General features: G+C 39.3%; 3 protein-coding genes across 10 annotated transcripts; 2 read left to right on the top strand and 1 right to left on the bottom strand.

Annotated features, from left to right (window-relative positions):
• The first annotated feature begins 2415 nt into the window (after positions 1-2415).
• arhgap22 (Rho GTPase activating protein 22) lies at positions 2416-30734 on the top strand. Of its 2 annotated transcripts, none has more exons than XM_041788665.1 (10): positions 2416-2600; positions 15926-16122; positions 18294-18381; positions 23801-23929; positions 26101-26311; positions 26409-26541; positions 26684-26757; positions 27139-27260; positions 28869-29883; positions 29965-30734. In XM_041788665.1, exons 1-10 carry the CDS (start codon positions 2468-2470, stop codon positions 30182-30184), a joined length of 2322 nt encoding a protein of 773 aa, XP_041644599.1. In that variant the 5' UTR covers positions 2416-2467; the 3' UTR covers positions 30185-30734. The 2 variants fall into 2 exon arrangements, with proteins under 2 accessions (XP_041644599.1, XP_041644600.1); XM_041788666.1 differs by lacking the exon at positions 2416-2600 and adding an exon at positions 6448-6492.
• A 132-nt stretch (positions 30735-30866) lies between these two features.
• Positions 30867-61048, bottom strand: mapk8a (mitogen-activated protein kinase 8a). 7 transcript variants are annotated; one of them, XM_041788672.1, is made up of 13 exons: positions 54330-54516; positions 53054-53119; positions 48456-48622; positions 48106-48235; positions 47910-47968; positions 47652-47790; positions 44163-44328; positions 42362-42433; positions 39033-39215; positions 38786-38910; positions 38596-38659; positions 35932-36009; positions 30867-34781 (listed from the first exon to the last, which is right to left on the bottom strand). In XM_041788672.1, exons 3-13 carry the CDS (start codon positions 48575-48577, stop codon positions 34603-34605), a joined length of 1317 nt encoding a protein of 438 aa, XP_041644606.1. In that variant the 5' UTR covers positions 48578-48622; positions 53054-53119; positions 54330-54516; the 3' UTR covers positions 30867-34602. The 7 variants fall into 7 exon arrangements, with proteins under 7 accessions (XP_041644606.1, XP_041644607.1, XP_041644603.1 ...); XM_041788673.1 differs by lacking the exon at positions 54330-54516 and adding an exon at positions 53694-53753; XM_041788669.1 differs by lacking the exons at positions 42362-42433; positions 53054-53119; positions 54330-54516 and adding exons at positions 43822-43893; positions 60803-61048.
• Positions 61049-61226: 178 nt separating this feature from the next.
• Positions 61227-115232, top strand: ptpn20 (protein tyrosine phosphatase non-receptor type 20). The gene is made up of 47 exons (XM_041790298.1): positions 61227-61332; positions 66704-66851; positions 67057-67220; positions 68906-68971; positions 69069-69248; positions 69397-69472; positions 72044-72124; positions 72263-72338; positions 72906-73059; positions 73281-73352; positions 73565-73739; positions 73973-74108; positions 76168-76306; positions 76416-76568; positions 76798-76983; positions 77070-77232; positions 77346-77610; positions 77708-77787; positions 78027-78104; positions 78204-78311; positions 79954-80070; positions 81243-81451; positions 81658-81759; positions 83936-84029; positions 86272-86357; positions 88497-88668; positions 89133-89344; positions 90334-90432; positions 92585-93105; positions 94520-95141; positions 95361-95531; positions 95629-95803; positions 96361-96571; positions 96662-96699; positions 96975-97061; positions 99559-99620; positions 100001-100162; positions 100589-100838; positions 103579-103688; positions 103841-103923; positions 104309-104445; positions 104555-104703; positions 106579-106669; positions 109402-109736; positions 110775-110990; positions 113152-113214; positions 113317-115232. Exons 2-47 carry the CDS (start codon positions 66728-66730, stop codon positions 113425-113427), a joined length of 7161 nt encoding a protein of 2386 aa, XP_041646232.1. The 5' UTR covers positions 61227-61332; positions 66704-66727; the 3' UTR covers positions 113428-115232.
• The last annotated feature ends 6664 nt before the right edge of the window (positions 115233-121896 follow it).

Genomic DNA, 121896 nt, shown 5'->3' with positions numbered 1-121896 from the left:
TGGCAGAGGTAATAATAGCAAAAACGTGATTCATCCAATGGCTGTCTAAAGTGAATAAGCCTCAGCTGCAGTTGTTTTTTTGAAAGGAATAACTCTTTGCTATAGTCAATACATCTTATTTTTTGTTAAATCAAGCATCTAGCTAAATGCTATTAGAAGCTCAAAGTTATAAATTATATTTGCTGTAATGTTCTGTACCTGTAAAGTAAATTTACCTGACAAAGTAAATTATGCCTTCAACAACAGTGTTTTAAACTGGTTTTCCACTGCCTGAATGCATCAGGGCTGTGATTCTTTCAATATTCATTTATTAATTATTCTTAATACAGAATTTGAGATTTACCAAACTGAAGAGTTGACAACTTGAGCCATGGATTGTAATATCAATATAATTCCCACATTTTAAGAGGGATAAGTTGGAGGAATGAGAATTTCAGGAACCACAGAAACTAAACAGAGAAATATTAAAGCTATGACTTGACTCTACCTATCTATCTTAGGTGTCCCAACTTCTTTAACAAAACGTGGTTACATGCAAATACTGATACCACACACTTTTCTAAATGTTGCCAACATGTTGTGCAATGTAGTCAGTGTAAAACCCATGCCAGTTTCATACAATTTTCCAAATGTTGCCAGCCTATTATTGCAGTGTCAGCAGCTTAACCCCACACTCTTTGCCAGTTCCACCCACTTCTCTAGTGGCACCACTATACAATATCATCACGATTCAATATAATTGCAATTTTAATTTTTTTCAACAAAGTATTGAGATAACATACATTGGGATATATTGCTATCTATACCAATTTTTGAACTGTTTAGCTGATTTAGCATTAGCTTTGCCTTCATTTTTATCATATTACCGCAGTATTTTATTTTCATGCGGCACTCCTTGCAAACCCCAAATGTCATGTCCAGGTTGCTTGTTTCCTGCTTGCATTCCTAATGTCCTTTCCCATGTGCTGCCATATTGGTTGTACTAACTTTCTCCTGCTTTATGACCATCACCTCTGCCTACCTCACTGGACAAAGAGCGCAACAGCATCGTCAAGTGGACAGCAAAGCAACTGATGCTATTTATCCAGTATCATAGACTTCAGTTCATATTAGCAATTAACGAAAAAAAAATCAACACTTGGCAGAAGATAGGATACGATATATCACCACGCTAAATATCGTAATACTTTGTTTTTCCCTCACCCCTAGTCAACAGTGTTAAACCTTACTTCTCGCAACTTCTTTGGCAGTTCCACCAACTTTTCCAAAAGTTACCAACATCTTTGTGCAATGTATGTGTAAGACTGTCACTCCTCACCAGTTCCACCAACTTTTCTAAATGATGCCAAAATATTTACACAATATAGTCAGTGTAAAATATTGTCTCCCTGCCAGTTTCACACACTTTTTTCAGATGTTGCCACCTTACTTGTGGAATGTAGAAAGGGTATAACCCTTACCAGTTTCATCCACAATTCCATATGTTGCCAACATATTATTGCAATGTCAGCAGCTTAAATCCCACACTCTTTGCCAGTTCCACCAACAAATGTTGCCAAAATATTGTGCCATAAAGTCAATGTAAAATCCCTCTCCTTGCCAGTTCCACCCACTTTTCTAAATGTTGCCAACTTAGCTGGACAATGACGTCAGTGTAAAACCCATGCCAGTTTCACAAAATTTTCCAAATGTTGCCAACATATTATTGCAATGTCAACAGTGTTAAACCTTTTCCTCCCAATGCTCTTTGCCAGTTCCACTAACTATTCCAATATTGCCAACACCTTTGTACAATGTAGACAGTGTAAAACTTCTAACCAGTTCCACCCAGTTCTCCAGTATAGTAATGCAATATCTTTCCATATTTCTCCTGTATTTAACTGAGACAGAGCTTTCAAATTTAGTGACCTTCCCTCTTCATTTCCATTCGACAATTCCAACCTGTCAGAACTCACAGTTCTACTGGGTTGTAAGCTTACAAAATGTACAGTAATAACATCTGCGGGAGAAACTCATAATATCTTTTTGAACTCAGCAGTTTTCACTTCTCTATCATTATTGCTCACTTCCTTACAGAGAGACAGAGAATAAGAGGAAGGCTGGAGTAAAGCATCACACAGATGTATTTTATTTCTCTGTAAATCCAAACCTCACAGCGGCAGCTGCCTGAGATTTTGTGATGCTTCCTTGTGTGGTACACAGAGTCTGGCTCCAAACTGAGTCGTCTGGTCTGCCCTTCAGAGATGACATGGCAAGTAATCCTCGCATGACTGTCTTTATTTCCTTCCTTCTATCAGAGTCTGTTCACATCAGCATTCTTCAAGCGCGTGTCATTTTTGTCTAAATGACAGCAGCCATAGTGGTCCGTTCTCTATGGGGTATGTGGATTTGTTTTCCAAGTGATTATCAATTAAGAGGAGGGCTGAGATTTCAGTGTGGGCATTGTTTTGACCAAGTTTGCCCATGTATGAGTGTTAGTGTCTGTATTGTGGCTCTAGAAATGGCTCCAGTGGTGAAGGAGAGACTGTGTGCAGACGGATTCGCTACCATGAAACCATCCACGATGCCTCTGACCAGTGACAAAACCAAGGAACTAGCAGGTAAATCTCAGTTTTTCAGTTAGTTTGGCAAGAATGCTCGTTGTTTCAGGCTTTATCCTAGTTATGATTTAACTTGCTGGCCATCTTAGTTTATGTCTTTAATCTGAGCTCCTCTTAAGTTGACGTTATTGAGCTGTTATTAATAACTTATGTTACATCATAGTGCTTTGTAAACCTTGTTTTCCCAGCAGTGTATGTTGTGATTGACTGGTATGTGTGATCTGATTAGTTTATATTTATCTAGAGAGATAGATAAGTACCACACTGTGTTGTGGAGGGGTAAACCACATGTAAACAAACAAGTACAAACAATCAGTGAAGCAGGAGTGTCTCTGTGCTTTAGGCACAGGTGGGGGTCATTGCTCTCAGAGAGGAGCAGTGACATGTGAAAGGTGTGAAAGGCAAAACAAAATAAAAACCTACAGCACACAAATCACGTCAGTTTAACTCTGATGAAGACAAAGTGCACGTCAAAACATTAGTTCTCTGCACCTGATGGCAAAAGTGATTCTTGTGCTCCAGTTTCTTCTTTGGATTTGCCTTTGGGAAAGAATCAATTGAAACACATTTTATCAGTACTTTTGCCAACCTGTTTGCTCATGGCGCAACAACATTTATATCCAAATGTGTAATATACAATCCCTAATATTGCACAAAGCATCATGGGTAAAACTTGCATTTTAGATAGTTTTTATAAGTTTTACTTGCATTTGAGCACAAGTATCTCTTAATAACAACATTTTGATTTTAATTTGAGCCCATTTTAACAATGTTTTTAAATGATAGATCAGTTTTATGGTTTTAAATCATATTAGATTTTTCTTTGTTTTATGGAAAGCGTCCCATGACCCCCCTTCACTGTCTCGCGGCCACCCTGAGGGTCCCAACCCCCACTTTGGGAACCACTGCCCTAATTTAGGGTACGATATTAAATTTAAAAAAGGAACAGAATGCAACAATTTTTAAATCTCATAAACCCATATTTTATTCACAATAGAACATAAACAACATATTCGATATTGAAACTAGAAAAGCACTTGGAGAGTGCAGACCTCCACCATTAGCCCTACCCCCCAATAGTGAAGAATCTGTTAAAAAATTCCTGGATCCGTCCCCATGTGCCCCTCACCACAGCATTCGCTGATTACTCCCTCCCCAGTGGGGTGGACACGTGTTGAGGCAAAGCATTGGCTTCGCTATGGGTGGACTGTAATGGCGGAAGCATTGCCTGCTGGTGCCAACAGGTGCACTGACAGTCTCACCCATGGTCTCAGAGGACAACTGGAAGTCATGGCAGAAGGTGAATATTCCTCTATTCCTCCCAGCATTGTGAGTATTCTGGCTACAATTCGCTGTCTTTCTCTCTGTTACGCTCCGACTTGTCTCCTCGACCGGGCGTGCGTCTTTCAAACTCTATAAACTCCAAGACTTTGAATAGAAACACACCCAAAAATGCTGCTGGGATTGAAGTTATTCATGTCAGCCATCTCCTGGTGTAAAGTGGTAACAGTGCAGACCTCTGCCATTAGCCCTATCTCCCAATAGTACAGAATCCTTTAAAAAATTCCTGGATCCAGACGGTGATCCGTATCACTCCCAAAATCGGATCAGTTCTTCCTTATGCCATTTCTGGCATTTCTCGAAAATGTCATGAAAATCTGTCCACAACTTTTTGAGTTATGTTGCCAACAAACGAACAAAACCACCAGATCACATAACCTCCTTGGCAGAGGTAATTAGGTTAATTGGCAGCAGGTCGTTAGCATGACTGGGTATAAAATGAGCATCACAGATAGGCAGAGTCTCTCAGAAATGAAGACAGGCAGATGCTCACCAAATGTCAATATTGGATACTCAAGATCTTTGGGACCTCAGCTGGAATAGCATTTAGAATAAACATGATTCTGTACTGGAAATCACTGCATGGGCTCAGGAACATTTCATTGTATGCCCACACAGTCCACTGATCCATCCACAAATGCAAATTAAAACTGTATTGTGCAAAGAAGAAGCCATATGTGAACACAATCCAGAGGCGCTGCTGTCCTCTCTGGACCAAAGCTCATTTAAAATGGGCTGAGGCAAAATGGAAAACTGTTCTGTGACCAGATTAATCAAAATTTGAATTTCTTTGTGGAGACGATGGACACTGTGTCCTGCAGACTAAAGAGAAGAGGGATCATCCAGCTTGTTATTAGTGCACAATTCTAAACACTGCTGATGGTATGGCGTTGCATCAGTGCCTGTGGCGTGGGCACTTACATATCTGGAAAGGTACTATTAACGCTGAAAAGTAGATAGAGGTTTTAAGGCAACAATCACAACATCTCTTTTGGAGAAGGCCTTATTTCAGGAAGACAAAACTTAACCACTTAACACATCCAAACAGCATGACTGCACAGTAGAAGAGTCCAGGTGCTGAACTGGCCTGCCTGCATTTCATACCTTTTATTTATAGAAAACAATTGGAGCATCATAAAACAAAAATCCAGCATTTTGAGCAACTGGAATCATACAAAACTCCAGGTCTCCTCACTTTCCAGACTGTTGTTAAAGGAAGAGGTGATGCTACACAATAGTAAACATGGCCCAGTCCCTGCTTTTCTGAGATGTGTTGCTGCCATCAAATTCAAATTGAGCTAATATTTTTTCTATAAATGTTAAAATGTGTCAGTTTGAACAGCTGATATGTAGTTTATGTTCTATTGTGGCTGTAATATGTTTTCTATAAAAACTCAAAATCATTACATCCTGTTTTACAATATACACAGCACCCCACCCCTTTTGGAGTTGGGTGTATAGCTTTACTTAACTAAAGTATATTTCTCCCTGAGGTAGCTTTGCTGCAGTCCAGCTTCTTTTATCGTGCAAACCAACGCTCTCAAAGTAGTCTGCTCATCTAGCAGTGGCTCTGTTTTGCATTTCAGTCTCATCCAGGCTCTTGAACTGCAGCATTTATCTGCTTTATCACATCCACTACAAACCCACCAGGCAGAGTAGGAACGAGAACATCACACCCTTGAGCGCTGTGGCTTTCTCCATGCAGACAGCTGAGTGACTGAGGAGTGTGGCATTTCCCCTTCTGACTAAAAATCTTACTCTCAATAAGTCAGGAAGCTAAATTTTAGGAGTTTTGAAACACATTTCTGCTAAAATGTTTAATTTTGACAGACACGTCTGCAACTTTTTTGTAGGATCAGACAGTGCAATGACTTGGCCAATCTGCATCAGATGTTAAATAGTAAGACTGTTGGTTAAATCAAATGTATTGATCTGAGGTTATTCTTCAGGGTTGAAACAAGACCATAATCAGATCTCCCTGGGCAAACAGCTGGATGGGTTGTAAAGACTTTATGGAGAGTGGGGGGAGCCGATGTAAAGAAATAGGTGACAAGACAGAGGACACACAGCCAGACATATTTATAGACAGTGAGAAATTGATACTGAGAGTGTGCAGCAGCAGGCAGAGAGACAGAGAGAGAAAGAGAGAGAGAGAGAGAGTGGGCAGGGCTCGAGGTATGTGAGAACAACAGCACGCCGGGCCAGTGGGACAGAGAGGGGGGGAGTGAGACGAGAGGAAGGAGGGGAGGAAGAGGAGAGTATGTGGTTAAGTGCTTGCGAGTGTCTGTGTGAGTGAAATCGGACGGGAGACAATTTGTGTCCAGGAGGAAGACGGTGGGCCGGGTGGAGAGAGAGAGTGAGGGAGAGAGATGCTTGGAGAGGATGAGGAGTAACAGGGCGAGGCAGCAGCAGCAAGAGAGAGAGAGAGAAAGCAAGAGAGAGAGAGAGAGGAATAGTGTGTGAACAGAGGGATGCAGTCATGTCTCTGTGAGAGGGAGCAGCACAGCAACCGTAACCATGCTCAGCCCCAAGATAAAACAGGCACGCCGGGGTAAGCACAGTCCCTCCTCCTTTTTTCTCTCCATCCCTCTTCATCTCTTTCTGTCCTCTCTGCAGTCCACCTTTTATTCTCTCCCTCTTTTTTCTATATCTGCAGAGCTGCATCTATCCTGCTGTCTTTGTGATAATGTATCATCAATATTGCTGTCACTGCATTCATTGATAATGACATTAAAAGGTGAAAGAGTGCCATGATAGTGACCACTATTACTAAAAATGACCTGAGTTTTTTTGCATGATCTGAGGAGTTGCAGGTGTATTATGCATGTCTGGGTGATGTCATACTCTCTTTCTCTTGGTTACATCCTCCTTATTCCTGGTAGATTTGATCCTGATGGAGCCACTGATGGTTGTAGTAAATATGGCTGCTGGAGGGAGAATCCTCCCTCGAACATCCTGGCACGTTCACACCTGAACACATGACTACATCTCTATTTATTCAGGCGTTATTGGGTTAATTTTCAGCCAAGCAGGTGACACACGGATCAGAGGTTGGCGATAGGAATGCAGGGCTCTCTCTGCTCCTGTAAAATCACAACAGCTGACTGTCAAACATAGTTCCTCTAACGCGGGGTAAAACCCACTCACGCCAGCCGAAGTCGGGACACCACACATGCATGCTTCTCACATGACTGTGTGAAGATGGATAAGGAAGCTGCTACTACTCTTCTGCTGAGATTAGCATGGTGCAAAATATAAATACTTGCTGTTCTCTTCGTAGCAGGTGGTTGCTTTTGGCAACAGACTCAGTGTTTCAGGTAGCTCTGGGAGTTGTGAGAGCTGCAAACTTTTCTTAATGAGAAAAACTATTATTGGTTTTTCAAGAGGGGGATCCATGGAGGCAATTCAACCCTGAGGGGAGATAACAGTGTGTGAGGATGTCTTATCTTACTGAATTAATTTCACTCTTTAAAGCACCAGTGATAAGCTTGTGTAGATTGCAGCATCCCACATGGACAAATCAGCCCCTATTACGTTTGCTGATTTTTCCTGTACATATGGAAGAACTGATATTGAACAAACTAGAGATACTGCCTGGAGGTTTAATGCCTCCATGAGGCAATACTTTATGATAGCATGATTGGTAGAGATCTTGCTTCTCTAACAGTGTACATGCTTTTAAAAAAATAAACTTCAGATAACAGAAAAAGTTAAGTGTTTGGGGTCAAACTGATGCATAAAATAATGACCTTTGTTCTCCACAATCTGATCATCTTGTTCCAAATTAGACAAAAATCTCTCCATGCATTCTTCAAATATTGTGCTCAGAAGACTTGAGGTCACAAGGAGCTTGACCTTGTACCTCCAAAGTTCATCTTTCAGTCAGAATGGACATTTGTGCAACGTCTGAATGAAATTCCTCAAAGCAAGCTTAAGACATTGTGTGTACAAGCAAAGAATACACACTAGGACAGTTAACCTTCACCTTTGACCTTTTAACTTCAACATTCAATTAGTTCAGCTTTCAGTCAGAGTGGACATTTGTACAAAGTTTGAAGAAAATCCCTCAAAGCAGGCTTTAGATATTGCATCGACAAGTAATTTACAAAAGTTGAATGATAATGAGGTGTAATGAAGTGGACATTTGACCCTTGACCTCAAAAGTCTCTAAATTCATCCTAGAGTCAGAGTGGATACTCGAGCAAAATATGAAGAAACTTTTTGTACCTTCACCTAAGATCTTTTAACTTCAAATCTTATCGGTTCAGCTTTGAGTCAGAGTGGATATTCTTTAGATATTGCATCTACAAACATTGAATGAACATGAGGTGTAATGAGGTGGACCTTTGACCTGTGACCTCCAAAGTCTTTTTAATTCATCCTAGAGTTAGAAAATCCACTTATCTTCACCTAAGACCCCTTTAACTTGAAAATTGAATCAGTTCATCCTAGAGTCAGAGTGGATATTTTTTGCAAAGTTTGAAGTTAATATCTCAAGCATTCTTGAGATATCAGAGGAACAAGCAAAGGGAAGAGCATGAGGAATAATGAGGTGGACCTTTGACCTATGACCTCAAAAGTCTCTTTAATTCATCCTGAAGTCAGAGTGGACATTTGAGCAAAAATAGTAAGAAAATCCACAGAAGCATTCTTGAGTTTTTTATCTAAAGGCAAGGGATGAACTTGAGGCCCACTTAGTTCATCTCCATGTACGGCAGGGGTGTCCAGACTTTTTCTTCGAGGGCCACATATATTTAAGGGTGGTAAGGGAACCTTCGTATACCTCACCTTGAGGATACTGAAAACCAGTTTATGTTTAAATGGCTTGTTAATGGCTGACAAGGCAAATAGTCAATTATTTTAAGGATTTTTGCGAAGCCAATCAGATTTCAGGGGGCCTCTGGTCTGCCTTGGCTATCACTGGCTCCACACCAGGAATGGGCCTGGGATGCTGGTTCTGCTATTTGCTGCTGTAATCTGTCAGGTGATAAAAATCAAGATATTATTATTTTAGTTGCAAATATGTACATTTACGGTGTTGTCTCAATTTGGGCACCTAAAAAACATCAATAATTTCTTGTTGTCAGAATGTTTGTTTGCAGCATTAGCCTGGTAGCACTGCCTTTGGCTGAAACTACGAAGTATAATAGAATCAAGCACAAGCTTCATGTTCTAATGTGGGCCATATGTCATTTTATTTTAAGTATTTGTGGCGGACCAATCAAAAAATTACTGCAGGCTGCATTTGGCAGGACTTCAGATTTTGTTTCATTGAGCCGAAGGGAGTTTTGGAACATCCAACATTTAATGTCTGAGAGACAGGCTTTAACATGGGACAGTTCATCAGGGTAGCTACTGGTCAGGGGGACTTAAAGTTGGGTGTCATCAGCATAAAAATGATATTTAATATTATAATCCTGCATAAGGTGACCCAGAGGAAGCATGTTTATGGAAATTAACAGGGGACCAAGAACAAACCCCTGTTGTACACCACAAGTGAGAGAAGCAGGGGATGAGGAACACTTACCAAAAATAAAACATAAAAATATCTTTCAGATGAATGAAACCAAGCCAGAGCAGTGTCTTTAATGCCGAGGTAGTGCTCTAGCTAGTTCATGAGGATGCCATGATCAACTGTATCAAAGGCAGAGCTCAAGTCCAGCAAGATTAGAACAGAAAATGCATCAGAGTAGCAGCTAAAAGCAGGTTGTTGGTGACTCCTAAAAGAGCCGTTTCTGTCATGTGTGTAATTTTCTGAGATGCTACTGCCTTTTCAAAAAACTGTTGACTAAAATGGCTAGTTTTAGATTGGCCTTACAATGTTATGGTCCAGTGGGTCAAGTGTGGGCTTCTTCAGGAGGGGGCAAACTATTGCATGATGGGAATGAGTAAGTAGACAGTGAGCGGTTGACAACAGAGAGAATTTGTGGACTAACTGAGGGAGAGACTTCCTTAAGAAACCTGGTTGTAGGTATTAAGTCGACAGGTGGGTGAGTTCACATGGCAGGTTATATTTTCTAAATCAGATTGAGAAATTTGTGGGTTAGCTTGGTAGGAGGTTCAATGAGGATGGGAAGGTTTCTTGCTACAGGTGTAACATGAAGCCTGATATTTATTTTACTGAGAAACTGTTCAGTTTTTGTTGGATGCTTCCATGGGTTGGGTAGGTGGTGGGCCCATGGCTGAATTTATTATCTAAAATAGAATCTTGGGGTTGTGGCTGCTAGCAGCAATCAAATTAGGAAAATATAAGTGTCTCGCTTCTTTGACAGCCTGCTGATAAGTGAACATAAGATTTCTACGTTTCCACTTTATTTCCTTTGTCTGGTTAATAAGCCAAGGAAGTGCCTGGGCTTTAGCTTGTTTTGTTTTGGCGGGGCAGTGTCATCGAGTACTGACTGACATTTTCTGTTAAAATTGTCCAGTAAGTTGTTCAAAGATGGATCATTCTGAACAAAAGCATTTTCAGATACAGCTTTAAACTTAGAGCTAAAAATGAAGGCTGACTTGGAATTGAAGAACTGTGGGTGGATATTGGTTGTAGGAGATGTGGAAAAGCACACTTTTGTGATCAGAAATATTAAAATCCAGGAGTTTTATATTATCAATAGACAATTTGTATGGCAGAACAATATCAAGACTATGTCCCTTATTATGAGTTTCATTTTGAACAAATAGATTCAGGCTGAATGACTCATAATGGTTAATAATATCTGCAGTAAATGGAGAGAAGGACAGCAAATGTGCACATAGAAATCTCCAGAGTAAGAACTCTAATAAAGGGTAGGAGTTCAGAGAATTCTTGAATAAAATCAGTGCTAGTTCCAGGTGGCCTATAGATCAAAATACAGAGTAATGGAAGCTGCCCATTTAGAAGACAAACCAGTAACTATGTAAGTAGCTATAGCATCCTCCACTCTTCTTGGAAGGTGTTAAACAAGAATTTGGAGTGTTTCTGTGGGAATTTATGCCCAGTCATTCTGCAGAGCATTTATGAGGTCAGGTGCTGATGTTGGACAAGAAGGCCTGGCTTGCGATCTCTGTTATGGTTCATCCAAAGGTTGAGGCCAGGGCTTTGTGCAGGCCAATCAAGTTATTCCACACCAAACTCCTCAAACATGTCTTTATAGTCTTTGCTTTGTGCACTGGGGAAAAGAAAAGGATCCTCACCAAACTGTTGCCACAGAGTTGGAAGTGTAGAATTGTCCAAAATGTCTTGGTATGCTGACACAGTAAGATTACCCTTCCCTGGAACTAAGGGACTTGCCTGAAACCCTGAAAAACAGCTCCTGTTTCTGTGCTCACATTAATGCTAGTGGAAGTTCAGCCAAGGGTTGCACCAGCTGTACATAAGTTCAAATGTTGCCTAGTTTGAATGTGAGTTCTTACTTAGGAGATAGTTTAAGCTCTAATAGCATTTAGGGAGTTGCACCAGCCGAGATAGTTTCAACGTAGGCTTAAGTTTTAACTTTAGTCTTACGCCTACCTCCTACCAGGTGTAAAGTGCTCTGTAAAATATGAGCATCAACACTACGTTCTCCATAACTCCATGATCAATAACTCTGTTCTTTTCCATGAGTGGAGATAATATCTGCTGACAACCATTAAATTACCTCGTGTTATTAGCGATTTCGCTTATGGATGTAGTGTTTAATAATCACCTAGGGAAAATGCTTTGTCATATTTTTCATCCACACTGGACACTGTTTGAGGATTAACAGCAGTTATTATAAGTTATTTTTAGCCGTTAACCTGTTTAGAGACAATTAGACACGAGTTGCAGCGCTGGAACAAACACTGGTCAAAAATGCTTTACATTGATTGGTTAAAGTAAATGAAAACGTCATACCTGCAACTATATTTTGGTTAGCTTGGATGTAAAGCTCTACCAGTTAAGATCAAACTTACATCTCTGTGGTGCAACCAAACAATGACACAACTTAAGTAATAACTTCACTAGTTTCAACGTAGGGTTTAGGGTGGGTCTTTCTCTAAAACTTAGGACAGAGCTTACACACAGCTGGCTCAACAGGCTGCAGAACTCTTCAGCTTGAATCAGCAGAGAATTGGCGACTTTTATGTACTATGTGCCTTGGCACTCGTTTACCCTGCTGTTATTTTACACGGTCTTCCGCTCCGTGGATGTTCTTCCTAAACGCTTCCACTTTCGAATAATATCACTTACAGTTGACTGTGGAATATCCAGCAGGGATAAAATTTCATGAACTGTCTTATTGCAAAGGTGAAGTCACTAAGCTCTTCAGAACGACCCATTTTGTAACACAGATGTTTGCAGATGGAGGCTGCATGGCTAGGTGCTTGAGTTTGTACACCTGTGGCAACAGATCTGATTGAAAATCCTGAATTATATGATAAACAGGTGTGGCCAAATACTTTTGTCCACATAGTGTATGTAGGGTAGGAATTTAGTGTAATAATTTTTACATTTGATTGCCATTTAATTTTAAAAACAAACAAAAGAAACAGGTGTGCCTCCAGACATGGATGTATTTATGGACATGCAAAATTAATATTTAGTAGAAACTGTTCTTCTGACACTGCAGCATGTGCAAAAGCTAACAACTTAATTTAACCTTCTGATACTGACAATGACATTATATAATATGTTTTCTCTTGCTGTGAATTCAATTGAATTCATACAGCCGCTTTAAAGCATGGTAAGTTTTTAGTTATCCACTATTTGTGAGCAAATTTTAGGACTATGCCACCAGTTAGGCTGTTTAAATATGTGAGGCCAACGGTGAAGAGCCAATTCTCATTCAGAGAGAAAGCTGTGAAAATCTGCATGTGAAAATGAACATCTGTCTTTGAGAACATCATTTCTATGTGAAAGTTAGCCTTTTTCTCCACTTGCAGTCATTGTCTCACTCTAATTTGGCTGTAAAAGTAACTCCATAAAAGATGTGAAGGAGAAGCGCCTCGTCTTTCTCCTTCACGTACGCAGCTGGAGTGCAGCAGCCACTTCAGTTTGCTCGCCACGTTTTGTGCGCTTGCCATCTCTCATTTGCTGTAATGGTATTCTCCTTTGATTAGATTCCCAGCTCTGCTTCTCGTTGACCCTTTTATGCAGCATCATTCAGGGTGGATTCAAACTGCAGAGCAGAGCTGGAGTTGCTCTCGGGAGCCGCGAGATGGAAGACCACAATCCCTGAGCAGTTTAGTGTGTGGAGTCTGATGGGAAGATGTTACGGTGTTTGAGGTTTTTCTCCATTATCTTTGTGGTCTAATAAATGTCAGTATGAGGACTCTTGAATGAATAATGAAGAATTCAGTCAACAAAAATGAATCCCTTTTAGAAACTATAAATATGAAAAAACAAAGAGTCTGTGTCACTGAATAATTCTAATTTATGGAGGTTTTATTGGAGATGTTTTGTCCAATGAGAGGAACTTTGATCCTTTCCATCTATAACATACCCATTACAAAATGTTCATTTTTATGCTATGCCATGATAAAGATTGATTTATTCCTTGGCGCTTTAGTGGCTATTTTGCAAGCCCCACCAGGCTGTGGTTTTCAAAGTGTGCTGTCTGGAATTGAGTCTGAGCTGTGGCTCCTGTCCCGCAAGTCATCCCTCACTCTCTCCCCCCAATTTCTGACTATCCACTGACCTTTCTCTCTAGTAAGGCTTAAAAAGCCTTAAAATTAATCTCAAAGTGATTTATACTGAATAAATGCGGTTACAAAATTTCTTTATTCTAATGAACCATGGAATTACATGAAACTCTACGCTGGGTGAATTATTAAACCGCTAGTATGAGCAGAAGCAAATCAAGAGGTTGTCCTCTGATGGCTTTTACCCCCTACATTGAAAAAGGATTGGTCACCCCAGTTTTCAACCTTTATTCTTTTACTATGATTGTTTATCTGCCCTTTGGTGAGAGTAAACTCTTAAGCAGTTTCAACAAGCTATTAGCAGCTTTCTTTGTATTTCAATAAAACACATTTCCTTTTGTTAGTTTTCAAAATGTGACTTCAAACATGCATCTTTTCAAGTCCTTGAAGAATTAAGCTAGAACAAATTTATGTCCCCCATCCATTGTGTTCCTTTTTTTCTTTTCAAAGATTATTTTTGGGCTTTTTGCCTTTCTTAGATAGGGCAGCTGTGCAGAGACAGGAAACATGGGGAGAAATAGTGGGAAAGACATGCACCAAACATGCGACTAAATAGGGAGTCAAACCTGTGACCAGTGAATTTAAGACTGCAGTCTGTGCATATAGGCCCCTGCACAACAAACAGAGCCAAACAGGCACCTGTTTGTCTTACTTTTAGGTAAAAGAATAATTAAATAAATTATATATATATATAATTACAGTTATAGAATAAATAATTATAGAATGGGACACAAAGGTGGTTTAAGTGACTTTGTGTGGATGTGTCATGTTTGTTTGTTGTCTGGTAGGCTTATATATTGTTTTGCAAAATTCTGACCCTACATTTAAAAATGGCTGCATTAACCTAGACTCATCAGATCAGCCTGTGAGAATTGTAGTGGCACCCAGTCTGGTCTTCTGCTGCTGTAGCGACTCTGATTCAAGGTTTTCTTTGAGTGCAGAGATGGGGACCTGCATACCCAATTATAATTAAAAGATGTTTGAGATATTATTTCTATCAACTCAAATAAGTCTGGTCATTCTCCCCGGAGCTCTTGTGTTAAGAAGACCTTTTGGCTCAGAGAACTGCTACTCTAATTTTCTAATTTTTGGATTATTCTCTATAAACCCATGTTTGTTTGTGAAAATCAGCAGAAATACTGAAACACTCAGACAAGCTTTTCTGGTACTACCCATAACATGTTAAAAGTCACTTAAATCACCTTTCTTCTCCATTCTGAAGCTCGATTTGAGCTTCAGCAGATTATCTTAACCATTTATACATATCTAAGTACATCGGTTACTGTGACGTGATTGGCTGATTAGATATTTGCTTTAATGAGCAGTTTAACAGGTGTACCTAATGAACTGGTCAGTGAGTGTTGTTTAACACTCTCAGGAGCCATTTTCTGTATTTTATAATTATAGGGGTAGAAATGTACTTAATGCCTTTGTACACAAAGAGTTAGTTACTGACAGAAGATAAAAGAAGAAGCAGTCCCTCTCTCAGGTTTCCTGTCGCTCTTTCTGTGGGTTTTTTTTATAGATGTATAGGACACAACCAAGTCTGCTTTATTTACAGATCCGGTTTTTATAGTTCTATTAATATACCACCTTTTGTATTCCTCACATTTGTTTCTCTGCAGGTGAAAAACATGCAGAGAAATGAAAGATAAACAGAGGATTTTGGCCAGAGAGCTGATATATAAGAGAAAGAGAGAAGGGAAACCAGGAAGGGATTTGAGTCCAGGCTCTTGCAGATACCTTCCCTGCTGTCCTCAGCAGAAAGCAAGATGCAATTAACAGGAGAAAAAGATGCCATTGATTTCTCTCTCTCTCTCTTCTCTCCCTTTGCGTTCTGTTTATCTCTCTTCCTCTTTCTCTCCCATGGCTCCCTGGGGATGGCTCTACTATCGTTGTTTTTACTCAAAACCTTTGGCATACTTATTCAAATGCAGGAAATCATTCTGTTGCAGTTAAAGCACAACCTGATCCAAAACAAAATCCCTTCTCTGTTCTGAGGCGAAACAAGAGAATCTCTGTTATTAATATAAGAAACACATAAGGCAAAGATAGATGGCTGTCATCTAAAAGCAGGATGTCTTTGCTACAAAATGGAGGCCAAGCCGGGCTAGATTTACTTAAGAGGGAATGTGGATGCACGGTCAAGCCTGCAGGCTTATCAGTACCTGAGGGAGGCTTCTGTGAATAATGATTCAGGATTTCACTCCTGATGAATTTTTAGAACCCAAGCACAACAACAGAGACAGGAAATCCCTAAACAACATGTATCTTTCTTCTTTATCTCTCTGCTTTACTTTTATTCTGCTGGTCTTACCCCTGAAATCTGTTTATGTGTCTCTATGCAGCCCGGTCCAAGAGCATGGTTCTTGGAGAGTTGTCCCGGGTCTCCAGGCCGTGCTCTCCTCTGGACCAGGAGAAAGCTCTGAAGGCTGGCTGGCTGAAGAGACAGCGGAGCATCATGAAAAACTGGCAGCTGCGTTGGTTTGTCCTCAGGACTGAAGCTCTGTATTTCTACAAGGACCAGGATGAAACCAAGGCACAGGTGATGCTCTCAAATATCTTAGTTTTCTTATGTCATCTCTTGCCAGAGGAGGAGTCCTTGTTGTTGATTTATTATTTACTTTGGATAGAAACTTCATTAAGTTTTAATTTAATTTTTTAGCCATTTTAAGCAGTGCAGCATTACTTGGCTCAGATTTTCAGTGCTGTAAAAAGTTTCTGCCCCTTCTTCATTTCTTATTTTGCTGCATATTTGTCACATTTAAATTTTAGTATAAGACAAAGATAACCAGAGTGAATACAAAATGCAGTTTTTAAATAATGGTTTCATTTACTACTGGAAAAAGCCATCCAAACCTACCTGGCCCTATGTGAAAAAGTTATTGCCCCCTAAACCTAATAACTGGTTGTGCCACCCTTGGTAGCAACAACTTCAGGCAAGCATTTGCAATAACTGGTAATGAGTCTTTCACATCACATCACAGCATTAATGGCCTGTTTGAGGTCATGCCACAGGCTAGCATCTCAGTCAGACTTAAGTCCAGACTTTGACTTGGTGGCTCCAAAGTAACAAACCAGCTCCAGACCATTACACTACCACCACCATGTTTGACTGTTGGTATAGTGTCCTTTTTATCAAATGCTGTGTTTTTCCAAAAAGTTAATCAGTCCACTGAATATTTTTCCCAAATTTTTGGGGAACAGCAAGGTATTTTCTTTGTCAAATGTGAGATGAGCCTTTGTGTCCTGATTGGTCAACTGTGGTTTTGGCTTTGGAACTCTCCCATGGATGCCATTTTTGTCCAGCCTCTCTCTTATTGTTGAATCATAAACACTGACCTTAACTGAGCCAGGTAAGGCCTGCAGGTCAGTTAAGGTCTCACCCAGGCACTTTCTGGATGAGTCGTTGATGCAGTCTTGGAGTTATTTTTGTTGGCTGGTCGCTCCTTGGAACGTTCCCCACTGTTCCAAGTTTTCTCCATGTGTGGATAATGGCTCTCACCATAGTTCTCTGAAGCCCCAAAGCATTAGAAATGGCTTTATAACCTTTTCCAGACTGATGAATGTCCATAACTTAGATTCTCATCTGTTCTTGAATTTCTTGAGATAATGGCATGATGCATTGCTTTTCTTTTAGTCTATGTCACTTTGTCTGACTGGTTCTAGTTAAGGGATTTCTTGATTGCACAAGACTGGCAGTGATCAGGCCTGGGTGTGACCAGTGAAATTGAACTCAGCTTTCCAAAAAACACGTGGTTAATCACAGTTAATTTATGATTTAATATGGGGGGCAAATAATTTTCCACGCAAGGCAAGGTAGGATTGGATGGCTTTTTACCCTCAGTAAATACAATCATCATTTAAAAACAGCACTTTATGTTCACTCTGGTTATTTTTGCCCATTTAGAAGTTGTTGGAAACAGCCCACACCCTAAAATAGCATATAACAATGACACGCTCATCACAAAGAGATATGCTTATAACACACAAAGCGGCGTGTTATGTTATTTCAACTACAAATTATGCAACGTATTGTTCCAAAAGACCAAGAAGGCTACAGGCAAAAGTCCAATTCAAGGCTTCAAACAGGGCGTTTACAGGACGTTCATGGGGAATTTGTCTCTAAACTTAATGAAATTATATTGATTAATTTAGATAAGATAAATATTTATATGCATTTGACCTTTATTATGTTAAAGTGTAAGCAGTTGTTTTAGCATTTCTGTCAATCTAAATGATAAGGACTCAAAAGTCCTCCCTGAAGACATCCCCCACGCTCTCCATTAAAGTCACACTGTGTTGTTATTGCCCTCACTCTCTGATAATGTGGTAACGTGTGCTCTGTGGTACAGCTGTATGCACTTAGCACATGACCTTAAACCTTCTCTGTGTTGGAAAGATCAAATATGGGAGTACATCAGGAAGCGCCATGGGGATAAAAAGATGAAGAGATGTTTCCCTGAGTCATCCCTCCTTCCATCATCATAACCTCCCTCTCTCTCTCTCTCTGTTGGACGGACGCCCAGAGCGGCCTGCTGTACTCAGAGCTCTATAATGTTCAACACACACTACACGTCCGAGTCCAGAACCACTAATTGATTTCTTGTTTGACTCTTGAAGGCTGTTGATGGGGGTGTTTTCCTCATGCCTGTCTACCCGTCTGTCAGTCTGTCTATCAGCCAATCACACGCCTTCCTCTCCCTTCTCCTGCAGGGTTGTATTCCTCTTCAGGGCAGTCAGGTCAATGAGCTGCCTGCCAATCAGGATGAGCCTGGTCGCCACCCGTTTGAGATCGTTCCAGGTGAGCTGGCAAGACAACAAATGTGTAATGTGAGGAAGTGAGTGAGTCTTGTTCAAGTGATGCTGAACCTTCTTTTTAGTTCTGAATGCCAAGCAAAAAACTCCTGGCTTTTATTGAAATGAGCACATCTCCATGGCACAAGGCCCACACTAAACATTCAACAGTTACAAAATTATAAAAGTCAAGGAGGTTAACTGTCATTCCAGAGTGTGTTTGTATACGAACTGAATCGGAAAGACAGAAAGATGTAAAAAGAAGCAGTTTTTATTGTTCTTTTCCCTGCTGCACATTTTTAAATCCTATTCACCACTCTTTTTTCCCATTTGTTCCACATTTTCCATTTCTGACCCATTTTTGCCAAATTTGACCCATTTATGCAACTTTATTCCCCTTTTTGCCAACGTTTTAACCCCTTTTTTACTATTTTATCCTGCCATTTTTGCAAAATTTTTGCCACTTTCAATCCATTTTCAATATTCTTTCAGCCATTCTGCAACATTTTTGCCACTTTTTGCCTATTTTGGCAACTTTTAACCCCTATTCACTTCTTTATCCAGCCATTTTTGCAAAATTTTTGCCACTTTCGACCCATTTTTGCCCCTTTCCTAACATTTTTGCTACTTTTAACCCATTTTCATTATTTTTTCAGCCATTTTTGCAACATTTTTACCTCTTTTAACCCCTTTTCAATACTCTATCCAGCCATTTTGTAACATTTTTTCCACTTTTTGTCTATTTTTGCCACTTTTAACCCCTTTCCACCACTTTATCTGACCATTTTTGCAACATTTCTATTTGTTTATCACTTATCATTTATCATTCATTCATTCTAGAATCCTTACGTTTGTTCACGTCATGACTGAGCTACAAAGTCTGACATTACTTTCCAAGTGATTAAATGAATGTGCCCATCCACATTGCAAACATTACTAAAACAGTTAGTTCTGTTTAAAGAAAAAGGGTTTACATTGGGGAAAAATGTTATATTTTTCATCAGCCTAAATACATAAATTAATTTTTTGTTGTTTTGATATAAGGGTTTACAATTCCTCTTCGATATGAAATGTGTTTATCACAGATTAACTTAACTAATGGACCATGATTTTGCTGACCTCCATGGACCCCCTATTTGGCTTGGCAATAAAGCACTCTCCCCTTTATCCCACCTTATGGGTGGCCTCTCTTACTGTCTCTGTGTGGAGTTTTCATGAACTCTCCGTGCGTGCATTGGTTCTCTTCATGAAGACACCCAAAAGACATGCTCATTAGGCTGACTGGAGACTGAATTGCCCATAGATTTGAGTGTGTGCATGAATGTTTATCTCAGCCCCGTGACAGACTGGATTTTCTATATTGTAAACAGGTTGAGACACAAAAAAATAGCAGGACAATAACCTTCCATAGTATCCTGTGAGCATCTTCCAAGCACTCCTCAAACTATATTTTTAGGTTGTCCTTCAAGTTTTAGGGTGTGCCTAATAAATTTTAGATCCAGTTTGTTTTCTATACAACCAAAATTCCAAAAAAATGTTGGACACTATGTAAAATGTAAATAAAATTGAATGCAATGATTGGCATATCTCAAAAACATAAAAAAGATCAGATGTTGAAACTGATACATTTAATTATTTCATGAAACATATCAACTCGTTTTGAATTTGATGGCAGCAACACACATCAAAAAAGTAGGGACAGGGGCATGTTTACTATTGTGTAGCACCCCCAACTTTGGTAGTCTGATGCCCAGTCATGGAGATGGAGGTCTAACTCATACAGCATCTGAGCAGTAACCTGAAGCAGGTTTGCAGTAAACTGCTGTAAATGAAAACATAATCCAGCTCCTCATGTCCTCTGTAAAAAACAGAATCGAAGTGATGGTGCAAGACAAGTATGGAGTACAGCGCACATCAAAACTGCTTCATATGAGTCACAAGCCGTAACACATGCATGAAATATGCAGAAAAACAGAAAGGATGCGTGTCACAGCCGTGACTCCAAGGGTTAAACAAGGACTTCTTTCATTTCTGCTGGTCTTCTTAGTTTCTCTGACAGCGTGAGGAAAACATGATTGTGGTCAGAGGGGTGGATAGTGGGCACATAGATGAGAGAAGAAAGAAAGAAAGCCTTCTATTTGCACATTTCCCACCAACTTCTGTTGCTTGACTTCATATTGTAAGGATCACAATGAAATTATCATGAAGTAAGCAAGCAGAAAGACAGTAGCACCACCTGCTCTGTTTGCATCACTGGATAACTCAGAGAAACCCAAAGAATGATCCGTGTCTACTCTGCATCTGATTGGCTTACTTTATATTTTTATCCAACCAGTCCACCAACGAAGGGGTAAACATCATCACCATCATCATCATTTATTTAAACCCTAGGAAGATGCATTAAGGGACAGACATCATTTTTAATGTTGCTAAGGTGAACAACAGAGCAGGTACAGAAAAATCAAGCATGCATGTAATTTGGATAAACAAGTTTTAGCAAACTAGAGGCAAAGTAAGGCAGGCCATTCCCTAACCCAGGAAAAAATGCACCCCCTACTGTACTGAGTAACTGGTAGTAAGTGTTTTAGTTGTGATTGTCAGAAAGGTGGATGTATTGTGGCATCCCTTTTGTGTTCCTTTATTGAAGTACTTCTAAAGGCAGATGGAACTCTACTGTTAATGATTATCTTGTGTTTATGTACAGTCGTGTGCAAAAATTTTAGGCATGAAGGGTGCTAAGGATTTATCACTGTGCCACAACCTGGTCTTGAGAGGGGAGAGCGGGCAGTCAGAGGGTCGCTTGGAAGCCAAGGTCAAGCTCCATGGCATCTCTTTTGTCTGGACTTTTTCACCCCTGGTGATTGGACCAGGAACCACTGGTTGTTTTCTGGCCCTTGGTACATCCACAGCACGACCAGGGGCTTGTGGCAACCCTACCACCCATCAGGACAGTCCCCTAGGTCTTACTGTCCTGGTGCTTACTCCCCACATCCAAAGCTGACTGTGCCCTAGAGGTGTTGACTGTATTATTTTTTTCAACAGATTATTGTCCCATGCACTTGGCAATATGCAAGGACATCGAGAGCACGACCTGGGCAGTGTCAATCCACCTGATGGTGCCCCCAGGCAGGCTTACTCATCATTACAGGCATTATTTTAACCTCAACTTTTGGCCCAAACATGCCTAAGAGTTCTGCACAGTACTGTGTATTTATGAATAAACAAATGTATTTGTATAGTGGTGGCTGAGGTTCAGAGGTATAGTTGGTCAACTTCTATTAGATAGTTTGGGGTTTGATCCAACCACCTGAGATCCACATGTCAAAGTGTCCTTGTCTAAAACACCAGACACCACATTTTCCCCAGTTGGTATAGCCAGCACTGTGCGAATGCATATAATAGGGATAAGTTACCATAAAAAACAGAATGTAAGTCATCCCAGTGTACAGCATGAGTCTGATTTTTTAATCTTCCAATTGGAAGTTTTTGAGTACCATCTGTTCTTGACAAATAAAGTTTGCACATCTACTTGTAATGCTACGGTAGTTGAGCCCTCAGCCTGCAGGGAATATTGTGAGACATACTCAGGCCTGCTTCACAGGCGGGTAATTTGAATTCAGAGGTTTTTCTCGTTCGTCTTTAAAAAAAAAAAAAAAAAGGCATCCATACATGCAGCATTTTAAAGTACATCTTTGTCCACATGAAAACACAAAACTTCACAGTAACCTGCTGTGAAGAACACACAATAGTCTGTCCTTCACTGTGGGGCAAAGCAGCTCACTCACAGACGATAGCAGAGTCCACTTTTATGTCTTTGACATGTGGTTCAGACAAACGTCCTTTTATATTTGCACCCCTCCACATTGGCTGTAAATGTATATAGTAAATGTAAAAATGTCCAAGTGCAGAGTGATCTTAAGCTTAGGTTGTGGATTATGAGTTTTGTAGGGACTAAATGGTGAATTTGAAAATAATATACTAAAGAAAGTAAAGAAATAGAAGTCTCTATTCCACAGAACTGCTGTGAACAGAAACAACCATCCATTTTCACAATGCAAATCAGCAATGTGGGCTCTGCTGCATCGTCTCTGCTTTGGCGATCTGCAGGATATCACACATACATACAGCACGTATGCATCCGTACCCTACCTGTGTGCAGAACTGCATTAAAGTCAGCAGTTTTACAGTTGCTGCAGAGCACAATTGTGGTAAAAGAGAAATACTGCATCATTAGCACATGTGGTCACACCTACTGTATGGTATTTTCTGACTGCTCAGTTACTGTTTTAAATATTTATGTTTTTTTGTGCTTGTGCACTTTACTTAAAAGGCCATTTCAGTTTTATTTCATGTTTCTACTCATTTAAACAGGGGTCTAAAGTTGAATTGGCCTCTAGGGTATCATGGTTTGAATGCACTACTGAAATACTGCAGAATATTATTGATCTATTAGTTCTTTTTTATACATAAAAAATCTAATTTGTTGATATGCATCGACTGATGTTCTTTTATGTTTCCTCGTTCCATCACACAAACTCACAAACAATCACTCATGTTTTATTTTATGGTTAAATTTGGCCTCTGTTGTCATAAAAAAGCTTATTCTACTACATATCCTTGATGTTGTAATTCTCTGAAAGGCAAACTATGTGCTATTTATAATTAAAGGGATAAAACTTGCAAATATGTCTGTGTGATCATGGGAGATGGTGTTCAGAGCCATATTATTGAGAAAGTTATGACTGAAAAGACACAGGGAGAGGCCTGAAAGAGAAAAGAGTGAGAGGCATGGTGCAGTTACTGGTGTCCACAGGGAGCGTTGCTCTTTCTGGGTCAGTTCTATCGCACACAACACACCTTGCACCACTGTACAGGACTCAGAGAGAAATGCATGGACTTAAGTATAGCCTGCACAGAAAGTATTATGCAAACACCAAAAGATTCTGTAACACAAATCTTCTCCAGTAGTTTGAAGGGGTCTAATAAGATGGTTCATAAAGTACATGTTAGATCCTTAAAGGAGGAGCAGAACTGCTGCCTATACCCCCATCTGCAAAGACAGTGTGTAGATGGTCACATAAAAGGAGACGTTTCTGATAGTGTGATCAAAGCTAAACTGGAATAAACTAAAATGTCATTCTTAAATGTCAAACCAGTTGGTATCCAGCTGTGAGCAGCCACAGGAAGGGGAGGCAGAGCTGTACGGGTGAGCCTTTGTACCTGCCAGGGGTCCTGGAGCTTATAAGGTTATTTTTAAAAAGATGGTCCTCCTGGTTTGTACAACCCACTTCTTTACTGTTATACTTTTAAAAATACTTTCTCAAGTGAAATCTGTTTTGCTCATGATTCTAAGAATTGTGAATCTTGACATGTGTATGTCATTTTTTCCTCATTCAAAGAGTAATGGAGTATTGTTATGTTTTCAGGGGGGACTGGAGAAAAGGATCGGACAGGGATAAGCCATGAATCATACCTGCTGATGGCCAACTCTCAGAGCGACATGGAGGAATGGGTCAGAGCGATTCGTAGAGTCATATGGGCTCCACTCGGAGGAGGTGTGAGTCTGACACGTACATAAATGTCTACACGCAGCCAGTGCTGGACTAACCTCGCACTGTTTCATATATTTCCATTGCATGGATCAATTTCACATTCACCTCTCATACAAAGTGTTTGGAAAGGGCAGGACTATTAAAAAATTCTCAGAAGGTCATTGAAAGAACATTCAAGACAAAATGAGGCATCAGACATGCACAGCTCCAGTAGTAACCTGAGCTTGACAGACAGGAGCTGCTATATATGAGCAGTGAAGCTTGTTGGTGGATAAAACTCATGCTGAAGCCAGTCAGTCAAAGGAGCCAGTTTAGCGTGGCTCCTTTCACTTATTTTCATAGAGGCATGTAGCCCAGTTTCGAAAAAACTAATGCTTAACTTTAGCTACATCCAAACTAATCGCTCAAACGGGAGCAGCCCTTGTATATTGGCCTTCAGTCCAATTAAACCCACCCAAACTCATGCCAAAGCAGGTTGAGCGAAAATATCTTTTTCTGACATGAGAAGCTTTCAGTGCTGTTTTTTGCTCTCTAGTTAATAAAGAAATGTGGTCCAGTAAAACTGCTGCTATATTTTATCCAAATCTAATCTAATCCCACAATGCTAACTATTGCCATTGGCTTCCAGTACAACCAAACCCCTCCCTTAGCTCCCACCTTGTTCCTCTCAAAGGATGCTGATTGGTCTGTTTTCAGACCTGGCACAATAATTTAAGTTTGGAGCTTTGCAACATGGATTGAAATCTGTCCAAGTCATCTGCTCCGCAAGGTTAGTGGTGGACGGTAACAAAGTCAGTGTACTAGAGTATCTGTATTTTACTTAAATATTTTTTTGTGTGTTTGTGTGGGTGTGTGAGGGGGGACTTATGACTTTTACTCCACTAAATTTGGGGGGAAAAAATCCCACAATCTTTTCTCTCCACCACATTTCTGTTAATGTTCTTCATACTTACTACTTTTGTGCTGAAGTCAGCTGATGAATATCTTTACCAAAGACAAAAAAACTTCCTGTGTGCCTGAGCACACATGCATTCTGTCCTGCTCAGTAGGTGAGGGTATGCATGCGTTTGGTTTGCACATCTGACTAGAAGAAGAGACAAACATGGCAACCACTTATGTCTATATTTGTTCATGCTCTGTGCAGATGATGGAAGCCATCCTGCATGCCTGATTTAATTGTTTTTAACATGCTAACATTGATCCGCCTTCTACCTCTACATCTACCTTGTATTCCAGAGGATAAACTGGTACGTGCTGTGCACATCGTGCTCTGGATGTCCCCTACTCCCTGACTATTACCCTGTGCCTGGGCTTGGTGCTTTAACATCCCCTGCATATCATGCCTGAATCCACATGAATCATGCACAAGACCAGGGTGTACCCAGTGTACAGTAAACCCAGATCTGGACCCAGATGATTGAAAAATGAAGCCAACATGAAATGTCAAAAAATGCAGTTCATAAAGTGTCCACTTGAAGCTGGCTCTAAATCCAAGGAATCCCCATTGAGTCTAATATTAAAATGTCCATTCTTAGAAGAGAAATGAACATGTTTCCAGCTTGGTAAAAAAAAAAAGATTTTTGTTACTAATCTGTCTTAAAGCTATAAATTATGCACACGTTTGCATAATTGGGGGCATAGTTGAGTTGACTGACAGGTGAGCGCAATGTATCTACATGCAAGGAGGCTTAGAGTCAGGTGGTGATAATATTTCCTTTTTTTCTGTATTGCATTGCTCTGCACCACTGGTTTTGTTTTCACATTTTGCCTAATTATAAAAAAGAGAAAAAAAAAAACCCCTATTTCCAATATGGTGTCTGCCATTGTTTGGCTTTCATAGGTCTTTTCACTGGGTGACATCACTGAGACTACGTCAATGTTTTATACACTCTTTAAAGCAAATGGCACCCATGATATGAATTATTGCTAGCTACTGCTTTGGGAAGGTAAATTGAGTTTTAGGGGTTGGTGGGAGGATGAATATCAAACATGACATTTGCTGGTATACTCTCCTGTACAAAATGATGCATTTTACATAGTATCACAGGCATTTCCAGTGCTGATATACTGAAAGAATAGATTCAGTTTCTGTATTTTACAGTGGATAATTGGATGTCTTAAAGGACCGACTCAGAACTAATGGTGACGTAGTTTTCTGTGTTTTTTGTCTGCAGGGGTCTTTGGGCAACACCTAGAAGAGACAATGTTGTACGAGGCTCAGTGTGGCCCTCAGAGAGTCGTCCCTGTGCTGGTGGAGCAGTGTTGCAGTTTCATACGGGAACATGGGCTCAAAGAGGAGGGTCTTTTCAGAGCTCCTGGACAGACCAATCATGTTCGAGAGCTGCAGGATGCGTTTGATCGAGGCGAGAAGCCGGTGTTTGACAGGTGACACAGCAGAGGGGATTTTTAATCTCCAGCATCATGGAAACCTATATTTCTATAGTGGATGGCATTCTTTATGTCCACTCTGTGTCTCTTACAGTACCACAGATGTCCACACAGTGGCGTCACTGTTAAAGCTGTACATTCGGGAGCTGCCAGAGCCCATAATCCCATTCTCCAAATACACACAGTTTCTCTCCTGTGCTCAGCTTCTTACCAAGGATAAAGCAATGGTAATTACATGTCAGCCTAGCACTTTCCTGGAAATTTTCCAAACGCTTTCTCCATGCCAAAAAAAGAAACCTGCTTGAATCTTCTTCAAGTAAATGTTTGAAAACCCTCCTTGAAACAATTACAATGTCTTTTTTGTTGAAGGGTATCTCAGAGCTAGGAAAACAGGTGAAATCACTTCCTCAGGTCAACTACAACATCCTTAAATACATCTGCAGGTGAGTAAACATGATCTGTCATCTGTTTAAAAATAAATTATTAATGCACCAATTCAACTCTGATAGGTTTTTAAATCATTGTAATTTGCCAATCACTGTGTGATGATTGAGGCTTTGACACCCTGTCATACAAGGAAAATGGCATCCATCACACCCACATCTTTGTCATCAGGGGAAGTGACATCACATTGATTGATGCTGAGTGTGAATAGTTACAGTCAGCTCTGCTGCCATACAATTATTGCAGACTGTACCCACTCACCAGCCAGAATCATGACTCAGTCCTCTTTCATTAGTTTCATTTTCACCAAATGAAAAAAAGAATTATGCTAATCGTTCAGTGAATGAGTCAGCACTCATGTTTTTGTTCCATCTGCTCAGGTTTCTCGATGAGGTTCAGTCTCACTCCAATGAAAATAAGATGAGTGTTCAAAATCTGGCCACTGTGTTCGGACCCAATATCCTTCGGCCCAGAGTGGAGGATCCTGTTACAATGATGGAAGGTGGGTGACGATATCAACATAACATTGTCTAACCTGTACTTCAAATATAATTTTCTTTTTTTGTCTTTTTTAAGGAGGCATTATTAAAATTGATTTTAAACTTTACAATCAAAAGGCAAAACAAGGCTTAGACATGTGCAAATACATGTCTGTATAAACCTAGCACAAAGACTAAGGAAATTTGTGTTTGGTAGTTTATTTCTTTTTTGTAACAATGCTTCTCGGCAATAAATCTTATACAGTTGGAAAGTCTGTTTATTTCCCTTTTAAATGGTGCTGCATTTGTAAATGAGACATAGCAATCATGTTGAGCTGCAGCAAGAACTGCATTCACTTCAAGAACTTTTGGAGCTCAGTGCATTTTCACTGCAGAGACCAGGGTCTAGATACAGATCCAGGAACTCAAATGTTCCCTTTCATCAAAGGTAAGAACTTCCTTAACCCTCTGATACTGGCATTGTCGTATACAAGAAGTAACACGGGTTCTTATAAGTTAAATTCCTTTTGAATCATAAACCATAGCCTCTTACCCTTTTTCATCTTAAAGCTAGCTATTGTGTCATTCCAGTGACGCTATTCGTGCCTTTGAATTCCTTATGAAAGCTTTTCTAGCAACCCTGGAATTTGGGTGACATTTTCAGGGTTTTCAAAGATTAAATCAACACCAATAAATCTGACAATTAACATATTTTTATGAATTTGTTAATCCATTTTCAATTTTTTCTGCAGCTAGCGGCTTATGCTTAATGCCATTTTTGTATCACACAATTACATTAACTATGGCGCAACTATAACTGTGCAGCTCCTGGTGGAGATGGCCTGAATAGCTCATAATGGAGAGAAAGAAATGGAGAGGCTGTGATGTGGCCCTCTGTGTCACTGCAGACAGGAAATGCATAGAATAATGGCTTACATTGAGCCAATGCAAAGAGGTGCAAGGACTTTTTTTGTAAGTATATGAATATTTAAATTTTTTTTTGTCCCAAAGGGATGGGAAAACAAGTTTGTGCAAAAAAGTCTTAGCCATAATTGTTTACTGTGTCACACATAAAAAAATTTGAGTTTCAATTTCCGTTTATTTATTCTTTTTTTAATTCAATTACATTACTGTAGCACACACATTCTTAAAGCCCAGGTTGTCCTGAAAAAGTATGAAAAGAAATTGATTTTCCACCACAGGGTTGATGTTTACAAGCTGTATAAGATGATAATTTCGGGTGAGACAAATTGGTTAAAAATAGCTTAGGGTTAGAGGCATAAGTACAGGAGCCTTTGTAACTCAAAGGTGCTGAACATTTCTGATGAGTAATCCAAGCTTTCAGAAGACCACTAAGGATCGAGTAGTTTGCATGTCTGGATAATCATTATAGGTCTTTAGATCTTACCCTAACCCAAACTTACCCTTGGCCTACAGCCAACAGAGGACTGGGGGAACATTTCAAGCCTCCTGAAACTCATATGGGATGTTCATTGACCAAACATCCTGTTCATTCCCATTGGAGCTGAAAAGCAATGTTCAAAGAAATGGCAACCTGGGAAGTTAAAATCCAACTCCTATTTACTTTTCTTGCAGGGGTATAATGTGCACATGTTTTTCATTATTTACAGGGAGTTCCCAGGTACAGCATCTTATGACCGTCCTGATCAGTGAACACGCTCAGCTTTACCAACGAGAGGAGGAAGAAAAAGATACTAAAGCCCCCCTACAACAGAGTGCTATCCAACGGTGCAAGGTGGAATGGCTCTCACAAGAGGACACTGACGCCCCCATATCCTCCTCAGGCCAAGGCTCCAAACCTTCTAAAGAGAAACCCCCACCTTCCACCCCTTCTGCAGACACCAAGCCGACTGCACAGAGTCCTGTTACAACTCAGGAGAAGATTGAGGATTGTCAAATTGAAGGGAAGGGCAAAAACAAGGCAGAGGAGAAAGTGGATGACAAAGAGGACAGTAGAAGTGAAGGGAAAGGTGGGAGTGATGCAGCTGTTAGTCCTAGTAAGCAATCTAAAGCCCCGCCCACGTGGAGGACCTCCTTCAAAGGTGGTGCAGCATCTGCAGGGCCAAGGGGGAAGATCGGCGGGTCAGCAGGGGACGTTTCAGCAGCCGGTGGGAGCAACTGGCTGATGAATGGCCTGTCGTCTCTCCGATCTCACAGGCGAACCACCTCATCAGGTGAAAGACTTAAAGACTCGACTCTGTCTCTAAAAGACTCCACCCTCTCTCTTAAAGAGACCGCTCTTTCACTTAAGGATTCACAGAGAGACTCTGATGAAGACTCCCCTCAGACATCCCTGTCTCACAGAGCCCTACTTCAATCCCACAGACTTTCTGCCTATGATAATGTCGCCCCTTCTAGTTTAAGCCTTCCTGCTGACACCTCGTCTATCTGGACGTCCTTTGAGATCTCACTGGCTGATCCGGAAGGAAACGACAAGGCGGTAAAATCAGGGTCGGGTCAAGACAGACCCCCAGAGGTCAAGGACAGTACGAGCACTCTGGATCACAGTGCAAGTGTCACTGAGGATGACCTCCCAGTAACAAACGAAGGTCTTGCCATCAAGCTGAGCGAGCTCAAGCAGGAACTGAAGAAACAGAGGACAAGCTACGAAACCTGCATTCGCAAGTAAGAATGAGTCATTTCCTTTAAAAAAAAAAATCCTCTAATGAGTGTGAGTGATCTTAAATCCCTTGTCTTTTCTGTAAGGTTGGAAGAGTCCTGTTCAAAGTACCAGTCCCAGGTGAACCGCCTCGAGGAGGAGCTTGACCAGGAGAGGAAGAAGTTCCAAATGCTGGAGATCCGACTCAGGAACTCGGAGCGGGCGCATCAAGACGCAGAGAACCGAAACGTTCTCCTCCAGCGAGAGATGGAGGAGTTCTTCAAAACCCTCGGGGATCTGACTACAGGAACACCACGGACCAACTAGACCAGACCAACCTGCCTTCATCTGGTCCATCGGAGGTGGAGGAGGAGCTTGATAAATGGGAAGACCAGCCAGCCCCAAAGCTTTGAAGACCAAATACCTCTAGTGCAGTACAACTTACCACCGTGTCCTCTTAAGTATTGCCGTCTTGTGCCTACACTGAGCAGTGCCGGTGCCAAACGAGAGCTCCTCTGGACCAAGCACCCCTCAAAATACCATTCCCCAAATACTATAATACACCATAGATCATGTAGCTGATTATTTATTGATGAGACTACTCTGAAAGAGAGCAGAAAAGGTCTTGTATAGTGCCTTGCATATGCATTCATACTCCTTGAACTCTTCTGTATTTTTAACTACATTATAGGAGGGTTTTATGGAAAGGACTAACCCAAAACAGTCTAGGATTTTTGCACGATTTCCTGAACAAAAGCTTTGAATGCTTTGGTAGGATCAGGCACAAGTGTTGTCTTAAATTTAACTCTTAAATCCCAAAAAGTTCCTCTTCTCGACTGCAGTTTGCCAAACTCATAGTTAAATAAATAGATAATATAAAAATTTGGGTTGAATTCTTATGCAAGGCACCATTTATAAGGTATAGATTTACCAAACATGTCCTGTTCATTCCCATTAGAGCTCGTATTTGTGAAAAGAAACGTAGTCAAAGAAACGACAGTGTGAGATGTTAAAATTCAACTCTTTATTTGCTGGAGTTGAAGGTAGACAGTTTCCATTTCTGATGTATATAATTAGTCTGTTACTGTTAGTGAGGCAATTCAGATCCAAAGGCTAAAATTTACACAACTGGCCTTACCAAATCACACCACAACAGGTTAATTCTGTGCTGTCAGTGTTTGTCCGAACCCTCAGAAGACTGCAGCATCATCCCAGAAGTGCTGAATGGCTTTCCTTTTATTTCCTCTAAATGTACCTGCACTAAAAACCAGATTTGCTCAGAGAAAACTCATGCGTAGTCTATTCTATCTTCTCTATTTTGGAGGAGATGGAGGAGAGGAAAACTACAAGAAGAGAGGCCACAACATTGATTCGAGATGTGGCCCAGAAATGGTTCAGGACATGCGTCACAATCCCCAAAGTGCATTCTGGGAGCTGATGCTAAGGGGGGGAAGGGAGGTCACTGTCTGGAGTGCCCGACCATGAAAAAGGGCAAGGGGACAGGTTGGGAATTTGAGCCATTGAATACATCCAAAGGTTATCGTGGCAGGTAGCAAATGCCTTTTTCCTGACTCAGAAAATATACAAACATCTACAGTAAAATGTACAGATCAATCACTGGCTATACTAATCTATGAATTATATTGCACAGAAAACCAAAAAATAAACAAACTGCATATAAATAGTACTTCTGAATGAAATGTACATTACATACAATAGACGCCTCCAAGCTTGAAATAAATAAATAAATAAATAAATTAGAAATACAGAAAATAACTGGAGTTTTTCTTTTGTTCTCATTTCTTTTGAACGGTGTGTGCCATGATATACATACTGTATCGTCAAAAAAAAACGTTTGTGTGCATTTGTGAGGTAGAACTCAGAAAGACGCACCACAAGAGAGAGGGGCATCTGCCACAGAGAGGACTGAAAATCACTGAACTGAGTAAGGGCACTTAAATTAAATATCTTAAATATCAGACAGCTGTGAAAAATGTCTGACAGAACCTGCTGAAAGGGTAAAGTGACTCATTCAGACAAAAGCTGCATTTCTGTAACAGGAACTTTGCCTAGGGAAGTGAGACTTTACAGGAGTGCCTTCTTACTATAAGGACCCAGGAGCTTGATTTATCCCCCACATTTCCCTTTAGCTGTAGTACACCCTACTAGCACAGGAAATTTTAGGACACAAACTTTTCTAATTCCTCACCTCACAGCATTAAAGTCATTATTTCACATCTGCAGACTGTATAAAAATGGACATGTCAGCACCCCAAAAGTGAAGCCAAAATATTTGGCGCTCCCTCTGCAGACTAGCTGCAGTATGGGTCAAAAGCTCCACCTCCTGCATGTTAACAGATTGGCAAACTTTTAAATTCGAACATGTCTAACAAGTTTTCCTAAAAATGGTGCTTTCATTGTGAGCCCTCTTCACAGTGCATTTTCACAATAGTAATCTAATAAAGCTCCGATATCATTACACCTTTAAACATTCATTTTGATTAACACCGTTGCAACATTGGTGTCCCCTGTCTATAATTCACAATGTATTACAGGGTTGGGGAAGCAGGATAGAGCATGACACAGCAGGAGCTCCACATGACAACAGTGCCACATTCCTCTGCTGGCTCTGCTGATCCTGTCTCGTCTCTTCAATGTCACTTTGATGAATGTTATCAATGAGTACATGTAGATGCACTTTACTGTTTTGCTTACCTTTATATTTTGCCTTGTTTAGCCATACTTATTGTTTGCATTCTTCGCTGCTCAAAAACACATGCCCTTCCAGACCGTCGTTGTCATATACGACAAGAAGTGACACAGGTTATCTAAAGTTAAATAACTTCTGAACCACAAATTGTAGCCTCTTACTTTCTCCCCTCGTGTAGCTAGCGGTTGTGCTATTCCAATGACGTGATACGTGCCTTTGTAGCCCTTACAGAAGCATTCTTAGCGAGCCTGGAACTTGTGTGACTATACAAGGGCTTCAAAGATTAACTCCACACCAGTAAATCTGATATTGAACATCTTTTTATTTACTTGAATCCATATTTGATCACTTATTACTGCTAGCTGGAATGCTAACGGTTATACTGTTTCTTTGTGGGAGCTGTCAACCAATGGCAGGTTGTACTGTCATATCATGCTGTGTCATACTGTCAGGAAAAGATGGTATAGTAACATCTCTAATTTTAGTTATTACATGCTAAAATGACAGATATAACGTCATGATTGACACCTCTGGCATAAAAGATGGCTCAAGCACCAAGTTTACTGATAGTTTTTATGCATTTAGTTTGCTTACTAGGACTAACAGCAACAGAAGTGTGTTATAAAGAGAAAATTCTTCTTCTTACTATCATTATATGTGCACCAGATTGGCCAAGAAAAGGGGATGAGAGATGCAAACCCCCTTTCCAAGCACATTAATGGAACAGCACCTTAAAGAAATTTGTCTACACATTCATATTGATATCAAAGTAGCACTGTATAGGGGTGTACTCACAGAGTGTGACAGGTAATTTGAGACAAAGGTGTCAACACCACACCTTGAAATGGCAGTCTGACTAGAGCTCAAGACTAACCTAAGTGTCAATGAAGAATCTTTTATGCTGTGAGCTCCGCAGTCTGATCTTTGCAGTTTACAATAAATGTGAGTTTTGGTAAGCAAAAGGAGTGGGAAACCAATAAGAAGGCTCTACCAGCTCATCTCTACCTCTCAGACTCTGGCACCAAACTAAGTCACCAGTACAGTATGCCAGCGGCTGTCGTGGTGGTATTTTGGCTTCATTTTGTACAGTGGGAAGAATCTGAGACTTCATATCCATCTTTATACACTCACTGCTGCTGACTAACCTGGGTTTTTACTTCTTGATAGATATATAGACAACATTTACTCAGAAAAACCCCTCGGACTAAAAGTCCTTCATGGAAATGCAGCTTTAGTCTCTGGTGACGGCCCCCGAATACAGCACTCGTTCTAGCCAGTGGTGTGGCCTACATTAACTCATTCCAGCACTAACAGCATCATTGGCTCCTCACTTAGCCACATTTCTTGTCACTTACATTCACCCTGTTCTTCCTCATCCAACAAACAATCACTTATAAATTACATTAAAGTAAAAAAAGTTAAATACAGTCAGTTTACAGTATGCTATAGTAAAAAATAAGAAATTCAGTGTCAGGGCAATAGACCATTTGACTGCTTGTCAAGATGCACACAATCAGAAGTGACATAATACTAAGAAGTTTCTTGGATACACCAAGGGGACACTTTCTACAAGAAAGATGGCGGATATCAAAAATCATCCATTCGCATTAGGACCCAAGATGAAATGTGCTATAGTCTACTGGTAGATAAGTGTCATTCAGATGTCCCTAAAAATTAAGCAAATTCAAAAATATACTCAACATAATATTTCAGTGCTAACAGTATTGTTTTTAACTGTGTAGCAGCAGCCTAATAACAGTTCACCCAGATCCCTCTCTTTCAAAACATACATCACAGCTTCACATCAAAACATACTCTGATTCTTCGCAGCAAAAATACAGTAATAATGATACAATTTAAACCACAATCATTTACAGCAGTGTGAGGGGAGGGGAAATAAAAACAAAACTGTACATCAAAAGCTCTACAAACTAGCATGAGAAGTTCAATTGGCCTAAACCGTCCACCATCGCACACACAAATGAGGACAGGTTTGTTTTTTTTCGTGTGTTTACGTGTGTGGAGTATGTGTGCGTTATCTGCAGCAGGCTAGTGCACCCAGAGTGGTGTGGCTGTCCAGGCTGCTGTCTGTTTCAGAGGCCATGGTGGGGTCACTGCTCGGGTCAGTGGGCTCTGTGGACATGGATGAGACGTCGTTGGCTGAAGACGAGGAGGAGGACGTGGGCTGGGGGGGGCTGTCGATCACTGCTGCACCTGTGCTGCGAAAAACACACGTCAACGCATAGGTTTCATTGAAATACACTGCAGAGTATCATTATCTGAAGAGTCACAAACAGCATGCACATTAACAATTAGATCCCTCTTGGTCATTAACTTTTAATGACCAAGAGGGATCATTTTATTGTTAAAGCTTCATATTTAGGGGCTACTTTATTATAAGTGCTGCACTGTAGATCTCATTGCAGTTCAGACTTCAGGCTGTGCAATTACAGAATCGTACGAAGGGCTGCAATGATAAGCAGGTAAGCAGGACATGTGGCACTATACCCTCTCATAGATGAAAAATTTAAGGCTGTATTATCTAAATTTGTCCATGGGAAAAAATGTTATTCTTAGGCGTGGTCGACATGGTCTAATTGTCTTTTCACAGAATTTTTTTTGTTGTAACAGTATTATATCAGGGTAATTCAAAATTGAAAGACATAATGCATTTAAAATACAAATTTGGGGGTGACAAAACTCCTTCTCCCCCAAAACCAAACCTATGATGGCATAGTGAAGTCATATCTGGGCGTAAGACTACAGAAAAAGGTTTTTTAAAGTCTGTCTGTGTCCACCTCTTTGTAACTTAACCTGTGGTGTTACGTTTCATTCCTCTTTAGCTGAGGTGTGTCAAGCTGCTACTGAAAACACCGCATTTCCTTCAAAAAAAGCTCTCAAGGAAAAACAACAACAGACTTTTATTGTAAGGATTTGTTGGCAGTACCATTTTTATCCTAGACTTTGCTTAGATTAGCAACGCTGGGCTCAAGACACTTCGTCTTGCGCAAGCTTTATGTTCTAATGTGTCTATTTTTTTTTAAGAATTTGCAGCAGGCCTATCAAAAATGTACCAAACTTTTTTTTGTTAGTTTGGACACCTCTGTTCTAAGGCAAATGATAGCAGAGCTTTGTAAAGGTGATATTACAGAAATGCAATGTTGAAAGAAAATAAAAATGTAGTTGCATTGTAGTTTGATGCACAGCTATAAACAGAGTAAGAACCATTTGACCATGAAACAACACATTCATGCTTTCATTAATCCTTTTATAAATATGATTAAACTCAAACAAATAAAAATAGCTTTGATTCACAGTGATTCATCATTTCCTTATATCTTGTAAAGTTCTAATGATTACTCACCTAAAGGAGGAGGCTGCCCTCTTATCACTCCATTCTTCGTCCACTCCTCCCATTCACTCACTTCTTTGTAAATAAGCTCTACAAATTAAAGAACAGAAGAAGGTTAAGTGGGGCAGGAGACATAGAGTTTATGTACAGTCAAAGTGTTTTGCATACTGTAAAGTCCACACAGCATCATGTTTCTAATTTGGACATGCTATGCTGGTGTGACCCTTCTCAAAAATTAGTGAGGGGTCATTATCACCTGGCAGGGGTTAGAATGAGCTCATCCTGCTGCTCAACTGAAAGTGATATTTACTCACAATCTGAAGCCTTCCCATACTCGACAGACTCATGTTCCCGTTAGTGGAAAACACTCACTGAGAGCCTTTAAAGGAGGTTCGAGCCATAACATGCTTAGGAAGCCAGAGTGGAAACATGGAGCTCCTTCTGAAACAATTTCTGTGACCGAATAACTTAATGTGTAAACATCATTGAGTGTCACACTAGTTTCTTTTACACATGTTTGAAATTTCCATTTTTTTTTATTAAAAATTCATCACATCAAGGCCAGAAGAATTACTTGAATCTGGCAGTTTTTATTTCCTCATGAAGAGATCTAGTTTGCATGAAATTCATCTTTTTATTACTGTGAATTTAAATTTATCCAAGTAGTTTGAGAGCCCTTTCCCTCTGACATCACACTGAGGGGTGGAGCTTTAATTCTTTGTCCAGACTTGCCAATCAGTGACACACAGAAAATCTGGAACATTTTATTTTAGCTTTATTTTGGTTATAAAACTCATGTTTGTGATGGTTTAAAACATTAATAGCAGGCTCCAACCTCATTACTCTTGCAGATCTTTTTTTACATAGAGGAGTGATGAGAGAGTATCTTAAGCCCCCTTTAGAGCCTACAGGTAGATGCAACTTAACAAGACCAGCAGTTGGTAAGGTGTTTGTCAGGTAAAACACATAATTTTACATGACAGATGTGAAATGAACACAGCAAAAGTCATCTGTCTAAACTAGCCTACAGGCGTCGCCCTGTTGGTTTTCAGCATTTCTTGAATAAATAAGGGAGGGATATTTATGAAACATAGGGATTTTACTTTTTTCCTGTTTAAAGTTCATCTCAGCTTATGGGTGAGCAAATATGTTGTTTAATCAAAAAAAGATGGTCTGTTCTACTTCAGGTATTCACTCTCTATTGTCTTTTCCCTACCAATGGCTTGAAAAACTATGAAACAATGATCCTGAAACACATCAAAATTCAGACGGTGTTTCCACCTTACTGTGAGTTTGACATCAGCATAAAAGAGCTGTTATGGAGTTAGGAAAATGTTGTTAATTCAAGAGACGGACTGAGGGTTGACAAACAGCTAACAAAAACCTTTTGCCCCGGGGGGTCAAACTCAATCACATCAGGGGATTCTGAATTTAGGTCTATTCTGAGAGCCTATCAGGGTCAACATTTAACCATAAACTGTCAACCTTTCACCAGTAACAAAATAAGAGTAGAAATTTTTTTTTAACTGATGGTATATCATTTTGAGATTTAAAAAAAAGTCAAGATTGTAAGTTTAAAAGCTCAAAACCTGAGATAAAAAGTCTAATTTAAATTCAAAAGGTGAAAACACAAATTTAAAAGTTGAATTCATGTTTTTAAATGGCAAATATTACAAAGATAGTGAAATCATGAGTTCTAAAAGTCAAATATGAGATCAAATTCTAAGTCAAGAGTTTAAAAAAGTCAAAATATAAGCAAAAGATTTTAATTGTGAGTCTAAAAGGTAAAAATGTGGGATTAAAGGTAAGGACTTGAAAAGGTCAAAACGTGTGATAAAATTTGAAATGATGACTTAAAATGATCAAAATATGAATTTAAATGAAAAATTGTAATTCTAGAGTCAAAAACACAAAGTAAAGTCAGAATTGGGAAATATAAAATGAAAATGTGAAACAAAAACACAAATTTATGTCTTTTCCCACATTCCTTCCTTACTTTTTACAATTCTTATGACTTAACAAGGAAATCTGCAGATCTTGTACCGGTGGGTCAGTTATAATATTTTTGGGGGCCGGGTATAATTATACCAGAAGGCGGATTTGGCCCCCGGGCCTCGAGTTTGACACCTTGCTTTAGCCAATCCCTAACTCATTTCTCTTGTTAGACAGTAATAAGGTGTACACTGGGGGTGCAAAATATTAGATTTTTGTCAATATCTAATATTTGTACAAAATGACTTGTTTGTATGGTAAATATTTACAGTTAATAAAGGCAGATCTTTGTAGCCAAAATATTGGTTTAAATATCAGCAGAAATTTTCATAACTGTGGATACCGATAATTGGTGAATGGTAAACAGCAGCAGTGTTGAACACTAAAAGTACCAGTTAAACTTCAGCAATACACAACATCTTAACCAAACCTGGTTTTATTTTGAAAGTCTAATGAATAAGGCCCCTCAACAGAATGTTTATAAATGTCCAAGTTCATTTCATCATAATGTCACTCTTATTTTTTTGATTATTGTTCATGGAGACCTGTATGGCTATATGTCATAGCATTTTGGTGAACTTGTGTGCTGCCTCAGGAGGCCAGAGAGTAAATAACAGGCATAAGTGAACGCTCATTAAGAGGAGTGGTGAGTGCAACATTAAGAATATGAATATGCTTTCTAACCTTTCCACTCTTCCACGGTATGCTCCCTCTCATCCAGCTGTTTGTCGAGGATCTTCGGAGGAGGCTGAGAGAGACAAAAAGGTGTAAATGGCTCATAGGCGCTACAAGAACTGTGCCAACTTTCCACTTTAACTTCAAATCTCATGTGTCCCATTTAAAGACTGTGCGTTCCGATCTGCGATCTACTTACTGCTTCGACTTCAGCTGGGTCGTACCAAACATTAATGTAGGGGTGCTGCAGGGCCTCATCCACAGAGATTCGCTTGGAGGCATCGATCACCAACATCTTTGACAGGAGATCTCTGGCTTGGCTTGCTGATAGGAGACACAAGAAATAGATAAGATCCTGCTGCTATTAATCAAGTCTGCAATTTTGGTTTGATGACAAAGCTCCATGTGATTTATGGACATGATGTGTTGAAGATATGAAACAGTACCTTTCAGTTTGCTGTGGTCAGAGTCAGCAGGAAAGAGAACGTCGGGGAAGAGTTTCTCGAAGCTGTATCCGGCGTAGCGTGGCCTGTTTTCTACGTATGTTCTTACTGACTGGTTCAGCTTCATTAGAAAGTCCTGAGATGGAGTGCCTAGCTGCTCGATTACCTTGTTCCACTGGTCAATGTCTGAAGTGTTAATGTTAAGAAAAACCAGCCTCTCATGCACACAATTCACTCCTAAACATAATGAATTGCAGCAGCAAGTTGGTGTGACAAAGTTATTTTCAAGGTACGCACATATGGCAAGCAGTTTTAACCCTTTATGCACACTGATTGAAAAACTTGGAAATTCAAAATTTATGCCCTAGAAGATTATTAGTGGGCATCCAGAGAGGTTTTATCTAAAAAAAAAAAAAAAAAAAAAGAAAGAAAAACATTACATATTCAGATGTCAACTATGGGAAATAAACACAAATAGACTCTAATGAGCATTTACTTGCACATATAAAGTTATTTAAATACAAAATATTAGTTTTACAATCATGGTGATGTTATCTTTAGATTCTGACCTCTTTTAGGGGAAAGACATGGCAGTGTAAGTTATGGTGGTACCACCAGTTTTATCTTGAAAAACCTAACATAAACACAAATATTGAATAACTAAGTGAATTATAGCACTGATGAGGCTTACAATAAAAAAAAAACCACATTTATGCCATTTAAGTTGGATAAAGCTATTATACTATTGTAAAAACAACTAAAATTTAATTTATTTAACTACTTATGCCATTTATTTTTCTTTACCACCAGAAAACATAAAAACATCACAAATATTTAATGTCTAAATCAGTTTAGAATAATAATAATAATAATAGTAAAAAATAATAATAATTACTTTGAGAATAAAGCTCAGAGTAAAAATAAAAATGGACATATACCACATAAGTCTAATAAAACTTTTATGAGGTTATAAATCTGACCAAAAACCACACCCATTTTATTATTTTTACTTTTAAATTTTCTATAAATTTGTAAAATTTGCCACTGGATCACTTTTTTTTACAACAGTGGCAACATCTAACTACACTATAGAGCACTATTATACTGTTTAATAATGAGTTATTTGACAAGAAAATACCCTTAGTATGGCTTGATAGATAAGTCCGCCACATGTCTTGACATAGACAACATTTTACACCCCTCAACAGGCATATGTCCAATTATGGTTCCTCCGTTTCTCACGCTTAAATTTCAGTAATTACTACTCAAACAAAATCTATCATGACATTTAGCACTACTATACAGCTGTATAATGTGTGAGTTTCATCATTTTATCATGGTTAGTTATGATTTTAGGGCCATATGTTTGGGACCAAAAGGGAAGCAAAACTGCATTTTTCGAGTTCTGGAGGAAACAGGAAGTTTGGGACATCTGGGCCATTGCTGATTGGTCAGATGTTGTGATGTCACTTTCTGTGATGGATAAGAGCATTGCAACATCACTTCCCACTTCCTAATGTGACTGTGCCCCCATCTGAGGGAAAACAAGCCCTTAGATTGAATGGTGGTAGTTACAAAACAGCAGTGACAATGCGATTAAAAGCCATTGTGTTGTGTTTCTTGCCTTAAACAATAAAAAGCCATAATGTAAGGCATGTTTTATTATTTTTAAATGATGAAAGAATGTCAAAGAATAGCTCTGTGTTTTGGCTGAAACTAGAGAGGAGTAAAGCGGGCTAATGTTGGACCTGTGCCGTGTTCTTAATGACTTCAAGCTAGTGATCGCTCTATGACAGCAGGAGTCTGTCTGCCTGTTAACAGCTTTTTCACACATTCACTAAATTCTTTCAAGATCCGACACATATTAGGTATGTGATGTCAGTTTATGACATAAATAGCCTACATTATATGTGTCACTCACTGGCCATTGGATTCTCCCAATAACCATGTAACAGTCTAACGGTTTTCATATTTTCAGCTTTTAAATCCCTCATGACCCAATCTTTCCCATTTAGTGCCGTTTATTTTTATGGAATGTTTTCCTCCAGAAAGTGGAGAGGCTGGCATCGTTTGAGCAAAGTACCCAGGTGGATTGCTCATATCCGTGTTGACTGACGTTCAGTGATTGGCTAAGAAAAATCATCTGGTTCTACTATATCACAGAGAGTTGGGGGAAGCTACAAAGAAGTCAATAAAAGTGGGCATATACAGCCCATCCTGAAAACTTCAGTATTTTTTCAAGAGTTTTGTGCTTGTGAAAGCAGCTTATGAAACATGTTGGAGTCTCTAAGTGTCACATCCGTGAGAACACAGAGCTTAGAACAACAAACCCAGAGGGAGTGGGACAACTTCATTACTCATTCTTCCGAGGACAAATGACTTCACTTTTGTCATCTGTGTGTTTGCAGCTTCAGTTTAGAAAATCCACAGCGTCATTCCTTCCACACAAAAGGAACATTTTGGATATCTTGAATTGCTTCTGGAAAAGCTCCCATCTCAAATATCTCAACTCAGTTGTTACTAGTCATAACTTTCATTTCAGGTTTCCAAAAGTAAAATCAGATATCCATGATGACATTTAAATACCTAGAAACCCTTGACTATTGATGCCATTTGTCATTATACCATGTGCTTACATAATATCATCTCACCCAGTTCTTCCAAGTGATAACACTGCTTAGAGTTGGAGAAATGTTACTATAGATATCTAAATTTTAAGTAGTTGCTTTAAACATTAAAACTGCTTGCCACATTAACATCTCTAAATACACACACATACAGGCCAATAGAGCTATAATATTACAACCACTTAATACTTACCTATGCAGCTAACTTGGTGCCTTGCATGCTTTATTAATCCCCTTTACATTTTTCCATGTTTTCAATGCTGCAACCTGGAAATCAGATAGACTTTAGCCTTCATTCTTTGATTACCAGGGCTTTTCAAAAGAAGCCTAAAGGCACTTAGTTTGATCAAATTTTGTAGCTCATTTTAATAACTCTCAAACCCCTATTTTTGAAACTTCCTCACTTTTTAAAAAACTTGGTCTATCTCATTCAAACGCAGTAAGCTCCATCTTATTGCAGTTGTTACAAGACAAAAAAACAGGAAAGTGCAAAAGGGGTTAATACGTTTCCAAGGCACCGTACAAAACCACTGAAGTTCTAACAATAGGAGGGTGTAGCAGAGCAATGATTGAGGTCATGTTTGTCATGTGGAAAATTGGAAAATGGATGGCAAAGTGACGCAGGGAAACTCTGGATGGTGTTGGATCTCTTCACACAGAATGAAGTGATGACACAGGGATCAATCAATGACGAGGGAAGGATACGATCAGTGCCGGGGAACAACACACTTCCCCTGATCATCTCTGCCACAATACAGCCCACTGACCATACATCCACTGGAGGTGGACGTTTAGATGACGGGGAGGTGGACATGCAAATAAACAAAATGGTGAGAAAATAAGAACAAAAATAAGTGAGGGAATGCAGACAGAATGGCAGCTCTGATGAGTTGGGATGAAAATGGAGAACAGGCAGCATCAGCCGGATGAGAAATGCAGCACTGAGAAGATTCAAATGCAAGCTGACATGTTGATGAACATTTACAGCCAATGACTGCCAGAAAGCATCAATGTTACACTGCACATTATTAACATTCCCCAGTGACTATATTCACAAGGTGGCTATTTTCTGTGATGTTCAGGTGGGAAGATAAGAAACTACTCAAATGTCATACTTCTGTATTCAGGGGATAATAGGCAATAAATTTAGGGTGTCTGCCATTAAATTTAAATTGACTGCTTCCAGATTGGACAGACAATTAACAGTTTAAATCTAGAGGGAAATCTGCAATTTTGAAATTCTAATGTCAGAACCAGCTACTAGTCAATAATAAGCTCAGAACACTTGTATACAGTCTCAAAAAATGCCTCAGTGAAACTCATTAAAAGCACAATTTCAACTCCCAGCAGTTGAAAACATGTATTTTAGGATACAAGGCTTTTATTCTGGAAACTTTGCTTCAAACTTGTAGTTTTATTTGCTGGTTGTCACCAAATATTTGCCATTTTCTAATATTTGGCATTAGGGGAAACTGGGGGAACTGTTGTAAGAATGCATTACAATCTTAAAAAAAAAAAAAAAAACCCAGCCAAATTCCAAGTTTTAAATCATTATTCAAAGCTGCTAATCCCCTTCAAGGAAATCCACTTTGTATGTAATATTTGAAAATATTTATTTTTTGTGTTTCTACATTAAAAACATGAGTTTTTGCACCAAAGCAGGCATTTAAAGAATACAATTTCCCCAAAATATTCATATTTGATATTTATGATCTGGTCTGATCTTGATTAAAAAAATTAATGCAAAAAACTAAGTGGACAAGTCCAAATTAATTTGAACCTTGTGAAATCAAACAGCTACCTTATTTCCTTGAAAATCCATAACAAGTTCATTTTTCTGTGGCTTTGTTTGTGTTTAAATCTCTGATCTACCTATAACAGCAGATCAGCATCCAAACAGGAAGTCAATCACCCTTAGTGCAAGTCAGAAAAATCCAAAATTACAGTGACAGTGATATTTTAAAATGCTATAAAAAATGTAGATTAGCTACAGATATTCTGAAAGTAATTGTGTGTTTCTCATCATTAGCTTGACATCAGGGAAATAAACCATAGTGTGAATATAGTTACCCTGGTACAGATGCCCTGAACAGTGCAAAGCCCTTTACAGCAAGAGTTAAAATTTAAAAAAAGTGTTTACAAGTTTTGAAAAGACCCAAGGATACAATCCCTTCCCGGGAAGAGGATTTTATGACGAACCATTTCCGCCAGTATGCATCCCACAGACCATATGTCCACTAGTAAAGTGGAACACGGTAAACAAAGCCAGTAAGAGGTGAGAGGAAGGCATAATGACAAGTTAGTTATGCTCAGGAGGATAGTTAGTGGGTATTAATGCAATAAAAGCTCCACATAATGTATTAACATCAGCGTCATGCAGCTTTCAGAGTGTTAAAATAGAGTATTCAGGTCAAAGCATGAGTTAAAAAGGATCCAACTCCAACATTTAATAGGTAGAAACATTTCACAGACATATAACTGCAATCATTTAAAGATAAAGACTAACCATTGGCCTGGTAGCCCATGCCCAGGATCACCTCTGGTGCTCTGTAGTAGCGTGTAACCACATATGGCGTCATGAGGAGGCCTGTGGCAGCTGTTCGAGCCAAACCAAAGTCCAGAATCTTCAGTGTGCAGTCTGACTTGACTACTATGTTACTGGGCTTGAGGTCCTAGCAAGGAACAAACATATAAATGTAATTATTTCATGTTAATTAATTCTAATAGAAGCAGAAAAGTACATGCAAATTAACAGCTTTAAATGCAGTGACAGACAATACGCCAATTCAAGTAAGAGACGTGGCATAAATTAGAAAAACGCCTTCAAATGCAATTTTGAGACCCCCACAATACAATAAACTTCATGACTCATAGCTTTTTAAATTTTTCTATGAGAGAACTGTTTTTATTATTCACATGACAAAATAAATCATCCATCATGACTAAAACCCTGCAGGTTCCACCCCCTGCTGCACTTTTTCTGAGGATTACACAATTTTGTCTACATAACATTTCCCTGCAGCACAAACTGCTTACTGAGCTGATTTGTTTGCTAGTGTAATTCAAGTCTGCAGCTTTAGATGAATCAAGTTCATGCATTTTAAGATACTGTTCATAATACTGAACAGCTTGGTTGTTTCTAAATAGTAAGGATAAAGTTTTAATGAAGATGTAACACTTCTGTGACAGTTGAGTGTCTAACATATTTAAAGTGAGAAATTCTTGTCTTCATCTCCCTGATTGTTACTTTGTTTTTCATTACTTTCTTCATGATAATATGCAATTAAAATCAAAGTGCCTGCATATGATTTAAGCCCACTTATTATTGATCCTTATGAGGAAATGATGCATTAACATTCCCTTCCTAATCAATAGAAGTCAGAAGTCCGCCCTGGCTCACACTGGAGGCAGCGAGGGGACTAGAGTTATGCTTGAAGGATTTGTTAGGCTTACTGCCTTTATTTTCATAGGACAGATGAAGAAAGACAGGAAACATGGGGAGAGAGAGTAGGAAGACAAGCACCAAACAGCCAAAGCATTGAGGACTCTGTAAGTGGGCACCTGCACCAACTGAGCTAAACTGGCAGCCTGCTTTAAGGATCTTCATTAAAACACCAATGTTAACTTCAAAATTTTTAAGTAAAAATAAAAAAATGTTAAATACAGTCCTGTGCACAAGTGGAGGGTGCTAAGGAGGCATCACGGGCCTTGTGCCACAACCTAGCGCTGGCCGAACACGTCACTTGGCAGCCAATGTCAAACTCGGCGGCATGGACATTTTCAAACCTGGTATTACACTCAGAGACCCCCAGTGGTTTTTGGGACCCTGGGACATCCACAAGGGGCTTGTGGAAACCCTACTATCCCCCAAGAAGCCTTGAATACTTGCCACATGCACTCCATACTCTGCCCTTAAGCTGTGGACTCTGTTGTTTTTTCAATATATCATTTTCCCATGCCCCTGGTAATATAAAAGGACATCCAGAGCATGACTGGGGTTGTGTCAATCCTCCTCCATCCTACATCTATGCCTGACTTCAGCCTCAATTTTTAGATCAAAGATGCCTTGAAGTTCAACTGTTTTGAATATAAATCCAAAAGCAACACAAATCATTTCCTGGAGTTTTCGTTAATCATTCTTTCAATTTCAGTTTCATGGTCGTGCAAACCAAATTAATGTCTTATACTGATCCAAAATGTAATGAACTATGTGTGTATTATTACTATCACTGTTTATAGCAGGACTAATTTAAGCCCTTTATAAGGCATACAGGATTACATAAAGGGCATGGAGGCTGTAAAACTTTCTTTGCTTGTGTGACAGACAGCCATAACTGAGATAGAAACTCTCTCTAGAGTCTAACTTTGTAAAGAAACCATTTTCAGTGAGAGACAGCTTTATTTAGCGTTATTGTGTTTTCTTAAATACTGACTAATCAAGTCTATTATCTCGAATCGTTTCACCCAAGTGTGCAATTAGTTTCACTGAATAGTGTTCTTTGTGGCTTCTTTTGTGCACTTTTTGTATCTTGGCTTCACTGTAAGTGACAGAAAATTCTGAAGTTTTCAGGCTTACAAAAAGGTTAAGGATGATAAAAAACATTCGGCTGGTTCTGATAAACATTGAACACTCAACTTATATCACACCACTGATTTCAGGTAATTTTTTATTAAATTCTCGCGATACATATCCTCTTTCCTACAGATACCTAGACTTGAGTAACGGCCCACGTACAAGTTAACATATAGATTTTTGTGTCAGGGTTGGTATTTACCGATTTTTGTTTCTAAATTTTGCAGGGGGTTTTATTTGAAGAATGGTTTCTAGTTGCCTACATTAAACAGGATATGAAGAGACCAGAAGGTGGTGAAGGAGTGCACTGATTGAAGGGAAACTCAAGGCCATCTTAGCAACCAGCTGGAAGGTGCACAATGTATACTTTGTGATCTTTCAAATTTATGGTATTTTGTGATTGTTTTCCTTTTCCCTGCTGGCATTCCTGCTCGCTTAGCCTAGCCTTTGTCTTGTATGTTTTCACTGTTTTCAACAGAAAATTGTGTAAAATGTATTTTGTAGATTCATTTATCTTGTAAATATCTGCTGTTTTGCATGGGTTATGTCTAATTATCAGTTTTCTAATGTCTGTTTTTCTGTTTTTCCAATGCTCTTATGTGTTTTTGACCATTTGCACTGCTTAAAAGGATAATGAAAAAGTGTCTTAAACTATCAGTTTTAAAGTCCATACATTGCTTCAGCTGGAGATGGTTATTGATTCCTTAGCCTAACTATTGTCAGTATTTGTTTTAGGTCTTGTTTTGTATTTTAGCCTACACGTAATGTTGCTGCCTGTGTCGCTGCATCTTTGTCATGCTTTAACACACAAGCTGCTCCTGGAGGGATTAATAAATTGGGCTGAAGCGAACAGAATTGAGGACCCTCTAATAGAATATACAAGTACATATCATTGGTGGAGAATCAATGATTGAAAACATTTTGCTTTCTTTGACCAAATAACATTTTTCAGCAGCACTGTGCTTTTGTTTGGTGTAATGCAGGCACAGATTAAAAAAGCCTCAGTCTAAAGCCTGGACCACCACTCGTGTATGGTCCATGTCCACAAAAAGGGATCTGGTTTGGTTCAGTATAGCTTTGTCATGGTATATGCCAGGTGAATCTGTTAAACTATGGAAAAAATATGTTTTTTTGTAAAGTGTAGGAATCAAACTTGATGTATGTTGGAATTTCCTGATAATAACTGCAGTGTACAGGTCCATTTAGAGCTGTAAAGTACTAACTTTCCTCCATTTCCATTCATTCTTTACAGCTGTCCCCCACTTCATGCCCCTCATTAGGATCACATGACTGCAAATGACTTATTAATATCTTAATTTACCATCTATTACTCGACTGTTTGACCCCCTGCCCACACACCTCTGTGTCAAGTAACCCAGCAGGTTTAACACTTTCTCATAATGACACCTGTCTAATGCTCACCCTGTGAATGATGCCGGCAGCGTGGAGGTGTTTGATACCACACAACATCTGATAGAGCAGATAGGAGAGCCTCTCATGGTCCAGCTCCATCTGAATGACCTGGCACAGGTTGGCATCCATCAGCTCCATCACCAAGTATCTGAAGGAGCAAAAACAGTCCACACAAGAAGGTTAGAGACAGTTAAACTAGCACAGAAGAATTTATGGCTTTAATACACGCCGAACAAACATGTCAACAGTTCACATGAAGGTACTTACACATCTTGGAATTCTTCTAATGATTTCTGTGGCGTGAATACATTTAATAGGCCGATTATCTGCAGACATAAGGTAACTACAGTTAAAGCAATGCTGCATTCATTTCACAACTACGTCAGCTACATAACTGAAGGTAAAAAAAATAGCTTTCACAGCTGAAGCATATTATTTCCAATTGCTTCGTCTGCATACTTACATTTTTGTGATTGACACATTTCATTAGGACTAGCTCTCTGAACGCCCTCTTGGCATGGGTTTGGTTTTGAAACGGCCGACTCAGCTTCTTGATGGCAACATTTCGTTCAAGGATTTGGTCGTAAGCAGAGCTAAAAACAACAAAAAAGAGAAATAAATTAAAGATAGAGTAGTAAAATTAATGTTGACATTAAAAATGATTAAATAAGAAGCATGGCAGCGAACATTTAAAGGCTTATAGTGTTATTTCTTGGGTCAAATTTAGCTGAAATGTGCTGCAATGTACTGGAAACAGCAGTTTATATTTTATTTTATCTTCTTGCAGAGTATAAACAAGGTTTAAGCACTCACCAGACGATGCCCTGTGCCCCTGAGCCGATGGGTCTTAGATTCTGGTATCGCTTTAGGACTGTGAACGTCGAATCCCCAACATCCAGGCTGTAGAACTCCCGTTCTCTCTTGTTTTTGTTCATGGTCAAATCTTCAATTACTGCTCTCTGTGCATCCAAAAATGTCCTCTGTGAAGACAAAAGCAGGCACAGGTTTGACTATTTTGTAGCTCTCCCACTCCGCCACAATAGCCGCAGAGCAGAGAAGAGCGGCAATGAAAATAAAATTAGGAAGTCAAATGAAAATCCCCGCTCCGGAGACAGCAGATTAGGAGAGAGGAAGAGAAAAGGCACAGTGCTGAATTTCACACTTGAGGCGAGCACTGCGGCTCCTTATCTCAGCAACTCAGCAAACGCACCAGGATGGAAGATTTGATATGATCAGCAGTGGTGGCAGAAACAGCAGGCAATGGGGAAGGTCTCCTCCATCATATGAAACACGACTCTCACAGCGACTCTGTCACACTGGAAAACCAAGCTCGGTGCTAATTCCTGAGCGTCTGGATCCCAGCCCAGTTCTACGGGCAGGTCTTCCACAGGCACATGTTAACTGGGTCAAGTTGCACCGGCAGGCAGGAAGCCCAGATAAAATGCCAGTTTGTTGGGCATGGTGTTCCCAAACATGTTTCATTTTTCATTCAAACAAAAACAAGCTAGACTCTAAAAAGGAGAACGCTCTCACATCCTTTTTCCTTTTCTTCAGGGCTTATGTAAGCTGAGTTATCGCCCTCCCCGTTCTCACAGTCTACCCGACACACGGTCCATATGAGGGATGTAATTGCCAGAATAAAATGAGTCAGCTCTCCTTCTGTTCCTCCAACGTCACATAGACGTTTCAACATCCGCCTCCCTCACAACATGAAAATAGACATGTTACTTCTTTTTATATTTTAGACAGGAAGACAATTACACTCATCTGAGTTAAGCACCCTTGAATGATTTGCAGTAGGAGTACAGTGATATGCACTGATATGTTGGTTTTACTGCTCCGCTGTAGGGTTATTATTCTGTAATGATGGCTATCCAGGAAGACAATCAGGTCAGGTCAGTGCACACAGAGAAGCACAGCCTGATTAGCTGCATGATATCTTGTAGTCTCACCGCTAAGACTATGTTACAGTCCCTGCTGTGTAATAACCTGTATTGATGCTGCATCAACAAATTCCTCTGAAATCAATTATTCACCATTAGAATGCAGTTATGTGTCAGGTGCGGTATTTACAAGCAATGCAGCAGCCCCATTGCTGCTTTAAAGCTGCACCCGAGGGGTTCGGACCTTCAGGACCGATTTGAACGCAGGGGGCTGTTACAAACATTTCAGGGCACCGTGCGTCCTGATGGAGCAGGAACACAGCAGGAAGGGTCATTCCCATAGTGCTCTGCTTCTAATGACTTCACCTCTGGTTTCTCTACAGGCCATCACTTAAAGGACAATTACCAACCCTGCAATGCTCGTTAATGTATACACTGTTCTAAAAATAACTAATTCTAACATAATTTCCTCATTTATATAGATTACAATTGCTTACGTAACTAGGAACAATGCAAATTAACATTAAAATGTCAAAAACAGAGTATAAAGATGACGTGTAGCTCCAGGACTTGAGAATTTACAATATCATGAATTTAACTAGGGATTCACAATGGTATCAGTATTGGCAGATATGAAAACTTCTGCTGTTATTTAGGCTATAAAAGTCTGCCTATATCAGCTGGAAACATTGGCCATATGAACAAATAAGTTATTGGAGACCAACAGATCTATGTCAGCTGAGTCTTTTTCTTTATTCATCATCATTCCTCACACTTTAACATGTGTTTTAAGGGCTGAACTTTGTTAATTTATAACAAATTTAAATTGCGGTTTTAAAGATGGAAGTTCTAGGTCTATACTACATTTGAGTATCAATATCAATGTTGGAATTGGCTAAAATTAAATTGTAAATATTGGCAAAAATCCAATATTATGCATCCCGAAAATCAACAGTTACATTCATCTTTAAACTACAGATAAATAAGTACAGTAAAATAAAACACTATCATATAAGGGCTGCAGGATGCTGGAATTTTGAAAATTTCCAATCATGCTGATATTTACAAATTAATTTTTGCCATCACCGATAATGATACCAATATATGAATTCAGCTCAGACTAAGGTTGGGTAATTTATTTAATTTTAGATTAACTCACCAACTGCAATTTTCCAAGGAGAAATATTTCTTCGGTCTGAAATGTGTGTCAAAATACCAGTTTTATACTTTTAATTGCAGCTGAGATGTTATGCTCTACACGTCATGCTAACATTCAAATGTATTTTTTTCTACAATAGTTTGCAAAAACTCATGCTTTCCTTATTTTTGCATTTTCTTCTTATTGAAAATGAGAATGACAAAAAAATTGCCATTCACTTCAATAAAACAATTCATATCACATTTGCAATATGAGTTAAAAAAAAATCTGATATTTTTTCCAAATAGTTCAGCCCTAGTAGTTATGATGACTGCTTACAAGGGTAAAAGTTAAATAAATCAGTCATTTACTACTGTGATTGAACTAGATCAATAAAAACAGGTAACTCATATTGATTTGTGCATCATCTCATTTCATCCTGATATGTTTGCCTAGCCTACAGAAATAAACAGTTCATGAGTAATCTACCTGGTACTGTGTCAAATCATCACAAAGGCCTGTAGTTCTCACCAGAAATTCCACAAGCTTATACTTTCATAAAGCTGCATTGATGAAACATTGGTTGTACATATCCAATAATCAACTTTTAAAGCATGGTATTTACGCCATATTGATACTGTTGTGCATCCCTATAAAATATGGCCATATACAAATCCCATCCAGAAAAAATTACATACTGAAAGGACATTTCAACAGCTAAGGTTTGCTTCTAACACAGGACCATACGATACGCTGCTACCGTTTAGTCCAGTGGATTTCAAACTTTTTCTGCCTGAGGCACACCTAAGATCATCCCCAAAATCTCAGTCTTACAACATATATTCATATCCATGCAAAGTTAAACATGATACAGTATCCTCAGTAGGGCTGAAAAATTTGTGGAAAATAGCCCGATTGAGCCCCCCCACCCCCCCCCCCCAATTGTAGTGATTGCGATTTTATATGCGATTGTTTTTTCAGTTCCTCATCTTATGTATTTCTCAACAAACAAGCAGAAAATCATTCTATGATATATAAAAAACACAATATTTAGTGGATTAAACTAAGACTGAACAATTTTGAAGAGCTATCCAATTGTAATTATTTTGACATTTTGCAAATTCAATATGAATTGTTGTATTGTAGGTAACGATGATTTTAGGCCTCTCATTTTTTATAGAAAAACACAAAAACAAGAAAAGTAGTAATTTTGGCAAACTGTCCTAGAAAAAATTCAAACTTAAATGACTGCATGATGTGAGAGCATATCATTTGAAAATTGCAGTAGGACACGTTGCAGTTTCATCTAAATTTTGCTTAATTGCCCAGCCCTAATCTTTAGTTGTTGTAGAGCTGTAGTCATAAGGTGTGAATGCTAATTGCCATGGCACACCTAGACTTGCCTAAAGGCACATCAGTGTGCCTCGCCACACCATGAAACCACTGCTCTAGTCCATCACATATCATAATATAGACCTACATGGAAATAAGTAACACACGCACACAAAGGAGGAAAATTACTATTAGGTTAATACTATCTCATAGTCACATGCAACATGAGCATTTAGATTAGGAAAAATAAAAATGTAAACCATTAAGGGAAAAAATCCTTTATAGATGAGATATCTTCTGTCACTTAAGCTTAAAATGCAGCTATGTTCTACTGCTGCACAATTAATCTAACAGCAGCACAATCACAACATCAAGCTGTGCAATCACATTATCGCATGAAAGGCTGCAATTATTTCTGTATTAAGTGTTACTTGAAAGGTTACCAAAAATATCTGCAGAAAGGTCTTTAAGATTACTTTGTAAAAGTACCTTTATCTCCAGGAAAAAAAGTTTTTTTTTAAAAATATCAAGTTATTTAAAAGCAGTACTATAAAAACTTCAGGTTTGTTTTTTGTGCTACTGATTATTTGCATATTTTTTAAGTTGAGAAATAAAAACATCAAAAGTTTCATTACTCTATTTGTTTCTTTGATAACCAAGCAAGCAGACTTTTGATACCATTTATGAATGTTATCACAATTGCAATCACAATATTGTCCCTTATAACTGCAATTGCATATCATTACTAAATCGTGCAGCACTATTATGTACCCAATTCAAATCCAAGAAAGCCGTTTGTTCTCCAAATCATGGAAACACCAGCAGTTTGAGTGAACTAAAAATGAAAAACTCTACAACACTAAAAGCACTATGAGATGTTGAATAAGGCAACACCCTTCTCTTTAACATACCATAGCAAAACAACCCCATGTTGATATGCAACTTGAATGAAGATTAATATTATCCCCATGGACAAAACAACATGCCCTGTTCTACTGATGATCATGCAAAACGACAAAAATACGACTATCACTGTTATTTTGATATAATTTACCTACTGTCACATATGATCCTCATGCATGCTGTGCACCAAATCTTAAACCCAGACAGATTTTTCCACCAATCTGTAGAGGAAAACTGGAAGATTACCCATTTGAGAACATGAATGACAAAAAAATTCAGCATTGTTACCCAAAGTCATGAAATTCCCTGGTTTTATTTCATATAACATAACATAAATCCACACTAATACTACATGCATCAGGCTTTACAGGAAATCCAATGTATGGATTATCATCAGTTTTATCCTAATTTATAATATCATCCACCAGCAAATACGAAAACTATAAATTTAGCCATAAATAACTCTATTATGGTCTATCTCATATTGATGTTACCCTCTTTTGGATTATATCCTTATGTATGCTGCTCATGGATGACTTGTTCCACCTAGCCTCTTAAGGTGGAGGTGAAATGATAACACAAATGACACAAACTCCTGTAAAAATCCACTTTTAATCCAAAATAACACGATATGGTAAGGCATTTTTGTCTTTATCTTTACACAAACCAATATTAAGACTAGTAAAATAGATCTACTTTTATTCCCATGAATAGACTACCGTCTAATTTTCTCCCAAACATCACCTACTTTCAGATAATGAATCCACAGTCATATATCATTTAATTATTATCTACCTTACTGCTGTGATTGCCTTTTTTCCATGTTATCCTGCTGTGCACCCAGCCCAAATCTAACAGCCTTTTCTCCTGTGGTACAAACTGTCAGCAGGGCGTAAAAAGACACAGACACAGAAATCGTCGTTACACCTCTCAGCCTCAGATTGAGGACCACTATCGATCTGCACGTTATTTATTTTCATTGGATGTCAGCGTGTTAACCTTGGACACACGACCCCTCCTCCCCTCCCTTCGTCTTGCTCGGTTGACTGGAGAGGAGGTTAGCTGGCAGGTGAATGGCTGTACCGACACAAAAGAGCCGTGTATGCTAAAACGCAGGAGCTTGAAAAAAGCCGGGGACAGAGCTGTGGAGGACATTATTGTAGCGATAATGACAGAGAGCCATACCGTGATATGGGCCTGTTTGTGAGACACAGTACGTAATGCATGTTGCTGCCTGTACACGAACGCTGCGTTTAAGTGTACGGTAGCGATATAAAAGGGAGCATTTAGGGTAAGCAGATGAAGCTGCAGTGTTACACCATGAAACAACAACCATGTCGGTACAGCAGCATGCACATAGCGGCTTCAACCCTCCCCCACGGCCAAACAATAAGCACGTCTGAGGAGCAGAGGTGCGAATCCTCATCTTACCTCTGTCGTTAAATCAAAATTATCGATCCCCCCGCGGTCCAAACGCCGGCGAAACGTCCTGCAGCAGCGGACTATTTGTTTGTGCCGGCGGTTATGGGTGATCTATTCCGTTGTGCGGCTTAAAAATACATGACCTCACCAAATTCACTTGCCTACGTTTCCATCTGCCTGCTACTGACAGGCCAGGACGCGCAGTGCGCACGGGGCATGCGTCCCAGCAGAACGTCACTCATCCACAGAGACACACCCACCGCCTCCTCCATCCATCCTTCCTCGCTTCCGTCCGCCAATCCGTTTGTCTATCCGTCTATGAAGAACACAAGCATTTTGACTCGGATTTTACAATGTATTTTCCCCTAATTTTGTCTCAACAGATGCGGGTTGAATTGATTTAATTAAACTGCATACGCTAAATGAGAACACAAAAAGGCTGCAGACTATACACATATTTCTGTCCAACACTAAATAAGCTATGATTACTAACAAAGGCCTATAAATGCCAACAAATTTGACCCTTTGCTTAACTAATCATAGCTCTCTTTATCCTTTTTAGGATGGCTACGTTTTTGTAATACTGACTTTATACTGTATAAGCCTTTGTTATGCTTCTTCCTTTTACATTTTACTTCCATTTGATGCTCCTTTTAATACTTTCCCTGGATATTCATACATTTCTACCTTATTTTCTCTTTTAAAAATGTATTTTCCTACTTCATATCTTATGAAATCTTTTTCTTCTCTTTTTATAAAGAAAACAAGTTTAATGCTTTATGCTTCAAGGAACTCTGGGCACATAGGTCAAACACAAAGACATTTTATGTTACTATAAGATAAAATGCATGCCAGTTCTTGTGCCATTTTACCTAAACCAACTGGAATCCTACACAGTGAAGGACACACATGAAGAACACTCCTGCAACAAGCATACTGGTTTAGTAGCACAGCACAGGAAACAAGAATAATGGCATATAGTACTTTAATAAAACATGCGCTTTTGCAATCATGTAGTTGTATTTTATATCACTGGTTCTGAACCTTGGACCTGGACCCCCTAGGGGTGTGCTAAAGATCTCAAGGGTGCAAAGCTCTGAGGTCCTCAAAATACTTTTTAAAGAGTTTAAACAAACTATTTTGGTATGGCAAACATGTTTAAAGCTTTTTCTTAGGTTTTTATCAATAAAATTGACAAGGTTTTTTGATAGAAATATGTCCTTTTTTCCCAGGTGGATTACTGGGGGGGGGGGGGGGGGGTCAGCTATTCTTCTGGGATGCTGGAACCACTGTTTATATCATTACCTCCAAAACCCAGGACCTATGTACCTAGTTTTGTTCCTTTTAATGCACCTCTATGCTCTGGAATGGCAATAAACCTCAATGAATCCTTTAATAAGGGAATATTGCCATTTTAGTGCATATAGGTTTATTTATTTATTCATTTTTATTCTTTCTTTTAATTTTCAGTTTGGTTGAATTAAATGTGGATGGGAATTTTGATGGCAAGTTGGTTCTAATGTAAAAATAAATACCTTGGTTTGTTCTCTTAATTTAAATTACATATATATTAGTAAAACAACACTACCTTTATGATGGTCTGGCCTTGTTTGTTTGCACACTACTGCATCTAAGAGGACTCTTTTTCTGATGAGGTATCAATGATACTGGTCTCATTTCTGTTTTGCACACAGAATTTTTTTTTTTTTTAGGCAGAACTCTCGAATTATACTTTATATTAATTGTATAGTCAAAATAGCAAACCTGTGTGTATAGTTCTCTTTCCAAAGTTGTAACTTTCAGGTAGTTCTGGAGGCATAGGCACTTTTACCATTAGGTAAAGGCGGGCAATTATCAAGGGCCTCTTGCACCAAGGGGCTTCAATGCACGGACAAACGAGTGACCTAGTGCTGCATAACTAATCTGATGGCAGTCACAATCACAGTGTCAGGCTGTGCAATTACATACACAAATAAAAGGCTGCAATCATCTCTGTATTAACAATATTTAAAATGTTTATAAAAATTCTACAGTTGCACTTTGTAAAAGTATCTTTATTTCCAATAAAGGAAAAAAACTCCTAAGTTATATTATATTATCAGGTTATTTTCAAAGCACTTCATTTATGGTAATTTTATTATACTTAATATTTGTATGTTTTGAAAGTATAAATAGGCTATGAATTTTGAAACTATCCTTATTCTATGCTTTTTCCTTGATAACCAAGCAGGTAGACTCCTTATACCATTAATGTTTTATATTGTTATTGCAATTGCAAATCACAATATTGTCCACTATGATTGCAATCTCACATCATGACCAAATCATGCAGCACTAGTGTGAACCAACTTTACTGTATACAAAAAAAAAAACATTTCTGTTCTAATACCCAGTATTTGGGCTTATTAAGGTGCTATCCTCTCACATTTCCTTGTGCATAAAATAGCATCAAAAAATAATGTGATCATCTAAAAATCCCCTGGGTAGGATCTCTGGACCCCCTACTGAGTTCAAACACAACAAAGAGCCCCACTGTCCTTATATCAAGTGAATTATAGCAAGATGGATCAATACAGAAATATCAAATCCAAACAAAATAATAACAAAATCAAAATAATAGGCCACTGTTTGCTAAAATGCCAACAATAAAAAACATTATTTTATGCAGAGGATGGATATTACATTTTTAGTTCTTTAAGTTATACTTTGCCTAGATAAATGTTAAACTACTCAGATATAGAGGCATTGAGTTTTATTGTCAATCATTACTCTGAGATGTGCAAATACTGCTTTCACACATTTGTTCTATGCAGGCCTGGTTCTGGACTACTTTGATTGATGGGAACGTGAAGAAATGTTGAGCAGGATAGCAGTTATTTACTACAAGACTTCAAGCCTGATTGCAGGGGTACACTAAGGGCCTGATTTACAAAGATCCCAAAGAGTATACATTGCATTATTGTATGTTTTTTTGGTGATTCACTAAGAATAGCTGTGTGTATGACAAAAGGCACAAAGACTGTGGAGGTGGAAGTATTGAAAGTAGGGTTTTATGAGTTTTACTGCTTTACATCATGGGGTGTTTGGATGGAAAACAGAATGACAGCAGGAATTAAATGAAAACTACCCCCCTGAAACTGGAGGTATTAGTGGAAAAGGCAAATAAGAACTCTGAATATTACAAAAAGAGCTGTGAAATAACAGGAAGCCGATGAATTAGAAGGTAAGTCCTGGTACAAATAACAGAAAATATAAAGAGAAGATGGCAAGGCATAAGGCGAGGAATAAAAGAAAATTAGGCTTATAAAAATCTTGGCAAATAAAACAGGCACTCCTTAAAATGACCCAGTTTTTGAGGACACTGATAAGTATCTGACCGTCACAAACATGCCAGCTGTGTCCTCTGGTGCACAGGCAGACACAGTTTGCCACCTCAAAGCACCTGGAAAATTCTAATCCAGGTGCCCAGCCAACCAATCAAACTTTGAGTATCTGAATGTGGCATGCTTATAATCATCCAATCCTTTTTTAGTTATTTTTAGCTTCTGAAATGAAGTGGGATGATTAAGTGGGGCAGTCAGAGTCCATGGTGCCAGTACCTAAAGTTGGGGATGGCTTTGTTAACTGAAAGAAATGCTTCAAAATATTTTCCTTTACTTGCTGTTATTGCTGTAAGCAAAATGGAGAAGGGCCTTTTTTGCTTGGGGCCTACGGTTACCATTTCCTACACTCCAAGTAAGCAAAACTATTTGGGAAATATACATTTCCCAAAATCCTTACTACAGCCCATTTAATACAGTACTGACCAAACTTAACTGCTGCTGTGTACTCAACATTTGATTGAACACAAAAATGGCATTCGAAAATGGAGTAAAAGGCATGGATACAAGACTGTGTACAGATTTCTTTAGGAGGAAGGAACTACATTTCTCATAATCCATCGCAATTTATTTTATTTGTTGTTGAATCAATAGCTTTTCAAGCTTTTAAATAATTTACGAACCTCTTTTCCACACTTATCTTTATGTAGTGATTATATTTAAGAAGATAATGTTATATGTTGACATTTCCATGGTAACTGGAGATCCCACCCATCAGAGACATGACCGTGACACTCAAGGATTGTGAGTATTGCAGGATTTCTGGCTGTGATTAGAAACAAATGATGCTTTTCTCAAAACAAGGTTAATATCTTGCAAACTTTTGTCTTCTACAGGAGCATGTGTATCGTTTCACTCTCAGGTAGCTTGTGGTAAGTCTAACTTGGACACCTCTGAAGGTATAGCTAATAATCAAATTCACTATGGACAAAATGCATGTGAATTTTACTTCCAGAACCACGCTGTTTAGTCCTGTTGGTTAAACAGGAACAGTCTGGACAGAGACAGTTTGACAAATACACAAACACAGAGAAAATGTTGCAGACATGCTGGATTGTTCTGGTATTTCGGTGGATAAAATTCAAACGGGGTTCTTCAAAGACAGGATGTATTTGTGTTTTATAGATTTTTGACGGGACACAGGACACAACCTGAGAACAGGCCGGTCTGGTTAAATCTGGATATATGCCCTACTGGGACCTGCAAATGACTTACACCAGCCCTGTATGCAGATTCAGTGCATATCACTATCTACAGCAGTGGTTCTCAACTGATGAGTCGGGGTCCAAAAAAGGACTGCAGAGCAGTTTCCAGTGGGTCGCAACTAGGTGTGAACTAAAATGTTGGCAAAAGTCCTGAATTCCTTATTGGATATGCATCTATACCTTTTATTTTACCCTGTTTGATCAATATTTCAATTTATCTCCCCTTCTTTCAATAAATAGCTATTTTTCAGAAGTTCTCTGGAAAAAAGGCAAAAATTAATATTCAACGTGTTCAATTAACCAAACATGCATTGTTGAAAATTGTTTGGAAAGTTTGGTCATGTTCTGTCATAAGACAGACTTTTGAGTCCTGAGGCCAGACCAGTTGAGAACCCCTGGTCTACAGATAATAGCAATGTTGCAGTGACTAACTGTAATTTTAAAATAATTTAGGCCAGTGGTTTGCATAGTAACCATTGTTTTAATGCTGTGTACTAAACCGCTGGATAATTCGGGACTGGACCATGCTCAGGCTCTGCAGGAGTCCATATTATGTGGGTAATACAACAGTGCCGGAGACTGGGGACCCCCCCACTGTCCATGGAGGTGGTTAAAGCACACCAATTCACACAAAACAAAATGTACAAATTAACATTTTCAGAAATATTTGCACACATTACTTACATGTAAGCACAAATCTCACTCAAAACTATGGTTTTACTTTAAATTGAACTAATTTTAAGAATATCTTTTTACAATAAAGGATAAATATGCTGCTTCTAATAATTTGTAATTTCTCTGTTTGTTTTTTTTTTTCGTAAGCTTTCACGACCCCTCCTGAGAGTCTTGGGACCCCCCTAGGGGGACCACTGATCTTGAGTTGATCCTTCACTTTCTTTACGAAGGGGTCATTCAAACAAGGGACACGTTAATGTTTTGGGGAATTTTTTTTAGGGAAACAGGACATGGAGCGTGAAAACAGGACTGTCTAGTGAAATCAGGAGGTATGGTCACCCTATTGGGTCCACCAAATTTTTAAAACCACCCCTGTGTAGAGGGGGTGGCTTCAATGAATAATAATGTCTACAGGATAAAAGTGATGTTGCAGTGATTGCTTTTACATTCATTTAGGGCTACTGTTTGAAAAATAAACATTTTCTTTACACTACATGTATTCTTCTGTTTCTGTTTATTAAACTGTGGGATAATTCATGGACTGGACCATGCTCAGGTTCTGCATAGCATAGTAAAGGTTTTTCAAAAACAGGAGACATAGGCATTTTATAGGTTTTTGAAAGGACAGAACCTGAACAGGACAGTCCAGTTACATATGGATGTATGGTCACCCTGTTGGGGCTTCCAAATTGTTAAAACCGCCCCTGTATGAAGGGGGTGAATTTAATGCATCAATGCCTATAGGATGATAGAGATGTTGCAGTGATTGCCCACACTTTTACATTAATTTAGCAATCGTTTGCATAATAAACATTATTTCCGTGCTACATTTATTCTACCGCTTTGTCTATTAAACCGTAAGATGATTCTGGGACTACACCATGCTCAGGCTCTGCAGAAGTCCATAGTATAGTAGTTAGGGTACCATCTAGAGTTCATCCATCAGTTCCTATATGCTACGCTACAACAACGGAAGCCCGCACGCAGCCTCCGTGTGTGAAGACATGTGACTGGAGAAGGACATTCGGTAAAATTACGTTAACTTATCGCTGAGTAGTTTCAATTCTCCCTGCACCCACCTGACAGGCCTGCATGCTTGTTATTTCTCCTTGTCCCTGCGCAGATACCCCGCGGCCTGCAGAGACAAGCTGCGCGCAAAACGGCATGGATAACCGTCCCACACCGACTCCCGCAGCGAGACGAGCCTACTACGGTGCCTTACCCCTTGTTCGAAGAGAGCCCGCAGTGTTATGATCATCGTGAGGGAGCAGCCCGGCAGCAGCAGGCTACGGTCCACTCCTTTGGCCGAGGTCGTTCGTCCTTCCCAGGCTTCTGTGTAGCGCACCTACAGTACCGCCGGGGATCCACCGCACCTTGGGGCGTCAGACGGATTAGTTAAATCGGTGTTGCTGATCTCACGCCACCCGCTATTGGTGGTTCTGACCTGTCGCTGTCAAACCGCGAGGCTAATCCAATTAAGCGTTTAGAAGCGAGAAGCTAAGAATAGCGCCAATTACAGCAAAAAGTTTCAAATCGTCAGCGTGGTGCTGGTCGTAATAGAGCGAATGAATGGGGCACCATGTACAGTTAATGTCATTGATGAATTACCTGACGGAGAGGAGCTGCCTTTACTGAGGAGAGGACGTCAAATCAGCAATGCGATGATCACAAGGATTATTTTGGATCCGTGGTGGGAGCACTGAGGATCATACAAAGGATCAGACTGCTGACACGGGTTACATATGATACCAGGTAATATTCTGTGCCATCTTCCTGCTTCCTTTGACAGTTTAAGGTGGATGTCTCCATGTTTGGGCTCTTTCTATCACTTCACATGAGGTGCCAAAGCCTCCAAACCTAGTTAGAAATCCACAGGGCTGAATTTACCTTTAAAACGCACTGTACTGCCTTCATATTCAGGCCTGTGGTGACAAAATCAGGCTGCTTAAATGTGCATTTTATCAGCTGATTGTGCTGCAACTACATAAATTAGACCAGCTCTGAAACCCACACTATGAAGCTTTGATTTCATGTTGAGTCAACATGAAATTTTAGTGGGAAATAAGGATGTAAGAGTCCTAGATCTTGAGCAAACATGTCCTAAATTCCTGGGAATAAACTGCACCTTCCCTGTCTGTGTGTACATCATGTGGTGTCTGCTAATGGTGTTTGTCTCTAACAGGATAATAAGGCTGCTTGCAGACAGGCGCTGCATTGTAGTCCAAACATGATGAGTACATAGATGCTTTTACAGAGGGAGAGAACATGTAAAATGTGGCAACTGGTGTGTAAAATGGACATGACATGAGAAAATTAGAGGTAAATGCATGAGAGGTGTTGATGCTCTGTAATTCAGCCGTAATCATCACTTTTCAAAGGTTGTGATTTAGTGATTGCAGGGCTGTGAAAGAGCGTCATGTTGCTTGTGAGAAACAGCAGGGCCAGCTAGACTTCTTGTAGCTGATCTAAATGTGGAGGCAGAGTTGCTTTTTGCACAGAAATCAGCTTCATGTGACGGTGTAAGCTCTGGAAAACTAGTATCCAGGTTTCTGTGGGCGTCCCAGCGGCAGTGTTTTGCTTCACATCACTGCTCTAATGGCTATACACCTGTAGACAGACCACTTTGAGGGAGAACAGCTGCTAAAGTTTTGCTCCAAAGCAGAGAGATGGAAACACCTGGCAGGGCACCGACTTCCTTGTCTGATCCCTTCTTTATCATAAGGGCAACCCAGCGTGCAGGGATTTAGAGGGGTGATTTTACATCAATAAAATTATGCAATCAGTGATTTAAAGGTCTTGTGCTGCTTTAGTAACCCTCATAACTGCACTGTGTCATTGATGTTTTTGATTTTTGCAGCACACTTATCCTCGTAGGTCATTCCTGGTGTTCAGGAGACAGTCTGGTGTCACATGTCTGGGTGATAAATGCAGTTTGAGTGAAGGATTTAACACAGGCTGAAGTAAAGTAATTGGGTTGGTATGTAGCAGTGGAAACATCGTTTAAGTAAAGCACATGGAGGGCTTCAAGGAGAGAAGAGGCACAGTAGGTAGACTTTCACAGGCTTATCTTTGGTTGTCTGAAGAAATTAGGTTGACCTGGAGGACAACAGCATGCGGAGATCTGTTTGAAATGTTTAAACTTTAATGTGATGCATTGATCTCTAGGGCTGCACAATTGATTGAATTTCAATGTTTGTTATGATTTTGGCCTTTAAACAATCAAAGAGGCATAATCAACAGCAATAAAGTACATTTTAAAAGCTCTAGCTTTTAGAAAAACACTCTTTGATAGGGATGAACACTGACATTTTTTGACATTTGCTTATTCTTATGAATATGAGTTTTTGCTTTATGGGTATGAATTTAGGGTTGGGTATTGTTTTTTTCTGATACTTGTGCTAAACCTTTGTTTCAAATGGTGTTAGGGCCTGAATGGACAATTTTTGGAGAAAAAAAAGCATGCCAAAAGGCAGAGGATGAATGAAAGCTGTCTTGTAAATGATTCAAAGAAATATTTTAAAAAGATGTCAATAGAACATACAAGTAAAGGTGCAAAATAATGCATTTAATGCCTTTCGTTTGGAGTCTAGAGAGTTGTGTTAGGGTGGCAGAATACCTAAATGAACCACTATCAGATACATTAGTACCAATTTCATGTTGGTTCTGGTTTTCAGTACTCATGTCTAGGCATGTTTGGCCTTTTTTAGGAGTAGATGTTGGCTTCAAAAGCCCAGTCAGTTTTGCCACAGTCCAGCCCTGGCAACAGAGGAATAGCAGGGTGAATATATTTTAAAATAAACCTTAATCAATACAAAATGTCCTTGAATTTAGTGAAAAAGTTGTGATCTCAATGCTGATCGAAATGATTGTGATAATCATTTAGCCTAAATCCTGCAGCCCTTCTTATTCCAGCCCTTTAAAGCAACTCCTAACCAAAATACTAAGCTGTAATCGTCCAGACTTAAAGGATTTAAAGTCAATTCTCATGTGTTGTTCATCAATACAAGGTTTATCTGCAGAAAACAAGGTTTTAATCTATCCACTAAAGTATTGATTTGATTCAAACATGTTACAGTAGATTGTAGACATGCACTAACTGTGATAATTAGGGCCAATGCCAATACCAATGTTTTTCATTGCTTTTTTCAGTGTAAGACTCCTAGCAAGAAAGCATTTTCTCTCATAATCTGAGACAGTTTAGAGTCTTTCTAACTGGTCACCTGTGCTCTGTAAAAAACTCTTCTTTGATTTGGCAGCCAGATAATCCAGATGTAGGGATGCACAATATTGGGATTTTGACAATATCTGATATGTCAGTTTTTACAAATGAATTTAACCCAAAACCGATATTTAAATCTAGCTCAGACCTAAACTTTAGTCCTAGCACAATTTAAAGTTTGGGGATGATCAAACCAACAAATTCCAGTCCTTAAAATACATTTGAAGTTTTAGTCCTTAAATTCTTAACCAGGAAAATATCATTGAGATTAAGAATCTCGTTTACAAAGGTGTCCTGGCCAAGACAGGCAGCAGCACATTTAACAGAGTTACGGACATGAAATATTGAACATAAAAACACCACAAAGATCAACCAACTCCTGAGTCACAGATCAGAAAATCTACTTTTCGAACAATTTAAGGAGTCCAGCTCCTCCAGACGTATCTGTTCCTGCAGAAAATTCCAGGCTGCAGCAGCAACTCCTTTTACCCATCTCCAGAAGGACTTGAAGGACTGTGATGAAGTAGAGTGATGAAGAGTAAAGACTTGAGCTGATGTATGCCAGTTGGTCCGGCGTAAAACTCCACTAACTTATTTGTTGGTACGGCCTGTATTTGTTACTGATATAGACACATTTTTATGGCCAAAATACTGGTTGAAATTTACCTTTATGCCAAAACCGATATCATGCCAGTAATATCATTCATCACCTAACCCTGTGGTTCCCAGACTTTCTCTGCTGGGCCCGCCTCTGGCAGATGTAATTATTTTCATGACCCCCTTCACTGTACTTATCAACATGTAAACAAATGTTAATATATTGTACGCTGTAGACTCATTGTTACCCTTAGGTTTTCATGAAAATCCTCTGACAACATTGCATTGCTTTGCTCTTGGGATGCGTGCAAAAAGCTGCCTAAACAGTTTAATCTGGATACCTTTGCCATCTGCACCAAAAATATAAGTCAGCTAAACAAATTATTAGCATTTTGTATCAGTTCAGGTCCACAGTTCCAGCCGAATGCTCTGTATAAACTGTAACACAGCCGCACGGCACTAGCTGCCTCTGTAATTGTTCTTAATGACTGCTGCCTAGCTGCCACAGTGCTTTGTGATATAATGTAAACAGCTAACTGGTTTTGCACCAGTAGCATTTTGTAGTAATAGCACTATTTTGTTCTAGAAAAGAGGATAAAGTTGTTGTAGGTTGTATCATTTTACACTCATATGAGTGAAGCACTGAGTGACGATATGCTGCCCAGGAATGTGAATGTTAACTTACAGAAAGTATTGAAGGCCTTCAGTGCTAGCTCTGCTGACATGAGCATGATTATGCAAACCAACTTTGCATTGTTATGATGTGACATTGTGTAACTGTTGCACTGTGAGTTGGTTTACAGAATGTATTTTTTTGACTTTAGAATAGTCGGCTAAATGTATTTCTATTTTGCATTTAATCAGATGGAAAATTAGACGCCTGGTAAAATCACAACTTTGCTCGCAGTGTTCTATGATGTGCATTTTTTAATTTAGCCTTGTCGCACCAGCCCCCATCATGACACTGCACCCCCCTCAGGGGACACACAGCCCACTTAGGGAACCACTGACCTAACCAGATGCAAATATAAATTTATAAGACACAACAGATACACATTGGTAACTGATGTCTGTTTATTTCAACATCATTTAATGGTTGGTTTGTAAACTGGGCTGATTGGCCTAAACAGATATTAAACCAATGCATTGGTGCATCCCTAGTGGATTTTACTGCTTTTTGTGTGTGTGCTTCTAGCTAAAGCTGCTGTTTTGAATAAAAAAAATAAAGTTTTACATTAAAACTGATTCATAGAGGAAAGATGATCAAATATATTTCCTAGAAAAGAGATAACAAAATGAAAACAGCACTCAAAGTGAGAAAACTTGCTTGAAAATGTTTCAGATTACTTTTTGTTTTGCCATTCAAGCTTTGCCATTGTATGATTAATTATTAGAGTATAAATGATCATAAATTTGTCAAAATTCTCATCACAGTTTCTTCAAGCCAAAGATAGTGATTATTTAGACCCTTTTACTAAACCAAGATTTTAAATTCAACATTTTCTTCATTTTTAAATTGACAAAAATCAACAAATCTTTAAATTTAGGAAGCTTTAAACTTCTTTTTCTTGCTTGAAAAGTTTCTGAAGCAATTCATCTGCTTTAGGAAAAATCTAGATTTTTTTAAAATCAGTGATTATATATGATTATAGTCGAAGAATTCTTATCTTTACGTCTCCACCAGCATTCTTCCTCCCTGGGATTTCTTGGACTCCTTCACACTGCTCTCTGCTCTAGCTGTTGCTGCCTAATACCTTTACAACATGTCAAAACAAACTGAAGAGGGATGATGACACGATGTCTTCGCTGTATGAGCAACACGGCGATGGAGCACAGACTCAGGGATGCCCTCTGGTCAAATGAAAGCCTATTACCAACCAGGAGAGGCACTGAGAGCAAGGGGCAGTGAGACTAATGGACTATGATAATCTTATCACAGTCCACAGCAAAGAAATGACTTTTTGTCTGCAAAGTTTCAGGATTATCTCTCATATCTCTGTCTTTAAAGTAAATAATGTTGATTAATTCTGATGATAATGTTCTTATCCTCTCAGAGGAATGTGAAGATGAAGTGGAACTGTTACATGAAGGTGATGAGAAGATAGCCAGCCTGACACTCAGTGAAGAAAAATGGCTCAAAATGGAGATCAAATTGCTTTCTATGAGTGCTGAAAGAAATTATTTTCACTCCCACGGATGCTGGAGAAATTAAACCTCTGCAGAATACTCCCTGTTAAATAAAGGCTTCTAATAAGAGTCTTTTCAAGGGTTTTCTCATGTGTGCTTTATATGTTTGTGTGTCCTCAGGTGCATGCTGGGAATGTGTGCAGGATGAGCAGCACATTTGTAACATTAGCTGAAGTGCTGGAGGCTCGAGGGGGCCCTCTGCTGGAGGAGGAGGTGTGGTCTCTGCTGCTGGCCACTGCAGAGTCTTTAGTGGATGTCTCTTATAAGGGTAAAGCTTCCTCTCATTGTATGTTCACATATATCACACCGTAATGTCACTACTATTCCATCATGCTACCATGTAATGTGTAATGTAAATATAACACAATCACTTGAATGCATCCTTCAGTATTTTGGTTTAAATCTGTAATATAAACAGTGAGCTGTACTAGCAGAGTCTTTTATATATTTGATGGGTTTTCTACTTCTTTCAGGTCAGAACAATATGTGTAACATCATAAGCCCCACCTCCCTGCTGCTGTCAGCCACTGGTAGCTTAGCATTTAAAAACTGTGGCCTATCAGACGAGGTTTCCACCTTCACTGCTCCGGAGATGCTGCAGGGCCGCGCCTGCTCAACCAAACCTGCCATAGAGAGGGTCAGTACTTACATATTAACACCCACACACATACATCATCATCATCACCATACCTGTCCTGACAGTTTACATTGAAGTTTATGACAGACTAATTAGTGGAGAATCAGTTAATTTGGTTGTTGCTATTTTATTTAATGAATTTGTGCTAAAACCTGCAGTGTTTTTACTGAATAAGAAGCCACACCTTTCATAGCCTGATGTCTTTTTTTCTTGGGAGTGTAAAATCTCAGGATGTCAGAAGTTGAAGGACAACTGAAGTGTGAGCATGCCATCTAGTGGCTCATTAAGGGAACAGCAGCTCTGATTTCTGCACTGTAGGAAACTGAGCAGAGGAACCTCATCACTAGTTAATGCAAATGCACCAAATAATAATGCAAGTGGCTGTAAACAAATGAAATTTTTGTGTACTTGGAGGTACACTGCTGTGATAATTGCTGCACATTTTTGATAAGAAGACAATAATTTATATCAGAGAAACATGCCTCTAAGACCTGGTGAATTTCAATCTGTTTAATATGTAAAAAACCTTATCTGAGACTTGATTGACGCAGCATGGTTGACTATTTCTTAACCCTTTTGGAAGCATTTTCAAAATTTAATTATCAGCATTATCAAATTAAAAAATGTAAGAAAAGCTGTAAGACTACAGCAATTTACTTGGTTTTATCCCACTTGTAAACACATCAGATCATGTTACACAACATTTACTATTTCATTTTAGATAAGTCATTTTTTTTTTTTGCTTTAGTTCAGTGGTTCTCAAAAGTTGTGCCTTGTGCCAAATCCAGATACCATGGCATGTGTTTAAAAGGCTACTTTGCATGAATACATGAACAAACTCTTTTCAAGATTTAATCTGAGTTTTCTTCAACAGTGGCTTTCTTGTTTCCACTCTTCCATAAAGTATTGACAACAGTTGTTGTATGCAGAGTCTCCCTTAGTCATAGGTGTCTTGCTGGCCTCTCTCACTAGGCTCCTTTTTGCACGGTCACTCAGTTTGTGAGGACAGTCTGATCTAGGCAGACTTACACATGTGCCACATTCCTTCCATTTCTTCATGATGGATTTAACTGAACTCCAGGTTATGTTATGTGCCTTGGAATTTTTTTGTACCATTTACTTTTCAAAAACATTTTCTCTGAGTTGCTTGGAGTGTTCTTTTGTCTTCATGGTGTAATGGTAGCCAGGAATTCTGATTATCCAGTGACTGGACCTTCCAAACTCAGTTGTCTTTATATTACAATCACTTGAGACACATTCACTGCACTCAGGTGATCCCTATTTCATTAACTGTGAGACTACTAGCACCGGTTGGCTGGACCTCTGTTGAATAAGGTCAGTCACTTTAAAAGGGGGTGAATATTTATGCAGCTGCTTATTTTACATCACATATCTTTATTTAATTGACATAACTCTGGAGAAATCTGCCTTCACTTTGATATTAAAGAGCTATTCTGTATGTTTTTTAGTTAAAAAAAATATATATATATTGACCATAATTGATTTAGGGAATCACTTAAAGGTAAAACATCCAAGTGTAAATACTTTTTATACGCTGTGTATGGGTGCATGTCCACTCAGGGCATCCATAGAATAGTTAACATTGATCGCCTTAGAGAAAATCTATTTCTGTAAGCTGGTTATACTATAATTATCTTCACTAACTTATTCACTGTGTTTCACAGATGCTGGTGTATTCACTGGGTATGACTCTCTACTGGTCAGTTGATTTTCACCTACCTCAAAATCAGGTGGGAACCATTATAAAACTGTTGTTTTTATTTATTTTCTATCACAATCACAGGTCAGTAAAACTATAACATAACAGTTCACTGTGTTCTCTCTCAGCCAGTCCAGTTGAGCGACCATCTGAACAGCCTCCTCCTCAGCATGTGTGAAGATCTATCCCACCGCAGACTCAATCTTAACTCCATCCTGGAAGCCTGCGAGTCTCAGCACAAAGCCTCCGTCCTGCCTCCGCCTGCCAAAGTCATCAGACAGCTGGTGGAGGAGGTTTTTCATGAATCAGTGAGTCTAGATATCCGCCTACAGTTTGTTCCTGTCTGTGAGCGTGTCAGCTCCCCTGTGGGTCATTGAGTATGTGTTAGAATTTAAAGCAGTGCTGCAAAATAATCTGCAAAGAGATTATGAATAGTAGTGGTTTCTCTCCTTCCAGATGGACCAGGGTTCTCTTCCTGACAGTAACGTCCCTTTGAGCGGCCGGAGTCAGATGATTAGAGAGAGACTTCATGGTGAGCATGCTCTTTAAAGTGCTAAGAAACCTGGGTTTTATCAGAGTTGTATGTCAAATTCAAGTACCAGTAAACATTTAGGACAATTTCTTCGATCTGTAATGCTGTCCAGTTCCATCCGTCCCTGAAACGGGAGCAAATTCAACAAAGCAGCAAAAGAAGGCAAAGCAAGGCAGTACAAATTGAGTACCAGTCACATGATGATCAACTCAAACTGCTCTACACAGTTAAAATGGAGCATGAAGTACACTGGCCAAAAAAAAAGGCCCTGAAATACAGCTCCAACTCCAAAAAAGTTGGGTCGGTGTGTAAAATCTAAATGAAAACAGAAAGCAATGATTTGCAAATCTCATAGACCCACATTTTATTCACAATTGAACATTATTAGTGTATCAGATATTAAAATTTTACCATTTCATGAAAAATATTTGCTAATCTTGAATTTGATGGTGGCAACACATCTAAAAAAAGTAGGGACGGGGTAACACAAGGCTGGAAAAGTAAGTGATGCTAACTAAAAACACCTGGGGGAGCATTTTGCAACAAATTTGGTTAATTGTCATCAAGCCAGTAACATGACTGGGTATACAAAGAGCATTTTAGAGAAGTAGAGTCCCTCAGAAGTAAAGATGGGCAGAGGTTCACCAATCTGGGAAGAAATGCATTTAAAATTGCGGAACAATTTCAGAACATTTTTCTTGGCATACATTTTGAAGACTTTGAATATAATAATAATAATAAAAATAATAATAACGATAACCTTTATTTATGAAGCACTTTTCAAAACATGTTACAAAGTGCTTTACAGAAGACATGCACAACAGAAAAATTAAAATCAGCAAATTCCATAGGGACAGTTTTGTTTATGCACCAGGTAAGTGCATAAACCTAATTAGAATCAAAGTGTAAGACAAACTGATACTCTGAAAACATGTTATATTCAACCCCTACATAAAGTCAGGAAAAGCTCTCCGGTAAAAATAAGTTTTTAAAAGTGACTTAAAGGAAAGCACAGAGTTAACCGACCTGATTTCCTCAGGTAGATCGTTGCAGAGCTTTGGTGCCCGGACTGAAAAAGCTCTGTCCCCCTTAGTTTTCACCCGAGCTTCTGGCACAAATAAAAGACCTTTGCCCGAGGATCTCAGAGTGCGTGCAGGGGAGTAGGGAGTTAGTGATGTAACTGGGACAGAGACCGTTGAGAGCTTAAAAAGTGATTAATAAAATCTTAAAATCAATCCTAAAATGTACTGGCAGCCAGTGTAAAGATGCTAAAACAGGTGTAATGTGCTCATTCTTCTTAGCTCTGGTTAATGTGTGCTGGTCACAGTAGAAGAATCTGGCCTGACTGCGGTCCAGACCTTTCACCAATAGAAAACGTTTGGGGCATCATAAAAGGAAAAATCACATCACAGACCCAGGACTGTTGAGCTGCTTCATCAGACAAGAATATGGCATCTGAAATCTCCATCAACTGGTCTCCTCACTTCCCAGATGTTTACAGACTGTTGCTAAAGAGGAAATATTATTTTATTTAAACTTTGTTTAACTGGATGAAGACCCATTGAGATTGAGATCTCTTTTACAAGGGCAACCTGACCAAGAAGTCAGCACTCCATAATGATAAATGCTACACAGTGGTAAGCATGGTTCTGTCCTTACTTTGAGATGTGTTGCTGCCATCAAATTCAATATTAACTATTGTTATGAAATGGTAAAATGTCTCAGTTTCAACATTTGACATGGTGTTTATGTGCTATTGTGAATAAAATATGTGTTTATGAGATTTGCAAATCATTGCTTTCTGTTTTATTTGCATTTTAACAGCACCCTTAGCTTTTTGGAGTTGGGGTTGTTTAAGGGTGTAAGCCAGAGAACCAACAGCAACATAGCCCCTCAGTGTTGGACCTGCAGGCTACGGTTTCACAAGGCTCTCACCAACACGTAAAAGCCTGTCCAGTACATTTAAGCCTGGCTCTTTGCTCAGTCACTCTCTTTTCTCTTCTAAGCTTTATCCGTCACCATTCACTTCTGTCTCTTAGCATCAGAAATTTTATCAAACTGTACTGTGACAGACTAACTGGCTGGTGGGTACTCTAGTACCGTAAAGCCATACGCATTTCTCATGAGTGGACTATAGCCTGCTGCCAAAATTAAATAGTGCTGAAGGGATGCTAAGTGGATATGAGATACACACCATTCTCCCTGGTGAAAGTTATAGTACAATTAGATCAAATCTGAAACTACTTTAAGGTGGGAAAGATACATATTGTAGCTTTTAGACATTGGAATTCTATTTAACTTTCAAATAGTATAGTAGTGGTCTTCATATTTACAGAAGGTAGCTGCAGTCACTGCTCTCATGACTGAAGACAGGTCAACAGGATTAAAATCTTAACCTTAAGCAAGCAGAGGATTAGGCTCCTGGTCGAGCCAATCATCAGAGTGTGGCTGCTCTGGACTAAACCCTCCATTAGACTCAGTTCTGTCTAAACCTCCCAGTGTCTCCAATGAGCAGAGAGACGGCACGAGTCAGACTCTTCAGTCATCTTTCCTCTCTTGCATGTGTCACAGGAAAGAGGGGGCATTTTTCAGACTTCAGCGAGGGGAGCACCGAGGGGAGGAGATACTCAACGGACTCTGACTCAAAGTCAGGTATGCACTGAAGTAAAGTAGTCCCAGTGTTGTCTCTGCTTGAGTGCACAGATTTACATCCATTGATTTTTTTTTTGTATTTTCAGAGTTTAAAAGGCTTGTTTTAGTGCATGTGTTCATTTTATGTCTGTGTTTAAGGGAGTTTACCTCAGAGACCTTGGAGACGAAGACCAAGGAGCTCTCCCACACCGCTGTACCATTCTTCTATAGACAGGTCTGTACTCAACACTTCCACACAGTAGGGCTGGATGATATGGACTAAAAGTCATATCTCAATTTATTTTAGCTGAATGGTGATACAAGACAGTAAACATCTAGTTATTTTTACTGCAAAGAAACATGATTCTTACTATACCAGAATTAAGATTTGAAACCTGAAAGAACCTGATGAAGACTGCCTTTATTGATTAAATCCATTATTCAGCCAGACACAGTTCTCACTATTCTTGCAGTGGACAGCCGTTTTTTAAATCAACCTAAACATTATCAATAAAAAAGAAACTGTCTTCCCCTTTGTCTCGTTTGAAAATGTATTTATATATCTTAAAACCTTGATGTATTACACAGCCCTACCATACAAACAATCTAATATTGCATTTAGAGGAAGATTCTCCAACTATTAGAACCTTTTGTGCGTGCATATCAACAGAAATAAACCTGCCTCGTTGCCCGTCCTGACTTTTAGGGGACGCGACATTGTCCCAGAGTTTCACTTTTCTGAGCAACTATTACACAATCCGCCCTTCCCCAACCCCCTTTCTCCCTCCCTCTGTCCCCTCAGACTCCCTCGTGGGGTTCGTCACAGGGACAGTAACTGCAGTTGGCTTGGCGGGAGCCCCCACCACAACATCTCTCCCAAGACGTCGGGTAGATCTCAGAGTCCCTCCATCACCTTCAGCGAGTCCTCGCTTAGCCTAAGCCAGAGGAAAGCAAAGGTAAGAGCGATGGTTTTAATGTTAATGTCTTAAAATCAATGCAAAGAAAGTATTTTTTTAGAATGTGACTTAAAAATGTATTTATAGTGCATCCGAACCATGCATTTGTAAAACCGGGAGGATCAAATTGCAATCTATGAGCAGACAGCAGAGCTTTAATAAACAAAAGCTTTTTGAATATGTTGCAGGTTTAAAATTTTATATTACTGATGTTTTATCAGGCTTTGGGTCCTGAGTTCGTCAGGATGCCAGATGAACAACAAATTGTCCTCGAGCTTCCAGGATCTATCGTGGTAAATTCTTCATCTATTTCCTCTCTGCCTTTGGTCCATTTTGATCTAAATTCTTGTTTTTCATACTATTTGAATCTGTCTTTCTTGCATGCTTAACTATGTCTGTCTGTAAAATCCCATGTACAGTATTTATGTACATGTATGTGAGCATGTTAGTTGTTTTTTTATGTTTGTGTGTGTTTTTTGTTTGTGCTTGTGTGTGTCCACAACAGTCCAAAAAGGGCCGTTCATGCTCGTCTCAGAGAGAAGTGACTGTGGTGCTGCCTAACGGACAGTATGTGGTGGTTCGCTGTGACATTAAGTCCAAAGCACGAGATGTGTTTGACATGGTGGTGGCTCACGCTAACTTGGTGGAGCATTTCTACTTCGGTCTTGCCTTCTTAGATGGTACGAGGACATATTATATGTGACTAAACCTTTATTGTATGCATGCCCTCTGTTTAAAATAGAAATTTATTTCAGCATTAACTCCCTCACTTTCATTATTGTTCTGTAGCTGTGGACAAAGAGGTTAATATTTGAATTTTGGCAGATTGTACCTGAAAGAAAGGGATGACTTTTACTCTGTCAGTTGTTGAAGATGTTAGAGATTAAAGAAGCTTTTCTTTGTCTCTCTGCAGATGATGAATATTTCTTTGTAGACCATGAAACAAAAATCTCCAAAGTTGCTCCTGACAGCTGGAAAAAAGGACAGATAACCTCCTTTTTGGTGTTTCTTCGAGTTAAATTTTTCGTTGATGACATCTCCTTCATTTTGTAAGTACATTTGTTTTGTTCTTACACGAAAAATACAATGAAACTTTTGTATTATTATTTTATTCATAAAAATCAAATGCAGTTACATAACTACAAGACTTTACTCTCAGCTTTGTGTACATTTAAACACAACTGAATAAACATTGAAGGAAATAAGAATGGCAAGAAATCTGAGATTTTTTTTCAGTTTAGCTTTTCCAGTAATTTTATCATTTTTTAAATTTTTAAGTAACCAAACTGAATTATTTAGAAAGGAATATGGGAAACTTTTACATTAGGAAGGTACAGACCATTCAGAAAGTATTCAGATCCCCTTCACTTTTTCAATTTTGAAGCTTGATTCTAAAGTTGAAAAAAAAAATCATTTTTAACCTTGTTAATCTACACTCAATACTCCAAAATCTAATAAAAGCAAACTAATTAGACATAAAAATAAAAACTGACATATCACATTGACATAAGTAATTAGACCCTTTGCCAAAAAACTTGAAATTTAGCTCAGGTACCTCCCATTTCTTTTGATATTTGCGGAAATGTTTTTACACCTTGATTGGAGTCCATCTGTGGTAAATTGATTTGAGAGGACATGATTTGGATAGACACACCTCTCTATTGAATTGCCTCACAGCTGACAATGCATATCAGGGAAAAAACCAAGCCATGAGGACGACTGCCTGCATAGCGCAGGGGCAAGATTGTTGCAAGGCACAGATCTGTGAAAGGCTACAAAAAGTTTCTGCTGCACTGAAAGTTCCCAAGAGCATGGTGGCCTCCATAATTCTAAAGTGGAAGAAGTTTGGCACAACCCATACTTTTTCAAGAGTCAGTCACCTGGCCAAACTGAGCAATTGGAGGAGAAGGGTTTTAGTAAGAGAGGTGACCAAGAACTTGATGGTCTCTCTGATTGAGCTCCAGAGATCCTGTGTGGAAATGGGACAAAGTTCCAGGAGGACAGCCATCACTGCAGCTCTCCTCTGGTCTGGGCTTCATGGCAGAGTGGCTAGATGGAAGGCTCTCCTTTGTGCAAAACACACTTTCATTTAGAGTTTTTTGCAAACTCCAAGTGGGCTTTTATGTGTTCTGCAATGAGGAAAGGCTTCCGTCCATAAAGCCCTTATGGGATCCATATTGAGTCCTGGTCATACCAAACTTTTTCCACTTGAGAATTATGGAGGCCACTGTGCTCTTGAAATCTTTCAGTGCAACATAAAAACAGATATGTGTAGATCTGTGCCTTGCTGCAATCCTGACAGGTTCCTCTGACCTCACGGCTTGGTTTTTGCTCTGATATGCACTGTCAGCTGTGAGGCCTTCAATAGAGAGGAGTGTGCCTTTCCAAATTATGTCCAGTCAGTTTAATTTACCGCAGGTGGACTCCAGTCAAGGTGTCGAAACATCTCAGCAAAGATCAAGAGAAATGTAAGGTACCTGAACTGAATTTCAAGTGTTTATGAAAATGGTCTGAATACTTGTTTGAGTGATATTTCTGTTTTTTTAATTTCTAATTAGTTTGCTTTATTAATTCTGTTTTTACTTTGTCATGATGGGGTACTGAGTCTAGATTTATGAGAATAAACATGATTTTTAGTGACTGTAGCATCAGGCTGCAAAATAACAGCACTGACAAAGTGAAGGGGGCCTGAAAACTTCCTGAATGCACTGTATGAGTAAGAATGAGCTACTCAGTCCTCAGGCCATGTGGTCCAAATTCTGTGAAATATCTCCTTTTGGACTTTGAGTAAGAATGACAGCCTTTACATCCCATATATTTTATGTAAAATTTAACAGCTTCATACCAAAATACTATGACAAAAAACAGTGCAAAGTAGTACTTTTTAAAAGTTACACAGGCGATTTCTGCCAATCACAAGCCATGTAGTAAAAAAATCATCTAAATTAACAAAATTTAACTTTTGTTGAGGGTTAGATATGCAATCATAAAGTATATGTTTCTTGCATTTGTTTGGTGTTTGTTTGGTGAAGAGAATTAGTTATAGAAACAATCATGTTAGAACAAGTTTTGCTGCTTGTTATTTATCATTATCATCCTGTTTTTTAGACACAGACTGACTCGTCACCAGTACTACTTACAGCTGCGTAAGGATATCTTAGAGGACAGACTCTACTGTAATGAGGAGACTGGCTTGTTTTTAGTCGCTCTTGCTTTGCAGGCTGAGTTTGGGGACTACATGCCAGAGGTACTGAGCACAAATAAACAATTTTTTCTCCTTATGCTTTTTTAATGTTAATATCATCTTTTGGCATGTGTCACAGCAGAACATTTGGTTGTTTGTGTGTCTTTTTTAGCTGTATGGAAAGAATTATTACCAGCCAGAGCATTATGTGTCCAAGAGGATGTTGGAGAAGCTGGCCCTGCCTAATATCAAGGAAGAGTTGCCAAGATTACATGCAAGTCACGCCCAGATGCTCCCTGAAGAGGCTGAGACTGAGTATCTAAAGGTATTCAGATTACTGATGCATCTGCACATGCTCACAAAAGAACAAAACCCAGTTTGTTATGTGATTATTTATTTTTAGATATGCTTAAACTCAAAAATCTATATGCACTTGTTCTTGATAATACTTCTACTGCTGCACCTTTTTTTTATCCAAATATGATTGTCAAAGTAGATGCCCAAGCCCTCTTATGCATAGAAAAATACCTTTTTTTTTAACTCACCCTCCCCAGATTGCCCAGCAGTTACCAGAGTATGGGGTAATGTTCCACCGTGTTGGGAGAGAGAAAAGGCCGGTAATGGGAGAGTTGGTTTTGGGGGTCTGTGCCAAAGGAATTGTTGTGTATGAGATGAAGAACCACATCCGGACTGTCACTAGGCGCTTCCTCTGGAGGGAAACAGACTCCATATCAACTGGGGTAATAATAAATGCCTTTACAGTCAAATTAAGCTCTATGCCCTTTTAATTGTACAGCTTGTGTGATAAATCTCACTCTTCTTTCAGAGACGTAAACTGATTATTGAGTGTGGTGGACCCAGTGGCAGAAAGCACAGTTTTGTAACAGAAAGCTCAAGAATAGCACAGTATCTCTTGAACCTCTGCTCAGCACAGCACAAGTTTCACAGTGAGATGACATCACGACAACTTAACCACACCTTGATACCAGGTATTTATTTATTGTGTAGAACAATATGCCTTTGTCTTTGTTGTTAAATCAAGAGGGAAATGTATCAGTAACGTTGTGTGTAAATAACACCTAATTCTCCCCTGTTCCTCAAGATGAAAACATGGACAAATACCTGTCAGCCTACCACAGTCGTAACCTGAACTTAAAGCGGATGTCGTGCTCAGAGGGCATGCTCAACCATGTTGGTTTAGCACCTGATCAGCCAGACTCCATGTCTAAGTCCTGTGATGACCTGACTGCTAAGCTTGAGGCTCGGCTACGCCAGCAGAGAGAGATGAGAAGGGAGATGAGTAGAGAGCTAAACAAGGAGCTCCCTGACTCAGGAGAGCACAGGGACACAAGGGAGCGGCAGTGGAGGTAGCCCTGCAAGACAGAAACATTTCTGCGCTTTTTAGAAAAACATACATCTGGTTAAATAAAGAAAATAAATGTTTAATGCACATATGTGTTGTAGCACTCCAGAGCCGATTCCCAGAGTGATGTCCAGTGTGTCGCTTCAGAAGCAGGACTCTGATGCATCTTCCTCCATAAGAGGTGACTGTGTCTTTATGTAACATACAACAAAAGGGGCATAGTATGGAAAACAAGCCTCTGAATGAATTAATACCCTAAGCCTCTTAAACAGCTTTGTCTCTCTTATATTGAGACTATTTGAACTTAAGTGTAGACAGTGATACCATTTTATTTATTTATTTTTTACTAAATATGAAGATTTTGTAAAAAATAAATATATAAATATCCATTTATCTTTTGTGATAACATGTATTTTGCAGTTGAAACACCAACCAGGACCCCTCCAGAAAGAGAGATAGTCTGTGTGAACCTAAAGAAAGATCCCAAACTTGGTTTTGGTAAGTGTTTTTATTTTTTTTTTTAAGAAGGCTTAGTTGGAAACTGGATGTAAAGTTAACAAGTGTCATGTCTTCACTTTCTCTCTGATCCTATCTCAGGCTTTGTGATCGTTGGCGAGGACAATACAGGTAAACTCGACCTTGGGATCTTCATTGCTTCCATTGTGCCCGATGGACCTGCAGATAAAGATGGACGGATCAAACCAGGCAAGAGAAATCATTGACTGACAGTGTTCACAAAGCTTTCATTTTTACCATAATACTACTTTGTTGGAAAGCTCAAATTCTGATGTAAAATATGTAAACTTAGATATTCTGACAAGTGGTTTCAATGTTTCAAAAAAAGACAAAGGCCTTTTAAATTACTGATGGATTTCAGGCCATATTTAAAGTCAAACATGTTTGATAACCTGTTTTTAAACATCAGAGAAGCACCCTGTTACTTTTTTAGCTAATACTGATTTTAGCTTAAAATTGACTGAGTCCTAATAAGTTGCAAAATGATAGTAAAGGCTGAAAAAGGACAAAGACTCAACACTAGCATTCAGTGTCCCTCTGTCTAACATTTTCTGACATTATACTTAAGGGGAAAGCTCAATTACTGTTAAACATCATAACGCCGCGTTTTTCAGGCTATAAACTGTATGGACAATGTAATGGGTATTCTGACTAGTAATTTTAATTTTTCTTAAAAAGAAAATGGCTTTTAAACGTACTGAAGGATTTCAGGTCATATTAGTCAATCGTTTAGCATAATCAAAGTTGTATACTTCTGTCGATATACTGTGTTACAGTACATTTAAATACAGTTTAGAGAATTTAATCACAGCAGGTTAGTATTGTCCCAAATTGCACTCTGACATTTTGCATATAAAGGAAGTAACAAAACAGTTCAGCTGCCTCATTTTTCTCCTAACACCTCTGCCTTGTTCCATATGGAAATATGCTGCCATTGCTAATAACATGATCGCTAGCGGTTGCTAACGTTAGCTAGCATGCTAACAGTAACGTATCATGTATCGCACCCATGTATTTGATAACCTGTTTCCACTCATCAGAAAAAAAACAGTTACTGCCTTGCTAATATCACAGCTAGCTAATAAATGGTTCTAAAATGACAGGAAAGGTTTAAAAGACATAGACTCAACACTAGCACTCAAAGGCCCCCAAGCTAACATTTCCATCAGAGAATATTTTTTCCTATTAGCTTTTGCCTCACAGTTAGCTAGTCAGTGGTTCAATGCTACCTGTAAAATTTTAAACTATAAGATAGCTCTTCATGGCTTTCAACCTCTCTCTCGCAAATACTGCTGTAGGGTTATGCCTTTTCGTCCATGCCTTGTAGTTGGCTGGAACAGTGTAAACTGCTCATTCTGAACTTAAAAATTGGCATAAAATTATTGGAAAGTTGTACACATCCTTAAACAACCACTTTCTTAACCCTCACTAGCAAAAGTTACTGTTAGCGAGGTAAGCCTGCATTAATATATCAAGAGACACAAAAGATAAAATTAGCCTTAAGAGACTTTCCTGCTAACTGTAAAAAAGTGGCTGAATTGAACATAAGCTTTAGGACACTTTCTCACTTATGACATTAGAAAGTTGTTAAAGGCTATCATTAGCATTTAGCCACTACTGGCTGTGTTGAACTTCTTAAGTTTGTAAGTTGTGCATAAGGGACGTTATTATAACTTCAGATCAAATTTGAGTATAATGTCAGAGAAAAATAGCTGTTATCTGATGTCAAAAGGACACTTGAAACAGTGTCAGTTCCTTACATTGTGAAATGCAAAGTAGCATTACTAGAGAAAATACAGTACCTTGGCTACATATGATTTTGTTGTTCTAGGTGGACGTCTTATTTCCCTCAACAAGACCAGTTTGGAGGGAGTGACATTCAGTGATGCTGCAGCGATCTTACAGAGTAGCCCTGATGAGGTGGAGCTTATTGTGTCCCAGCCTAAACGTAAGACTGTTTAATGTCTTCCACAAGCCCATACAGTCATACTTATATTAGAGGAGCAAATTCTAAGTATTACTGGTGGCATATGAAATACACCATATGGACAAAAGTATTTGGCCACACCTGTTGATTATTGAATTCAGGGGTTTCAATCCAACTCGATGCCACAGGTGTATGAATTCACGAAGCTAGCCATGCAGTCTTCATTTGCAAACATTTGTGATACAAAATGGGTCGTTCTGAAAAGCTCAGTGACTCCAAGTGTGGTACTGTGATGGATGCCACCTTTGCAATAAGACGCTTCATGAAATTTAATCCTTGCTGGACATGCCACAGTCAACTGTAGGTAATACTGTTAGAAAGTGGAAGGGTTTGGGAACAACAGCAACTCAGCCACAAATTGGAAGACCACATAAAATAACCGAGCAGGGTCATGCTAAGGTGTATGGTGTGTAAAAGTCACCAGTGCCCTGCCTATTCCATTTCTGAAGAGTTCTGAACTTCCACTGACATTAATGTAAAAATCAAAATCTGTGCATGAATAGGTTTCCATGGCCGAGCAGTTGTATGCAAGCCTCACATCACAAAGTCTAATGCCAAGCATCTGGTTGAGTGCTATAAAGCAGTGAGTGACGGATCCCGCCTCTCTGGCAGTCAGATGGGCGAGTCTGGGTTTGGTGGATGCAGGGAGGATATTACCTTCCTATCTGAAGTTTGGTGGGGGAGGGATAATGGTATGGGGCTGTTTTTCAGGGTTTGGGCTAGGCCCCTTATCTCCAGTGAAAGGCACATTTTCAAGACGTTTTTGGACAATGCTATGCTTTCAACTTTGTGCCAGGCCTTCTCATCTAACATCAGTGCCTAACCTCATAAGTTCTCTACAGAATGAATGGGCACGAATTCCCACAGAAACACCCCAAAATCCTGCCATAAAGGGTGGAGGCTATAAAAGCTACAAATGGAGACCAGCTCCATATTAATGCACATGTATTTGAATGCAATGCTATTATAGTCCCTGTTGGTGTAATGGCCAGGCAACTGAATACTTTTGTCCATATAGTGTGAATGAAACAGAGCTACATTAAAGAATATCCGGCTCTTAGGGAACATTGGTGGCTCAGAAGTGATACTAAGTGTGCGCACAGATGTTCTTTATTCCTCTGCTTGTCTTTCAGAGTCTCTCAAGGACAGTAAGAGCTCCTTGAGTCAAAGCACTCTTGGTTTGGCGCTGGAGAAGAGCTTTGGGTCACAGACCACACTAAGCGGCACAGAGTACCGTCCTGCCATGGAGGAGCTGGAGGAGGCCATCACCCTGTCTAGCCTGGCAACCCCAAAACAAAACAGAAGGCTCCACATTCCTGTTGTCAGAATTCATGATGCTCAGGTTAGACTGTGGCTATAGATGAGTGACTTCCTTTCTAACCAGAGGTCAACGCTGATACGAGTTCAGCTTGTGGCAATTGTTAAATGGATTAACCGCTTTGATTAATGTGTTAAAGCTTGCCTACTTCAGACGTGCCCTGAGAGAACTGTCTTCTCCTTAGTTCACCTTTATGATGTCTGTTTATTGATTTGTTTTCTCTTTCTCAGGATGTGTGTTCCAGGTCCCCGTCTATCCTGAGCCTGAAAACTGGGGAGCGCTTTGTGGTGGAGTTGAAGAAAAGTGGTGGCAGTCTGGGCATGAGCGTTGCTGTGAGTCACTGTTTTTTTATGTTGACAGGTTTTACCTACATCAAGGACCTTGGGTGCTATACTTATATACTTGTTACCTTTCAATATAAAGCTCATTAATAAGGGCCAATAATAATAGTTCTACTTTTAATTGATGAAGACAAACTTTTCATTGGATCTCAAATCAGACAGAGTATCTGCAGAGTCTTAAAAAATGTTGGTAAGTTGTTGGTAAATCAATTTTATCAAAAGCTTTGAAAAGTATTTAAAAGTTTTAAATGCAGCACCATAAGAATTTACATTTTGTAGCTGTTTTCAGTTTTTATATTTGTCTAGGCTAGTTTTTCCTGATTTTGTTTTTCTTTGTAGTTTTAATCACAAGTGAGATGCCAATGAACTCCACCAGATCTGGTGTCAGCCTGCACACTTGTTACACTCTACCCCACTGAGCTATCAGTTAAAGCTCCACTGTTGCCCTAGATAGCAGGTTAACTCTGTGGTTGAATGACGTGTGCATGCAGGTATAAGGTAAATGCAAGTATTCTGACAAGCGGTTGAAGGAGTAGATGTTGGAGCTGAGGCTTGGGCCAAGAGATGTTAACATTTTGCAGGATTTTGTTGCTAAAAAGCAGCTTATATTGTAATACTAGAACAGAGTCTGTTCATGTTAGCACTGCTAGCATCTCAGAGCTGTCTTTGCGCACTACAATTGCAAATGCAATCTTAATTTCCTGAACTATGTCTTCGTATTTTTATTTTACAATCTTAAAAAAAAGCATGCACATAATCGTCACCCATGTAACTGCTTAGAAATAGATGATGCAGTTGGGTCTTAAAATAAATAGACAGGGTTCTTGAATAAGGTCTTTAAAAGTGTTGAATTTAGTACCAGATTTTTTTTGCATATCCTGTAGGAGTAAAAAGCAAAGTAACCACATTTTTCCTGCTGAATATATTGTATATGGTCTGCCTCATTCTAGTTTTTGGGACTTGTATGAATTCAGTGCAAAATGATATCCTATAGATGGCAGAGAAAATGTACAACCCAAAAATAAAGATAATGCCTAAAAATGTGCTTTTCATTTAAAAATTCTGCTGTTTTAAGTGTTTTGATCAAAGTTTCAGTGACCAAATTATATGGCTTAAAACACGAGGTGTTAAAAAGTGTGCAACTATTACATTTTTGACAGCCTTTTAGTCTTCTTTGTGCAAACAAGGGGCAAAAATTTGGCTTTAACTTGTAAAAGAAATCAGTTATAAAATTAAGCATTTTAAAAAATAACATTAAAAGTTTAGATTTTGGTAAATATTGAATGTTTGATCCTGGTAGTCAGAGAGCATCCTACTGAGCGTATGCAAAATAATTGTCATCACTGCTGCTTGTTTAATTTTGAAAACAGTGGTTGTTAAATTTCTAAATAATTGACTTATGAAACAGTCCTGTAAAATTCAACCTTGGACATTTAGTTGAAATTCGCTCTCGAGTACATCCTTTAAAGAGCCATTTGAAAAAGCTCTAAAATAGTTTAAAAAGAAAGCAGATAATTAAGCATATTAAGCTAGAATAAAAAGGCTTCTCTTCCCAGCTGTTGTGTGCATCAGTCTAATTTTATCTGCAACATATATTTTTTCAACTAAACCTCTACTTCATCATCTACGTTAGCATGTTTTGCCCTGACTCTCTGTCTTTGACCAAGTCTTTGAAAAGGTGAGCTGAGGGAACACTGCTGTGCCCAGGCAGACAGTCTTGTGCTACGTGTCGTGTTTACATACATGAACCCAGGAAATTGTGCCAAGGACTTAGTGACTTTATTCTTAAAGAGCAAGATCATCTCAGGCAAACCGCTTTACAGGACCGATGGAAAGGCCAAAAGGTAACATGCAATTAGCCAAACAGTGCAACGTGGATGCCTGTACGTTGAGTCAGAGTATTTCTTGACATTTGAGGCATGTGGCATTGATCAATTTTTATGAACTAACCCTATTTTAACATACTGAATGGTTCTACATATGTCTAATGTTACGCATGGTTGCTTTAAAGATAAATAAATTTTTTTCAATTTTTATGAACTAACCCTATTTTAACATACTGAATGGTTCTACATATGTCTAATGTTACGCATGGTTGCTTTAAAGATAAATAAATTTTATCGTTGGAAATATAACTTCCTTTTTTGTGACCTTCTTGTGCCAACAGGGAGGGATAAACACCAACGTGCGATTTGGAGGCATCTACATCAAGAGTCTGGTGCCTGGAGGAGCTTCAGAGCAGGATGGACGCATTCAGATAGGTATGCCTTGTATTTGTCATTTAAAGGAACAATCTGTCAAGTTTTTGCACCAATGAAAAGTGATTGCTCCTATGTTATATATAAATTTACTCAGCACTTACACAGGGTATCCGTGGGGTCTTGAAAAGTATTAAAAGGTGATAAATCAATTTTGGGAAAATTAAGACCCTTAAAAAGTATTAAAAAGTCTTCTCATGACTTTATAAAGTCTTAAATTTTGAAAGTATTTTTTCTGAATTAGCTGTCCAAGAGTTTGAGTCCCAAAAACATTGTAAAAGTGTGTGAATTTATTCTTTTTTTTTTTAAAAACAAAGATGAACAGGCACATAAAAAACTAGGCTATTGGGGGTGCATTCATAAATTGTCTCTGAGAGCGCCAGAGCAAGCTATATCACTGATGTAAATGGTTACAGCTTGAAGTGGCGGTGAGGTATTAAAAAATATTGAGAAGGGGACAAAGTCTTAAAAAGGTATTAAAATTAACTTCAAGATTCCTGCATATACCCTGTTACATTGCCTCAGTAGTTCAGACACAAAACTGTTGCTGTTGAAACAGTGGATGTTATGTCAACGACTGCTACATAAGGGAGCGTGAGCTGCTGCTGCTAAGTTGCTGTATCTCCTTCATGTTTACTGCTGCTCACTTGTGATGGACCATGATTATTCTATGTCATACACCGTGTGCTGTCACCCAAGCGTAGCTCCAACACCCCACCCCTGTAACTGGAGGTGCGAGACAAAATGTCACAAATGCAAATGTTAATTTCTACCATTCTGAATCAGTTCAATTTATTTCACCCTTTTAAACAGCAGACAGTTTCAGTACAGCAAACCCACTGGTTTATGCTGCAAGTGATCCCAAAATGCTTTTTGAGCAGCTAATGGCTCAAACCAGGATGGTCACTCTCAACTGACCTCACATGCCAGATAGACTGTTTTATATATCTATTGCATAGGATTTATTTCACATTCATCTGAGAAACCTCCCATACAAAGCATTTGGGAAGAGCTGGACTATTCAAATTAATTTTGAAAATTGAGGTAGTAGACATGCACACCTCCGTTAAAAGCCTGAGCTCGGCAGGCAGGCATAGTCATAGTTTACAAGCATTAAACTTGTTAGTGGATAACACTCATGTCGAGTCTGGTCGGGAGAAGTCTTAAAGCATCTTCTCTGCCAAGAGAAGCTTCCAGTGTGGCTCTTTGCTCTTGTTTAAAGGTCAATTATTATTCCAAATACACATTTTCAGGCTTTTCTAACAAAAATTTGTGCCCCTGGCCTGTCAACAATCCCTCCAAGAATCAGAACCCCCCCTCCCTTTCCACCTTTCAGAAAAAGTGTGCTGAAACAAGCCGTTCTCAGATTTTCCCCTCATGATGTCACCGCCCCCAGGTTCAGTCAGCCCTCCCCACTTGGAAGAAAACTCTGCCCTGCTCTTCTGATCCTCGGGAGAGCCACATCCGTTAAGCCACATCCATTTCCTGAGTCAGACAGCTCTGTAATATTTAAAGCCACAGACACAGAAACAGCTCGTTCTAAGCTGAGCTGAAACAGAGGGGTTTTTAGACATGCAAAAATCCACTACTGGAGTGTTTTTTTGGCAACAACTTCACAGGCATGTTTTGGGGACCTCTGAGACCGATATAAACTTGTCTTAAAAGTGGTAAAATATGTGACCTTTAAATAAAGAAATGTGGCCCTGTTTCGATAAAACTGCTCCTCTACTAAGGCTACATCTGAGCTACATGCTACACCGGCGACTGCCATTGTATACATCAGCTTACAGTACAACTAAACCCCACCCGTAACATTGCACCTCATGGTGCACTAGGTCAAGAAAAGAGGTGGTGGAATTTACATACTATTTGATTGAAAAGTAGCTTAAGCTAAACTCGTTTTTGAAGATTACAGTGTTATCTGAGTCTGATGAAAACAGTGAAACATCTGCCACATCTGAAGATATTTCTACTCCAAAAGAATTATTGTTAAATATACCAATGAGAGTTTTTCAGCCATTTAAAAAGATGAAAGCTCCAGAAATGTGTATAGCCATTTTTTTATAATACTAGTAATTGCTCTGTATATTTTCAGTCATTTGAGTATGTGTACACAACTGTGTCTGCTTCATTCATGGCTCAGTGAGCAGCAGAGTTTTAGATATTTTGACATGCCTATCTTCTCTGACCATTTACGTATTGATGTTGCTAATGATGATGAGGTTTGTGTTTGTGCGTATGACAGGTGACAGACTGCTGGAGGTTGATGGAACCAACCTGAGGGGCGTGACTCACCAACAAGCTGTCGAGTGCCTGAAGAAGACTGGAGATGTATATACACACAAACAAACCACAATTACGTGAATACAACAAAATCTCCTTGTGATACAATTGCATAAATACCGGTACATTAAAAATATATGGTCAGTATTAATTGTTTTTCATCCACATGCAAGGTATAGAGCTGATGGAGAGGTTGTTTCTAATGGACTGACCGCTAAAAGGAAAAAACTGTAAACAAAATAATGTACATAAGACAAACAAGACTATGAAGGAGAATATGCTGCATATAACTGTGATTTTTAATAGTTATAGGCCATGAATATTGTAAATGTGAAGGCAGATTGATACATAAATATGTATTTCACTGCAATAGTTCACATTGTGTAAATACATTGGTTAACCTACTAGGGTTTTGTTATGAAACAAGCTTCAAAAATTACTGATGCAATTTATAAGAATGTAACACGAGCAAACCTGTCACTCAGTGACCTTAAAATACATAGGATCTTTCAGATTATTGAATTACAGACCTCGCCAGCCGGTCAACAAGCAGCATAAATATAAAGTGCCTTGAAAAAGTATTTGCTTACTTTATGATTTCTTATTTTTTTTTGCATATTTTTCACACTTCATTTATTAAGGGAAAAAGCCATCCAAACCTACCTGGCCCTATATGAAAAATCAGTTGCCCCCTCTCGTTAAATCATTAATTTGCTGTGATTTACCACAGTTTTTGGCAAACTGAGTTTAGTTTCTCTAGCCACACCCAGACCTGATTATACCAGACCTGGTGGATCAAAAAATCACTTAAACAGAACCTGTCTGACAAAGTGAAGTAAGCTATAGGATCTAGCAAAGTCACAAGCATCTGTCAGTCTAGAAAACTGTTACAAAGCCATTTTTAGCTTTTGGAACTCCAGTGAACCGTGGTGAGAGCCATTATCCACAAATGGAGAAAACTTGGAACAGTGATGAACCTTTCAAGGAGTAGCTGGCTGACCAAAATTACTCCAAGAGCTCATCAACGACTCATCCAGGAGGTCACAAAACAACCCTGAAAAACATCTAAAGACCTGCCGGCCTCACTTGACTCAGTTAGGGTCAGTGTTCATGATTGAACAATAAGAAAGAGACTGGGCAAAAATGGCATCCATGAGAAACTTTCAAGGCCAAAACCACTTCTGACCTAAAAACAGACAAAGGCTCATTTCACATTTGACAAAAACATCTTGATAAACCCCAAGACTCTGGGGAAAATATTCTGTGGACTGACGAGACAAAAGCTTAACTTTTTGCAAGGTGTGAGTCCTCTTATATCTGGAGCAAAACTAACAGCATTTCATAAAAATGCTGTTAGTAGTGGCGATGGTTGTGTGATGGTCTAAGGCTGCTTTGCCTTTGAATTTGATGGAACCATAACTTCTGCTCTCTACCAGAAAATCCTGAAGGAGAATATATTGCCATCCATTTGTGACCTCAAGCTCAAGTACACCTGGGTAATGAAGGACAATGATCTGAGGCACACTAGCCGGTCCACCTCTGAATGGCTTAAAAAAAACAGAAACAAAGTAAAGGTCTGGACTTGAATCAGATTGTGATGCTGTAGCATGACCTTAAACAGGTTGTTCACACTCGAAAACCCTCCAGTGTGGCTGAATTAAAACAGTTCTGTGAAGAAGAGTGGGCCAGCATTCCTCCACAGTGATGTGAAAGAAGCACGGCCTGGTATTGCAAACCCTTGCTCTGAGATGTTGCCGCCAAGGCTGGCACAACCAGTTAGTAGGTTAAAGGGGCAATTACTTTTCACATAGGGCACACAGGTTTGGATGGCTTTTTGCCCTAAGTACATAAAATCATCATTTAAGACCTGCATTTATTATTTACTCAGGTTATCTTTCTCTAAGATTGAAATTTGTTTGATGAGCTGAAATGTTAAAGTGTGACAAATGTGCAAAAAATAAGAAATGAGGCAGGTGGTAAACACTTTTTCCCAGCACTGTATGTTTGAGACAAACCATGGTCTCTCATCCCATTTTGCTTTAGTCAGCCATAAAAAGGCCTCAGTATTAATTTTAGTCTATGTCATTATCATCTGGGCACACAAGCTGTTATTTTTGCTCATTATTTCCTGGTAAAACTTTTGAACATGCTGTACAGACAGGGTGTTTGTGCGTTTGTTCCCTGCAGGTGGTGACCCTGCTGCTAGAAAGGGAGCCAACCATAATACTGGAGCCCAGACCTGAATCTCCCTGCCCCCTTTTGGCCCACAGTCCATCACACACACAGCCCCCCAGGACTGAAGTCTCCATGGAAACGACCTTGAGTGGTCGAGCCAAGGACTACAGCTTTGTGACTGATGGTGAGAGGGGAGAGGAAGGGGCACAAATGGGAAAAAAAAGACACGCACACACATTTGCACACATGGCCCAGAGGTGACTGTGAGTCATCTGACAGCTACATTGTGGTTTCTGTCAGAGTCGTCCAGAGCTGACGCTGCCTCTGTCCCCTGAGACTACAAGCTCTGAAACCTTGAAGCTGCCTGTTCAGCTCAGTTAAAGGGACAGTTCCTCGTCTCTACAAAGCCTTTTTCTCCCTACTGGAAATCTGACAAAGAAATGAATGCTTGTCTGCTTTTTAAGATTATGATTTTGGGGATGTTCCTGCAAAAGTAAAAGCCCCCCTAATAGGACCATTTGTGATGGGGAGATTTATTAACATTTTTAACAGTGCACCAAAACGCAGCCTACATTACAGATTAAAGATTACACAACACACATTAGTGCTCCAAGATTCACCCCCCCTCTCTTTTTTTTACTTTCCTAGAAAACACACATGAAGTAGTGCTGAAGAAGAGTTTGTCGGGCCTTGGCTTCAGCTTCAACATCTGCCGCCTGCATGCGGGGTCTGAAAGTGGCAGCGTGGTCCGCATCAAGCGGCTGTTCCCGGGTCAGCCGGCGCTGGAGAGTGGCCTTCTTCGAGAGGGGGACATCATCCTGTCAGTGAACAAGGAGCCCGTCAAGGATCTCTCCTACCAGGTAACAACTGGACCATTCAAAGTTAGTTTTTTCTTATTTATTTCATTATGTTTGCTTATAGAAATCCTTAAATAAAGAGCCACTTATGTATTGATAACCCATTTTGGTCATTTTTTAAATACTTATTTTGCCTTTAAATTTGTTGTTGTTAGATAATTTGTCATTGTGTCCTTGTAATTCCTTGCCATGTTTCATATATTAATCAATGGATCAATCAATCTTAAATTGACTAGGTTCATAAATAGTTCATATTTCGTTGTCTCAAGCAAAATAGGCAAATCAAGACCAAACAGATAGTGTATATTTATTAAACCAGCTACATGTGTTGCATATAAACCTTCATGTTTGACATATGCATCTATCTATTCATACTTCACTTTTTAATCTTTTTTTCTCAAATTAATCTTTTGTTGTTGTTTTTATTTTATCACCTCTCATGCTCTGGCATTTTCCTGATTGACCCAACTTCTTAAAAAGTGAAAACTTGTTATTAAAACATGAAAAAACAAGCAAAAAATATCATAAAAGTTACACAAGGAAAAAAAGAGTGAATTTTTTCTTTCTGTGTTTTTGTTACTAGAAGAGGTTTTGTTGGAGTTGTATTTGTTTGTTTTTGTGCCTTTTCTCCCCAAAATCAATACATGTTTTGATAATGAGCACAGTAGTTGGTTTGGCCTTTGGCTGAATAATTGTGAATGGGCTGGCGAGAGAATGAGCAGCTCTTGTAGTGACCCTGTTCCTTCTTAAGACCAGAGCGTCATCCTTCCTCTAATCTTTTAATCTCATACGACCAAAAATAGCGAGCCGGTTGTGTCCTGGTGTTTGATGTGTCATTTAATCTTTTGTGTCCTGCCAAGGAGTCACATGTGTGGTTTCACACAGAAACATGTAAACATACTTAAAACAGAATCAGCCCCAGTGAGCTCCATGTACACAAAGTATTCTGTTGTCATTCATTTTTGTGTTCATGTGTTTTTATGTTGACACAGAGAGTTTTGTTCTTGTTACGAGGAGCTCCGTCTGAAGTTCATCTGCTGATCTGCCGGCCTGGTCCTGGAGTACTGTGTGTAGTAGATGATAACACGCTGGTGAGTTTATATGCTGGCATGTACTTTAACATTATGTATACAGTATTTGAAAAACAATAACAACAAAGCATCGCATTCACCATTATCATCCTAAGATTGTATTAAAGGGATATTTTTGGTGTTTTTGAAGTTGGGTTGTATAAGATTCTTGGCAATTGTAGTGGCATTAGCCTCCAGAGATTTCAGTGTGCATTGCCCCTTTAAGATGAGCACACTAAGGGCATCAGCAAGGAAGCTAGGCTATACAGTGATACAGATGGGTACAGTTTTTTAGTGGAATTAAACCAGTTTTAGGTAAAAGTGGGCTGAAAAACAATGTTGGCTCAAATGTATGCTATACTGAGAATTTTTGAAGGTTTTATTTTTTACCCACAAAAGCCTCCATGTTTGGCACTATTTTGCAAAGCATCTTTTTGCTACATGTTCTGCAGGCATGCAGACTTTGACAGAGACAACAAACTAAACTAAAACTAGTTCAGTCAGAACCACTTTTTCAAGAAACACATATGATTTGCGGCTATGAATATTTATTTATAATCAGTTATTAATTGGCATTTATTGCTGTTATTTGGTGGTGTGGCTGTTCTGGGGTCCCCTGCCCTTCCACGAGTCTACGTAGAAAGCATTAAGTAGGAACAGCACACGTTTCTGCTCTTCCTATGCTGATGAGGAAAACCTAAGCTGGGAAGAGAAGCAGCAAAACACAGAGCAGAGCAGGCATCTGTAACATCAGATTGGCATTAAATCAGAAGCAGAATGAAGGAGAAGCTGGGGTGGAGGAAGGTTGCAAGAGCACCATGGAGAGAGTGGCAAAGCGTAGCCAGGCTTGAGCAGTTTAAAATATGGCAGAAAGAGAGTGATTAGAGCAAGAGAGCTTGCCATCAGCTGATGAGGGCTTGAGTGAGATCAGCTGATCTCACGTATGGGAGTGTTTGACTCCATGGCCTGCTTGAACTAATGCCATACACTCGATTTATTTCAGCTCAGTTTTCCACTCCCACAGCTGACACATACTTTCATTAAGTAAAAATATCGTGCTGATGGTAGTCTAATTACCAGCCATTCGAGGATTTGAGCAACAACCATCAACTTACTTAGTTGACAAAATTCAATTCAGCTCTTCTGGTTGGGGTCAATTTTTCAAATTTATCCTCAAAAGTTGAAAAAGGTCAGTAAATGAAGTAAGACAGGAAATACTTGATGGAGAGTGATGAAGAGAGTATGCTCCTCTGATCAGAAATGTCTTGAAGAAGTTTTTGGGAAGTCCTGACAGCAGTAGCTCCAAATTGTTCTTAAAAAAGTTTGGCAGATTCATGATCATGTTCTTAAACTACTAGGTTGCTCACACCTGTGCTCTTGAATTAATAAATGCCATGCCATAAGATGGCAGCTTGTGTTTATTTTTCCTAATTTGCATAGAGAAATGTCCTTTTGTGGTCCATGTAAGTGCACTAGACTGCAAGGCCATGTACAAACAGAGGGATCACACAGGATTTCAAAGAGAGGAATGAGAAACTAAAAATTTGTGATGATTGTACAATGGACTTCAACAATAAAAAAAATACTTTAGAAGTAAGAATACTTTAAACCCTAAAAGTTAGCACCAGTGGTTGATATAAAATGCACACTAAATACTAATGTTTTAGATTTTATCCCCGTTCAGACAGTGTTGTTGTTGGTGGTGGTGATTGTTGTTTCAATCAATTACAAACTGATGCTCTAAATCTTGGCCCCCAAACTTCAAAGAATTGATCAAAATAGTGACCAAAATATACAAAAAAGAAAAGATAGCTTTTCTGCTGAAACTTAAGGGAGAAACCTTTTCTTAGGCCCACTGTGAGTAGTACATCACTGGATAAATGCCTGCAAATATCTCTGAGTGGATTCAGCTGTTTGTTACTGTCAGTCCAAAGGTAAACATGTATTCAATGATGCAGTGGTGAAGGTCTTCATATTTAACCCATGCACAAAGTGTTCAAAAATCATGCCCTATATTTATATCTGTGCAGACCACACCTGCTCCTTCCCTCCCCTTAGGTTTTTTAAATGTGGCTTTTTTTGTTTAATGCTAAAATAAAATAATTAAATGTTTATTTATTCAAAAATAAATCCAATTAATTTCAGACTATTCATTTTTTCTCTGATAATACAGAGTCCTGCATCCTTCAGAGAGGTTCGATCTCGTTCTCTGGACATCAAACTAGGAGAGGATTACAGCCAGCTGCTTAAGTATCAATGTGATATCAAAGTACCCATCCAGAAGCCACCCCCCGCCCCGGAGGAAGATCTTACCGCCACCACCGAGAAAAGCTCAGAAGCTCCTGCTGCTCCAGCACCCCTAGAGAACCAGGAGAGTGTTGACGCCGAAGTCCAGACCAATCAGCCTCTACCGTCTCCCCCTCGCTCGCCTCCATCGCCTACCTCACCTCCATCACCACCATCACCTGTTTCACCAGCCTCCCCTCTCTCTCCAGCATCACCTGCCTCACCAGCACCGGGCTCTCCTCCAGCTCCATCAGAGTCAGAGCCAGCTGCCGGGAAACAACCAGAGGAAGAGGTGGAAGCAAAGAAGAGCAAGAACGAAGGAGAGGATGAGGTTGCAACTACAACAAGCTCTCTAGTGACGCCCATGGATGTCTGTCCTAAGACTGCTTCCAGCTATGTTTATTCCAGGTAACGGAAACTACACTACACTACAGCCAGATATTGTTTTGGACCTTATGGTCCAGTTTTGACAAAAACTGGACCATAAGGTAACCATGTTAACTAGATAGTACTGCAGGGATAATGTTGTTTTGTAGGCCCACCCAGAAGTTAGTATTGCACAAGATCAGCAGTTATATTTGGGAAGCCTAACAGTGTGAAATAGCTTGTGCATATGTATCTGGATCACAGCTGACCGGGCCGGGAATCAGCCTAATGATACTAGGACTGTGGTGAGCCGCCATAATGGAAATTCAGATTATTGCTGAAGAAAAAGCATGGTGATGATAAAAAAGAATTTATGACATAATAAAATAATGATTATGTATTGCTTTCATACAGTAAGGCCTTGTTTAAAATATGTAAGGCCTTTCCTGAAAGAGATGTCTGGATGAGACTATATGTAGCTCTAAAACCTCTATGTACTTTAAGCATTGATAGAGCCTTTCTAGATGTGTGTGTTGCCCACACTATAGGCACTAATGCAACCCCATACCATCAGAGGTGCAGGCTTTTGTGCAATAACAACAGATGGCTGGATGGTCAATCTCCTCTTTAGTCCTGGACTACAAAGGGTCATGTGATTCATGTGGCCACAGAACAGTTTTCCATTTTGAGTTAGCCCATTTTAAATGAGCTTTGGCCCAGAGAAGATGACAATGTTTTAGGATTGTGTTCATGCATGGCTTCTGCTTTGCATTACTGGAAGTGTTCTTGAGCCCATGCAGTGATTTCTAGCACAGAATTATGCCTGTGTTCAATGCAGCACCACCAGGGCCTAAAGATTGTGAGCATCCAGTATTGACCTTGGACCTTGTCCCTTGCTCTCAGAGATTTCTCCAGGTTCTCTGAAAATTTTTATGATATTATGTACTTTAGATTGTGGGACATTCATAAACTTCACAATTTTACATAGAGGAAAATTTTTCTTAGAGTGGTTCACAGTGAACCTCTGCCCAGCCTTTTGTTGCCCTGCCCCTACTTTTATGAGTTGTGTTGCTGCCATCAATTTCAAAATTAGCTAATAGTTTTCATGAAATGTTAAAATGTCTCAGCCAGGGGTAGACAGGTTATCAGCTTGGCTTACTATCGATGCAGGTATTTTGCAGTTAGCTGATTATTGGTATCAGCATTTTATTTTGGTGATAACCTGCCAAAACCAGCTAATTAAAGGTGTGCTGCTTTGCTTTGATGAATGGTGTGTCATCCCCTCTGATTTTGTTATTTTACGCTCTATAGTCTAACCTAATGTCCTGCCCACAATACTGTCTGACTGGCATTTTACACAGCATCCCAACCTTTTTAGCCTATCAGATTTCAGTGTAAACCAAGGATGTATGTTTATGTGTGCTATGGATGCTAAGTACTGTTTGTTTACTTGTAGTGGTATCCGAGAGGAGGCAGATGGAAGTGTGACGTACTGCCTGATGGGAAATGGACTGACCATCATGGCTGATGAAGAGTACCTGACCATCAGCTCCACTCTGGAGCCTCCTCACAACTTTCCCTCCAATCTCACCACTAACACTCCATCAACCGACCTCTCAGCCACCCACTCTCAAACCTCGAACACCTCGTCTGGTTTCAGCTCTCAGAACCCAAACCCCGGCCCTCACATCCCCACCACAAACATCTCACCGCTCGGCCTCTCGTCTGAAACCCCGACCACCTGCCCCCTGACCCAGCCGCTTACAACGCAGCCGCCCAAAGCCAAGCACCACCCGATCCAGCAGGGGCTTCTCCCTAGTCACTACAAAGCCATGTCAAAGAGCAGCAGGCCTCTCGTGCCTCCACCCCAGCCTCCTGCTCCATCACTGACACCCATCACAGCCCAGGTCATGTCCTCTGTGCCTCTCTGTGCCAGCCCACCTGCACCAACGCTGCCACCCCCAGTGCTGACCCCTATCGGTCAGGGCCACACACCAGTGAGGGAAGAACCAGAGAAGAGAGAGAGGGAATACAAGGATGATGATTTGGATGAGGAGGAGGAAGAGAGTCGAAGAAAGGCAAGTTTGTGACATTTTCTTGTTTGCTAACTTGACCTCTGCCTCAGGAAATATCTACTTTTATGTAGGTATATTAGTCTATAAATCTAAGTATATTTACTTAAGTCCTTTGTTTGAGTTATGCTGAGTTTCTGAGACTTTGTAGCCATAATAAAAATTGAGAGTTTAGGTTTAAGGTTTAATTTGTTTAGCAGATATTGTTGTGTTTCTCCCTGTCAGGGTTTGGTCAAGGAGTTTGAGTTGACTGTAGTTCTGAGCAAATCCAGGAGTGGAAGCTTTGGGTTCACCATCACTCGCAGCAAACTTGACAACTGCTACTACATCCAGGAAATCCTTGACAACCCGGCCAAGTCAGACGGGCGACTCCGAGCAGGGGACAGGCTCATCACTGTACGCACCATCACAGACATCTTTATTGCTGCAGTGTTTTGTTTGTATGTGTTTAAACTGGTCAAAATAACAGTAAAGATTTCTCAATTGTTTCCAGGTAAATGGGCACAATGTCACCAATGTTGCAGATGATGTTGCCATGACAATTCTCAGGTCATCTCCACGGAAACTGAGTATGACTTTGGGAAGAGCAGTTACCAACCTGGTGGCCCCGCCTCCCTGTGATAGTCTACCTGATATTGTTCTTTATAAGACTCCTTCGGGGCAGCTCGGTAAGGCTCTGTACAAACGTTCACTGGAAAAAAGTGGGAAATTAGTAGCCTCTAACAGTCAGATTTTAGACTGCAATTGCCACTTCTGGTGGTAACTGTGGCAGCCAGTTGAATATATAAAATCCTGTAACTGTTGTTTGGCTCCTGAGATACTGTAGAAACATGGTGGTGCAAGATGGAGAAGCTGTGTGGTGGACCCTGCTTATGTCTGAATAAACGCTTTTTCTAAGTTAATAAAATAAGATTATATATATTGTCAGGTTACTAACCACTCATTTAAACATGCTTATAAATATTATGTACTGTTTTACCAAGTTTGTTCCTCTAAAGGCTACCACTTAAGACTTAGACTACGCTAGTTATTGCTACAGAGCCAACTTTAGTGTTGCATTTGTATACTTTTGTTTGCATAAGGTGATAAACCAGGCATAAACTTTCACCTTTGACACCATAACACTGTTTGTTCTATTAACAACAGGAGCAATGTTAGGTCTCTCACAGCCATTCTTGTAGCTAAAAGGTCCAAACATTTGAATGTATTCATTGTTTATGCACAGGTATTAAGCTGACAGGTGGCATTGGCAGCAAATGGCAGGGCATCTACTGTCTGGAGGTTGTGCCAGGCTCTCCAGCCAGCGAGGAAGGCAGTGTCCAACCAAACGACAAGATCCTCTACATCTGTGGCAGGTGCACGCTGGGAATGACCCTGGAGGACGCTGTCAAAGCCTGTGAGATTGCACCGCGTAAGGTGAAACTAAAAGTCATCAGGTATGATTCCCTCAAATTAAAGAAATATACTGTAGATAGGTGTTTGTTCTTTATGTGTCTGAATGACTCTAATGTTTGTATCTACCACAGAGAGGAGCAACCAGTGACCCCCAAGGCTAAATGGAACGGTGAGTGACTCTGCAGGATTTATGGTTTCAGCTGGTTGACTTAACACAAGGAAATAGAGACTGGATGGTTGTGTTGTTTTGTGCACTGATGGACTGCCTAGAAACCAGAAATGTTTGTGCTCCACTGAGGAATGATCATTTCAGATCAATCATTACCAAAAGAAGTACTCCATTATGGGAAGGAATTTTAAATATTGATAATCAGTTCTGCTAAAAATTATAGTTTTTTGTACAACTTCTGGTGTTAATTTCATAAACATGTTTTTCTTGTGTAGGTTTGTTTGACTGGAAAAAGGACAGGAAGTTCTTTGCTCGTTTTGAAGAGCCGGTCTCTCCAGAGAGACTCTCTCCTACTGAAGATGGTGAGATTTTCAGTACATTATGAGTCAACTGATGTTGCAGGAACATTTTGCAAATTCAGCTGTTATTCAGACAAGACACAAAAACAGAAATCAAAGCAATAACAAGAGTGCTTTTCTGTACTTTCCTTATCTATTCCCATGTTCTATGTAGAGATACCCTGATTGATCGGCATTAAATCACTATCAGGAGCTGATTCTTTGTGCCACCTATAATCAAAACCAATCACCTGTTAGAACTCTGGTTTGTGGCTGAGATGAGCACTGTGTGCCATGTAGTGCAATAGTGTAGGCTAAACTTATTGCCAGCCAATAAGAATTAAGCACCTTCAGCTGCTGGTCTGAAAAAAGTCCATCTGATTGTCTGTTGCTGCTGCTGAAATGCTTTTGAAAAGTATTCACCCTCTTGCTGATTTCTTATTTTTTTGCATAATTGTCACTCTTAAATGTTTCAAGTCATCAAACAAATTGTAATTTTAGACTAAGATAACCCAAGTAAATACAAAATGAAGTTTTTAAATTATTTTATTTATTAAAGGAAAAAGGCCATCCAATGATCTCATGTGCAAAAGAAATCTCCTCCATTGTTAAATCATAAATTAACTGTCATTAACCACATTCTTTTTCAATTTTTTCAATTTCACTAGCCACACCCAGGCCTGATTACTGAATCAAAAACCCCATTAACAGAGCCTAAGAAAGAGAGTAGGAGAAAAATGGCATCCATGGGAAGGTTCCAAGGCCAAAAACACTGCTGACCAAAAAGAACACAAAGGCTTGTCTCACATTTGAGGACAAACATCTTGATGATCGACAAGATTTATGGGAAAATATTCTATAGACTGACCTAACGTAAATCAAACTTTTTGGAAGGTGTGTTACCAGTTACATCTGATAAACTAACACAGTATTTCATTAAATGAGCATCATACCTACTGTCTAACATGGTGGTGGCAGTGTGATTGTCTGGGGCTGCTTTGCTGCTTCAGGACCTGGACAACTTACCATAATTGATGGAGCCATGAGTTTTGCTCTCCACCAGAAAATCCTGAAGGAGACTGTCCAGCCATTAGTTTGTGACCCCAAGCTCAAGCGCACTTAGATTTTGCAGAAGAAAAATCTAAAACACGCCAGCAAGTCCTTCTCTGAATGGCTTAAAAAGAAGATATATATTTTGGAGTGGCCTAGTCTGGACTTAATTTGGGTTAAGATGCTGTGACATGACCTTACAGAAGCCATTTATACCAAAATGAAAAAAGAAACCTCTAGTGTAGCTGTATTAAAACATTTCTGCAAAGAAGAGTGGGAAAAATTCCTCCACAGGGATGTGAAAGACTGTCAAAGATGTTGCAGCCAAGGGTGGCACAACTAGTTATGTGGTTTAGAGGCAATTACTTTTTCACATAGAGACAGGTAGGTTTGGATGGAATTTTTTCCTTTGTAAATAAATTCATCATTTCAAAGCCATTTTTTAAATTACACAGGTTATCTTTGTCTAATATTCAAATTTGTGTTATGATCGAAAAAATAAAAGTGGGACAAATATGCAACAATCAGAACTTGGGAAAGGGGAGATATTTTTCAAAGCATTGTAATTCTTGTAGAGAGGGAAAGGCAATGCAAGTCTTGCAATATAAAAAGAGGTTGAGCCAGAGTATGCAGAACAAGCTCTGTAAACAAGCAGCAGAGCAACAGCTAACTGATGTATAACAAAGTCTGTGCATGGACTAATTCATGATACATTAATCTTGACATTACTATTTAATGTGATTTATTTATCTATCATTATCTGCCAATAGCACTCCAAGATTATTGGTATTAGCAGCAAAAAAAAACTTTATCAGGGCATCCCTTGTTCTGTCAGCACCATAGCTGGTTCCCTTTTACTCTTTTTGTCTACGTGAAGCCGGATCTCGATGCTGAAAGATTGTTGTCTTTGCAGCCACTTGTGTGTGCGTGGATGTGTACGTTTGTGTGTGATCTGAATGCTGACAGACAGATCCTGGGCTCTCACAGCAGGATTAATAATTAGCAAGCCTCAGGCCCTCCACTGGTGTATTGGGCTGCAGAGCTGTATCCATCATACACTCACAGTGGCATACAGACAGTGGTCTACGGGGCAGGTAGCTCAGTTGCGTGGTGACGGTGCAGCGGTTAGGGACAGTGGAGAGGGTCAGTCTGAAAAGAGCAGACTTGTTCACCTGTCATAGAAGAGACGCAGCCATCAACACTTCTCTTTCAAAATGGCCAAAGAGGTGGGAGGTTGGTGTGTTGTTTCTTTCTCTGTATCTGCAGCTGGAATTCCGTTGGTCCTAATAGATCCATGGATGTTACAGTTAGGAAGTTATAAGTCAAGAAAAAGCAAAGATGACAGCTTTGGATCAGTCTCCAGTTTTTAATTATTACTGACTTTAGAACTTTTAATGCAGAATTTTAGATGCTACAGAGTTTTTTTCCTGCTGTGACTGCTGAACACTCATAAACCTTCTGTTTGTTTTAGCTGAAGCCGTGTGCAGGACTGCTGGGAATTTCAGATGTCTTCCTTTCACCCAAGATCAAGATGTAAGTTCTGGGAAATGTTTTTTTTTTTTTTTAAATCAAGAACCTCATTCTTCCTAAGTTTATGCCTTCATTTTTAGTCATCTCTTTCAGGCTTTGGCTGTTCTTTTCTTGTACTGCAAAACTTCTGAATTGTTTAATGAAGCGCCCACTGTAACATGAGTCTACTGTGTGTCAATCTGCAAATGTATTCTCTGCAGGAGGTGCACTGTCTGTGTGCAGCAGACTTTCTTTAAACCTGATTGTTGTTTGAACAATAAAAGGGAATTATTTTCCAGGAAATACAGGGCAGTTACAATACTGGAAATAATTTGACAAAAGTTACAATCCCTCCTCATTTGTAACTTATTTTCTCAAATTCATTTTTTTCTGTGTTTATTTAGAGTTGCATCATGCAAGTGGAGTTCACAAAACCAGAGGGAGGAGGCCTCGGCTTTGCTTTGGTAGGGGGAACTAACGGCAGCATGCTCCGAGTAAAAGAAATCTGCTCTGGTGGAGTAGCTGAGCAGGATGGCCGACTGAGAGTGGGAGATATTCTTTTAGAGGTAAAAGTCCATCATGCACCTGCATTATATAATTCACCATGTATTAGGGAAAAAACAGTCTCATTGAGTGCCTTCAAAAGGACTTCAGAAGTCTGGTTTTGATCATATTCAGGTTATGGTGTTTACGTGGACACAGAGAAACCTAATTATTCATATGCCTGTATGCATGATATCTGCTATAATCCTGGTTACTGCAGCTATTTTGCACAGGCTCCTGTTATTTTATTTTTTTAAAAAGAAACTGTGGCAATTTTAGAATCTGAGAAGAATAATAGCATTATGGATTACACTATTAAAATGCCAACAACAGGTTGCAGTTATAGTATGTATAGTATTGTATAGTATATAGTATAAAAAAACTAAAAGAAACTGATAAAAACTGCCAGGTTAAGATAAACACTCTCATTGCCATTGTGTATTTTCCAGGTAAATGGTGTGATAGTATCCGGTCTGAGCCACAGTAAAGTGGTGGACATCCTGCGTAAAGCAGAGGGCTCCGTTCAGCTCACGATCTGCAGAGACATCTTACCCCTGACCTACTCTGAGGCACCCACACCGCCCAACATGTCTGCCCAGACTGAAGCTATTCGAGCTGAGCAGCCGGCTCCTGTGACCAGCCCTGATGCCAGCTCCTCCCCTGATGCTGTGCTGAATAAGCCAGTCGAGCGCCCTCCTGGTATGACATCTGAATACTGTTTCTCTTTTTCAATACATTTTTAAGGTTAGATAGTGTTAGGAAAAAGAGCTGTAGACTCAATAAAGATTTTTGACTAAAGACTGGTTTACATTGCTGACTTTGCTATGGGAGATTAGGGGTTTGAATCCTGGTCAGAGCACGAGTATCTAGTGTGTTCCCTTTGGAAAGGTCCTTTATGCCAGAAAAACCTGTCCCAGGTGTAAGTCACTTTGGATAAAAGTTTCTGCTAAATGACTGTGTAACACTGATGTGTCAACAAGCATAGAGACATGTTTGAATGAATGTTGTTAGAAGAAAGTTATGGAATACTTTTTAAAAAGATTTTATCAGTCCCTTTATTCCAGCTTAAGTTCATGAGTAAACTTTTGAGTTCACCTAAAAAAAAGTAAAGTTAACTTCAGCGCAACTACAACAGAGTGGCACAAGAGCTTGTTCCAGTTTTTGATAACTTGTATTATTGCAAGTGTGACAGGATAAAAAGATCTGACCAGAAAACACAGAATTTTAATTCTTAGGTCTTACTTATATTCAGTTCAGAGATTTTTTTCTTTTTAATGGGAATCTTGCAGGAGATCTGCACAGCAACTTTATGTTTTACACGTATTAATCATAAACAAATCCTGTTTGTTGCCATGTTTGTTAAACATGCAGCTTCATGAGTCCCTTTTCAAGAAAGAGGAAAAAAAATATTTCTTTTGTTTTGCAGATGACCTACAACACTATTGGCCATTAAATACAAATAAAACTCCACGCAAGACTTTTTAACTGTCTTGAAGACATCAAGACTTAAATTGAGTGTGATTTTTTTTAAATCTAATTGATATGGTAACAGAATAAAGTATTTTAAAATGTGAACTTAGTCTTGGCCTTTTAGCCTCCTACAGTCACCTTTCTGTCAAAAACTTTTGGGTTATTTATGTTGTTTCCTTCAAATTTGACTAGCAAATAATTTAAGTGAAAAGATCAGCTGGATGTTTTTGGGGGCAAGAAAAGCCCTTTCTTCCACCAAACTAATTTGAGAAGATTATTTATGGGTTTATCTCTTATCATTTGGATTAATGTTGCTTGTTCTAAGTTAGTGTGGATTAGTCATCTCTTTGTTGTTTACAGCTGATTGAAAATGTGACTGATTGTCTTCAGGCTGTGAAAAGACATGACCACATCACACCTGTACAGACTACTAGCTTCCTGTCAGCTTCAGGGTCCAGTTTAGGATTTTATTTCTACTATTACTGTGCTGGTACCTTCATATTTGTTTGAATTGTTGCACATACATGAACCAGTCAGAGCAGAGAGCCTATTTCTGCAGAATATACATAAATGGATAGGTTTTCGAATACATGTTTAGCTGTGTCAGTTGTATGAGTCTTCAATTGGTAAGACATTGTGGCAATTGTTGAGAAAGGTATGATGGAGTCTTTTTTAAATTATTTTGATAGTGGACCCCAAGGATAAACTAAATTTCCATTAGAAGTTCTGAAAATTTTTCTGGAATATATCTCTCCCGAATCAGCAAACATTCTCTAAAACTACAAAAAGGTCCCTAAAATTTCTTTGAAAATTCCTAAACATCTTTTAAAATTATCCCATAAAAGTACATTAAATTCCTTCAAATATTCCCTTAAATGTTACAGTAAACTGTTACCATAAGGCCTAAACATTCCAATAACAATTCCCCCAAAATCCAGGAATTGCTGAGAATTTTCAAGCAAATTCCCTCTAAATTCTTCTGAAAAAAGTGCACAGAATTTACAAAAAACTCTTCCAAGAAAATGACCAAAAAATTCCCTTAGGCATCCAAACAAATTCCCTGAAATGTCCATGAAAATTTCAAAGGATACCCCCCCAAATTCCCACCAAATTCCCACCAAAAAATACAAATAAATTTGACAAATTTCCATTAATATAACCTAAAAATCTCAAAGCGAATTCCTTCAAAAACATTTAACCAAATTTCCCTAAATTACAAATAGATTTTCAATAATTTAATGGAAATGCCTAGAAAATTTTCCAACAAATTTCCCTAAGCATCAAAACATAAATAATATGTAATATCCTTGAAATATCCTTGAAAATTTTTCAAGGACACCCCTCCCTAATCGTATTCCCAAACAATTACTAATAATACTACCAAATTTCCATGAATATACTGAAAAATCTAGAAGCAAATTCCTCAAAAATAATGAAAATAAAATCCCCCAAGATTACAATACATCCTGTATTTCCTTGAAAATGCCTGAAAATTTCCAAAAGAATTTCCCCCAAATATTCAGATTCAATGAAAATGCCTAAAAAATGTTCAAAGCAAGTTTTCCCAAAAATTTCTAATAAAAGTCTTCAAAATACACAATTATTTCCCTACCATTTCCATGAAAATACTTGAATGTTTCCAATCAAATTTTCCAAAATACCAAAACTAATTCCCTAAAATTTCTGTGAAAATATTCCCTACATTTCAAGCAAATAATTTCAACTGAAATATGCTGTGGGAAAGCCAAGCTGTGATGTCCTCATTGGTACACGCAGGATCTTATAAGGTTAAGACAATTCTATTTGCACTGGTTGTTGATACAGGTTAAGCTTGACATTTTGTTATGCTCCTTTTTATTGTGTTTTAATTGTCTAAAGTTTTACTTTTGTGAACTGAGGTTGTTTTAAATGTGCTATATGAATAAAAAGTGACTTAAACCAGCACTTACTCGATTATTTTTTATTCTAGAGGCAACGTCAGATCCTGTGCTCAGTGATGCTGGTGTAGTTCTCACATCACCTCCTCCGCCTCCACCTCACCGCCTGACTGTTGTTACAGATGAAGCTGCAATCAGACAGGTAACATGCACTCTAAAAAGCATGGTCTTCTGTGTTGTATATATGATTTTAACATTTATTTAATCAACTTATACCCCTCTTAAGCCCTTCACTAACATCGGTTACTAACATATTACTCCTCACTTTCTGGTGCTTGTCCATCTGTGGATCAGGAGAGCTGTGAAAGCACCCCTTCTCATCAAGCTTGCTGCCCATCCCTCAATGTCACTGACATGTTGCATGGAGCTTCTGACAGGTAGTAACTTCCCCAACTACTTCCCATTTATAGTGTGTACTTACCCCCTTTCCTGTGCCGCATCCTCTTCATCCTGCTCCCTCTGTTGTTTTTGGTCTTCTGGTTTTCCACTATTGACCACAAGGAGGCAGCAGAGAGCAATAAATACACGCTTTTGCTCAGGGTTGAGAACCTCAATGAGACAGTTAGGAAGCCTTAAGTAGCATTTTCTTTGGCCTCAAAGCTTCAGGTATGACAGAAGTATGCAGACATTTTAGCCTCTTGTCTATACTGTATTTTAGGTGGAAAAGTCGCAGGGACAGGAAGCTCAGCCTTGCATGATTTCATCCCCTCCTACCGAAGAGTAAAATGGTCTGGTCTCACCCCTGCCCCCTGACTCCCCCAGGAAACAAATTGTGACCAAACTTTTGGACCAGTCCTGTAAAGACATCCGGAAAACTCAGTCAGACGGCTGGAGCAGTGAAGAGGAAGATGATGATGTGTTTGAAGCCACTGATTTCGAAACAGCCTCACCATTAACAGGTTCCCATCTTTTTACTGTTAAAGCAAAATATCAGTGTGAATATTTAATCTGTACTTCACCATACAAGCATCATATGCCCTGCTCTTCTTTAATCTTCTGTTTCCTCAGGCCCACCCATAGTATCAGAGGAGGAACTGGCCAGTTTAGCAGTCATTAGCCCCTCTAAGACTAGCCAGTACTCAGGTTCCAGGGTCAAAGCTCTCATCCAGATCCTGCAGCATCAACTGGACCAACAGGAACTGGTCAAAGAATTCATGGTAAGAATGTTTTTTTATGTAGAGATTTACCACTCAGTTTGATTCATTGTTTTTATTCAGAAGTGCAGGGCAAATGTATTCACAGAGCACAATTGGTTATGTGCTCTGGAAGAGTATTCTTCATAAAAGCACCAAGTTTACAAATAACTTTTGGTTTCTCTGATTGCAACAACAAAATCACTTTAAACATAGAAGGACAGCTCAGATAATACTTTGGTATATACTTTTCTCTAATGCAGTGGTTCTCAGCTGGTGGGTCAGGACCCAAAAGTGGGTCGCGAAGCTCTTTCAAGTGGGTTGCAAAATGTGTGCACGGGGAAAAAATCAGGCAAAAAGGCTGTTGTATGGAAGCCAGAAGGGCACAGACATACATGTGTTTTGTAGGATTTCCTATGATGATGAGTAAATTTCAGTGTTTGTCTCAAGATTTCAACTTATTTTTCTCCTTTTCTTTGGGTAACAAGCAGGTTTTCTAAGATATTGAAAAAATTTCCTATGAAATTACCAAATTCCCATCCTGTCTTGGAAAGTTAGTTAAAATTAAATGCATGCATGAATGTCCTTCTGTAATGATGTTCTTTTAAAAAACATTTGGTTCAGGGCGCGCCGGTAGTCAAGCGGTTACGCAGGCGACCCAGGTTTGAATCTGGCCCGTGGCACTATTTCCTGCATGTCACTTCCCACTCCCTTCCCTGTTTCCGACTCTATCCACTGTCCTATCAAATAAAGGCAAAAAGGCCAAAAATAAATCTTTAAAAAAAAAACAAAAAAAACAACAAAAAAAAAACATTTGGTTCATTGATTGATTGTGTTTAGTTCCACTTAGGGTCCGAACTGTCAGATTCTTTTGATATATTTTTAGTGGTGGAAAATTTTCAAAAATTTGGGTCGCGATTTCTCTTAAGGAGGTGTTTGTGGGTCCTGATGTATGACCAGTTGAGAACCACTGCTCTAAAGCTCATTATGCTCACATAAATGTCCCAGCACTTTGAATAAAGGGAACAGATAAGCAGCACAACAGTTTGACCTTGACAGTGATATTGCTTTCAAACAACAGGCACTGTGTGGGCATTATGTGCCTTTATTTATAGAGGAGGATAGTTAATAGGAGAGGTATACGGGAAAGGAGCCACAGGCCAGACCTGAACCCCGGCCGCCCGCATACATAGGGGTGCTCCTTAACCATTAGGCCATCTGCGCCTCCACCTGGGCAATTCTTGTGAAAGTGACGTCTTAAAAAAGCTTTGAGGGATTTTTTTCCCACTTCGCACGCATGTCCACTCTGACTTAACATTGAACTACTTACATATTAGAGGTCAAAGGTCATGGTCATTGCGCCTAATGCTTATCCCTTGCTTGTGAACCTGATACAGTATCTTTAGAGCACTTTGAAGGATTGCCTTCAAACTTTGCACGAACGTCCACCTTGGGGTCACCGTGGCTTAGTAAGTAGAGTCAGTTGCTTTTGGACTTAAAGGTCAAGGGCTCAATCTCCACTTCCTGCAGTTGCATGTCAACATGTCTATTGGCATGGCACTTAACCTTAAATATCTCCTGACTACGACTGTAAAAGTGCTACACAAGAGTTCTGCTTTTAGTTTGCTACTTTCTGGATGTATGTCTGCTAAAGTATTTATAGTTAATCAGCATAGGTCAGTACCTCTAAGGCAGAGTGATACAGATATTAACCAATGAAATTACATTCAGTTTTACGTACATTTGACTGTTACTCATTGAAATAAAAGCTGTATTCAGCATCGAACACTGCAGAAATGTGCTACTGTTATGGACAGACTTACAGACATCCCGCTGCAGTCATTTAGCTAAAAATATTTTCATTTTGTTCATTTTGTGTTTTCTTGGCTCTCTTTCCAGGCTCTGGAGCATCTGAAGCCCTCTGACAACTGTGTGGTGGGAAAAGCTCCCGAGAACAGAGATAAGAACCGCTACAGAGACATCCTACCATGTAAGTCTCTCTTAACTTTCACTTTCTTTGGGGAAAATCTAAACTTTTACTTTCTCCTTCTGTTCAAACCTCTGTGCTTTATTTTATGTTCCCCTCATGGAGTATTTTATAGGTGAGCTGAAGCTGTAAAAGCTGGAAACTCACAGACCTGGCATTTATAGGAGAGCCTGTTTGTTAGCACTGTTCTTACCAACTTTAGGGTCTTCACTGAAGGAGGAGAGATATTTGTTTACAACACTAAAGTCAAGTCTGCACAACAAGTCATTCCCTAAATTAGGATCAATAATTCACTGGTGCCACACTTATCATTTTCTTGATATCAGCCAAGTGTGTAATTATGAGAAAGATGTAATTTGTTTCCAGCCTTGTAATTATCCAGGATTTATATTTTTTAATAATTGAAGCAGCATCAGGAGAAAATTACAAGCTGTGTAATTGTTTCACATTTCAGGGGGTAAAAACAGAGATTTATGTGTGTTAATGCACTCAGGAATGCAATGCTTTAATTTTGCTAGTGTTAATGATTCTGAAGATTGTAAATCATGTTAATGTAAGCTTTCTAAAGAACACGCAGTTACAATAAACAAAAAAATTTGACTTTAAAAAAACGGATGTGGCTACTTTTACGCCACACATTGTTTGTGAACTGCTTTGCCTGAAGCCTGAAGTTCAGCAAATTAATCACAGTCTCTTTTGGTAATCTTTTTTCCAAGATAGAGTGACCATATATTGGCAAATAGATGGTGCTGAGGCAGGGGACAGTGGTGAGGGAAAGGGGCAAGCCAGCCAAGCTTGAGAATGTCTGTCTGATAGCGAGCAGCTAAAGCCTTCCAGTCAAATGGAGCAGGTGACTTGAAGGTCACATAATATGCAAAATATGCTTTTTCAGGCTTTTCTAACAGAAATATATGCCCCTCGCCTGTCCTCAATCCCCCCAAGAATCAGAACCCCCCCCCCTCCACTTTTCAGAAAATGTGTGAACAAGCTGTTCTCATATTTTCCCCTCATGATGTCATGTGGGGAGTTAGCACTGCCCCAGGTTTGGTTGGCCCGTACCTGCTTGGAAGAAAGTTCTGCCCTCTCTCCTGATCCTCTGGAGGGCAACATCCATTAAGCCACATCCATTTCCTGAGAGGGGTAGAGTCAGGAGTGGGGTAAAACAGTTCATAAACATTAAAAGCCACAGACACAATAACAGCTCGTTCTGAGCTGGGCTGAAACAGACATGAAAAAAATCCAAAATTGCGTTTTTTCAGCAACGAACTTCACAGGCATGTTTTGGGGACCTCTGAGACCAATATAAACTTGTATTCAAGGGGTAAAATATGTGACCTTTAAAAAAGTTTGTCTCAGTACTGTGGCCATGAAACCAGAGCGGTGTTCATTTTAAGATGCCTAAATTTTAAATTTCTCATTTTTAATGGCTAATTTGATTTCTGCTTATTTCTTTGCCAAAAATGTGCACATATTTTTGAATTTTCTTTGGCTGTTTTTGCCATTTTCTTAAGTACTCATTATTTTACTGATCTGGCTTGAACTGGTGGCTACACTTGTCACCGCTGCCCCTGTGATTGTTGGTGGTATTGCAACATTTGATCTGTATATGTGACCCTCTAGAAAACATGCAGAAATATGATATAATGTAAAAGACAGACAGACGGCTTCATCCATATCCACATGTGAGTTGAATGTAGAGCATAAATGGGCATTAAAAGCACAAAAATGTCAAAAATAGTTTAAATCAGTCATTGTTTGGGAAGCATTTTTTTGTTAAATTGCATCCCTCTATAAGATAAACTATTAGGGTGGTAGCCAAGGCGGTCAAAACCTGTGGTGTTCTAAGATGTAAATGTGTTTAAACCTGCTGTTTAGCCTGGTATTTTTCTATGAGGTCAAATGAGTTTTTTGAGTCAGCCTCAAATGGCTTCTTCAGGAGCCGCAGTTTTTGGCACTTCTGAGTTGCCATAACTTCTCCTGCTCTTCAATTACAGACTGGTATGTGAAACTCTGTATGCAATGCTTGAAATTTCATTATAACTAATGATATGGAAGAATGTTGCACCTCATCATAGCGTAAAGCTGTCAGAAAAACACACACAAACAGGACATGCACACAAACACTCAGCGTTTACTTTTCCAGCCTTCGGAGTGATTTGGGGTTAACAGAGGTCACATTAATGAATGACTGTGAAATGACTGTGATAAAAAGGGTATTTACCCCCAGTGGAAAACCACTGTGGCTCACCGTATGTCGAGTTGTCTTTAGCCTGTCTCAAACCTTGTTTGTGCTTAAAATCCAGAAAATGTTGTGTTTATTTTCCATCCTGATACTTTGCTTTCAGCCTTTAACTATTTTATTTAGAAAGTCTGATTTCCAGTCTGTGGCTTTTTGACCTCACAAGCAGGAGGTGTGGGACTAACTCAGAAAGCATTCCTTACTTTCCTCCATCTATCACCTCTCTCATCACCAACAAACTTCCTCACAGCGAGGGTTTGTTGAGCCTGACTCCAGACCCCAGAGCTGTTTACCTGGCTTTATTTACTGTATGCTGAGATTGCGTGCCATTAGATAAACAACAAAGTCTGCAGTGTTCTTTGTTTTTGATCAAGATATGAATGGATGAATCATCATGAAAACACTGGCCATGTCTGGCATTTTGCTGGTTTTATTTATGTAATGTAATGTTAACTGCAGTTCAAGATATTTTTCTTCCTCCTTTTACTTGCTGTAGATGACAAAACTCGTGTTGCCATCGGAGACAACCAGGACTACATAAACGCCAGCTTCATTCGCATGCACTTTGGCAATGAGGAGTTCTTTTACATCTCCTGCCAGGGCCCTCTACCCTCCACGGTGCCAGCCTTCTGGCAGATGATCTGGGAAAATAAATCTGACGTCATCGCCATGATGACCCAGGAAGTAGAGCGGGGAAGGATCAAATGCCACAAGTACTGGCCAGAGAGGCAGAGCGTGCCTTTGGACACGGGCAGGTACCAAATTCACCTGGAGAACAAGCAGCACCTGGAGTACTTCCATATCAAGGTCATACGCATGGTGGAGACAGAGGTAAGAAACTTATGAAGAATACCTCCCTAATTCCATATAGATATGTATTTTGCCATGTCATTTTATTATTGAATTCAAGTGTTTCAATCAGACAGGTTGTCACAGGTGTATGAAATCAAGAACCTAGCCATGCAGTCTCCATTTGCAAACATTTGTGATATAAAATGGGTTGTTCTAAAGAGCTCAATGACTTTAAGTGTTGTACTATGATGGAGGCCACTTTTGCGATATTATTAGAAAGTGGAAGCGTTTAGGAACAACAGCAAGTCAGCCACAAAGCAGAAGACCACATGAATTTACAGAGTGGGGTCAAAGACTACGAAGGCGCATGGTGTCGCCAGCGCTCTGCTGATTCCATAGCTGAAGAGTTCTGAACTTCCACTGGCATTAATGTAAATGCAAAAAATGTGTGGCGGGAGCTTCATGGAATGGGAATCCATGGCTGAGCAGCTTTATGCAAGCCTCACATCACCAAGTCCAATGCCAAGTGTTGGATGGAGTTGTGTAATGCTCTTCCTTATCTGCAAAGAGCAATCTTAATGCTTCAGCATACCAAGAAATTGCTATGCTTCCAACTTTGTAGCAGCTGTTTGGGGAAGGCCCTTTTTTATTCCAACATGACTGTGCCCCAGTGCACAAAGCAAGGACTATAAAGACATGGTCTGATGAGTTTCGTGTGGAAGACTGGCTCACACAGAGCCCTGACCTCATCCCCATCAAGCACCTTTAAGATGACCTGGAACACAGATTGCATGCCGGGCCTTCTCATCCAACATCAGTGCCTTACCTCATAAATGCTCTACAGAATGAATGGGCACAAATTCCCACAAAAACACTCCAAAATCTTTTGGAAAGCCTTCTAAGAAGAGTGAAGGCTGTTACTTAGGCAAAAGGTGGGCCAACTCAATTTTATAGTACATGTACAAGTACATACCTTTGTCCATACAGTGTATTTCATGCCTGTTGGTGAAGTTTGAACTCTAATATTCAGCTTGAGGGGAACACCTCATAACCTCAATGGTTGAATGTTTATTTTAGACAGGTGAGATCCACTTTGTCCGTCACCTGAAGTTCACACACTGGCCTGACCACGGCGTGCCGCACAGCTCAGAGCATCTTGTTCGCTTCATCCGCTACCTGAGAGCGGTGCATCACAAAGGACCGGCCACCGTGCACTGCAGCGCCGGCATCGGACGTACAGGAGTCCTCATCTGTACTGACATCATCCTCAGCCTCATCGAGAAAGATCTTCCTGTAAGTGCAAGCTAATTCTGCTATTGTATAATTGTTTTTAATATGGAAAGGTGATATTTATCAGGATTTATTGAATTAACTTTATTTATACTTTTTTTATATACTTTTTTCAAAAACAAAGTTGCTTAAAGTTATTGCTTATGTAAGTAGGAGGCCAAAGAAATAGACTAGGTTTTACCGATCAGTGCTATGACTATAAGGATATTTCTGCAATAATTTCAAATGTCCTGAAAGAAGAAAATGGGCCAAGCGGAAAAGAAGTAGGAGTTTGGGAAGTCCTTTAAAACAGTATGAATAACTGAACATCACAGCTGATCAATCTGAGGAATCAAACAACCATCTAACTATTTCTGTAGCGCAGTGTTAATTTTGTACACCAAAACTATGACTAAAAATGTTCATCTACAGTCTTTTTTTTCCGTTTCAAAAACTAGACTAAGACTAACAAAAATAGATCTGTGATGACTAAAACTAGTCAACTAGTTTGATTTTTGTCATGACTAAAACTTAACTAAAATGTACTGTAGTTTTCGTTGGACATTTAAAATTTGTGATATTTCTCCACTGTGAGTAAATCTGTCAAAATACAATGCATCTCTATCTCTTCTGCCTCTCAGCAGTAGAAAGCATGGACCCCAGGTTTGGCAGAGTGCAGAGAACTCACTACCATGACTTGGAACCAGATTCAGGCAAAAGAATAAATGCTTGGACTAAAAGTAAAGACTTAAATGTGAGGACTTTTTATGGATTTAAACTAGACTAAAATATATTTGAATTTTTTGTTGACTAAAACTATAAAGGGTAGAAATGACTAAAATGTGACTAAAACTAAAAGACATTAAAAACAGCTGTCAAAATTACCACTGCTGTAGTGCAGCTGAAAAGTAAATTTTCCTTTTTCATGAAATGTCCCAATTAATTTCAATTGATTGTCCATAAGACATTTATGTTCCTGACAGGATAATCTATAACTCTAAACTCTTTGCCTTCAGTCAAGCAAATTCATCGTACAGAATTCATTATTTTCAAAATAGTCTAATTTTTATGAGCAAACTCTAAAAACTGACATTCCTAGCTGCCTTAAGTTTTCTTTGTATTAAAATTGTAACTTTGCCTTAACTTGAATAACTTTAAAGTATAAGCATACTAAGATACAATACTAAAATGTAACCAAGCCATATTAACTTTCAAGCCTAGTTTGTGAAAAGTAATCAAACATGATAAGTTCAAATATTAAAGGATCAAGTTTAGGGTTGTTGGGTTTTCATAATCAGATAAGTTATGGTAATCCAGCCCTGGTTTTATCTGGATAAAATCCTCAAAACCTTAATGTACGTTTGAGAAAACATCAAACAAAAGAAAAATAGGATAAACCTGATCCCTGAAGAAGGCTGGGTTCAAACTGGATTACAGAAAAAAAGAGTAAGAAACTATTAATGGTCAAACAATACATAATTTTTACAAGGTAGTTTGTGAAATGTGGCCCATTTCTGCTTCTATATTATGGCTACATTCGATCTTCACTGGCAAACTCATGCCAAAGCAGGCTGGGAAAAGAGCAAAAGCATCTTTCCTGTCATGAAAAGCTTGCAGCGCTGTTCTTTGCTCTATATTTAATAAAGAAATGTGGTCCGGTTCTGATAAAACTGTCGCTATACTAAAGCTACATCCGAGCTAAATGCTACACTGGCAGCAGCCAGTGCTATCAGCTTCCAGAACAAGAAAACCCTGCCTGTAGCTTCTGCCTCATTCTCCTCAAATGATGCTGATTTGGTCAAGTATATTGTCAGACAATATCTCTGAAATACAATCATTTCAGATCAGAGCTGAACAAGATGCATTTGCCTAATAACAGCTTGCCAATCCATCTGCTTTGCAAAGGCCACATTATCTAGGTGTGTTGGTCTACTTCTTGTTATTTATTTTAGTTAATTTTAGTCAAACTCAAAAGTTTACATGCATTTTAAAAGTTCAGATTTAGTCAGACTACCATAAAATGTGACTCTCTCTATTAAAACATAGTGAACATGCATTCTCGCACTCAGCTGCCAACATGGCTGCTCACTCTTGGCCTTGTTAATTTATTATCAATATAATGAATGAATAATGGCTCACACACATCCTATAGCTGTGTCTGACTACCTCCTGTCTCCTCTTTTAGATTGATGTGACTGAAATCGTAAAAGAGATGAGGCTTCAGCGGCATGGGATGATTCAAACTAAGGTTAGTGCCAACAGGAAGGTTAAGTGTTCAAAGTTCAAGCTTTTAAAAAAAAAAGAGACAGTTCTGAAAAGCCAGACGTGCCCTTTGTCTCTCTCATTTCAGGAACAGTATCTCTTCTGCTACAAAGTCTGGTTGGAGGTTTTACAGGGCATTTTACAGCTTCACGGCAACCAATGGCAACCGGAAAGTCCCAGAGACCACAAAGTAGTCTGAATTTTTTTCCACGTCCAGTTCACCTATGTGTAAAGCACAGACTGTTTTAGGAACCACATGGGGTTTATCACAGCCCAGACTGGAGAGATCTCTTTCTTTGATTGTAGTTTAGTGTAGTTAGCTTTAATATGGAAGCTGTTCTCTGTTTTGATACTTTGTGTTGAGCCCTTTTGTTATTGACTATTTTTGGTTCTCTATGTGCTCTCGGTGCTGTGTTTATTTAGTTCACTGAGGTTGTTTTGCCTTCTGTCTCTAGCAACTTCTCAAATCTGTCACTTTCTGAATGTATCTCATTTATTTTCTCCCCTTGTCCCTACTTTTTTGCAACTTGCATTCATTTTTTAACTCAAACTGCATGGAATTCAAAAATCTGATATTATTCACATCTTTGAACTAGCAGTGTTTTTTATTAACATCAAAATGCACAAGTGTCCAGTGATCTCATCATAGCCGAAGGAGAATCTGTTGGTAACCTTGATGAGTGAGTAGCGTTTGATTAAGCATTATCATTTCATTAAGTGCATTCGTACCCTGGAGATAAAGGGCATTAGCAAAAGAACACTATTGATTTTTCAGTTCATCATCTAAGGGAATGAAAAGACTCAAGTGCCTTGGAATGACTCACACCGTTTGCTCCGCATCGACCCGAGCCACTTGTCGCAGGCGGTCAGGGATGAAGAGCAAGAAATTGATTTAAGAGCTTGTTTGTTGTCAGAGGGGAATGTTTGGTCCAACCAAACCAGAGGAGGGTTACATCTCACCTTTAAGTTAAACTGCAACCAAGAAACAATGTGAAGTTTGCACACCGCCTGGCAATCTTTTTGGTTTGTTTGTGGGCCCATTTTATACAAATCACAATGAAAGTCTAACACATAATCACAACTTGCACATCCTAATACAGATAAAGAATGATTCGACTTAACAAAAGTTTGGATAAATTCATGAATTTTCAATTCACTCTTTTGCAAAGACTTCAATCAGATTTTTAAAATGTACAAAAGTGGTTTAAATAATTAGTTTAGCTGTAATTTGTTATATGAAAGCATCCTTTATCTGTATTCCATAGCTATTTTAATACAAACTCAGCCAAAAATGCAAAAAATACAACGATGAGGTTTACAATCTTTCAATTTTGCAACTTCGGATGTACAAAGCAAAAGAGCTACATCTCAAAGTCATGGATGATTTACAGGCTTGAACCTCAGTCTTTGGATGTAGCTGCTTGTGAGCTTCGTTCTTTTAGCTGCTATCACACACAAACACTTCCGCTCACACACCAGCTCTCGTATTGCATGCAGACTCTTAAAGTACAGACGTCTGAGCCTGGAGAATGACTTGATCAAAAATGTGGAATGTAACAAAGCAATACCCTTCAAGAAGAAGAGGGGAGATCAGAATGTCAACCTCTTATCTGCTAACATCTTCCAAAGAGTTTGGGGCATGTTGGCTAGACATATGCAGTACTTTACCTTGTAGCCATGTGGATGGCTGTGTGGAGCCGTCAGCCTCCGCTCTATGGATGCTACATCCTTTCATTCGATGCTGCTCGGTTGGTTTCCAGTGACGGGAAAGCCTCTGTTATGTGCAAGTTCATGCTCTCTTTGAGATCCTGTTGATACGTTTTCTCCCTAAAAAAGATTATTATTGAAAGAGCACATTTTGCATTCATCTGTGAAAAGGCATCTTGTACAGTCAGAGCAAGTGCTTATGCAACAAACAGCATTGTGAAATGTAATAACCTTAATTGCACAACAGCTTATTTATGCTAAATTAATGTACAAGCCACTATGTAACCAATAACTGATAACAATGTAATACCTCTCTCTTTAATTAAAAACTCTTCTGAAACTTGTTTGTGTGTTTTTCAGCATGCCCTCCCCCCCGACTCTGAACACAACATAACTCAAGTCAAACAAGAGCAGCAGAACGGTTTTCCCTCACGGCACACACAGAACAGAGAGCCGGAGGCGGCCCTAAATCTAATTCCTCTGAGCCCCCCCTCCACTTTTACTGCAGGGTATACTCCCTCTCGGGTTTTACTGCAGGGTAAATAAGCTGGTCTCACAGGGGTCTTTGTGACAGCATGGAAACCCCTTGCATGCTCCACATACACACATAAACCCGGTGCTGGAGGAAGCCTTGGAGCAGATTTACTCCTTTACTCTCTCTCTACTACCTCTCTGTGTACTCCCACTGCCCTGTCACACTCACACATACACAAACCTCCAGTCTCCCTCCCCTTTCACCTCACTCCCAAACTTAGACCTTGTTATTGCTGTAAGTTATTGCAGGAACGACAGCCACTCGGTTTTTCAAGGTTCATTAGTATTTACAGTTGTATCGTTTTATTAAACAAATGTCCTTTGAATTTTAAACCACAAGAAAAGGAAGAAATTACAGGCCACTTTTGCCAACTTAAGGACAATTCTGCAAGTATGGAGGTTGAAAACTTGAAAAATTTGAACTCTGTTTAATTACTACTGAAATCTATCATTTCTGAGGAACAAACCGCTGTTTTAATTTCATGGATAAACTTCTCAAAATGAGGGAGGAAAGTTGTTTAAAGTGGCTCTCCTGGTTCACATTGCAAATAATCTCAATGCTTTTCAAGTAGTAATGGAGGTAGGCAGAGCTGAGCAGTGCATCTCTACCACAGACTGCAGAAGATATTGGACAAAGCCTGAATGACGTAAACCATTGGGTCATGGAGACATAAACCATTAGGTTACTGGAGGAGTCATAAAAAACGTCTCTAACTTTTGATCAACCTACAAGACAAGGAGTTGGATGTGTTAAGCCTGCAGACAATTACCCTGTGTAAGCTTGCAGTTATTTCAGCCATGCCCCTAATGATGCATGAATCAATACCCTTATTTACACCAAAATGGACACATTATTACAAACTTCACCCCCTGTAGCATGCATTAACTCCGCAAGCAAGAAATTCAAAATGATGTTGGAAATGCAACAAAAGCTGTCGAGCTGAAGAAATATTTAAAGTTGTTTAATTCTTCAGGAGTTCACCAGCAGTTGAATGTTAATTCTCTCTGTGATCCACGTAAAACCGTTGATTATTATCACTTTGAAGCAGATGTTTGAGATATTTTGGAGCTTTTGGCCATGTACGACTTCTCCTGAATGAAACTGCATTTGGCTTGTTTTCTGTGGAAGTGGCCCTGTGTTGAGTGTGAACAGACGATAAAAGGAAGAGGCGTGTTGATCTACCTGTGTGCTACATGGAGGGATGTCATCAAATACCCTCATATCATTAACACAGAGAAAGATCCTGAAACACTTCCTGAAGTCCTCCTGTGCTGCAGATAGTCTCTGGGTCCTTGTACTGGGAACCAAACTCTCTTTATTCCAAACTGTGGGATTCGATTGAGCTTCGAGTGTAAAAATAAATGAGCATTAATGTGTTTTTGGGAGTTGTTGTTGACCATGCCCTTTGTAAGTCGACCCCATCGGCTCCTCAGTGATGACAGCCCACTGACACACACACAGAGAGCCATTCATCCCTTCTCTGAGCAGAATGACACTTTTGTGGCTTTCCAGACTTTCAGAAACCACAGACATGTCAAAGGAACCGATTATGATTACGGCCTCCCCTTGTATATTCACTTGTAATTATCTTAAGTTGGTTTTGTAGAGGGATAGCTGGGCTCCCGATCGGGTTTTCTGGGGTGAGCTGCAATTGGAGTCTAAAATTACATCCAGTGGTGATTTGTGAAAGATATTTAATCTTCTGAGACTACTTTTTGGTATTGAGTTTGTCTCATTTCCTGTCCTGTATTATTTCTGGTAAAACCCCATAAACAGAATATATGGTATATGAAAGACTGTATATAAGTCCACTTCATATTAAAGCTTAGTTTATCATTATATTCCAGAAATACACATCCATCATGGCAGGGAAAGTGAGTAGTAGATGCTCAAATTTCCATAAAGATGGACTATGAGACTATTTTTGGTAAAGAATTTAAGCTAGGGTTAACTTGTTCTCTTATTTCCTAGATCAGACAATTGTATTACACACTACAGTTTAATCACTAAGGGTAAGGGGAGATGTGTGCAGGCAGAAGCAAAGAAATAGTGTTTATCAAAGCAAAACTAAAGAGGTTAAATAAAATAATGATTAAACCTGCACCTATGTTGCTTTAATTAAACTATAACAATCAGCTTACTTTTCTAAAGCTTAGTTAGGTTTAAAACTACTGTAGATGATTTTGGTCAGTTACTCAATTGAAGAGGCAAGTGATCAAAAGTCCTGGAAACTCAAATAAACAGCCAATAACTCTTGAAAAATCACCATAGAAAACTCAGATGTAAGCTTAAGTGTCCATTTAATGTCTGGAAATTAATCAACGAAAGGGTCTCCTTTCTTTAGCTACAGTCCCCTTTAAGTCTGCAGATCAGGCCCCCCATAAAACAAAAATAGAAAACAAGTTCCTTTAATTATTATTATCCTTAGTGCTTCAGTTCTTTTGATTATCAAGAAGCCCCCTAAATGTCCAAAAATAGTCCTTCCAAAGCAAAAAAAAAAAAAAAAAAAAAAAAGGAATCCTCCAGTCCAAAAACAAAAATCAAAAGCAATGCATTGCCAAAAATCCAAAAATAATCCACATGAAGCTGACTCACCAGTCCTGGGGTCGTTCTTCTTCCAGACTTACTCTTGTAGGTTCTTTTTCTGGGATCTCCAATATTTATGGCCCTCATGCTCGGCTGTGATCAGGCTCGTGTCTGGAGGAGGCCTCACCATAACAACGGAGTGGACTTGAGTTATCCTTTACTGGGAAAACCACAGTCCTTACACAGATCCACCATCTAATTCAGGAGGCCCAGACACTTCTCTCCACAAACATTTCATCTCAGCCTTTGTTCTGCCTCAGCCCCTCCCCCACTTCACACCTGAGTCAAACCTGGCTGCAGCAGGTCACCTGACCAGGCAGACATGCAGCTAAACAGACTACGTATATTTAACAGGAAAAACAAACTCAGGTAGGGAAAGCTAGGGATCTAACCTTCAAGGGTTTTTTTTCCATATACATCCCTAAAGACACAATCCCGAAGGGTAAAAAGATGTAGCACTTGTTGGTTTGCAAACTGGCAATTTTTAAGCTTTGGTTCAAATGCTAGCTTCCCCAATTTTGTTTTCAGGAATCATGAAGTGATGATGTTTGGATGAGAGGATCCAAAAAATCCATGAACAGGCCGCCATACTGAAAACACTTTTCGAACTTGTTTTAGATTAACCTTAGATTTAAAATAGAAAAGCTTGAACACATTCTTTTCTCTGCATTTCCCTCTTTCCACACTCGCTTTCCTCATGTATAGTGAGGAAAACTATCTTAAAGGGATATTTTTGAAGTTGGGTTTTACGACACCACTACAACAGGGGTTCTCATACTTTGCAGCCTGCGACCCCCCTGATAAAGGTGCCCACCACTGGGGAACCACACTGTACCTGAGGGTGGTTGAACACAGCCACAGCCATGCACATTCAGGAATAGTCACAGGCAGACAAGGCCGACCATAAGGGGGCTAAGAGGAGAGCTATCTGGGGCCCAGCCAAAGTGGGGGCCCATGGAGTCAGCAAAACCATGGCCCATTGTAAAGTAGACATGATAACCATATTTTTTTTACCCAAGAATAAATGCATTAAAAATGACTAAAATGTCTGAAAAAAATAGTGAAATGTGATTTCAAAGTGGCAGGGATGGGTTAACGTGGAAAAACAGGCATAAAAAGTGGTAAATTGGGTTAAGAGTGGCAATAATGCTGCTGCTGAAAAAACCTCGTTGTGAAAGTGCAAGTGAGATGTTTTGTCAAGCATGAGATTACACCTTCCAGGCTCTTATGAGAACTCTGACGTACAAGTTTATATGCAGGCCAGAGAACTCTCAGACCTCCATTATAATGCTATTGACTAATCCCAGTCATAGTGTTGTAAGATACCAGTCATCCTTGTGGAGACACTGGTATGGGTGTCTTTTACAAATAGGGGGGTATGTTGTTTGTCTGTTGATTGTTTATATACATATATATATATATATATATATATATATATATATATATATATATATATATATATAGTTTTTAATCCTGGTTTTTATGTATTTGTTGTTGTTTTTTTATGGACTTCTATGTCTGCTAATAAAGACGATGATGAAGATTGGCTTAAAAGTGGAAGACATGGGCAGAAAAGGTGAAAAAATAGAGCAAAAAATAGCAGAAATGGGTTAAATCTGTTACGTCCAAGTCTAGGGGAACCTGGACATAACACAATGTGTGGCCCCACTCATCCCACTCCCAAGAAAGCCAGTAATACAAGTAAAGCAAAGGTAAGCAGCATTTTAACTGGCTTGATATGAGTAACAAACAAATTAACAAAGAAGGTTACTGACTGCTGCCATGAGCTTAATGTTGAACACTTATGTTCACAAATTTATACTTTAACAATCCCAAATAAAGGGCCAAGTTAACAAATCTAATTTCACACTCTAAGTAGTCAAATCACACAATTCACAAAGTCACAAAAGCTAAAGTATCAGGTCACAGAGCTGCCTGCTTCTTTGACCCAATCAGCTACAGCCAGCTACATCAGCACCTGATCACCTAGACACACTCACAGAGACACACTCACACAGGCTGAATCTCCAACTCCTCCCTAAACCCTGAGCCCTGATTGACCGACTGCAACTGAAAAGTGATTGAGTGTATTAGGCTGCAAGGCCGTCAAGTGGTAGAAACAGGAATGGGACAGCTCTTTGTTTTTAGACAGTTGGCATCTTGCAGAGTTTAAAACAAAGATAAAAACAAGCGTGCCTCACCTATAGATCTATTTTTTCAGTAGATGAGGGCTGTTTTAAATAATATACCCAAAGGAAAAATACTTCTTTTTTGCAACGTCCACCCCTTTTTGCACCTTGCATGTTTTTAGTTTACAATTTCGCTCTGTTCACTTCACTTTAGTAGCGTTTACCAGCAAGCATCCCTGAGAATCCCTGTCATACATTACAATGCAATAAACTATGGGTAATTCCCTAACGCTAAGTCTGCAGAGGTGCCCACTCAAGGAAAGAGTGCATAAAGGGCTAAAAAAGTCAGCGAGATATCCCTCACGCACTTTATGATTTGACAGTGGGACAGCCCTAAACCCTCACAGGCTTAGCGGGAGCGCACCTCAAAGTCAGTGAGTGTGTAAGTGTGGACATTGGGATTGGACCACACACTCAACACTGCAGGGAGGACACAGAGCTGCCCATGTGCAGACCTCCGCCATTAGCCCTATCTCCCAATAGTGAAAAACCCCTCAAAAAAGTCCTGGATCCGTCCCCATGTGCCCCCCCCCACCACAGCATTCGCTGATTACTCCCTCCTCAGTGGGGTGGAAACACGGCGAGGCAAAGCATTAGCTTCGCTATGGGTGCCAAAAGATGCACCCATGGTCTCACAGGACGACTGGAAGCCATGGCAGAGGGTGAATATTCCTCTATTCCTCCCAGCATTGTGAGTATTCTCACTATGATTCACTGTCTTTCTCTCTAGCGCTCCGACTCTCTCCTTGATCAGGCGTGCGTCTTTTACACTCTATAAACTCCAAAACTTTGACTAGAAACACACACAAAAACTGCTGCTGGGATTGAAGTTACTCATGTCCGCCATCTCCTGGTGTAAAGTGGTAACAGCGCAGACCTCCACCGTTAGCTCTATCTCCCAATAGTACAGAATCTTTTTAAAAAATTTCTGGTTCCAGACGGTGATCTGGATCACTCCCAAAATCTAATCAGTTCTTCCTTATGCCATTTCTGACATTTCCTGAAAATTTCATCAAAATCCATCCATAAGTTTTTCAGTTATGTTGCTAACAAACAAACAAACAAATGAACAAACCCACCCGATCACATAACCTCCTTGGCGGAGCTAACTATGACCCAGGGTCATAACACAAAAAATGGGCATAACAAATAGTGAAATGTGGTTTGAATATGCAAAACTGGGTTGAAAAGGTGGTGAAAAGGGGTTAAGGCAATAATGGGTCAAAAGAGACAACAGGCAGGGATCAGCAAGAATTGGTTTGGAAGTGGTAAAAACAGACAGAGACTGTGCTGGAAAGGGTTAACAGTGACAACAATGGCTTAAAAGAGGAAGAAATGCAAATTGCACAAATTGATGGAAAGCTGCAAACAATGGTGGCAAACTTAATGAAAATTGGATAAAAAGTAGCACAAATAAATGATTTCAACAGAAGAACCCAGTGTTAGTTTGACACACTTTTTACATCCAAAATGAGGTAATAGTTAGTCAGGACACTAGCACCAATGCTACTGTTCCAACACACATTCACTGATGTCATCAATAAATCACAACTGTGGAGGGCCGATTCTCTGGGTTTGTGAGGGGCCCAGTAAATTCTAGGGGCATGTCTGTATGCAGAATCACTTTTTATGGAGTTTTTGAACATTGCTT

This window comes from Cheilinus undulatus, linkage group 6 (assembly GCF_018320785.1).
Source record: "Cheilinus undulatus linkage group 6, ASM1832078v1, whole genome shotgun sequence".
Lineage (NCBI taxonomy): Eukaryota > Metazoa > Chordata > Actinopteri > Labriformes > Labridae > Cheilinus > Cheilinus undulatus.
Note: the sequence above shows the minus strand (reverse complement) of the source record. Positions and strands in the feature narration are given on the sequence as shown.

Excerpts from the sequence above, each read along its gene's own strand:
- mapk8a (XM_041788669.1), bottom strand. The coding sequence starts at position 60,838 with ATGATCATAACACTGCGGGCTCTCTTCGAACAAGGG. Across the intron at positions 48,623-60,802 it reads GGGCTCTCTTCGAACAAGGG|AGGACATTTTTGGATGCACA; the intron begins GTAAGGCACCGT and ends TTGTCTTCACAG. Across the intron at positions 48,236-48,455 it reads GGGGCACAGGGCATCGTCTG|CTCTGCTTACGACCAAATCC; the intron begins GTGAGTGCTTAA and ends TGTTGTTTTTAG.
- arhgap22 (XM_041788665.1), top strand. The coding sequence starts at position 2,468 with ATGAGTGTTAGTGTCTGTATTGTGGCTCTAGAAATGGCTCCAGTGGTG. Across the intron at positions 18,382-23,800 it reads CCCGTTTGAGATCGTTCCAG|GGGGGACTGGAGAAAAGGAT; the intron begins GTGAGCTGGCAA and ends TTATGTTTTCAG. Across the intron at positions 23,930-26,100 it reads ATGGGCTCCACTCGGAGGAG|GGGTCTTTGGGCAACACCTA; the intron begins GTGTGAGTCTGA and ends TTTTGTCTGCAG.
- ptpn20 (XM_041790298.1), top strand. The coding sequence starts at position 66,728 with ATGAGCAGCACATTTGTAACATTAGCTGAAGTGCTGGAGGCTCGAGGG. Across the intron at positions 95,142-95,360 it reads AGGAAGAGAGTCGAAGAAAG|GGTTTGGTCAAGGAGTTTGA; the intron begins GCAAGTTTGTGA and ends TCTCCCTGTCAG. Across the intron at positions 104,446-104,554 it reads AACAGCCTCACCATTAACAG|GCCCACCCATAGTATCAGAG; the intron begins GTTCCCATCTTT and ends CTGTTTCCTCAG.